At 45.2% G+C, this 144179-nt stretch overlaps 2 protein-coding genes across 7 annotated transcripts; one reads left to right on the top strand and one right to left on the bottom strand.

The window, feature by feature from the left end:
• Positions 1–432: 432 nt before the first annotated feature.
• Positions 433–43810, bottom strand: TAF1D (TATA-box binding protein associated factor, RNA polymerase I subunit D). Of its 3 annotated transcripts, none has more exons than XM_077296450.1 (6): positions 43680–43810; positions 41520–41702; positions 40380–40758; positions 29069–29244; positions 18482–18527; positions 433–1403 (listed from the first exon to the last, which is right to left on the bottom strand). In XM_077296450.1, exons 2-6 carry the CDS (start codon positions 41693–41695, stop codon positions 1332–1334), a joined length of 849 nt encoding a protein of 282 aa, XP_077152565.1. In that variant the 5' UTR covers positions 41696–41702; positions 43680–43810; the 3' UTR covers positions 433–1331. The 3 variants fall into 3 exon arrangements, with proteins under 3 accessions (XP_077152565.1, XP_077152563.1, XP_077152564.1); XM_077296448.1 differs by having other exon boundaries at positions 43505–43764; XM_077296449.1 differs by lacking the exon at positions 43680–43810 and adding an exon at positions 43505–43673 and having other exon boundaries at positions 40380–40755.
• Positions 43749–98715, top strand: BKGD (beta-keto-L-gulonate decarboxylase). Of its 4 annotated transcripts, none has more exons than XM_077296444.1 (9): positions 43749–43875; positions 49319–49418; positions 52492–52590; positions 58402–58475; positions 58846–58947; positions 60791–60967; positions 62220–62369; positions 87138–87254; positions 97501–98715. In XM_077296444.1, exons 2-9 carry the CDS (start codon positions 49361–49363, stop codon positions 97672–97674), a joined length of 951 nt encoding a protein of 316 aa, XP_077152559.1. In that variant the 5' UTR covers positions 43749–43875; positions 49319–49360; the 3' UTR covers positions 97675–98715. The 4 variants fall into 4 exon arrangements, with proteins under 4 accessions (XP_077152559.1, XP_077152561.1, XP_077152560.1 ...); XM_077296445.1 differs by having other exon boundaries at positions 43765–43875; positions 49352–49418; XM_077296446.1 differs by lacking the exon at positions 87138–87254 and having other exon boundaries at positions 43762–43875.
• The last annotated feature ends 45464 nt before the right edge of the window (positions 98716–144179 follow it).

Raw genomic sequence — 144179 nt, forward strand, 5'->3', positions numbered from 1 at the left:
TACCGACGCTAGCGTTGTAAGCGCCGCACAACGGGTGCAGAGGAGGCTGTTTTTTCAACGCATCCGCTGCCCCATTGTGAGGTGCGGGGAGGCAGGGGCGGAGTTACGACCCGCATGCGCGGTCGGAAATGGCGGACATGTCGCACAAAAAAAGTTACATGTAGCGTTTTTTTGTGCCGACGGTCCGCCAAAGCACGACGCATCCGTCGCACGACGGATGCGACGTGTGGCAATCCGTCGCAATGTGTCGCTAATGCAAGTCAATGGAGAAAAAAACGCATCCTGCAAGCACTTTTGCAGGATGCGTTTTTTCTCCAACGACGCATTGCGACGGAAGCCAAAAAACGCTAGTGTGAAAGTAGCCTAACCCTAACCCTAAATTTAGCCCCAACCCTAGCCCTAACCCTAGCCCTAACCCTAACCCTAGCCCTAACCCTAATTTTAGCCCCAACTCGTCTCTCCTGCCGGCCGGCAGATGGCAGCAGATGGCGGGCGCACTGCGCATGTGCTCGCCATTTTCTTTGCAGAGGAAGAAGCCGGCCGGCAAGAGGAGACGCAGGAGGACCCGGGGACACCGGGTGAGTATGATAGGGTCCCCGAATCCCCCTATTTCTCTGTCCTCTGATGTGCGATCACATCAGAGGACAGAGAATTACAGATCGCTTTTTTTTTTTTTTTTTCCCGGTCGCCGGTAAACAGTTAATTACCGGCGATCGCAAAACAGGGGTGGTAAAAACCGACCCCGATCATGTTCTTTGGGGTCTCGGCCACCCCCGGCAGCCGAGACCCCAAAGATCTTCCGGGTGCTGGGCGGCGGGCGCACTGCGCATGCGCCCGCCATTTTTTCCCAGAAAAAAGATGGCGGCGCCCATCGGGAGCCACGAGGAGCACCGGGGGAGATAGGTGAGTATTGGGGGGGCTATTGGGGGCCATCAGGGACACTATTTCTCTGTCCTCCGATGTGCGATCACATCGGAGGACAGAGAAATTAAATGGCAAATCGCGTGTTTTTTTTTGTGTGTTGCGTCCGCCGGTAAACGGTTAATTACCGGCGATCGCAACTCGGGGGTCGGTAAAACCCCCCCGAATCATGTTCTCTGGGGTCTCGGCTACCCTCGGCAACCGAAACCCCAGAGAAAATCCGACTCTGGGGGGCGCTATTCACTTTTTCCACAGCGCCGTTAATTAACGGCGCTGTGGTTTAAGTACCCTTAGCGGCCGCCGTTAAAAGGCGTATCGGCGGTCGTTAAGGGGTTAAGGCACCCAGGTACGCTGTACAATTTATTTTGTACAGTCCTTAAAAAGTTTTATTTGTTGCAGATGATCTTTGTTCAACTTTCCAATTTTATTTGCCACATTTTCTTGCTGGGTACTTGGCAGTCCAAAATGAATTCACTGTTTTCCTGAAATATAGAAAAAAACAAAAACATCTGTAAGCAAAAGTTGGTTAAAAGAAAACAAACATCTGTAGCACTACTGCTTATGTGTTTGTTAAATGTTACTGACCATGTATCTGACTATCACAAGGAAAAGTAAAAACATTTAGTCAAGGAATTAAAATATTAAAGCTACAGTAGGGTCAGGTTATTGACATATGTCAGGAAAGTAAATGAAATGAGAAAGAATTTCTTGGAAGAAAAAAAAAAAAAAAAAAAAAAAATCTTGCCCAGAAGCCTTTACATCTTATAGTCTGCAGCCAGGAACCCTAAGGTTATATTTGCATGTATTTTTTTTTTGCAGCTTTTTAATTTCTTTGTTTTTCCTGACTGAAGGATGTTTATTCTTTTCAGTGATCTTTCACCATAGAAAGCTATAAAGGAAGTGAAAAAAACACTGCAAAAAAAAAAAAAAAAGCAGCTTTTTTTTTTTGGTATACAAAACCAACTTTATTAAATACTAGATGCATTGGGTATTCTAGAATATTTATGTAGTTTATTTATGAAGGTTTCAGAATAATGCAATGAATACACAGGATTCGGCCGGCCGGCCGGGACCAATTAGCGAAGCGTGGTTCAAATCCCGTGCCAATTCGCGGCCGGCCTGTGCCTGTAACTGATTGGTCGCAGCCGGCCGCGACGAATCAGTGAAGCCAGGGCAAGCTGCAGGTTTTTGAGAGCCCCGGGCAAAAGAGTCTCACAGCCCACGCAGTATATAGCACAGCCCATGCAGTATATAGCACAGCCCACGTAGTGTAGAGCAAGGCGACGCAGTATATAACACAGCCCACGTACTATATAGCAATGTGGGCACCATAACCCTTTTAAAAAAAGAATTAAAATAAAAAATAGTTATATACTCACCTTCCGGCGGCCCCCGACTCCAGCCCAGGCCTTTAGCGATGCTCCGTTCCCAGTAATGCCTTACGGCAATAACCCGTGATGATTTAGCGGTCTCGCGAGACCGCTACGTCATCACGGGTCGTTGCCTCAATGCATTCTTGGGACCGGAGCGTTGCGAGGAGCGGGAAAGGCTGGCGCGGACGCGGGAAGGTGAGAATATAATGATTTTTTTTTTCAATTATTATTTTTAACATTATATGTTTCTACTATTGATGCTGCATAGGCAGCATCAATAGTAATAAGTTGGTCACACTTACAGGGTTAATGGCAGCGTTAACGGACTGTGTTACACCGCGTTATGCTGCGGTGTAACGCAGTCCGTTTAACAGACTGCTAAAACGCTATGTGGGCGCTGACTGGAGGGGGAGTATGAAGGGGGCACTGACTGGAGGGGGGTAGGGAGGGGCAAATTCGCAGCCGGACTGTGCCTGTCGCTGATTGGTTGCGCCCAGCCGGCTGCGACCAATCAGCGATGCGGGATTTCCGTGACAGACAAACAGACGGAAGTGGACCTTGGACGATTATATAGATAGATGTACAGTGGGGGAAATAAGTATTTGATCCCTTGCTGATTTTGTAAGTTTGCCCACTGACGAAGACATGAACAGTCTATAATTTTAAAAGGGAACCTGTCACCCCCAAAATCGAACATGAGCTAAGCCCACCAGCATCAGGGGCTTATCTACAGCATTCTGGAATGCTGTAGGTAAGCCCCCCGATGTGTCCTGAAAGATGAGAAAAAGAGGTTAGATTATACTCACCTGGGCGGGCGGGTCCGATCCGATGGGTGTCGCGGTCCCGTCCAGTGCCTCCCATCTTCATAGGATGACATCCTCTTGTCTTCACGCTGCGGCTCCGATGCAGGCGTACTTTGTCTGCCCTGTTGAGGGCAGAGCAAAGTACTGCAGTGCACAGGCGCCGGGAAAGGTCAAAGAGGCCCGGCGCCTGCGCACAACAGGGCAGTCAACAGGGCAGACAAAGTACACCTGTGCCGGAGCATGAAGAGGACATCATCGTAAGAATGGACCGGAACGCGACGCCCATCGGACCGGACCACAGCGGGACCGCCCCTGGGTGAGTATAAATCTAGCCTCTTTTTCTCATCTTTCAGGATACATCGGGGGCTTATCTACAGCATTCCAGAATGCTGTAGATAAGCCCCTGATGCCGGTGGGTTTAGCTCATCTTCGATTTTGGGGGTGACAGGTTTCCTCTATGGGTAAGTGAATTTTAACATTAGGAGACAGAATATCAAAAATAAAATCCAGAAAATCACATTGTATAAAATTTATTAGAATTTTGCACTGAGAAATAAGTATTTGATCCCCTCCCAACCATTAAGAGTTCTGGCTTCTACAGACCAGTTAGACGCTGCTAATCAACTCGTTTTCGCACAGAATTTTCCCCACCATTAGCACAGCATTTTGTTTCCCCTATTGATTTACATTGTACTGTAAATCACTTGCGGATCTGCAGCGTTTCTGCAAGGCAAAAAACGCTGCGGATCCGCATGAAATCCGCAACATGTGCACACACCCTAAGGGATCAAATACTTATTCCCCCCTCACTGTAGTTTAGACAAATGACATATCTAATCTGCACCAAAACCTGCTTGTCGCAAGCAGCTTTTTTTTTTTCCTTTTACTGCCAAGACAGCAGGTTTCGGCTGCAGCATAAAAAAAAAATAGTACTCTAAGGGTATGTTCACACGTCATCTTTTATCGCTTTTTAGAAATGACCTCTTCCAGGCTCTGGGGTGAATGGAGCCTGGAGTTAACTCTGCCTCCAGAGCTTATTATACAACATGAAGAAGGCATTTTCCAGTGTGAGACAAGTAACCAACACAGAACAGGAGAAATTAAATTTGCAAGAAGACAAACACATTTTTCCTTCTCTCTGAGTTTTGCTATATTGCAACAATATTGTAACCCTGTGTGCCTGTGAGATGGAACTGAAGTGGAGAGGAACCTGCAGATGTGTCAGGAATCAGGAGAGCAGAGAGCGGCCATTACACATCACACTGGTAATCATGTCACATAACTGGTAACTCCCCTTCATGTTTAATTAGCCCTGGAGGCAGAGTTATCTCCAGGCACCATCTGCCCCGTAGCTTGAAAGAGGTCACTTATATAAAGTGATATAAGATGATTTCTGAGCAACAACATATCTGATATAAGACACACAGGTAGGACTGTTGTCAGCATTCTGCAACCTGTATGCCCATACTAATAGTTTAGTATAGAGAGGTCACATGTAGTGACAGATTCAATTTAAATTAGGCCTTTTTCACACTTGAGTCTTTTGGCGTCAGTTTGAATCCACAGTTTTCTTTAAATAGCGGATCCGCCATTTTTTTTTTGCGGATCCGCTATTTTCCCATAGACTTGCATTAGCGACGGATTGTGGCGGATGGTCGTCCGTTCCATCCGCCATGTGACTGATCCGTTGAGATTTGGTGGACGTCGTCTTGACATTGACGGACATTGTAACGGTTTTTGTCTGCGCCAAAATGGCGGTTCGCAGCGGCTCAGTCGCGTCTGCCATTTCCTAGAATGGCCGCCTATGGGCGACGGATCCGGCGCGATCCATCATTTGGCGGATCCGTCGCCCCAATCCGCTTTTTCAATTGAGCATGCTCCAAAAAGTAGATACTTTGCCCAGACAACCCCAAAACTATATAAACAGGACAGGTGGGCTTCATTCCTCAATGTGCCATCAAGCAGAGAGGGAACACAGTGCCAGCCAGCAAGACAGACCCTGCCAGCAGCCTGCAAGACAGACCCTGCCAGCAGCCTGCAAGACGGACCCTGCCAGCAGCCAGGAAGACGGACCCTGCCAGCAGCCAGCAAGACGGACCCTGCCAGCAAGACGGACCCTGCCAGCAGCCAGCAAGACGGACCCTGCCAGCAGCCAGCAAGACGGACCCTGCCAGCAGCCAGCAAGACGGACCCTGCCAGCAGCCAGCAAGACGGACCCTGCCAGCAGCCAGCAAGACAGACCCTGCCAGCAGCCAGCAAGACAGACCCTGCCAGCAGCCAGCAAGACAGACCCTGCCAGCAGCCAGCAAGACAGACCCTGCCAGCAGCCAGCAAGACAGACCCTGCCTGAGACTGCCATGTGACTACTGCCATCGCGTGCGTGCGTGTGTGTGCCCGCCTTGCATATTTTTCATACTGTGCTGGTATTTTGAACGGCTGTGCTGTGACGTGTGTGTATAAATGCCGTGTGATGTGTGTCCTGCATTTTTGTTATTTTTCATACTGTACTGGTATTTAAAATAAAGAGCAGTGTAGCTCCTACATTCCCCCCCCCCAAAAAAAAAATAAAAAAAAATAATATATATATATATATATATATATATATATATATATATATATATATACACACACACACACACACACACACACACACACACACACACACACACACACAAATGCGGAATGCAAACCTTTGGTATAGAAAATGTTAGTAATATAGAAAATCTAGTTTTAGAAAATAGTAACTGAAGGGTAATCATAATCAACATTTTTGGGTATTGGTATTTTAACTTTGAATGAGGGAATTTTTTATAAGGTTGATACTTTGTTTGGGGGGGGTAGGTTTACCAGCATGCGCATGGCGCATATCAAGTTTGAAGTAGTGTTGGTGTTGCTTTCAAGGAAATTTGGGTTTTTGCGTGTGGGGGAAACAGGAGGTGGAGGGTTTGGCAGCTTGAGCATCAAGCATATCAAGTTTGAAAGATAACTGTTGACACTCATTTTTTTTTTTAATTTGGTGTTGTAATAATTTTTTTTGTTGGGGGGGGGGAATCAAAATGTATGTTGGCATACCAATACATAATCATTCTAATTAAAACTGTGTTTAAATTGGAATATTTTAGAGGGACCAAGCAAGCAAGGAACCCTAGACAGACGCAGGCAGGCCCCCCAAGTTTGGAAAACAGATGTAAGTATAAAGTCCCGAAAGCTGCATCTATCCTTTTGCATAGTAGCTTAGAACTCTCTTTATACTTGCAGATTCTAGGGAGCAAGAGGGACCCAAGACAGACGCAGGCAGGCTCCCCAAGTTTAAAACAGGGACCTTAATGTCTACTTCTGGGAGCCCCCCATCACATCGTCAGCCACCTGAGGTGTTTATTTTTTTTTCTTCATAAATTTTTTTTGGTACAACTATGGTAACATGTTTTTGAACCCTATATGTATTTATTCTGTTTTCACAGGAAGCTGAAGCAGAGGGACTTCCAGAAGGAGACGGGCAGGGTGGAGAAATGCAAGGAGCGGGAGCGCATAGTGTAAGTTTTGCAGAGACAGATCCGCACATACAACACACTACACCCAACACAAACATTCAGCACAGCACACACACAATACATATGCCTCCATCCAAGCACATAATTTATTTATTTTTTTATTAGTCTTCACAATCCGGGGCTCGCCCTAGAGTTCATCGAAGCACCTCCCGTCGGAATGCTAATCGCGGCGGTCACCAAAGAGTAAGTTCCTTTTTGGTTTGGTGTTTAGTAAATTTTAAAATTCATGTGGTATAATCTTTCCGTTTATAATTTTTTTTTGTTAAAAGCTTCACAGCGTGCTCCTGAACAGGCTGAGGAAGAGGAGGGGATTGATGTAGACACACTCATCCAAGAGGTCCAAAATCGGGAGCCGCTGTGGAACATGGCAGACCGCCGCCATGCTGACCAGTTAATCACCCGGCGGCTATGGGAGGAAGTGTGCGGTGCTGTTCTGGAGAACTGGGAGGAACTCGATGCTGGGGCCCAGGATCTAGCGTGTAAGTATTCACACGTCATTAACTTATGTTAGCATGATTTAATGTGTTGTATAGTAACCAATTTTTGCTTTACCTTTCCAGGTAGCAGGGTTATCGTGCGGTGGCGGTCACTCAGGGATCGCTTCAAGAGGGAGTTTAACAAGGAGATGCAGGCCCCGAGTGGATCTAGAGGACGCAGGAGCAGGTATAAATATGCCAGAGCCCTGTCGTTCCTCCGGTCGACGCTGCTGAGCAGAAGGTAAATATTCAACACCACATGTTTTCAGTCAAACTGTTAAAATGTGTAACCTTCAATTTTTTGGGGCAGCAAGGGCAATTGTAATATCAAGATACTAATTTTATTTTTTTTTCCTTCTTTAACAGCACTGTCTGCAGCACTTGGGAGCCTGCATCAGAGTTGCACCCCTCTGGAGCGATCTCACAGGAGTCCGCCACCGGGGACCATGTCGAAAGACCCGACCCCTCTGTATCTTCCCTTTTGTTTGATCCCTCGGCCCCATCCACCAGCGCTGGAGCAGCAGGGTGGACTTTGTCACATGAAGCTGCAGGTGATTTAGAGTTCCCTTTACCCCACCCCTCTGATACTGCCGCAACATCTAGACCACCTTTGGGGTCAGGACGGCAGCGCCAGAGAGGTCAGGAAAGGAGCTATGCGCCTGAGTTTTTGCATCTGAATGCAGCCTTCCAGAATGCCATCAGGCTTTTGGGTGAGCAAACATCTGCTGGGTGCAATATGGTTAACAAAAGCATACTTGAACTCAGCAGTCGTGTGGATAGGATGCATTCAGATGCAAACCTGTCACCAAGACACTGTTTTTTTCAGTCGGTCCTCAGGCACATGGAAAATCTAACTCCTGACCTGCAGATGCATGTGATGCAAGGCTGCCACACTGCTCTAGCGCAGGCGATGTCCCAAGCCCCTCCACCTACCCTTCATGTTTCAACACCTTTCCCCCCTCAAGCTGCCGTCTATCCTCCTCCCGTCCATCCTCCTACTCCTTCGCCATTCCTTCCTTCCCCCCTCAGTATTTCCCAGTACCTACCTTCCCCTTTCCATTCTTCCCCTTAAACTTCACCGTTCCCAATCCCACCAACACCTTCACCATACCTCCCGCAGTCCACATCTGTACCTCAACTCCCTGCCCAACCTCATGTTTTCACCACCCATTCCACTTCTGATCCTCCCCGTGATGTCCTGTCCCCCACTATCGACGTGGTCCGCCCCTCCGCTACTATCTCCACCCAAATTTATGAGAACCTGTAATAAACCTGTAAATAAATAAAACTTTTTTGGTTTAAAAACAATTTTATTGTCTTTCCTTTTTTTTTTTTTTTTTAAACTGTATAAAAACCACCAAGCTTATGGTAAAAGTAATAGCAGAAAATGTGTACAAAACATACAATACTGCGAGATAAAAGTCCAAATGTTTTGTTACAAAACAAAAAACATGGTATATTTACAAGTGTGAAAAAAAACAAAAAAACATTTTACACCATTTCGTACTGCCAGTCAACTGATCCTTGAGGAGACATAAAGTAGTCTGCAAAATTGTCCCGCATTCTGGAGACTGCAACTGGACTGCGAAAACTTGTGTTGTGGTAATCCCGCAAGGTGGTTTCTGACACATTTTCCTCCATGGAAACATGTTCTTTGGATAATAAAAAATTGTGAAGTACCACACAAGCCTTCACCACATCATCAACAGTCTCAGGCTGCAGTTTAATTGCAGTTAGTAGGATTCTCCATTTAGCAGTTAATATCCCAAAGGCACATTCCACAACTCTTCGTGCTCTGGTTAACCGATAATTAAAAATATTCTTCCTCTGGGTCAGTCCACTACTTCCATAGGGTTTTATCAAGTGTGGTGAAAGCTGGAGGGCGTAATCTCTAATGCACACAAATGGCAATGGTGGACCGGTGGTTCCAGGGAGTGGTCTAGGCGGTGGAAAGTGAAATGTCTCACCATACAAACGACGCCCCATTGGTGAAGTTGTAAAAATCTGGGAGTCAATTGCGCGTCCATACGCACCGATATCCACAGCGATGAACTTGCAGTGTGCGTCGACTATGACCAGCAATATAATTGAGAAGTACTTTTTGTAATTGTAAAATTTAGATCCAGAGCCATAAGGTTTGACAATCCTTATATGCTTGCCATCGACTGCTCCCACACATTTGGGAACTGGCATATTTCTTCAAAATTGTGGGCAATCTCCAGCCACCTCTCCTGTGATGGCTCTGGAATGTATTCCGCCTGTAAGCAATCCCACAATGCCCGGCAGGTCTCTCTGATGATCCTTGAGATTGTGGATATCCCAAGCCTGTACTGGAAATGTAGGGATGAAAACGGCTCTCCAGTTGCAAGGAATCTGTTAACAAAAGAAAAAGACAATAATTAATAAAAACTTCAAAAAACAACATTGCAGTTATAAGTCTGATGAATGAGAATCATTAAAAAAAAAAGAATAACTTACCGAATAGTCATCATCAGACGCTCCGCTGGTTATATGGAGAAGCGCATCTGGGTGTCTCGTCTCCGTATTGATTCTCCAACACGGCCCAACAAAATTTCAAAATTTTCCGCTTTCATGCGCACACAGCTGAAGAATTTTTCAGGATTTTCCCTCAATTCAATATACAGTGTGGAATAAACGCCACGGGTCATGTGTTGGGCTGTAATAGGATGGATCCACAGCCTTCTCTTCCGCCGCTGCCGCAGGATGCGCAGTCTTTCTTCCTCCTTGTCCCGAACGATGACTGCCAACCAATTAGCCTCAAAAGTGAAATCTGCACATATCTTCACAATATCTTTGCCACTTTCTCTACATCCTTTCAAAGATGTGGTGTAAATACACTGTATATATAGTTTCCCAGTAGTTTCCAGTAGCCAGTCACATTTCCAAATACTTTGTATTAGCCAATCACATTAAGATCCCGTTTTTAAAAACAGATCCGTCAAAACGGTTCCAACGGATGTAAAAAACGGTCGGTACGGATCCGTTTTTTTACGCATCCGTGTAACGGATGTGTCAAAAAAACGGATCCGTTAGAACCGTTTTCTCAACAATTTTGACGGATCCGTTGCGATGTCGGAGCAGACTGACGCCAAACAACTGAAGTGTGAAAGAAGCCTTAACGACTGACTGATTTCTGTTTAGTTAGCTGATTGGTTCTTGCATGTATTCTGGCTTAGTAAAGATTGTGGACTTTGGCTCAGAACTGTATTGAACTGTGTACAACATTGCCTCTGCAAAACACACCTGATGATCATAAACATATTAAAAGATTGTGATTTTAAAAAACTCCTGAGGAGGCAAATCTGTCCATTGCTAGCCATTATAGGTGCCTAGCTGATGAAGCTGTTTGATAGATTGCTAAAGGGGGTGTAAATCTGTCAAAGTAAGATGGAGGTACTTTGAAGCAAATCAGTATGCATTAAACCTTAGGTTCCTCAGAGGAGTTTCTTTACTCGTTTCCCCATTTGTTCCTTCCAAGTTTTGGAATATACGCCGAGTACCATTGCATAAACAGGATTGTCCAAACTTAGCTGTTACTGTAAAGTCACTGCTGCCTGACTCTACATGATAAACCTACAGTAGTCTTCAATGTATCGCAAATTGACAACAAATTCCACCGATGCACCAGTAATGGTCTTCTCTGCAGTTGTCCCAAATAGAAAACAATGGGGGCACCACGGTCGGCGGGACTCAAACCAAGGTCTGAACAATTGCCAAATATAAAAGAGAAAAAGAGGACCTTATAGATGGGCGTCACCACCAAAATAGTATCAAAACAGCAGCTTTATTGAACACATATCAATAAGAGACAGAACATGTTAAACATTAACCCCTTAGTGACAGAGCCAATTTGGTACTTAATGACCGAGCCAATTTTTACAATTCTGACCACTGTCACTTTATGAGGTCATAACTCGGGAACGCTTCAACAGATCCTGCTGATTCTGAGACTGTTTTCTCGTGACATATTGTACTTCATGTTAGTGGTAACATTTCTTCGATATTACTTGCGTTTATTTATTAAAAAAATGGAAATATGGCGAAAATTTAGAAAATTTTGCAATTTTCAAAATTTGAATTTTTATTCCCTTACATCAGAGAGATATGTCACACAAAATGGTCAATAAATAACATTTCCCATATGTCTACTTTACATCAGCACAATTTTGGAAAAAAAAAAATATATATTAGGGAGTTATAAGGTTTAAAATTTGACCAGCAATTTCTTATTTTTACAGCAAAATTTACTAAACCATTTTTTTTAGGGACCACCTCACATTTGAAGTCAGTTTGAGGGGTCTATATGGCTGAAAATACCCAAAAGTGACACCATTCTAAAAACTGCACCCCTCAAGGTGCGCAAAACCACATTCAAGAAGTTTATTAACCCTTCAGGTGCTTCATGAGAGCTAAAGCAATGTGGAAGGAAAAAATGAACATTTTACTTTTTTTCACAAACATTTTACTTCAGAACCAATTTTTTTTATTTTCATAAGTGTAAAAAAAGAAAATGAACCACATATTTTGTTGTGCAATTTGTCCGGAGAATGTCGATACGTCATATGTGGGGGAGGACCACTTTTTGGGTGCACAGCAGAGCTCCGAAGGGAAAGAGCGCCATTTGACTTTTTCAACACAGAATTCCCTGGAATTGAGATTGAACACCATGTCGCGTTTGGAGAGCCGCTGATGCGCCTAAACAGTGGAAACCCCCCAAAAGTGACCCCATTTTGGAAACTAGACCCCCTAAGGAACTTATCTAGGTGTGTGGTCAACACTTTGAACCCCCAAGTGCTTCACACAAGTTTATAACGTAGAGCCGAAAAAATTAAAAATCATTTTTTTTTTCACAAGAATGATCTTTTCACCCCCAATTTTTTATTTTCCCAAGGGTAGCAAGAGAAATTGGTTCCCAAAAGTTGTTGTGCAATTTGTTCTGAGTATGTCGATACCCCGTATGTGGGGGTAAACCTCTGTTTGGGTGCACTGCGGAGCTTGGAAGGGAAGGAGCGCCGTTTGACTTTTTAATCTCTTAATTGTGAGAGCGGACGCCATTTTGGGTTTGTAGATGTGCCTAACAGCAGAAACCCCCCACAACTGACCCTGTTTTGGAAACTACACCCCTCAAAGAATTTAATCAGGGGTATATTGAGCAATTTGAACCCACATGTACGACACAGAGTTTGATAACATTAGGTCGGCATACTGAAAAAATTCTTTTTTTTCCACGAGAATCTTGTTTTAGACCTGAATGTCTCACTTTTTCAGAAATAACATCAAAAAGTGGACCCCACAATTCGTTACCCACTTTATTATGAGTGCAGCGATATCCCATATGTAGTCAAAAAGTTCTGTTTGGACAAATGGCAGGGCTTGGACATAAAGGGGCACAATGTGACAAATTTGGCTTTATTTGAAATTGAAGATCCAGGACCCATTCAAAGCTTCTAGAGACATTGTGAGTAATAATTCCTGCAAGGATTTTCTTTTTTGCTCAGAGGGAGGCATGCTCCTAAAACACATTGGCTGAGTATAAAATTGGTCTTGCTAACAAAACAGTTGTCCTGCATTTGCGTATATTGTAGCAGGAAGAATAAACTGTACTGGAATGAAGGGCAAAATGTGTAGGAAAATGCAGCCAACTATGTGGCAAATCGGAGTTTGTTCCAAAGATGAAAGAACACCATCAGGGCTAGAATGGCAGACACTTTCAGAGACTGGTCGTACAACGTCCTTTTAGCTCCATCAATCCCTATATGGGGACAAATGTGCCAATAGACGTGGTACACCATAGCAAGCCCCCACCCGCCAAGGTCAGAACCGCTATAGGCACAAAACAACCAGTTCTCTATAGAAAGTATTGTCTGGTACCAGAGGTTCGGCAAGAACCATAAAGTAAAGCCCATAGTGTATAAGTACGGAACTTCCTAATTTTTTTTAGAAATCCTACAATAAAATGATCATGCCCGTATCATCAACATAAATATAAGTAATATAAATGGAAGCCAAAGTTTTGTGTAGCAAGACAGTCATAAAAAATGGTCAAAAATAGATAAATGGTCAAAAATGTTTGTGAGTAATCAAGTCCTAGAATTCATTTTCAGATGATCTCACTTTTCAAGATCATTTCTGGGGTCCACATTCTAACGCTTATTGACATGGGTACGTGGACGAGAATTTGTTGGAATAGTAGTTTGGCATGGGATTGATCAAGTTCTAGAATTGTCAGATGACCTGACTTTGCAAGAACATTTGTGGGGTCCACACTCTAGAGCGTACAGACGTGGGTACGTGGATGAGAATTTGTTGGGATAGTAGTTTGGTATGGGATTGATCAAGTTCTGGAATTAATTATGAAATGGGGTAAAATGGGATCTACTAATTAAAATAATATTTATCAATTGTTCCAAATTGTACTACTTGGGCCACTAAGCAGAAAATAAAAATTATTGAAAAAACAAACAAACTAATAATTGTAGGTGGTGTGGTAGGTCTCAAAACAGGGGGAGATACAAAGGCCTGGTTGGGATGGGCATGTGGGGCAATAGAATCGGGAATCACTCCGTCTGCCATGCTTTCTGCAAACTCTGCACCTTTTTTGAGGATACCTTTGGGTGGGAGTGACAGGGACAGGGTGAGGAAAATGGCGTTCTGAAAGTCTCCGGGAATCCTCAGAGTCGAAGGCTTCCCCCGGTGCCATGGACTCAAATATGAGGCTCTCTACAACTTTTTCCTGAAAGTGCAGGAACGTAAGTGGTCCTTGTGATTTTTTATATAGGACAAAACTGTTATATGTGGCAGTTTGGATTAGATAGATTGCCACCTTTTTATACCATGCCCTGGTCTTCCTCTTGACCAGGTATGGTTGCAGAACCTGGTCTGACAAGTCTACGCCACCCATGTGTTTGTTGTAGTCTGTGACGCAGACAGGTTTTTCTTTGTCCCTGGTGGCACCCCTCTCTCTGACCGTCACAGTGGTGTCCGTATGCAGTGTGGAAAGCATGTAGACGTCCTTCCTGTCTTTCCACTTCACTGCAAGAAGTTGGTAGCTTGCAAGTGAGAATGACGCCCCCCTCTCCAAGCGTCTGGACACCAACTGTGACGGAAGCCCCACTCTATTTTTCCTCACTGTCCCACAGGCCCCTGTATTTGCAGCATGGAGGGATTTGTATAGGGGGATGCTCGTGTAATAGTTGTCCGTATACACGTGGTACCCTTGATTGAGAAAGGGCGTCATTAGCTCCCAGACAATTTTGCCTGGGATACCAATTGTCTGGGGGCAGTTTGGGGCGTTTATTTGGCGGTCCCTACCTTCATAAATTAAAAAGGTGGACGTGTACCCTGATGAGCTCTCGCATGCTTTGTATAATTTTACGCCGTATTTGGCTCTCTTGGAGGGAATAAATTGGCGGAATGACAGACGGCCCTTGTAGCTCATCAAGGACTCGTCGACTGCCACATTTTGCTCTGGGGTATAGGAATTTAGAAAGGAAGTTTTTAGGAGGGAAATTAGGGGTCTTAATTTATTTAGCCGATCGTAGTTGGGGTCAGTTCTTGGGAGGGCTTGGGAATTGTCACTAAAGTGGAGGAATCTCATCAGGGCTTCGTAACGGACTCGGGTCATGACTGCTGCAAATACAGGGGTGCTGTGGACAGCTTTTGTTGCCCAGTAAGAGCGGAGAGTGGTTTTTTTTACTATACCCATATTCAGGGTGAGGCCTAAGAATTTTTTTATTTCGGGGACATTTGTGGGGATCCAGGAATGGGAATGAAAGGCATTGGGTTTTTGGGAAATATACTGGCGTGCATATAGGTTGGTTTGGTGGACGATTAATTGCAGGACTTCGGGGCTAATGAAAATTTCAAAAAAATCAATGGGGGTAAAATTGGCGACATTTACTTTTATTCCAGGGACTGCAGAAAAAGGGGGAATTTGAGGGGAAAATGAGGTGTCATTATACCACAGCGGTGGGGGGACTGCGGTACTTGGTCCTGCCTGTGAAGCTTCAGCAGTGACGACCGACTCCGCTACCATCGGGCCGGGGGATCCCGTGGACGAAGAGTCGTCATCACTGTCTGAAAACTGCTCAGCTTCAGAGGCAGATTCTGTTTCACTGCCGGAGCTGCCGGAGCAAAGCAGGCTGTAAGCTTGCTCCGCGCTGAAACTTCTGCGGGCCATTTTATTTATTTCCAACCCCAACCCCAACCCTAACAAAAAAATTTTAAAAAAAGTTATAATATTTATTTTTTTTTTTTTTTTTAATAATCCCCTGCTTATGATGCAGGGATTACGGGGAACGGGGGTGGGTAAATTCGATGCTGGCGGATATAGAAATGGCTTTTTTTATTACTGACAGGGCAGCGCTTGATATGTAGTCTCTCTCTCTTCTCTCCCAGAACAACTACAAGGAGAGAAGAGAGAGGTACAGCCCAAGTGCTGCCATATTTATCAAACATTAGGGGTTTTGATCACTGTGATAGGACATATCACAGTAATCAAAACCCAGCAGCCTATGAGAAAATTCTCACAGGTTGCTGGGTCTCTGCTGGCAGATCATGGCAGGCGCACTGCGCATGCGCCCGCCATTTTCTTCCAGCAGAGAAGATGAAGGGGGGCCGGGAGCTGTGGGCTGGGGACCTTGGACCGTGGACAGGGGGACACACCGGAGGTATGGTGGGGGGCTCTGGGGACTCTATTTCTCTCCCTTCTGATGTACGATCACATCAGAGGGGAGAGAAATGAAAAGCAAACTTTTTTTTTTTTTTACAAACTATATGCAGCGATCGCAACCCCGGGGGTCTGTAAAGACCCCCGGGATTGCGATCGCTCCAGGGGTCGGTAAAAACCGACCCCAATACACTGCGGGGAGGCTGGGTTCTGGCGGCCGGAGTTATGTTTTGGCGGGCGCATCTGCTCATGCGCCCGCCATTTTGGAGCACTAGGAAGAAGGAGGAGGGTCGGGGACCGGAGGGGGAACTTTTTCGGTAGGGCTCGGGGGACCCTATTTCTCTCCCCTCTAATGTGCGATCACATTAGAGGGGAGAGAAAGAAAACGCAAGTCCGGATTTTTTTTTTTTTTTTTTGCGGTTGCCGGTAAACGGTTAATTACCGGCGATCGCAAAAGCGGGGTCGGTAAAAACCGACCCGAATCATGTTCTCTACCCCCGGCAGCCGAGACCCTGGAGAAAATCGGACTGTGGGGGGCGCTATACACTTTTTCCACAGCGCAGTTAATTAACGGCGCTGTGGTTTAAGTACCCTTAGCGGCCGCCGTTAAAAGGCGTATCGGCGGTCGTTAAGGGGTTAAAAACAGCAAAGGGGTAAACAATACCCACATAATGTCCAAATGCCCAAAATGAGGCAAAAGCACCGCACTAGCCCTGACAGAGTGTAATACACATGCCCACAGATGAAATATAGTATCAATAACAGCGTAATAGCATGACATGTAGATCAAAGCCCCACTAGCCCCGTGCCCACACAAATGAGTGAGAACCTGAGGATACCGTAAGGGCAAACATGGCCTAAGAAAGCATCATCCAATAGTATGCCGTTATGGCCACAAAAAAATATATACAACCTGGCAAAGCCGGTGATAAAGGCAACGTGGTGACCTGAGATGTATAGGAGTGGACTAATACCCACCACAAAAAAAACTGGCCTGAAAGAATGAATGAGCCAGAAGATAGCCACAGATCCACGCACCCTCTCCTGTCACAGGGTGTACATGCCCTATAGATCTTGCCCCACTCCGCAGGCTAATCATATTGTGGATCTGTGGCTATCTTCTGGCTCATTCATTCTTTCAGGCCGGTTGTTTTTGTGGTGGGTATTAGTCCACTCATCTACATCTCAGGTCACCACGTTGCCTTTATCACCGGCTTTGCCAGGTTGTATATATTTTTTTGTGGCCATAACGGCATACTATTGGATGATGCTTTCTTAGGCCATGTTTGCCCTTAGGGTATCCTCAGGTTCTCACTCATTTGTGTGGGCACGGGGCTAGTGGGGCTTTGATCTACATGTCATGCTATTACGCTGTTATTGATACTATATTTCATCTGTGGGCATGTGTATTACACTCTGTCAGGGCTAGTGCGGTGCTTTTGCCTCATTTTGGGCATTTGGACATTATGTGGGTATTGTTTACCCCTTTGCTGTTTTTAATGTTTTTAACATGTTCTGTCTCTTTTTGATATGTGTTCAATAAAGCTGCTGTTTTGATACTATTTTGGTGGTGACTCCCATCTATAAGGTCCTCTTTTTCTCTTTTATATTTTTCTTCTCTGCAGTTGTTATGCAGAACATATTGTGGGCTTTTCCAAGAGGAAATAAAACAAGAGCGTGCGTGAGATTTGACCACAATAAAAGCAGTGACAAACGACAAAGAGGGATGGAGAAAAATAGGATGGGTGGGATAGGCCTACATATTCACTTCTCAGTAGAATATGCAGGAGTAGGAGGCAAGCGGCTGGCAATCAGCAAACTAGTTAGTAGACCTGCAGTGCACTAGGTTCAGAAGATTACAAGGAGGAAACCTAAGTGAGAGCAATACTAAAAGTTACATGTTCAGATAAAACTACTCAATCACTAGCTCGGGAAAACCGTTTCAAAACTAAATAATCACCTGACATTCTTTTTAAAATGACTTTTGATTGAATTTGCTGATACTTGTATTTTCTGCAGATTTAAAATTAAGGCACCTGCGTTATATACTCCAGCTACAACCCACTCACCAGTGGATAAAATCTGTTTCGCAAGTACACAGCAATTTTAAGCAGACTGTCCACTAAGGGTCAATTTTGGTAGGTTTCAGCACTGTACGTTTATGTGCATCTATAGCTTTACATAGATTTACACTGGAAGAGGTCCTTTAAATCAAGCACAACAGTGGAGTTCTCCGTACTTTATGAGCTGTGAGTTAACCCTGTCCTCCAGATGCAGACTGATAGATTCTTCATAAGCAATCAGCGGCAGGGGGGCAGAGTCGCACTCAGTTTATGAATACAATCTTGAGACTAACAAAAAATTATTATTTTATTTTATTTTTATTTTTTTTATAGGACTGACATACATAACAGAATGCTAAAATCACCAAGCTTGTTATGACCTTAAAGAGGATCTGGAAACACATCAAAAGTGCCCAGTTTTAGTTCTTATTTTATTCTAGAGTATTCCGTTTTTTTTTTAAATCTGCCATAAGGTTTTAGAGATATGGGTTTTCTTACTTTAATGGAAATTTTGGGGCAGTCGGTCACAGAGTCGTCTAAAGAGAAGCCTACAAAGGATCCTATGACCCACGCCTTTTTCCTTAAAACTCAAAAAGAAAACTCACCACAACTTTTACTTCTTCCTCTGCTTCATCCCCTTCAAGGTTTTCCCTAGAATTAATGCAAATATGTTAAAAATAGAATTCTCGTTAATTTGATGCCTTATGTACCGTAAAAGGGTCACTTGCTCAGTCATCTGAAAAGTATACACTTTTCCAAAAGCCTGGGCACCATTGATTAGGTGGGTACCCTAATGTTATAAATGACTACAGCATCACTGTTTTATGATATTTTTTGTAAGGCATTTAAAAAGCAACTAACAAAATAAGCTTTGAAGTCAGATTATAGGTTGTCCACCAATTCATGCATTAAAGGTGTATTCCCAACTAGGACATGCATAGCATATGCACAAAGATGTTCAATAAACATTTGCTAGATTCAGAGCCCAGAGGAAAGAAATGTATTCATCTGGACCATAAGGGTACGTGTCCACGGTCAGGATGGCCGGCGGTATCGCCGGAGCGGCGAAGCCGCTCGGCGCTAAGCCCCGCCCCCTTTCTGGGACGCGATGATGCCGGATGTGTTAACTGTACACATCCGGGATCATCGCACCCTCGCATAGCGCCCTGTGATATTACTTGCGGCGACGCAGCGTCGCCGCAGGTAGCACGGACATGCTGCGATCTGAAAAGACGCGCAGCATGTCCGGAGTCGCAGGGAAGTCGGATGCGTGTTTCCACGCATAGTGGACACGGGATTTCATAAAATCCCCTCCACTATGCTGGAACATCTGGACGCTGCGTGTTTGACGCTGCAGCTCTGCACAGCGTCAAACAAGCAGCGTTTACTGACCGTGGACACGTACCCTGACAGTCTTCAGAACGCCAAAAGAAGTTAAATGATACAAATCGTACATGCAACCCCACCTCTATTCCCTATGGTACAAGATAGGGGCCCCATTCTTAAGATCTCCGAGTCTATCAGACATTTATAACATATCTACAAAACAAATTATCTACATATTTATCAATAATTGAAGTCAAATCCTGCTGATCAGAAAAATGCCATGATCTTTATTAAATACTCAAAAAACAAATTAAAAATTCACAGATAAAAACGGTGATGTTGAGCAAGAAAGACACCTAGCCAGTGTACACAGAGACCTGGGACATACTGTATAGGGCAAAGAGAATTAATATACCGTAGTTCTTTCAGTCTATACATACATCATAATGCACTAACCGTTAAGTCCAACATAAAAGATAAGAAACAATCACAGGACCCTAATTATGCAAATGCTATAGATAATACGCATCAAAATAGAAATGTAAGAAAAAAAAAAAACCCAAACAATAACGAAGGTTATTAAAAATATACTTATAAAGTGAAACAGTCAGGCACCAGCTCAATGTGCATTTCGTAAAATAGGTGTTGGCTTGTCAACTAACCCAATTAATGTATAGCTTATTATACAAATCCAATTAATGTATATAGCTCATCATGCAAACATAAAAAGCCGTAAGAACTACCAGTCAAAAGAAGATCAGCAGAGAAATTGTTGGCTCAGTAGCCAAGAACATGCACAATATAATTTCTCATAGATCTCATTAATCGAGACACAAAGTTATTTGGAAACTGTAAGGCTATGTGCACACATTGCAGAATTGTCGCAGAAATTTCCATGGCAATTCTGCAACTCCCTGCCGGGGGAAATACGCAGGCGGAATTGGCATGCATATTCCCGCTAAACACTAGCGTTTTGCAAGCGTAATTAGCTTGCAGAATGCTAGCGTTTTCCAGGCGATCTGTAGCATCGCTTGGAAAACTGATTGACAGGTTGATCACACTTGTCAAACAGTGTTTGACAAGTGTGACCAACTTTTACTATTGATGCTGCCTATGCAGCATCAATAGTAAAAAGATATGTTAAAAATAATTTAAAAAAAAATCGTGATATTCTCACCTTCTGGCAGCCCCCGCAGCCTTCCCGCTCCTCGCAATGCTCCCGTTCCCAGAAATGCCTTGTGACAATGACCCCAGATGACGTAGCATCACGCGAGACCGCTACATCATCACAGGTCATTGTCGCAAGGCATTATTGGGAACGGAAGCATCGCGAGGAGCGGGAAGGCTGGGGGGGCCGCTGGAAGGTAAGAATATCACGATTTTTTATTTTAATTCTATTTTTTTTTTTTTTTTTTTAACAGGCATATAGTTCCCAGGGCCTGGAGGAGTCTCCTCTCCTCCACCCTGGGTACCATCCGCACATGATCCGCTTACTTCCCGCATGGTGGGCATAGCTCAAAGCGGGAAGTAAGCGGATCGATGCATTCCTATGTGTGCGGAATCCCCGCGATTCTGCACAAAGAATGAGCATGCTGCGTATTTTTCCGGAATGCGGGAAAAAAAATGCAGCATGTGCACAAAAAAATATAGTTCTTACCGATAACGGTATTTCTCTGAGCCCATGACGGCACCACGGAGAGAGAGGGGATCCACCCATCAAGGACAGGAAACCTACAGATAAAAAGGCGGTACCTCTCTCCCGCATCAGTTGTTTACTAGAGAATGATGGGAGACTAAGGGTACCATCACACAGTGGCATTTTTATCGCTACGACGGCACGATTCGTGACGTTCTAGCGATATAGTTACGATCTCGCAGTGTCTGACACGCAGCAGCGATCAGGGACCCTGCTGAGAATCGTACGTCGTAGCAGATCGTTTGAACTTTCTTTCGTCGCTGGATCTCCCGCTGTCATCGCTGGATCGGTGTGTGTGACAGCGATCCAGCGATGCGTTCGCTGGTAACCAGGGTAAACATCGGGTTACTAAGCGCAGGGCCGCGCTTAGTAACCCGATGTTTACCGTGGTTACCAGCGTAAAAGTAAAAAAAAAAAAAAAAACCGTACATACTCACCATCTGATGTCCGTCAGGTCCCTCGCCGTCTGCTTCCCGCTCTGACTGACTGCCGGCCAGAAAGTGAGAGCAGATCACAGCGGTGACGTCACCGCTGTGATCTGCTCTCACTGTACGGCGGCACTCAGTCAGAGCGGGCAGCAGACGGCAAGGGACCTGACGGACACCGGAATGTGAGTATGTACTGTTTGTTTTTTTTTACTTTTACGCTGGTAACCACGGTAAACATCGAGTTACTAAGCGCGGCCCTGCGCTTAGTAACCCGATGTTTACCCTGGTTACCAGCGAACCTCGGCATCGTTGGTCGCTGGAGAGCGGTCTGTGTGACAGCTCCCCAGCGACCACACAACGACTTACCAACGATCACGGCCAGGTCATATCGCAGGTCGTGATCGTTGGTAAATCGTATAGTGAGACGGTACCCTAAGGAACAGATTCTTACTTATAACATTACTTAAACTATATTTGAGATACTGCGTGACTATTCAGGTAATTAGCATAAGGCACTATATTAATGTGCACACCCATAAGTGAAGGGAGGGAATGTACGGGTGCCGTCATGGGCTCAGAGAAATACCGTTATCGGTAAGAACTATATTTTTCTCTGACGCCCATGACGGCACCACGGAGAGATTTGCAGAGATTATTTATTCAGGGAGGGACCACCGCTTCCAGAACTCTTTTACCAAAAGTCAGGTCTGAAGAGGAGATAAGGTCCAATCTATAGTGCCTATAGAATGTAGATGGTGAAGACCAGGTAGCAGCTCTACATATCTGGTCAATTGAAGCTCTGGCCTTCTCAGCCCAAGAGGTTGCTACTGCTCTCGTTGAGTGAGCCTTGACATCTCACGGGATGGGCACCCCACTTTATGATAGGCTGATGGCGTCCGTTATCCATCTTGCTAAAGTGGCTTTGGAGGCTTTTTTCCCCTTCCGGGGAGCCTGAAAACACACAAAAAGAGAGGCGTCCTCCCTACTCTCTCTGGTGGCTTCTATGTAATGCCTAAGGCATCTCCTAACGTCTAACGTATGTAAGGACTCTTCCTCTTTGTTTTTAGGGTTGGGACAAAAGGAGGGAAGAGATATCTCCTGTGCTCTGTGGAATCGGGTTGCCACTTTCGGGAGGCATACTGGATCTACCTTGAGAACAACCCTATCTTCCAAGAACTGGGTGTAAGGAGGGTTAGCCGATAGGGCCTGTATGTCGCTAACTCTACGAGCTGAGGTGAAGGCGACCAGCAGGGATGTTTTAAAGGATAGGATTTTCAATGTAATATCCGCTAAGGGCTCAAAGGGAGGCCTAGTCAGGGCTTTAAGGACTAAATTTAAATCCCATTGAGGGGTAACTCTTACAGGAAGAGGTCTCGATCTCCCTGCTACCCTAATAAACCTGGAAACCCACCTATTTCCTGCCAAATCGTAGTTAAACAGGGATCCCAAAGCTGCTACATGGACCTTTAAAGGTACTAGTAGCCAGACCGATTTCCAACCCGTTTTGAAGGAACTCCAATATGAATTTGAGAGGGACTCCCTCACCCATTTTAACACCTGAGGCCGAAAGGAATTTTTTCCATATTGTTTGGTTGTAGCTGGTTTCCTACTTTGTAGTAGGGTAGATACCAGACCTGGAGAAAATCCTCTGCTTTCTAGTAGCTCCCTCTCAAAATCCAGGCTGTCAAGTGTAAGCTGGCTATTTGCGGATGATGAACTGGGCCCTGGGAGAGGAGATTTTGAAGATCTTGAAGTACCCACGGGTCAGAGATTGACACTCATCATCCAAGAGAACCAAGGCCTTTTCGGGGCTATTAAGATCACATGAGCCCTGTCCTCCCGAATCTTCCTCAGCACCGCCGGAATCAGAGAAATTGGGGGAAATGCATAAGCTAGTTGATGGGACCATGGGATCAGGAACGCATCCAATGACACTGGGTTCCCCAATGGGGTTATGGAGCAAAACGTGTTTACTTTTTTGTTCAGGTTGTTTGCAAAAAGGTCTATGCTCGGAACCCCCCCCCCATTTCTCCGTGATTTGGGTGAACACTGATTGATTTAGTTTCCATGCCCCCTGCTTTAGACGGGAACGACTCAGAAAGTCTGCTTTGTGATTGTCCACCCCTTTTATGTGAAGGCCTGACAGGGAAAGAAGGTTGTTTTCGGCTATGTGGAATACTGACCTGGTTACCTCCATCAGTTTCTGAGAGTGAGTACCCCCCTGATGATTCAGGTATGCTATCACTACCCTGTTGCCTGACATGATCCTGACATGGTGGGAGTGAAGGGGCCCTAGGAACTCTAGTAGTGCGAATTTGACTGCCAGCAGTTCTTTCATGTTGGAAGAGGTTTGTTTCAGAATTGGAGGCCAGATACCTTGGGCTAAGAGGTCGTTCAGATGAGCCCCCCACCCTCTGGGGCTTACATCTGTGGTTACTATTTTGGAAATCGGAGTTACCCACGGGACCCCTCGAGAAAGATTGTTTCGCGATGTCCACCAGTTTAGTGACCGAGTTGTGTGCGGAGATAAAGCGAACCGACCTTCTACATTCCCTTCTAGAGAGACCTGATCTGACAAGATTTGCCAATGAAGGTTCCTCGTATGAAGTTGAGCCCATTGGACTGCGGGGATGCATGAAGTCATGGATCCCAAGAGGGACATGTGTCATGGGGAGACTAGGTGAGCGAGAGCTAATAACCCGGGCCCCTGCAATTTCCCTCTGACTAGGGAAATCCTGACTGACCCTCTACCTGGAGTTTACACTGATGGTGTGCATGTCCAGGCCTCGAACCTCACCCTGTCTCCTGTTTCAACCCTAGGCTGAAACCTCCGCCCACCACCCAGTGAAGAGGTAATACACCAATACCCACAGTTAGCACAGACAAGGATAAAGGAAAATATACACCACGCCACAGTCACTCAGGAATACACTATAAATGTGCAGGGCAAAATAAATACAAATATAGGAAGGAGTAAATAAGACAAAGGAAAATACACCACCAGCAACGAATCTCCAACAACCAGCTCTCCACTCCAGACCGAGATAACAACGCACAAGACAGAAGCTATAAATCGGCGACGCCCAATGATCAGGAGAACTATTTAAAGGCAATGGGCATGGCCCAGCTTCCAATCCGAGGATCAGGTAAATTAACCCCGGAACAGCTACCGTGTTTCCCCGTTAGTAAGACAGCGTCCTACATTCTTTTACCACTCAAAAGTCCCACTATGTCTTACTTTCGGGGTATGTCTTATATTGGAAAATTGCGCCGTATATTGCGATTGCGCCGTAAGTAGTGTTGAGTGATACCTTCCGATACTCAAAGGTATCGGTATCGGATGGTATCGGCCGATATCCAAAAAGTATCGGATATCGCTGATACCGATACCCGATACCAATGCAAGTCAATGTGACACAAGTATCGGAAGGTATCCAGGATGGTTCCCAGGGTCTGAAGGAGAGGAGAGACTCTCCTTCAGGCCCTGGGATCCATATTCATGTGTAAAATAAAGAATTAAAATAAAAAATATGGATATACTCACCTCTTTCTGTTGCCTTTCCACAGCACAGGTTATGAGGAAGCTGCAGATTCTAGTGGGGAGCCTGAAGGACCTGTGATGATGTCAAGAAGAGGGAGGGCTCTGAGGTGCCATGTGACGCTCCAGCCCGCCCACTTCTGACATCATCACAGGTCCTGTGTGTGCACAACTCGGCGTCCAAGCATGGCAGGCAGGTATGCAGCGATCTCCTGGCCCCTGCTGCTGCCTCCTCCTCCCACAGACAGGAATCAGCAGCTGAGGAAGCCATGTGTGTCCCTGATTAAGTGCAGTATTCATTTGCTGCTCCCTGCTCACCGCTCAGCTGATCGGTGGGCGGGGAGCAGCTAATAAATATTCACTGCACTTAATCATCGGGACCACGTGGTTTCCCAGCTCTGATTCCGGGCAGCGGGGTAATGCAGCAAAAGGTACCGGTACTATGGCTTATATTTTTCCAACGTACAGTACTATGTCTTACTTTCAGGGGTGTGTCTTACATTAGCCGACCCCGCTAAAACCCCCACTACGTCTTACTATCGGGGGTGTCTTACTATCGGGGAAACACGGTAGATAAAATCTAGCCGACGCCAATGAGCAAATAGTGGTCAAAAGCGGAATTACCGCTGTCTGTCGAACGACCTGGTCTGAACAGCGTCCGACATGACAACATGGCTTGGCGGAGGGTTATGGAGGGGAGAGTTTGCATCCTGGTTACCAGCCCAATTTTTTGTATCTTTTCTGCTGGAAGGCGGCATTCTTGTTTTATGGAGTCTAGAGTGAGACCCAGGTATTCTTGGATTTGGGATGGTAGCAACCTGGATTTTTTTAAGTTTAATCAACCATCCCAGATTTTCTAGAGAGAAAAATAAATTACAGCTGTTTGCTGCAGTGTAGGGGCGAGGTGCCGATTACCAGGAAGTTGTCGAGGTATGGCACTATCAGCGTGTCCTGCTCCCTCAGGTGAGCCATTACCTCTGCGACTAGTTTGGTGAAAACTCTTGGTGCTATGGCTAGCCCGAAAGGGAGAGCTGAAAATTGAAAGTGGTATAACACCCCCCCGATGTGGACAGCTATCCTGAGAAACTTTTGGTGATCTCTGTGGATGGGGACGTGATAGTATGCGTCCTTCAGGTCCAGGACTACCATGAAACACCGGGGAAACATCATTTTTATAGATGTTTTTATTGCTTCCATCTTGAAAGCCTGGATCTCCAGGTATTTGTTTAGTTTCTTCAAATTTATGATAGTCCTGTAAGACCCGTCCGTTTTTTTCCTCAGGAACAGAGGGGAATAATAACCTTGCCCTTTTTCTTGAGGGGGAACCTCCAGAAGAACCCCCTTGTTTACCAGTCCCAAGACCTCGTTTTCCAGAGCTAGCTGCTCTTCCTCTGAAGACCTCAGCGATGTTGCCATGAAGGAGGGACGAAGGAGTTTGAGGAATGGCATTTTTAGTCCTGATTTTATTATGTTTAGAATCCACGGACTGCTGGTAATCTTTTCCCAGGCCGAGAGAAAGAGGGACAGTCTTCCCCCCACCTGGGGCAAGCCTTCATTGGGGAGGTTTTCTATTGTCACCGGGGCTTTTATTGAATAAAAACCCTTTACTCTTGTTTCTTTTATCTTCCCATTTATCTTGGTTTTTCCCCGGCTTCCTTCGGAAAATCCTCTTGCTCCGAAAGGGCCTCCTGTAGGAAGGGAACCCTAGGGAAGGAAAAGATTTCTTTTTGTCCCCTGCTTTTTCCAGGATGTCGTCTAAGGTGGGGCCAAATAAGAATTCGCCCTCACAGGGGATGGTACACAATTTTGATTTTGTTTGTAAGTCCCCTGGCCAACATTTAAGCCAAAGGGCACGTCTAGCCGCGTTAGAAAAAAACTGCCAATCTGGCAGCTAGCCTGATTGAGTCAGCGGAGGCATCTGCCAAGAAAGCGGCTGCGCCCCTCATCACCGGTAAGGTATTTAGAATGGAATCCCAGGAAGATTTCCCTTTTAGTTGGCCCTCTAATTGGTCTAACCAAACCATTAATGACCGAGATGTACACGCGGCAGCAACCGCCGGTTTTATATCTCCCCCAGCTGCCTCCCAGGAACTTTTGAGAAAAGCGTCTGCTTTTTTGTCCATAGGGTCCTTCAAGACCCCCATGTCTTCAAAAGGGAGAGCAAATTTCTTAGATGCCTTAGCTATGGTGACATCCAGTTTAGGGGCTTTTTCCCAGTAGGAGTAGGATTCATCCTCAAAGGGGTATTTTCTTTTTGGTGTTAATAATGCCTTCCTTATGGGTTTTTTCCACTCTTTCTTGATTAATGCAGATATAGTCTCATTAAGAGGAAATGCTCTCCTCTTTTTGCTGAAGACCCCCAAACATGATGTCCTGGACTGATCTTTTTGGGTGGGGGGGGGTCTGTGAGCCCCACCGTACTTCTAACTGCTTTAATGAGGCCGTCTGTGTCTTCCAAAGGGAAACAGTTGTGCCCCCCACCACCCCCCCGGAAGAGGAGGAAGATGAAGAACCTGAAAAGGAGTTAGATGTGTCTGAGACCGCGTCATCACTATCCGGACTATTAGACGCAGGAGATGGGGACCTGTGTCTAGACTTCCTCTGTCCCCCCCCCCCCCCTTAGGGATCTAAAGGTGTCTTCCACCTGATTTTTTATCAGTGGTTTAAGGTCTGCTGCGAACCTGGGAAGCCCCTTGGATACTGTCTGCTGTATACACATGCTACAAAGTCTTTTCTCCCAGGTAACCAGAAGGTCCTCTCTACAAAGGGCGCAAATCCTATGCTTTGATTTTCCTAAGCTCTTCTTCCCCTAAGTAAGAAAAGAGAAATATGCCCTTAATGGATTGACTTTCACGAAGATCACTTACCACCTTACGGACCCATAAATACCGGTTCTGGATGCTCTGCATCTGTCATCCTTGTTGATGCCATACTGGATTCCTTGCTGTGCAGGGACCTTTGGCGTCCTTTACCGGTGACCTCCTGGTGTTGTCGCTTTTGCTGCTGTTGTTGCGGTGACATTGGTGGTGTTGGTGATTTTTGCCGGGGTGATGCCTCCGGGTCACTCATGTTGCGGCTGCTTCTGCTTCTACTGGCCTATAGAAGCGCCTGACCTGGCAATTTTCCCCCTTTATGCGGCGTTCCCGCCGTCTTTTCAAATCCGCGCATGCGCGGTAGCGCTGCTCAGCTCCGCTTCGTAGGCCGGCGCCTGCGCAGTCCGGATTCGCGAGAGAATCGCGAGATCCCGCGCAGACCGGCCCGAATTTCCAGGATGGCGCCCGGATTCCGCTGCCGGCATGCTGACGCTCTGGGGAGGGCACCGCATCACTCCCCCCACATGCACAGAGGGACCCCTCTGGATGCTTCCGCAGCCATGTCCAGAGCGGCTGCTGCTCCCATCTTACCTGGGTAGGTGGCCTTGTCCATGCCACCCTCTCCCCCCGCGCACCCTTAAAGGCCTACTAGCCCAAGCGGTGGCGCTTCAGGCAACCACATCAGCCGAGGCAGAGGGACCCCCGCTGCCTGAGTCGGACCGATTGGACCTGGATTCCCACGACGTCTTCCGTCGGTAAGTCTGTAAGTCTCCCATCAAGGACAGGAAACCAACTGATGCGGGAGAGAGGTACCGCCTTTTTATCTGTAGGTTTCCTGTCCTTGATGGGCGGATCCCCTCTCTTTCTCCGTGGTGCCGTCATGGGCGTCAGAGAAAAATGCAGAATGCATTAAAAATGATGGGATGCTTCTGTAAGCTTTTTTTGTTAGTGTTTTTTCGGCGGAAAACGGCCGAAAAAACGCTAATAATCCTGAAAGTGTGCACATAGCCTAAAGCTTTCAAAAAAGCATGTCCAGGTATTAATAATAATATTATTATTTTATATACTAAACACAAACTATCCATTTCAATTGCAGATGATCCTAATGTGTATTTTCCAGTAATAAGAACAAACTGCAGCCAGGGCAAGTATTCCAAAACCAGAAAAGCCCTTTCACAAGAAGTGGATTCACTGCATGCTTCTGAAAGACAAGGCACCTCTTATTGGATTTGGCGCATCTTATTACTGCACGCCTCTTCATTAAGATTGGGGTACAAAACATCACTCCTAATAAAGCGGAGTCTATATTTCTAGGTTAAACAAGTAATGAAGCTACAGCTATAAGAACGGATCCTCCTTCAGTGTGAAATGACGAGATGAATGATGCTTACCCCGGCTCAGAAATTGGTGATAAAGACCCATCTTCGTCCAAGTAGGAATATTTCCTCATCTGAAAGTCTTCAGATTCCCCATCCTCATCAACACTCATGTCCTTCAGAGAGCTTTTCAGGGTATTTTCATATTTTAGATCTTTTATATGGTTAAGAAATCCACCCAACACATGTTGCTGCGTAAAATACAAAAATTGCATAAGTAAATTGTCCAGGTTTTGCCTGAGCATATTGTGTCATACATATTGTTTGGACAAGGTGTCAAAATGTTCTCATATGAAAGAAAAAAAAAAAAAAAAAATAGATGGATGACACTTCTAGCAAAGTTATGTCCCTAATAGCATTTGCATTAAGGAAAAAAGGTTAATGGATATTCAAAAAATTTGCAGCAGAAATACAAAGTTACCACTGATTTCTGCAGCAGATTTGCTGGTGGATCCACAGTAAGACTAGTCCCACCGCCATTCTATGCAGCTAACCTGTGATTACTCTACGTGGTATGTAGAGCATTGTGCATATTTAGAAAGTTTTTATCTTGATTCATCAGATTGAAGTATGAAATATGCCATTTACTCACATTGGATACATGATGTGTGTGAATGTACATTTAAGTACAAAATTTGTGCGACCTGACAGTTCCATGCAAGGCTGTGGAGTCGCTAAGCCAAACCTCCGATCCTCAGTTTCCCTGACTCCGACTCCCCTGCACTGGTCACTACTGAGCATGTACGGTACATAAAGTGCAGCACAGATTCATCTCCACTAAAAGCCCAGATCCTGAGATCGGGAACAGAACAGACAATTATGACAACATTTCATAACTTTCCCAAATTATTATGCAAACATTTACAGCACATCCTGCATTGTACTACAGGACACAAATGTATTATATATTTTAGGAGTCGGTCCATTTTATACCAACTCCAGGACTCAGACTCCACAGTCCTGGTTCCATGGGATACACTATTCTACTGCGGACCCTGGTTAACTTCAGTCAAGACAAATGTACAGTTAGGTCCATATATATTTGGACAGAGACAACATTTTTCTCATTTTGGTTATAGACATTACCACAATGAATTTTAAACAAAACAATTCAGATGCAGTTGAAGTTCAGACTTTCAGCTTTCATTTGAGGGTATCCACATTAAAATTGAATGAAGGGTTTAGGAGTTTCAGCTCCTTAACATGTGCCACCCTGTTTTTAAAGGGACCAAAAGTAATTGGACAGATTCAATAATATTAAATAAAATGTTCATTTCTAGTACCTGGTTGAAAACCCTTTGTTGGCAATGACTGCCTGAAGTCTTGAACTCATGGACATCACCAGACGCTGTGTTTCCTCCTTTTTGATGCTCTGCCAGGCCTTCACTGCGGTGGTTTTCAGTTGCTGTTTGTTTGTGGGCCTTTCTGTCTGAAGTTTAGTCTTTAACAAGTGAAATGCTGCTCAATTGGGTTGAGATCAGGTGACTGACTTGGCCATTCCAGAATATTCCACTTCTTTGCTTTAATAAACTCCTGGGTTGCTTTGGCTTTATGTTTTGGGTCATTGTCCATCTGTAGTATGAAACGACGACCAATCAGTTTTGCTGCATGTGGCTGGATCTGAGCACACAGTATGGCTCTGAATACCTCAGAATTCATTCGGCTGCTTCTGTCCTGTGTCACATCATCAATAAACACTAGTGGCCCAGTGCCACTGGCAGCCATGCATGCCCAAGCCATCACACTGCCTCCGCCGGGCTTTACAGGTGATGTGGTATGCTTTGGATCATAAGCTGTACCACGCCTTCTCCATACTTTTCTCTTTCCATCATTCTGGTAGAGGTTGATCTTGGTTTCATCTGTCCAAAGAATGTTCTTCCAGAACTGTGCTGGCTTTTTTAGATGTTTTATAGCAAAGTCCAGTCTAGCCTTTTTATTCTTGATGCTTATGAGTGGCTTGCACCGTGCAATGAACCCTCTGTATTTACTTTCATGCAGTCTTCTCTTTATGGTAGATTTGGATATTGATACGCCGACCTCCTGGAGAGTGTTGGTCACTTGGTTGGCTGTTGTGAAGGGGTTTCTCTTCACCATGGAGATTACTCTGCGATCATCCACCACTGTTGTCTTCCGTGGGTGCCCAGGTCTTTTTGCATTGATGAGATCACCAGTGCTTTCTTTCCTTCTCAGGATGTACCAAACTGTAGATTTTGCCACTCCTAATATTGTAGCAATTTCTCGGATGGGTTTTTTCTCTGTTTTCACAGCTTAAGAATGGCTTGTTTCACCTTCATGGAGAGCACTTTTGACCGCATGTTCACTTCATAGGAAAACCTTCCAAATGCAAGCACCACACCTCAAATCAACTCCAGGCCTTTTATCTGCTTAATTGAGAATGACATAATGAAGGGATTGCCCACACCTGTCCATGAAATAGCCTTGGAGTCAATTGTCCAATTACTTTTGGTCCCTTTAAAAAACAGGGTGGCACATGTTAAGGAGCTGAAACTCCTAAACCTTTCATCCGATTTTAATGTGGATACCCTCAAATGAAAGCTAAAAGTCTGAACTTCAACTGCATCTGAATTGTTTTGTTTAAAATTAAATTGTGGTAATGTCTATAACCAAAATGAGAAAAATGTTGTCTCTGTCCAAATATATATGGACCTAACTGTACATGAGCAAAATTACATATTAAATTTCAAGGATTAACGTGTCCTCCTACTGTGATGCCCGTACTGCCGCGGGGTCACCGCTCTGCCCCTGCTCGCGCTTCCGGTCTCTTAAAGGGACCGCACACATTTTTAAAAATATGCTGTTAACCAATGGTGTTGTAGTGTGTGCTTTTTCTGGCCCCTCTGTCATAGGGAGGGCGCCGGAGCAACAAGTGTATCCTGATTAGTGTTCTGACGTTCCTGTGATCTGCTGTGCTTTTCCTGTGTACTGCCAGTTCCCAGCTAAATACCGTTTGTCTTCTAGAATATCTGCGGCTTGATACTCCATACCCGGGACGACACCAGTGCAAGTTCCATCCTGCTCAGCCGTCCGTCACTCCGTTACCTGCGACGATGCCTGTGCCAGCTCCGTCCCATCCAGCTGCATCCCGCTACTCAAGTCTACACTATCTGTTATCCCTGTCTGTGCATCCGTTTCGCAGGGCCAGCTCCCACGTGTGCGGGGTCTAACTGGAGGTAGCACCTGTGTCCTTCGGACATTCCATTCGGACCCCGTTTGAGGGGGGCCTTACTACGGGTGTTTGGAGTTCACATAGTCACGCCCCCTTCGGAGCCCCCCAGACTGTGATCCCGTGGTTCCACAAAAATAGAAATAAACAAATGTGCACTTCACCATCTGTGCCTCCGCTTCCATTCGTTACGTAACGCAATGCTGTAGTGCAGAACCAGGTATGAACATGTATTTAACCCCTACATGATTGATGACATACATACACGTCATGAGTAGTGTCCCCGCCTTTGATGAAGGCTCTGGCGCTGAGCCTTGATTTTTTCCTGCACTTGATGGCCGAATTAGTCAGCCATCAAGTGCCTCTAACAGATGTGGGTGGATCAGAGATCTACCTGAGGCTGTTAACAAGTTAAATGCTATTGTCAATCACTGACAACAGCATTTAACAAGCTCTGACTGGAAACGTGTCACAAACAAGGATGAGCAAACTTGTTTGGAAAACGTTTGCGAATCACAAATTCTCCACGAACATAGCTCATTCCGATTCCTGAACATAATTTCCCAAAAATTGGCAAAAGTCAGACAAAGTTAGGTAAATGACAGAGTTCACTAAGGGCTCTTTCAGACGTCAGTGTTTCCGGTAGCAGCACGGGCTGCAAAACACCCTGCTCACATACACACTGATGGCATCCCTGTGTCATCACCATTTTGCTGTAGTGTCAATTTTTTTTGCTGCAGCAACAAGGGGAGGGCGGAGGCGCTTGTGCAGTAGCATCTATCGGTACGCGATAGATGCTAATGTGCAGCGCAGCCGACGGCACCATTTTGATGGTTTTTTTTTTTTTTTTCTTTTCAGCACAGCAATATAATAGGCACTAACTGACAAGTGATAGTGCGCAGGCACCGCCATTTTGATGAAGCGACATGTCTTTTTTCAAATACACACATTAGTACCGTATATATTCGAGTATAAGCCGACCCGAGTATAAGCCGACCCCCCTAATTTTGCCACAAAAAACTGGGAAAACGTAATGACTCGAGTATAAGCCTAGGGTGGAAAATGCAGCAGCTACCGGTAAATTTCAAGAGTAAAAATAGATACCAATAAAAGTAAAATTAATTGAGATATCAGAAGGTTAAGTGTTTTTGAATATCCATATTGAATCAGGAGCCCCATATAATGCTCCATAAAGTTTGATGGGCCCCATTAGATGTTCCATATTAAAATATGCCCCATATAATCCTGCATAAAGGTTAATAATGGCCCCATAGATGCTCCATACAGGCACTTGCCCTTTATAGTGCTGCACAAACATTATGGCCCCACAGATGTTCCATACAGACACTTGCCCCTTATAGTGCTGCACAGACGTTATGGCCCCATAGATGCTCCATACAGGCACTTGCCCCTTATAGTGCTGCACAAACGTTATGGCCCCATAGATGCTCCATACAGGCACTTGCCCCTTATAGTGCTGCACAAACATTATGGCCCCATAGATGCTCCATACAGACACTTGCCCCATATGCTGTGGCTGCGATAAAAAAAAAATACAAAAAAAATAAAATCACATACTCACCTCTCCGTCGCTCAGGCCCCCGCACTTTTAATATTTACCTGCTCCTCTTTCCTGTGTGGCTCCGTCTTCAGCGTAATCCGCACTGACGTTCAGGCAGACGGCGCACACTGACCACGTCATCGCGCCCTCTGACCTGAGCGTCACAGCCAGAGGACGCCGAAGACCGAGCCACACCGGAACGGAGGAGAGGTGACTATCGCGCAGCGCTCCCCCTCCCCGTATACTTACCGTACCTGCTCCCGGCGCGGTCCCTGCTTCCAGCGCTGCATCTTCTTCCTGTACTGAGCGGTCACATGGTACCGCACATTACAGTAATGAATATGCGGCTCCACCCCTATGGGAGGTGGAGCCTCATATTCATTACCGTAATGAACAGTACCATGTGACCGCTCAGTACAGGAAGAAGATGCAGAGCTGGAAGCAGGGACGTGCAGGGACCGCGCCGAGAGCAGGTAAGTATAATTACACAGCCGCCGCTCCCCCTCCCCTGCCGACCCCTGGGTATGACTCGAGTATAAGCCGAGAGGGGGACTTTCAGCCCCCAAAAATGGGCTGAAAATCTCGGCTTATACTCGAGTATATATTCATTATGCAAACTAGGGGGCAGGTCAGTGAGGGATCAGTGACCGGTCAGCAGTCTGCATTATGAATAGCTAATGCATGAGCCCCGCCTTAGGGCACGAGAATCTCATTAACACAAAACTGAAAATAAAGATTAAACAACAACCACAAGACGGATTTCATCACCCCAGCTATCATTTTATTCAGTATAACGGTGCCGACCTGACACTGTCTGTAGGTTACTGTGCACAATCCTGCTGACAGGTTCCCTTTAAACTTTGAGTAACATTTTAAGGTTACTGAAGTTTCCAGCTGCTGGAACACCTGAAGGCTGTAAACTAAGAGTATGTTTCTACGTTCAGGAAACGCTGCGTTTTTGACGCTGCGTTTTTCAGCAGCGTCAAAAACGCAGCGTCCAGATGTTACAGCATAGTGGATGGGATTTCATGAAATCCCAACTCCACTATGCGTTAAAAAACGCATGCGTTTTTGCCGCGAAAACGCAGCATGTTGCTACAATGAGCAAAACACGCAGGAACACCGCAGGTGACCTGCCAGTGACCTCAGGTGCAGTTTTGGTCAGGATTTTACTTGCATAAAATCCTGACCAAAGCCTGAAGCAAACCTGAACGTGGACACATACCCTAAGGGTATGTTTCCACGGTCAGTAAACGCTGCTTGTTTGACGCTGCAGCGTCAAACAAGCAGCGTCCAGATGTTCCAGCATAGTGGAGGGGATTTTATGAAATCCCGTCTCCACTATGCGTGGAAACCCGCACGCGGCGGCCCTGCGACTCTGGACATGCTGCGCGTCTTTTCAGAACGCAGCATGTCCGTACACCTTGCGGGGACGCAGCGTCCCCGCAAGGCATAACACAGGGCCCTATGGCGAGGGGTGCGATGATCCCGGATGTGTACTGTACACATCCGGCACCATCGCGTCCCATTAAGGGGGCGGGGCTTAGCGCTGAGCGGCTTCGCCGCTGCGGCGATACCGCCGCGTAGCCTTAACGTGGAGACATAGCCTAAGGCTACCTTGGGTGTGTATTTCACTGTACTAGTAAATAAATAAGTGGGGTCCCCCATAATTTTCATAAACAGCTGAGGGAAAGTCGGCGGTTGGGAGCTTGTGTTCATATTCTGAGAAAGAGACAATATTCATAAAAGGTTCCCAGGCTATTAATATCAGCGCTCAGGTGTAAACTTAGCCTTTCCAGGTTATTAAAATGCCCCCTCAAGGAAAAAATAAAAAGAAAAAAAAAAATAAGCAGGGGTCCCCTGTATTTTTTATAACTAGTTAGGCAAAAGTAACAGCTGTGGGCTGCAACTTCAGCAAGGTTGGTAATCAAGAATAGGTGGGTCTATTTATAAAAAAAAAAAAAAAAGGAAGGGTTATGGCTCTTTGAAGGGAAGGCAAAAAAAATGTGCTATTTGTTTTTTAACTGCAAAATGATATCAAGTCAAGTAAAACATTTTGGGGTAAATATAGATTGAACAAGGTACAGGGCAAAGAATCTCCATCTGCGCCACCCCCGGCAGCCATTTTCCCAGCAGCAACCCTGGGACCCCGCTCCACCGCAGCCACCACTCCGGTAAGCAATAATTTTATATATATTTATTTATTTAATTTTTTTTTAAATTGCTGCAAATTTGCCAGTTACAAAGCGTTAATTAGGTGAAAGTGGACGCCAGTTTATTGCGCAAATTCTCCCGAATGTGATGATACCCTAAGTCCTCCGGAACAACTGTTTGGGACTGCAGAGTTCACTAGATTTTAGACAAAACCCTCCAACAGAACCTCTCACTATAATGAGGCAGATGGAGACACTTTTGGGTCAGTTTGGCATCTGTTCCAGTTGTATCCATCTTTTAAGGCGTGCACAGATATGTGGTCGTCCAATCTTGTGCTCTAAAACAATGCCTAAAATGTTGGGACAATGCTGGAACACAGACCAGTCCAAAGTGACTCCATTTGCTTCATAAGTGAGTGGTTCCATGGGAGTTTTCGTCTGAATTGCATTTTTGGGGGGATTCACATGGAAACCCTGATGGAAGCGCTCAGCAGAGGCCGCAGGATAAATGTGAGCAGAGCCTTATTATAATTTTTGGGAGGCAATATGAACAAATCGACAGCAGTACCAGAATTTTTTTTCTTTTTTTGGGGGGGGTGGGGGTTCACTGTGTGGTACAAGTGATAAAACGGATTTATTCTTTGGGTCGGTGCGATTACAGTGATACCACATTTATATGGGGCTTTCTATGTTTTGTTGCCATCACGGTAAAAATGCTTTTTTATTAAAAAAAATAAAAATAGTTTTCTTCATTGTCATATTCTGTAAGCTGTAACTTTATTGTTTAGAGCTGTACGAGGGCGTATCTTTTTTACGACAAGTTGGGAGATTTTTTTTTTAACCATTTTGGGGTGTATAATATTTTTTGATTGATTTTTAATCAGCGTTTTCAGATGCAGAATTAACGAAAAACAGCAATTCAGCCAATCTTTTGCGTGGTAAAAGTGATAAGACCGATTTGTTTGTTGAGTCAGTACGATTATAGCGAAACTAGATTTACATAGTTATGTTTTGCTGCTTTTACAAACTAAATAATATTTTTTATAACAACTGATTTGTTTCTGCATCACCATATTCTGAGATCTGTAACGGTTTTATTTTCCCCCCCCCCAATTAAGCCATATTAGGCCTTGTTTTTTGAGGGACAGTTTACCATTTTCATTTATACCAATTGTTGGCATGTTTATTTTTTTTTTTTCTCCAGTGTTCACCAATGGAATAACGCTCCAGTTTCATAGAACAGTTCATTTATACCATTTGTTGGCTAGTAGCTGTAAATCATTCAGCTGCCGCGATGAAAACTAAATCTCCAAGCAGTTACAAATACTCGGAGGTCACCCGAACGTGCTCGGGAAAACCCGAGCAACGAGTATACTCGCTCATCACTAATCAGCACCCGCGATTACAATCACAAGTCTGGGGTGATCTTGCCAGGGGGGGGGCATTTTAACTCACTTTTAACCACTCAGATACTGCTGTCGCAATCGACAAGGCTATTTAAAGGATTAATCCGTCCCATCAGTAACAAAACTGTCCGGGGCCAATACAGCAGGATGTCAGCGGTCACCTGCGGGAAAATTCCAAGTGCGGTGAAATTGAAAAAAAAAAGTGCAATCCCACAGTTGTTTTTTGTTTGGCTTTTTTGCTAGGTTCACTAAATGCTAAAACGGACCTGCCATTATGATTGTCCAAGTCATTACGGGTTCAAAGACACCTAACATGTTTAGGTTCTTTTTTTATCTAGGTGGTGAAAAAAAATTCCAAACTTTGCTTTAAAAAAAAAAAATAACGCAATTTTCCGATACCTGTAGGTTCTGAGTTTTTCGTGATCTTGGTTGGGTGAGGGCTTATTTTTTGCGCACCGAGCTGACATTTTTAATGATACCATTTTGGTGCAGATACGTTCTTTTGATCTCCCGTTATTGTATTTTAATGCAATGTTGCGGCTACCCAAAAAACGTAGTTCTGGCATTTTGATTTTTTTCTCGCTACGCTGTTTAGTGATCAGGTTTTTTTTTTTTAATTGATAGATCGGGCGATTCTGAACACGGCGATATCAAATATGTGTAGGTTTTTTGTTTGTTTTTTTTTTTATTTTGAATGGGGCGAAAGAGGGGCGATTTGAAAATGTATTTTTTTTTTTTTTTACTTTTGGCATGCTTCAATAGCTAGAAGCGGCCATAACTTGATCGCCTCTATGTAGCAGAATTAGAGCCTTGCTATGAACACCGACCACAGGGTGGCGCTCATAGCAATCCGGCATCAACAAACAGAGGTCTCAAGGAGACCTCTGGCTATCATGCCGACGCGCCGATGACCCTCGATCATGTGACAGGGGTCACCGATGCGCGCATTTCCAGCCAGATGGCCAGAAGCGCTTGTTAAATGCTGCTGTCAGAGTTTGACAGCGGCATTTAACTAGTTAATAGGCGCGGGTGGATCCCAACCGTGCCTATTAGGCCGGCCTCACACTCAGCGTATGTAAATACGGTCCGTTTATTATGGCCGTAATACGCAGAAAAGTCCCCAAAATAGTGGTCCGTATGTCATCCGTAGGCAGGGTGTGTCAGCGTATTTTGCGCATGGCATCCTCCGTATGTGGCGGTGAGGCGCCCTCTGCTGGATGTTCTCATGAACTGCAGCCTTGGAAAAGTTCCCACGCTCGAGTTCATGTGAGTTCATCCTGCAGAGGGCGCCTCACCGCGACTCAATGTAAGTACAGATCACCCAGCTTTCCTTTCAGCACCCGGGGTTTACAGGTACGAGCGAGTGCATTAGCACAGCTCCTGCCTGTAAATTGATTTAACCCCTTCAGATGGATTTACTTCGTGGGACGTGACAGTTCATCAGAAGGTATGTATATTGTTGGTTTATTATTTTGCCAAGCGAGGGTCTTCAGGTGGATTGAGAGAGCAATAAAATATTAAAACAACCTGTGTGTTTATTTAATTAAAATAATTTTTAATAATGTGTGTGTTTTTTAACCCTTTCATACAATTGGATTAATAATGGATAGGTGACATAATTGACGCCTCTCCATTATTAATCTGGCTTAATGTCACCTTACAATAGCAAGGTGACATTAACCCTTCATTACCCCATATCCCACCGCTACACGGGAGTGAGAAGAGAGTGGCCAAGTGCCAGAATAGGCGCATCTTCCAGATGTGCCTTTTCTTGGGTGGCTGGGGGCAGATGTTTGTAGCCAGGGGGGCCAATAACCATGGACCCTCTCTAGGCTGTTAATATCTGCCCTCAGTCACTGGCTTTACCACTCTGGCGGAGAAAATTTGCGCGGGAGCCCACGCCAATTTTTTCCGCCATTTAACCCTTTATTTTAGCAGCTACAGCACCCAAATTTTGCACATACACACTACTAACATTAGTAGTGTGGAATATGCAAAAAAAAAAAAAAAAGGGGATATGAGATGGTTTACTGTATGTAAACCATGTCTCATATCCTGTCGGGTTTGGGAAGGAGAAATGAAAAGCCGGCAATTGAATTACCGGCTTTTCACTAACACCGCTGCGTATTTCTCGCAAGTCACACTGCTGGTCCGTGTGGAATCCGTATTTTTCTCGCCCCCATAGACTTTCATTGGCGATTTTTTTGCGCAATACGGTGACAAACGCAGCATGCTGCGATTTTCTACGGCCGTACAAGACCGTATATTACGGATGCGTAATATACGGCAGATAGGAGCTGGGCCATAGAGAATCATTGGGCCGTGTGTAATGCAAATTTTACGGACGTAGTTTATGCGCTCATACGTCCGTAAAACTCGCTAGTGTGAGGCTGGCCTTAAAACAGCTGTCATGTCCCGGCTTTGATGCGGGCTCACAGCGGGGATACTGCCATCGGAAGTACTATCTCATCCGATGGCAGAAAAAGGTTAAAAGGCGGTTAAAGGAGCTCCGTAATAACAGGTTTGGAAGTCTTCAACAGACTCCTGGTCGTCATAGCAACCCATGGGCACCCGCAATTGGGCCACACTGGCGCCGATTAGTGCATAGAATGACAACCCCATGAAAATGCACTGTAAGTGCCCTGTCAGCAGCGAGCAGAGGCAGATGTTGGCTGAATATCACAGCCACCAACTACCAGCAAAGATGTAACTGTATGTCATATGGCGGTAAGGAATTATAAGTGCTGCTGCACCTGAGGAAACCATTCGGTGCCCAACTCTGAGCCAGAGCAACTCCTTGGCTGACTAGGCAAGACTATGAATTGTAGGATGACCAATAATGTCAACCGTAACATGTAACCCTACAATGCCCTAGCAAGGAAAACAAAAAAAGCAACTGCCCCTAAAGATTGGCGTTTCTCTAACCTCAGCCAATCTGGTCTATCATCACTTGAAGAAATTTCCAATTTTTGCAAAAAGAGGTGACTAAAAATGAAAAAGGCGTGTCGAGTGAGAACCTTACCTCATATTCAAAATACTGCTTGAATGGTAGATACTTTAATGGCGCACAAGGAAATGGAATCCCCTTATCGATCAAGCGCCTTTTTCGCTCTTCCAAGGGAATGGAATAGAATGGTCTGCGGGCGGTAACCCTCGGGGACTTGCTTTGTTTGGCAGGGCGCTTTTTTTTCTTCTTCTTCTTCGATTTTTGTCTTTTCCGCTTGCTATGTCTTCGAAACGGATTTTTCAAATACTCTGCTATTTGCTGGGACAGTGGGAGGTTTCTTGATGACAAATCTGAGTCGGATGAATCATCAGAAGTAGTACTCGAAAGAGGAGTTATATTGTGCCTTCTTGTAGTCCTAGTGGGGGCACAGCTGACCGCATCCTGGAACAAACTACTGCATACAAAAAAGAAAGAAAAATTGGAACAGGATTAAAGATCAATTTGTGAGAAGGCTAGGAGTGTGCAGGAATGTGTCTAAGGCCTCTTTCACACTAGCGTCGTGCACTGCATGTCGCTATGCGTCGTTCTGTAGAAAAAACGCATCCTGCAAAACTGCTTGCAGGATGCATTTTTTCTCCATAGACTTGAATTAGCGACGCAGTGCGACGCATTGCCACACGTTGCAACCGTAACCGGAACTCCGCCCTCGCCTCCCCGCACATCACAGTGGGGCAGCGGATGCGATGTAAAACAGCATCCGCTGCCCCCTTTGTGCGGCGCTTCCACACTATGCGTCGGTGCGCTGCAACGTCGCATAGTGACGTGCAGTGCACGACGCTAGTGTGAAAGTAGCCTTAGGCCAACACTGGGGACATATTTGACAAACACAAGGATGAACCTGGCAGAAGACGCAAAGCGTCTTCTGTGCATGGGGTTGGGAGGGGGTCCTGAATCTTCCATGACAGCAACTGTCTGGAAAAAGAAAGATGGGGCCCTAGCCTTCTGTTCTCAAGGTGCATGACCACTTTTAAAGAGGAAGCATCCTACGGCTGGCTGGAATATGATTACTATTATTGTATGGTGTGATACAAGCTCTGAATTGCAAGGTAGCACGAGAACAGGAATGACCAGCCTGTTATGGTGTCCTGTGCTACTGAACACCTACTAGCACCACTTGTACTCATGGAGAAAGGCGAATTAGTCAGATGGTCTTGCCTGGTGTCATCCTCAGTGGAGCTGGCTGTGACGGAGGGGTTTTCACTTTCTCCTCCTTGTATCGAATCGCTGTTAAGTGCCTGGAAGCGACAATAATTCCCAGCGCTGTCAGCGGAGATCTGACTGGGCTCACATCCCGGAGACTGATCCATGGGCAGGGCCACCGAGGAGTCCATGATGGTCCTGATGAAGAACACAGCTTACATTATACCAGACTCTTTGGATTTGACCTCTGGGTACGGGTGCAGCCAGGGCTTGCAGCATATTGGTAATCATTAGGGATATATCAGAAGGGACAAAACAAAAAACTCATTGCAGCTGGAGAGCAGCCAGACACAAGACATGTCAGGACACGTCTGCTCCCGTGCAAGCGAATGGATCTGGAAGAAGAACACAGTTTTATGATCCCAAAACAGATACAAAAATAAAACTACCGGACTTGTGAACAAAGCCTAAAGGGGCCATCCGCTTCTACCACAGGACGGATGTTCCGGAATATGCTGTGTAAGGGTATGTGTCCACGTTTAGGAAACGCTGCGTTTTTGACGCAGCGCTGAGCCGCAGTGTCAAAAACGCAGCGTCCAGATGTTACAGCATAGTGGAGGGGATTTAATGAAATCCCGTCTCCACTATGCATTAAAAAACGCATGCGGAATTCCCGCAAAAACGCACATGCGTTGCGTTTTTTCAGAACGCAGCATGTTGCTACAATGAGCAAAACACGCAGGAACACCGCAGGTGACCTACCAGTGACCTCAGGTGCATTTTTGGTCAGGATTTTACCTGCATAAAATCCTGACCAGAGCCTGAAGCAAACCTGAACGTGGACACATACCCTGAGGGGCTGTTCACATGGGACGTTTGGAATCACATTTCTGTGTTCTGGATCTCTGGCCCTAAAACGCATTTCATTTGGAAAAGGGTTCAGTTTAAAGCGACCAACAGAACCATTAGGACCCAGGCGACTTATTTCACTTGGAATGAAACCAAGGCTATGTGCACACGATGCAGATTGCTGCGGATCCGCAGATTTTTCCGTACAGAAACGCAGCAGATCTGCACTGTGATGTACAGTACAATGTTCTTCAATGGGGTAAAAAAAAAAGCTGTGCAGATGGTGCGGAAAAATCAGTGCGGAATTGCTGCAGATTTCAAAGATGTGCATGTCACTTCTTTTGTGCAGATCTGCAGCGTTTCTGCACCCGTCCATGTTAAAAATCCGCAGTGGCAAAAAACGCACAAAATCCGCATAAAAACCGCAGCTGCGGATTCTGCCAGGAGATGCGGATTTTGTGCAGAAAATTCTGCACCACATTTCCTACGTGTGCACATAGCCTAAGGGTACGTCTCCACGGTCCGTTTCACCGGCGGGATCGCCGCAGCGGCGAAGCCGCTCGGCGCTAAGCCCCGCCCCTTTAATGGGACACGATGATGCCGGATGTGTACAGTACACATCCGGGATCATCGCACCCCTCGCCATAGGGCCCTGTGATATGCCTTGCGGGGACGCTGCGTCCCCGCAAGGTGTACGGGCATGCTGCGTTCTGAAAAGACGCGCAGCATGTCCGGAGTCGCAGGGCCGCCGCGTGCGGGTTTCCACGCATAGTGGAGACGGGATTTCATAAAATCCCCTCCACTATGCTGGAACATCTGGACGCTGCTTGTTTGACGCTGCAGCATCAAACAAGCAGCGTTTACTGACCGTGGAAACATACCCTCAGGGTATGTGTCCACGTTCAGGATTGCATCAGGATTTGGTCAGGATTTTCCATCAGTATCTGTAAGCCAAAACCAGGAGTGGGTGATAAATGCAGAAGTGGTGCATATGTTTCTATTATACTTTTCCTCTAATTGTTCCACTCCTGGTTTTGGCTTACAAATACTGATGGAAAATCCTGACCAAATCCTGATGCAATCCTGAACGTGGACACATACCCTTAGAACTCCAAACCGCAGGTGAGAATGGAGGCAAAGACGTCACCCACCTCGGGGTAATGGCTGCCTGGGACATGCCGGGTACATGCCGGATTCCAGGAAGAGCCTTATCCTCACGCTGGAGCAGAGGCCGCTAGGGGGCACACTGGAGCCTGGTCCGCGTACAGGACGATCTGACTGACCAAGCAGCAGCATATTCCACTTCCCCCGGCACTCTAATGTTACCTTATGGGTCCCGAGCAGGAGACATTTCCTTGTAGCCACCTGGGTGGCTTGTATCAGAAGGCTTCATAAATATGGCGCCCGGTCACAGACCCGTAGCTTCCTTCCCAGTGCAGGGCCAGCTGATGTCAGGCACGTGACTGGGCGGGGTGTTCCTCCGAGAGGACCGGGGAGCGGGCCCAGGGCTCCGTTATCTGGGGTGAGTGAGTGCTGTAGAGATAGGACTTGTGTTCACACATATTGTCCCGCCTCCACGCTGGCACGCACTGGCCTCATACACAGACATGGGGCACTAGCGGACTGCAGCTGGCTACCAGAGGTAGCGCTATGAATGCTGAGTGTTATCCGGGCATGCTCCTGTGCTAGCCAGGGACTGAGGTGCTCCATTCCCCTGGCTACATGTCAGGTGGCTGTTTAACAGCAGCCACACATTCAAGCATTACCTAACAGCCAGTCCCTGCATGTGTTCTAACAGCACGTAGCAGTCACTGGGTTACCACATGAGCATGCCCAGATAACACCTTATCTAAGCACGGTCACTCATCACTAGTTCCTGTCAGTAATAATAGCAGCAGCACCAGCACACACTCCCTCCTTGAAGAGCTCAAATTCCTCGTGATTAAAAACAAGACTGACTGCCAGCTACTGGACACGCTGGCGGATGATCAGTAAGGCTGTGCACACTTTGCAGATTTGGGTGCAGAATTTTCTGCACAAAATCTGCATCTCCTGGCAGAAAACGCAGGTGCAGATTTGATTTGTTTTTTTATGCGGACTTTTTGCGGTTTTGTTGCAGATTTCATGCGTTTTTACCCCTGCAAAAACTAACAAGAATAATTGTGTGCACTCTGGTCAAGGATATGGAGGTGCTGGTAAATCAGACCGTGTGGTCAAGTCAATAGTAGAGGAAAAAATACCGCACACTCGAAACTGATATGATGCAAAAAGGTATATGCCAGATTTATTCAAATATGAATAATATTTATTCACATTTGAATAAATCTGGCATATACCTTTTTGCATCATATCAGTTTCGAGTGTGCGGTATTTTTTCCTCTACTTTTTTCCCCTGCAGATTTCTATTATGGAATGGGTGCAGAAACGCTGCAGATCCGCACAAAGAAATGACTGCTCCTTGTTTCAATCCGCTGCGTTTTCCATGCGCAGTTTTCCGCACCATTAGCACAGCATTTTTTTTCCCTATTGATTTACATTGTACTGTAAATCACTTTGCGGATCTGCAGCGTTTCTGCGCGGAAAAAAACGCTTCGAATCCGCAGTAAATCCGCAACGTGTGCACATAGCCTAAGGCCACGTTCACACTTTGCTGCGTCCCTCTGCGGGTTCTCCCGCAGCGGAATTGATAAATCTGCAGGGCAAAACCGCTGCGGTTATCCCTGCAGATTTATCGCGGTTCGTTTTGCGATTTCCGCTGCGGGATTACTCCTATACTATTGATGCTGCATATGCAGCAATATGCAGCATCAATAGTAATGGTAAAAATAATAAAAATTGGTTATACTCACCCTCTGATGTCCGGATCTCCTCGGCGCTGCTCGCGGCGCTCCGGTTCCAAAGATGCTGTGCCGAGAAGGACCTTCGTGACGTCACGGTCATGTGACCCGGGCGTCATCACGGTCATGTGACCGCGACGTCACCGCAGGTCCTGTTCGCACAGCAACTCTGACCGGCCGGCCTGGTGCAGCGCTGAGAGGTGAGTATAACATGATTTTTTATTTTTATTGTTTTTTTTAACCCAAATATGGTTCCCAGGGCCTGGAGGAGAGTCTCCTCTCCTCCACCCCGGGTACCACCCGCACATTAACCGCTTACTTCCCGCAACGTGGGCACAGCCCCATGCAAGAAGTAAGCGGTTCAATGCATTCCTATGGGTGCAGAATCGCAGCGATTCTGCACAAAGAAGTGACATGCTGCGGGTTTTAAACCGCTGCGTTTCTGCGCGGTTTTTCCCGCAGCATGTGCACTGCGGTTTCCATAGGGTTTACATGTAAATGGAAACGCTATGGAAACTGCTGCGGATCCGCAGCATCAAAATCGCCGCGGTTCCGCGGTAAAAACCGCAAAGTGCGAACATGGCCTTTGAGGGCCCTTTGCAGTCCAATGGCTCAGCACAATTATCTTGGGCCCCTGTGTGCCAATGATATGCCCACCCCAAGCATATATGCGATTTGCACACTTAGGGTAATTCACACTGGGTGTTTTTGCTGCGTTTTTTATGCTAATTTTCAGCTGCTTTTTACAATACCAGCAAAGCCTATGAGATTTCAGAATTCCCATGCACACACATTGGTTTTTTGTGTTATCAGTATTTTGTGCTTTGCTGCGTTTTTTGGACATAGAGCATGTCACTTTCAGCGTTTTTTCACCCATTGACTTGAATGGGTGTTTGAAAAAAACGCAGGTATCATTATTTGCCACGTTTTTGCTGCTGAAAATCCAAGGACATTAGCATGGACAAAGGCTATAAACATCTGCCCACAGTCTTTGGCTTTCCCTCTGCTGGTTATGAAAATTGCGTGGGCGCCCATGCCATTTTTTTTCAAAAAAACATCTTTTGTTAAATACATGTCCTGTAATTTGCACACACACTGCACTAATTGTATTTCTCACTGACATCTATATATCTACCTATTCTATTTGTATTTACTGTATGTAATCCATCTCTTCTATCTTGTTGGCTCCTGCAGTGATTTTACAGAACCCAACAGATGTATTACCGGATTTATTTCTATCTATCTCTCTATGATATATACAGTACAGACCAAAAGTTTGGACACACCTTCTGATTTAAAGAAATTTCTGTATTTTCATGACTATGAAAATTGTACATTCACACTGAAGGCATTAAAACTATGAATTAACACATGTGGAATTATATACTTAACAAAAAAGTGTGAAACAACTGAAAATGTCTTATATTCTACGTTCTTCAAAGTAGTCACCTTTTGCTTTGATGACTGCTTTGTACACTCTTGGCATTCTCTTGATGAGCTTCTAGAGGTAGTCACCAGGAATGGTCTTCCAACAATCTTGAAGGAGTTCCCAGAGATGCTTAGCACTTGTTGGCCCTTTTGCCTTCACTCTGCGGTCCAGCTCACCCCAAACCATCTCGATTGGGTTCAGGTCTGGTGACTGTGGAGGCCAGGTCATCTGGCGTAGCACCCCATCACTCTCCTTCTTGGTCAAATAGCCCTTACACAGCCTGGAGGTGTGTTTGGGGTCATTGTCCTGTTGAAAAATAAATGATGGTCCAACTAAACGCAAACCGGATGGAATAGCATGCCACTGCAAGATGCTGTGGTAGCCATGCTGGTCCAGTATGCCTTCAATTTTGAATAAATCCCCAGCAGTGTCACCAGCAAAGCTCGCTCTCTCTCTCCCTCCCAAAATTAAGAGACCACTGCAAAACGTTCAGTTTGTCTTCTTTTTCTTTTTATAGGTATATTTTTGAGTAAAATGTAAATTGTTCTTTTATTCTATAAACTACTGACAACATGTCTCCGAAGTTTCAAGCAATAAATTTTGTATTTATTTTCTGAAAATGAAAAATGGTCAAAAGAACAAAAAAATGCAGTGATTGCAGACCTCAAATAATGTTAAAAAAAGTTCATAATCATTTAGAAACAACAGTACTAATGTTTTAACTCAGGAAGAGTTCAGAAATCAATATTTTGTGGAATAACCATGATTTTTAATCACAGCCTTCATGTGTCTTGGCATGCTTTCCACCAGTCTTCACACTACTTTTGGGTGACCTTATGCCACTCCTGGTACAAAAATGTAAGCAGTTCTTCTTTGTTTGATGGCTTGTGACTATCCATCTTCCTCTTGATTACATTCCAGAGGATTTCAATGGGGTTCAGGTCTGGAGATTGGACTGGCCATGACAGGGATTTGATGTGGTTGTCCTTCATCCACACCTTGATTGACCTAGCTGTGTGGCATGGCGCATTGACCTGCTGGAAAAAACAGTCCTCAGAGTTTGGGAGCATCGGCTGAGCAGAAGGAATCACCTGTTTTTCCAGGATAACCTTGTATGTAGCTAGATTCATACATCCTTCGCAAAGAACAACCTGCCCAATTCCATTATGATTTTCCAGGTCAATACAAGTTCATAGACACCAAACATGTCTAGGTTCTTTTTTTATTTAAGTGGTGGAAAAACTTGTAACAAAAATTAAAACAAAAAAAGCGCCATATTCCAAGACCTGTAGCTTCTCCATTTTTTGTGATTTGGGGTTTTTATTGATACCATTTTGGTGTACATACGTTCTTTTGATCGCCCATTATTGCATTTTATTGCAATGTAGTGGCGACCAAAAAAAGTAATTCTAGTGTTTTGATTTTTTTTTCATTACGCTGTTTAGCAATCATGTTAATTCTCTTTTTAGATTGATTGGCCGATTCTGAATGCATCGATACCAAATATATGTGTTTTTTATATATTTTTTTTATTATTTTTTTTTAATAGTTTTAAAACTTTTTTTTTTTTAATCTTTGCAATGTTCAATAGTCTCCATGGGAGACTAGAAGCTGCAGTTGTCCGATTGGCTCTGCTAAATACAGGCGATGATCAGATCACCTATATGTAGCAGAAATGCTCAATTGCTATGCCACCGTGCGGCGCTCATAGTAATCTGGCTATGACAACCATAGAGGTCTGCTGGAGACCTCTGATTGTCACGCCAACCCATTGTCAGCCAGCGATCACGTGACGGGTCACCGATGTGCGGGATTTTCTGTGTGCTTGCTCGAAGCGCGAGTTAAATGTCGCTGTCAGAGATTGACAGCGGCATTTAACTAGTTAACAATCATGGGTGGATCACGATTCCACCCGCGGCTGTTAGAGGCACATGTCAGCTGTTTAAAACAGCTGACGTGCCGGGAAAGATGTGGGCTCAGCGCCAGAGCCCACATCAAAGGGAGGGAGTCCGACGTGGAGGTGTTACTAGGCCCAACGTTGGAAAGGGGTTAAAACTTTTTTTTTTTTCTTTAATAGTCTCCATAGGAGACTAGAAGCTGTGATCATCCGATCGCTTGTGCTACACAGAGCATGGCTTCAGCCTTTCTCTATGTAGCTAAAATAATCACTTGCTATGAGCGCCAACAGCTGGGCAATATCTGGCAATGACAACCACAGAGGCCTCCTGCAGACCCCGGGTTGTCATGCCAACCCATTTGCGACCTGCAGTCATGTGACACGGGCTAGATTCATGACGTGCTTCCAACGCAGTCGTGTTAAATGCCACTGTCAGAGATTGACGGGCATTTAACATGTTAACAGTCGCAAGTCGATCGCAATTCAGCCCTTGGCTGTTAGGGGCACGTGTCAGCTGTTCAAATCAGCTGACATGTGCAGGACAAGTTGCGGGCTCATCACTGGAGCCCACAGCAAACGGGGAGCACACCGTAGATAACTGTACGTCTAAGATGGGAAAGGGGTTAACAGTCGCCTCCCCCTTAGCACTTTATGGGTCAGTTGCTGCATTGATCCCCAAATTATGCTTGGAATTCTTTTTGTATTCGTTTTCAGTTAACTAGAAAAAAACAATTTCTATGTTTCAATTTTGTAATCATTAATTGCATTCTGTCATAGTTGCTTGAACTTTGGTCTTTTGTAGAACCGTTTTGTATTAAATATTCTACTTTACCAGTGTGGAAAGATGGCAGATACGGAAAGCTGTGCTCTCTATTTACCGGCCCTGGAAGATCTTGCTGGTGGTGAGTCATTACATCTTTTCTCATGTTTATACTCTTTTTATACAACACATGGTTGAGCTCTGCTTGTATACAGTTGTGCTCAAACGTGTACATACCCCGGCTGAATTTTTGCTTTCTTGGCCTTTTTTCAGAGAATATGAATGATAACACCAAAACTTTTTCTCCACTCATAGTTAGTGGTTGGGTGAAGCCATTTATTGTCAAACTACTGTGTTTTCTAAAATCATAATGACAACCCAAAACATCAAAATGACCCTGATTAACCCCTTCCCGACATGTGACGGAATAGTACGTCACATGTCGGGACCCCCGCTTTGATGTGCGCTCCGGCGGTGAGCGCACATCAAAGTCGCGACATGTCAGCTGTTTTTTACAGCTGACATGTGCGCGCAATAGCGGCGGGTGAAATCGCGATCACCCGCCGCTATTAACTAGTTAAATGCCGCTGTCAAACGCAGACAGCGGCATTTAACTACCGCATCCGGCCGTGCGGCCGGATATGAGCGCATCGCCGACCCCTGTCACATGATCGGGGGTCGGCGATGCTCCTCCATTGTAACCATAGAGGTCCTTGAGACCTCTATGGTTACTGATTGCCGGTGGCTGTGAGCGCCCCCCTGTGGTCGGCGCTCACAGCACACCTGCAATTCTGCTATATAGCAGCGATCTGATGATCGCTGTTATGTAGCAGAGCCGATCGGGCTGTGCCTGCTTCTAGCCTCCCATGGAGGCTATAGAAGCATGGCAAAAGTAAAAAAAAAAAGTTTTTAAAAATGTGAAAAAAATAAAAAAAACATAAAAGTTTAAATCACCCCCCTTTCGCCCCAATCAAAATAAATCAATAAAAAAAAAAAAAAACCTACACATATTTGGTATCGCCGCGTTCAGAATCGCCCGATCTATCAATTAAAAAAAAGCATTAACCTGATCGCTAAATGGCGTAATGAGAAAAAAATTCGAAACGCCAGATTTACGTTTTTTTGGTCGCCACGACATTGCATTAAAATGCAATAACGGGCGATCAAAAGAACGTATCTACACCAAAATGCTATCATTAAAAACGCCAGCTCGGCACGCAAAAAATAAGCCCTCACCTGACCCCAGATCACGAAAAATGGAGACGCTACGAGTATCGGAAAATGGCGCAATTTTGTTTTGTTTTGTTTTTTGCAAAGTTTGGAATTTTTTTTCACCACTTAGGTGAAAAATAACCTAGTCATGTTAGGTGTCTATGAACTCGTAGTGACCTGGAGAATCATAATGGCAGGTCAGTTTTAGCATTTAGTGAACCTAGCAAAATAGGCAAGCAAAAAACTAGTGTGGGACTGCACTTTTTTTGCAATTTCACTGCACTTGGAATTTTTTTCCCGTTTTCTAGTACACGACATGCTAAAACCAATGATGTCGTTCAAAAGTACAACTCGTCCCGCAAAAAATAAGCCCTCACATGGCCAAATTGACGGAAAAATAAAAAAGTTATGGCTCTGGGAAGGAGGGGAGCGAAAAACGAAAACGGAAAAACGGAAAAAGCTCCGGGGGTGAAGGGGTTAAAAGTTCACATACCCTGGTGATTTTGGCCTGATAACATGCACAGAAGTTGACACAAATGGATTTGAGTGGCTATTAATGGTAACATCCACACCTGTGGCCTGTTGGCTTGTAATCACTGTGTATGCATACAAGCTGAGTGAGTTTATGGGATTCAGACAGACTCTAGCATCTTTGATCCAGCCACTGATGTTTCTGAATTGTGAGTCTTGGGGAAAGCAAAAGCATTGTCAACGGATCTACGGGAAAACCTATTTGAACTGTATAAAACAGGAACGGGATACAAAAAGATATCCAAGGAATTGATAATGTCAGTTAGCAGCATTCAAACTGTGATTAACAAATGGATAACGATGGGCTCTGTAAAAACAAAACCACGGTCAGGTAGGCAAACAAAAATGTCGTCCATAACTACCAGGATAATTGTTCAGAGTGCAAAGAAAAACCCACAAATAACATCAGCTGAAATACAGGACTCTGAAAACTAGCGGTGTGGCTGTTTCAAGATGCACAATAAGGAGACACTTGAAGACAAATGGGCTGCATGGTCGAGTCGCCAGAAGAAAGACATTACTGTGCAGATGCTAAGTATCTTGCCTACAATACGCAAAACAGCACAGAGACAAGCCTCAAAACTTCTGGAACAAGGTAATCTGGAGTGATGAGACCACAATTGAACTTTTTGGTCACAACCATAAACGTTACATTTGGAGAGAGGTCAATAAGGCCTATGATGAAAGGGACACCATTCCTATTGTAAAGCACAGAGGTGGATCGCTGATGTGTGAGCTACATTGTCACAGGAAACTTGGTCAAAGTTGAAGGAAAGATGAATGCAGCGTGTTATCAGCAAATACTGGTGGCAAAATTGCACTCATCAGCCCGGAAGCTGCACATGGGACGTACTTGGACGTTCCAACATGACAACAATCCAAAACACAAGGCCAAGTTGACCTGTCATTGGCTACAGCAGAACAAAGTGAAAGTTCTGAAATGGCCATCTCAGTCTCCTGACCTCATTATCATTGAGCCACTGTGGGGAGATCTCAAGTGCGTAGCTCATGCTAGACAGCCCAGAAATTTACAAGAACTGGAGGCTTTTTTCCAAGAAGAGTGGGCAGCTTTACCATCTGAGAAAATAACCTCATTCACAACTACCACAAAAGTCTTCAAGCTGTCATTGATGTTAGAGGGGGCAATACACAGTATTAAGAAATGGGGTATGTAAACTTTTGATCAGGGTCATTTGGATGTTTTGGGTTGTCATTATGATTTAAAAAAAGAAAAAACACAGTAGTTTGACAATAAATGGCTTCACCCAACCACTAACCATGAGTGGAGAAAAAGTTTTGGTGTTATCATACATATTCTCTGAAAAATGCCAAGAAAGCAAAAATTCTGCCGGGGTATGTAAACTTTTGAGTACAACTGTATGTTGTCTAGTTATTACATTAAAAAAGTGTGGCTAAAATTAACACATTGAATGCCACTATCACCAAAGTTTGTTGTTTTTTTTTGTCTATAGTTTTAGAATGTGGATTGAAAAGGAATTATGCAGAAGTCCTTGTTAAGGTTGTGGATTGCCCTGATCTTACATTGGAACCATTTGGATTCCCTGTGAAAGGTAATTTAAATTATTGTGTCATATAGAAGATATTTACCTTTTTGTTCCAGATTCTTTTACCAGTTATTAAATTACCAAAGTACCAGGATAAAAAAAAATCCAAAAAGCATTTGAGCTGAAGAGCCTTGTATTGCATAGATTGGGACACACTAATCACTTGGAAATAAACCTGCATGGAGTCAGCAGTTTTACTGATCCTAGCAGAAATCACCTACTCTAGTGCCCATGACTGTGTAGACTAAGTAGCACTAGAACATTAATTACTGTGCCAACCACTTAGAATAACCAGCGTGCTACAGCCAGAGTACTGCTGTCGCTTGCTGCACCCAGTAGTGCAGTGTAGCAGCTTCATTTACAGGAAAGAAGGTCGTGTTCAAGGGGGTACACTGAATTGCAGGCTGTGCGGGCTAAGGGAATACCACCACTGTCAATAAGAAGAGAGGGAAGGGGAAATATGCCACACAAAAGAAAACTCCAACTGAGCAGTGCACTGTGTTCCTTGGGCACACAAATGTGTATCAAGCACCCTAATTTGCATAATATGAATAAAGCTGTTATTGTGAATTACTGAGCAAGCTGCAAACAAGTTTAAGGTGTGATGTTTAGAAGAGTAACGTTCAATGAAAGGGTATGTAGTCCGTTAGGAATGCAATTTGGGGCTGACAGACACACTTTAAAGGGACTTTCCAGTTTTCTGTCAATTTAAGCTGGCAGTAGGATTGAGAAACCAATTGACGTCTCATGCCAAATTCCAAAGGGTCTGCTAAAAATGTTATGCCTTTGTGAACAGTACAGTGCCTCCTTTCTACATATTTTTGGTGATGAATAGGATATATGTAGAATGTTAGACACAAAGCTGTAAAAGTATCAATGAACCATATGTATACATATTGGGACAGATTTACTAATCCTGTCTAATTTTTAGACAGTCTATACACTTAGATTAGACAGTATTACAATGCGGCAGTCATTCATTAGCATTATTCATTAACCCTAGAACGAATACCTGGGGCCTCGCAGGCCTGCCAGGTTACTTGTTTTCTATTTTCTGTAAAAGTACTTTAGTTAGAATTTTGAAAATCTAGGTAATCCTCAGGTATATAGTTGTTAGTAATTTCCAGTTATTCATATATTTTTATGTTACAGACATTTCGGTATAACAACCTTTTTTTGGGACTACCCCATATTCACGCACCTGGGGCCTTTTAGGCCTGTGTGCAAATAACACGGAATAACTCCAATAAAAATACTTTTCAAAATTTATTTTACAATTGCAAGGTAAGGATGCATTCCCACTAGCGCTGGGGTCCGCCAGGAGGGGATCCGTAATGGATCTGACCTCCTGGTGACCCCAGCTAAGGCTGGCGGAATCCCGCCATTCCGGCAGCCTTAGCTGGAGTTACCAGGAGTTCAGATCCATTATGGAACCCCTTCTGGCGAACCCCAGCGCTACTGGGAACACAGCCTAAGATGTGTATATTTCAAAACATAATTATGTGCATAAAACAACAAAAAAGTAAGTAAACGGGCACGCCAAATATAGGCATTCTATATGCAATTTTTTTATGAAAACATTTTTTTCATAAATGAAAACTATGTGCATCAATAGATTTGAGGGTATTCGGAGATGCCTTCATTTTGATGAAAAGAGAACTCGCCCTGTGAGGTTGACAACCGATAAATTAGCCCCTATTAGCTATATCTGGAATCTTTTTATCAAGAACTGTACAAAGCTTTACCATTCCAGTGATAATGTGACAGTGGACGAGCAACTTCTTGCCTTTAGGGGACATTGCAAATTCATTCAGTATATGCCCAGTAAGCCAGCTAAGTATGGCATAACAATTTTCTGGATGTGCGATTCAGCAAGCTATTATGGGATGAATGGTCTGATTTACTGTGGCAAAGAAGCTGATGCTCCAGTCCAGAAAGACCTATGTTCCGACATAGTAAAAACACTTGCTCTATCAATTTTCAATTCAGGAAAAAATATTACAATGGATAATTACTTTACCAATTTTGAAATGGCCAACTTTTTGCTTCAAAAGCAACTTACACTTGTTGGTACTATAAGGCCAAACCGCCGCGAAATTCCTCCAATCATGAAGCACAATGCACAGCGAACAATCTACGAGAGTGTATTCGGTTTCTGCAATCAAGCAACAATGGTGTCTTATAAAGCCAAGAAAGAAAAATCCGTGATATTACTGAGTACAATGCATCATGATGGAAGTATTGACACCAATGACAGGAAAAAAAAACCTGAAATCATACTGCATTATAATAAGACAAAAGGAGGTGTCGACAAGATGGACGAAATGATTGGAGAGTATTTGTACAAAAGGCAGACTAAACGTTGGCCTGTTGCCCTTTTTTCCAATATCCTTGATGTGTCAGCCCTCAATAGCTACATTGTTTATTGTCAAACTAATCCAGAATTCCATGCCAACAGGAAAGACAAGAGATGTCTATTTTTGACAGAACTTTGTTATGAACTTTTGATGCCTACTATGATGGAGAGAAGCAGCATGATATGCTTATCAAGGCAAATTACGGAGGCAATGATCCGATGTGGAATACGCTTTCTGGAACATCCAGAGCAAAGAGAAAAAAAAGAAAGCGCTGCTATATTTGTCCAGCAAAGAAGGAAAGAAAATCGGAGCGTTTCTGTTCTACTTGCAGACAAAATGTATGCAAGGAACATTCAGCCGAAAAAATAATATGCAAGAATTGTCGGGGGAATATGTAAAGTTACAAATAAATATTCCTGCACCAAGTTTGCTACAACCAAAAAATGTTTTCATAAAAAAATTGCATATAGTATGCCTATATTTGGCGTGCCCGTTTACTTACTTTTTTGTTGTTTTATGCACATAATTATGTTTTGAAATATACACATCTTAGGCTGTGTTCCCAGTAGCGCTGGGGTTCGCCAGAAGGGGATCCATAATGGATCTGAACTCCTGGTAACTCCAGGATTCCGTCATCCTTAGCTGGGGTCACCAGGAGGTCAGATCCATTACGGATACCCTCCTGGCGGACCCCAGCGCTAGTTGGAATGCATCCTTACCTTGCAATTGTAAAATACATTTTGAAAAGTATTTTTATTTGAGTTATTCCGTGTTATTTGCACACAGGCCTAAAAGGCCCCAGGTGCGTGAATATGGGGCAGTCCCCAAAAAAGGTTCTTATACCGAAATGCCTATAACATAAAAATATATGAACAACTGGAAATTACTAACAACTATATACCTGAGGAATACCTACAGTTTCAAAATTCTAACTAAAGTAATTTTACAGAAAATAGAAAAACAAGTAACCTGGCAGGCCTGCGAGGCCCCAGGTATGCGTCCGCCAGCCTTAGCTGGGGTCACCAGGAGGTCAGGTCCATTACGGAATCCCATCCTGGCGTACCCCTGCGCTAGTGGGAATGCATCCTTACTTTGCAATAAACTTTGAAAAGTATTTTTATTTGAGTTATTCCATGATAATTGTAAACAGGCCTAAAAGGCCCCAGGTGCGTGAATGTGTAGATTTCTATGGGTATGCGTTCTAGGGTTAAATTATGAGTCCTTCATTCTTTGATAAACTTTGTGTATTAGGCTATGTTCACACGATCCTTTTTTTGATCCTTTTTTTTTTTCAGGTCCTTTTTCCATGCAGGGTACAGTCCAATGTTACTCTATGGAAAACAAAAACCACTGTGCCCACTATCCTTTTTTTCTCAGGCAAATCCGCGAGGATTTGCCTGCAGAAAAAAAGAAGTACCATGTCACTTCTTTCTGTGGATTCAGCTCCTGTTTTCAACAGGCACCAATAGGAAAGTGCTGTTGAAAACCCGCAGAGGAATCTGCAGAAGAAACTGCAGGAAAATCAGCAGTGCAGTTTTGCACTGCGGGTTTTCCAAATCAGGACCTGAAAAAAAAAAAGGATCAAAAAAAGGATCGTGTGAACATGGCCTAAGACTGTCTAGTTTATATTTATACCCCTCATTAGTTGGCTTATTAGTGGCACTAAAATAATTGGTTGCACAGAGTAGCATCCCAGCCATAAAAAGCCATGACACTATACCACTTAACCCCTTCATGACCTTGGGATTTTCCGTTTTTCCGTGTTCGTTTTTCACTCCCCTCTTTCCCAAAGCCATAACTTTTTTATTTTTCCGTCAATATGGCCATGTGAGGGCTTATTTTTTGCGAAACAAGTTGTACTTTTGAACGACATCATTGGTTTTAGCATGTCATGTACTAGAAAACGGGGAAAAAAATTCCAAGTGGAGTGAAATTGCAAAAAAAGTGCAGTCTCACACTTGTTTTTTGTTTGGCTTTTTTGCAAGGTTCACTAAATGCTAAAACTGACCTGCCATTATGATTCTCCAGGTCATTACGAGTTCATAGACACCTAACATGACTTGGTTATTTTTTATCTAATTGGTGAAAAAAAATTCCAAACTTTGCTAAAAAAGAAAAAATTGCGCCATTTTCCGATACTCGTAGCGTCTCCATTTTTCATGATCTGGGGTCGGTTGAGGGCTTATTTTTTGCGTGCCGAGCTGGCGTTTTTAATGATACCATTTCGGAGCAGTTACGTTCTTTTGATCGCCCGTTATTGCATTTTAATGCAATGTCGCGGCGACCAAAAAAACGTAATTCTGGCTTCAAATTTTTTTCTCGCTACGCTGTTTAGCGATCAGGTTAATGCTTTTTTTTATTGATAGATCAGGCGATTGTGAACTCGGCGATACCAAATATGTGTAGGTTTGATTTTTTTTTTATTGATTTATTTTGAATGGGGCTAAAGGGGGGTGATTTAAACTTTTTACATTTTTTTTTTTTTTTTTTTTTTCCATAGGAGGCTAGAAGCTGGCACAACTCGATCACCTCTGCTACATAGCAGCGATCATCAGATCGCTGCTATGCAGCAGAAATGCAGGTGTGCTATGAGCGCCGACCACAGGGTGGCGCTCACAGCTACCTGGGATCAGTAACCATAGAGGTCTCAAGAACCTCTATGGTTACTATAGATAAGCATCGCTGACCCCCGATCATGTGACGGGGGTCAGCGATGCGCTCATGCCCGTCCGGAAGCGCCGGTTAAATGCCACTGTCAGTGTTTGACAGCGGCATTTAACTAGTTAATAGCGGCTGGTGAAACGCGATTTCACCCGCCGCTATTGCGGGCACATGTCAGCTGTTCAAAACAGCTGACATGTCCCGGCTTTGATGCGGGCTCACCGCCTGAGCCCGCATCAAAGCGGGGGTTCTGAACTCGGACATACTATCCCGTCCGAGGTCAGAAAGGGGTTTAAAGAGGTTGTCTAGGCATGGGTTCAAGTCACTCTGTGACTGCAAATTTGTGAATCCTCACAGCACCCGCTCATTGTTAGGATTCGCTGCTGCCAGGAGCTGGTGGTCATGTGACCTCAAGTATGCAATTTACATGTGTCCGGCCTCGCTCAATTCACTTATGTTGAGCAAGGCCGCACACTTCTAGTCGGCACATGACTGCATGTATGTAAAGTTCAGTCACACACCCAGCGTTGGCACTGGAGAATCCTGACTGTGCCCAGTGCGCGTTGTGAGGATTCACAAGTTTGCAGTCACATAGTTACTGTAGACTTGAATCCAAACCCTGGGCAACTCTTTTAAACAATAACCTCTTGCAAAGGGAGGTGCAAAAAATGTCCAAAACACCTAATGAATGAGGTGCAAGGTGACAGTTTTGTGCCAATGACGTAGGAGTTCTGGTGCATATAGCTTTGTAATCCTCGCCATAATGTACCAACTCCTAGACTGTTTGTAATATTTACAGGTTTATGTGGAAAGGCAAGAATTGTAGACGTTGGAGGTGTTCCATACTTGGTGCCCACAGCATGCCTTGATAAAGTATGTTCTGTTTTTGTTTATTTTTTATGTCTTACTAATGCATGTAAATTCTTTTAAAATTCTAAAAAAATTGTTCTGCTCTGTACCAATACACACACATACTGGGAGTCATCTGCTTCTCAGAGGTACCAAGAAGTGTGCCTCAGATTAGTTACATAGTACTAATCACCCTCATGCCCCACAATTTAGTCCATACTATTGTAGCCCACAGATTTCTAGATAAAATAGAAGTGCCCTCTTTCTTGAGCCCCATAACAGCTTGCCAAGATATTCTTCAAACCTAAATGTTCTTTACAGTTAAATACTCAAAGTAGTTTAACTTTTCATTATGTCCTGATAATCTGTATTACCTTTTATACTTGTATTGAAGATTTATAACATGAATACTGTAGCAAAGAAGATTGATCTACCCGGAGCCTACCTACTAGGTGCTGGAGCGTCTTCTCATAACAGTGTGGGCATGAACGCTGAGGTTGGTAAATCCTCTGCAAGTTTTTATCTGACTAGTGTTTTATAGACGTTCCGCACTAGCCAAATCCTTAAAATAGAAAAGAATGGTATAATGCATTTGTTCACGTTACTCTAGGATGGATTTTTTTTGCTATTATCAAAAATGTGTTTTACTCTGCAGTTAAAGGGAATCTGTCACCCCAAAAATCATATATGAGATAAGGCCACCAGCATCAGGGGCTTATCTACAGCATTCTGTAATGCTGTAGATAAGCCCCCGATGTATTCTGAAAGGTAAGAAAAAACAGGTTATATTATACTCACCCAGGGGCGGTCCCGCTGCGATCCTGGTCTGGCGCCTCCGATTTTCATACGGCTCCGGCGCAGGTGTACTGATTTGCCCTGTTGAGGTCAGAGCAAAGTACTGCAGTGCGCAGGTGCTGGGCCTCCTTGACCTTTCCTGGTGCCTGCGCACTGCAGTTCTTTGCTCTGCCCTCAACAGGGCAGACAAAGTACGCCTGCACCAGAGCCGCAGCGTGAAGACAAGAAGAGGACTTCATCGTAAGAAGATGGGAGGCCCCGGGCCAGACTGCGACACCCATCCTACTGGGACCACCCCTGGCTGAGTATAATCTAACCTTTTTTTTCCTCATCTTTCAGAATGCTGTAGATAAGCCCCTGATGCCGGTTGCCTTATCTCATATACGATTTTTGGGTTGACAGATTCCCTTTAAGTTTGACCCTGGCAAAAACATTATGTAGGCTGTGCTGGATCAGCATTGTAGTTCACCCAAGGTGGTCCCATGTGGTATGCAGCGAACTACTACACAATAAAGGGCTAGGCTGGCCACACACTTGAAAAAAAGCCATCTTGCAGAGAGCAGTCTAACCAACAGCTATTTCTTTGTGTCCACATACACATGTGCTCTCAACTCGGCCATGTATTCACAATAGGAAAAAAAATGCTGCCAGACCCCCTGGTGATGGTTTATGTACCATAAAAACAAAGGATTCAACATGTTGAAATCTAGCAACCCTATGCTTTCCCAGTACATCTGCTGCCTGGGAGTCAGCCAATTCTAATAGATTGGCGAGTATTGCTCAGGTAAATCTAATGTGTATGGTCACCTTTTAATCAATCACCTTTCATTGTAAAGGTAACACCTGTAATATGTCAGTCCCAAACATAAGCCCCCTGGAGTAAAATGTGCATTTTCCACAAATTAAAGCCTATGTTAGTGATGAGCTCACTTCTATTGCAATGGTATTAGACAAAAATAATAGATGCTACAGATATATAGTGGCAACCAAAAAAGACAAAGTGTATGCAGACAAAATTGGGATCAACACACTGAATCCAAGTTCAAACAAATAACATCTTTATTTAGGAAAACATCACACAAAGACATAAAAACATGCTTAAAAACACCCCCTAAAAAATGTGACCTGGGGTAACGGGTCCATACAAGTAGTAAATGAATGTTATAACATAACACATAGCCTTAAACAACCAATGTATAGATCATAAAAACCATAGTGACCAGCATGTGGACGTTATATGGTGCTATATAATATAACAAACCAAATGTTACACCCTCAATGTTCTGTGCCCCACAGCAAGAAATCCAAAAATAGGGTGGCACATAATGCACCTAAAGGCATGTTGAACACAGCATGGATAACCAAACCCTAAAGTTCAGGTCCCCTGTATGCTCTATCAACCCACCCTGCCTAGCACCCAGGTGGTAAAAGGGCTCCTAGCAGCGCTGGTTATGTAGATTTATGAAAGGCTATGTCATAGTTGTGACCAAATATATATAGTGTGTGCAATATATATTTTATTATAGCAAAGACTTTCTTTGCAGATGATATTTTCTATAAAAGCAGAAAGTGCAACTTCACCTGCAGTGAATTGTAATTATATGGCCAGCGTCAATCCTACAGATAATGGCTGTCTTTTGGAGAAATACAAGGAAAAGTACAGCGACTATGACTTTGGGCTTCTATCAAACCTGTATGCCTCTGAGGGCAAGCCAGGAAAGGTAAATTTTAACATGGGACATGTCAGTGTTAGCAATTTATTAACATACCTCACCCTCCAACAGACATCTGGTATAAAAGTCCATTATGTACCCATGGAAAGATAAATCTGTTTGATATCTTCATTAAAGGGAACCTATCACCCCGTTTTTTCAGTATGAGATAAAAATACCATTAAATAGGGCCTGAGCTGTGCATTACAACAGTGTATTTTGTGTACCCCGATTCCCCACCTATGCTGCCGAAATACGTTACCAAAGTCGCCGTTTTCGCCTGTCAATCAAGGTGGTCAGGTCAAATGGGCGTGGTGAAATCGCTTCTTCTCCCCCAGATCTTGCTCATCTTTCCGTTGGTGGCGTAGTGGTTTATGCATGCCCAACAGGGGAATCCACTGCACAGGTGAAGAAAAAGAGCGTGATCTGCGCTATTCACCACTTTTTCGCTGGCGGCGGCCATCTTCCTGAGGCCGCGCGTGCGCAGATGGAGCGCTCTGCTGCCCGGGGCTTCAGGAAAATGGCCGCGGGATGCCGCGCATGCGCAGATGGGGATTGCGGTGGCCATTTTCCTGAAGCCGAGATGCGAACTTGGCCTAGGACTGAGCCCTGCGGAACTCTGATAGTAAGGGGACGAGGAGAGGAAGAGGAGCCGGTAAAAGATACAGTGAAGGAGTGGTCAGAGAGGTAGGAGGAGAACCAGGAGAGGGCTGTGTCCTTGAGGCCTATGGAGCGGAGCATAGTGAGAAGGAGCTGGTGATCCACAGTGTCGAATGCTGCGGAGAGATCCAGGAGAATCAGCAGAGCGCAATGACCCTTTGGATTTAGCTGTTATTAGATCATTAGAGACTTCAGTGAGGGCAGTTACAGTGGAGTGTAAATAGCGGAAACCAGATTGTAAGTGGTCGAGAAGAGAGTTATCCGAGAGATAGCGGATTAGACGGGAGTGGACCAAGCGTTCCAGGAGTTTAGAGATGAAGGAAAGGTTAGAGACAGGTCTGTAGTTAGCAGTGCAGTTCTGGTCCAAGGGTGTTTTCTCATAGCACTCGGCCGTGTTGTGTGGTAGAGTGACTCCGGCCTTACTCTGCAATGTCTGATATTATTTGTACTTGTAATCTCTGATTTGTAAAGTGCTATGGAATATGTTGGTGCTATATAAATAAAATTATTAACAACATTACTGATGCCGAATGAAAGAAAATTTAGTTTTAATATGAAGGTGAATTTTATATTCCTTTAACTAAACTAAATGTATTTAAAGGTAATTGAAGTCAAAGTAAAGAGACGTACTGGTAAAGATAACTTTGTGAGCTGTATGAGAAAATCCTTAAAGGCACAATATGGAGACAAATCTGTTGGCATGGGAGGTTCATTCATTATACAGGAAGGGAAAGCAAAGCTCCATATAATGGTGAGACGTGTCTTTGTTTTATTTTCCTCTTTATTAATAATTTTTTTCCCCCCTTTTCGGATGTTTTGTAAAAATTTGTTCTTGTCGTGATAAAAATAAGATGGGCTTCCATGGCCTGACCTCCCAGGGGTCAGTACTATGTCTCCACTGCTGCTCTAGTGACTGTGTACAGGCTGCAGCAGTGACCTCATGTTGACAGCGCTGCAGCCGATCACTGAGTTCAGTAGCTCATTAAATTTACAGCAGCAGAGCCACTGAGCTCAGTAATGGACTATATTGTTGTAAACATGATGTCAATGCGGCAGACTGTACATAATTAAAGTAACAGCGATATGTCTAGGCAATTATGAATTTGTACAAAAAGTTCAAAGGGGAAAACCCCTTTAATCATTTGGCACACTTCTCTGTTGTGGTTTCATCCATACTTTAAAGGGTTGTCTGGTCTTAAGCTACAGGCACATAAGATGCCAGTATTCACAAGTCTGTAGTCAGAGTAACTGCATACTTGTGAATACTTGCATCTCATGTGCTATGAGGATTTGCTAAGAGCTGTGACCGCAACTATGGGCATAAACTCTCTTAATTCAGGTGTAGTGAGCAATGCTGTATACAGTCTGGTTGGAATGTGGCTGGAAGTATGCAAATTGCATGGTTGCGGTCACATGACCACCTACACCCTCCACCGGACAATCCTCGCAGTGCACATGATGTAGGGAATTCACAAGTCTGCAGTTACAGTGTGATTGCAGAATTATAGCTTAAGACCAGACAACCCCTTTACGTGGCAGAATGTTTTATTTTATTGTAGACTGTTGTATAAGGGTTTTTGTTTTTTTTTTCTTTTATTGTGTTTTGACCAGATCGATTTTGTTCTTAAAAATGCCAAACATTATTTGGAGTGTAATGGAAAAATGTACAAAACATTAATTCTGGCATTGATTTTTGAGTTTTGCATTCACATATCTCACCCCACTTTGCAGTAAACCTAACCTGTGTAATTACAAAGATACTTGATATTTAAAGGGAAGATGTGGGACTTGAGAAAAAAAGGCATGTAGTTGCTAACTAAAGCAACTACCTGTCTGTTGTATTCCAGGCTATTCCAGTTGATCGGGCAGGACTACTGGTGTCATGCTGATTGACAACTAGCTGTACGCTGCATAAATGGGGGAAGCCGGCTGTTGATCAGCATGACACTAGTTAGGCTAGTTTCACATTTGCGGTAGAATCCGCAGCGTTTAATCCGCCACCTGAAACGCACGATAAACCGCATGCAAACGCAGCGGTTTTTTTGGACGTGTAAAGTAACGCATGCGGTTAAAAAAAGCGGCATTTTCACACTTTTTCATGCGTTTGCGTTTTCTGTGCGCATGGTGGAAAATTTAACAGGAGAAAAATCTAGATAACCAGACACCACCAATGGGACTACAGTGGGCATGTATTATGGGATATCTATATATAGACCCTTGAACTGCTGAAATCTACAGATTTTCCTACTGTATCCTGTGTCATGATGGATCTTCGCATTGAGAGCTTTTATTTCATCCTGGATTTAAGCATCAAGCTGTTTCTTGCCTGTGCGTTTGCTTCGGAGCAACAAAGAAATAGAGAACGACAGAGAAGGACACGGCATCAGTGTTTTTGGAGACACCCCATTATTGAACTCCGGGAGAGCCGTGGAGCCTATCACACGCTATATGGCGAGCTTAATGCCAACCCGGACAAATTCCTGGAATATACCAGGATGTCTCAAGAGTCTTTTTGGGATTTGCTTGGTCGTGTCCAAGAAGCCATCCGGAGACAGGACACCCAGCTCCGTAGAGCGATTCCTGCAGAGGAACGTCTCCTGGTCACATTAAGGTACGTAATAATTCTAAACAAATGCCAGTCATAATTATTGTTGGTCTGCCATGTATTTGTATTTTCCTTTATGTGTTTAGCTAAACACCACCATAAATAGAATTGTTAGTAATTTTTTTTATTTTATTTCAGATTCCTGGCTACTGGAGAGAGCTTATCATCGCTCCACTTTCAGTACAGGCTTGGAATTTCCACCTTGTCTGGAATAGTTGCGGACACCTGCCGGGCTTTGTGGAACGTTCTCCGGGATGAATTTATCGCCCTACCCACCGCGGACATGTGGATTGAAATTGCCAATAGTGTGTGTGATTTCCTCAACTGTTTGGGAGCAGTGGATGGAAAGCACATACGCATTATCAAACCCGCCAGAACTGGATCGGACTACTTCAAAAAATATTTTTCTGTGGCGCTCATGGCAATAGCAGATGCGGACTGTCGCTTTATCGCCGTGGACATTGGCGAGCTTTCGGCCGTGGCAATGACTTCCAGACTTTCAAGAACTCGGATATGGGCCGACGTGTGTATGGCAAAAATTTTAATTTTTCCCTGCCATGACCTCTCCCCAACACTCAAGGCCCACCGATGCCATTTGTTATGGTTGGGGATGAGGCCTTTCAGATGTGTGAACCTACTGAAGCCAAATTCCAGTCGGGACTTGAACCACACTAAAAGGATTTATAACTACAGACTGACCAGGGCCCAAAGAACAGTGGAATGTACCTTTGGGCTTCTCGTCTCAAAATGGCGCATTCTTGGGACAGCCATTAATCTGAAAATGGAGACGACAGATGAGGTGGTCAAAGCCTGTGTGGTTCTCCACAATTACATAATGGCTAAGGAGCGACCCAACATTGAACTGGATGAACCAGTTGCAAACCCATTGCCAGATTACCAGCATCACCCACTGCGGTCAACTGTTGAACTTGGCCACATGCGGGACCAATTTGCTGCCTATTTTGTTTCTGACATCGGACGTGTGGCATGGCAAGATAGTATTGTGTAAAATGTGCTGTTGGGTTTGGGTCTGTACCAGTTATGTTTTAAATGTTACTAATATTTGTTGTTAATAAACAACGTGTTTTGATACCTGTACCGAGTCTCCTATGTCTTTCCTCTAAAAACCACTTAGGTTGCTAGTGGTAAGGTAGTTGATGTCATTACATCCTGATTCTGTTCTGCAGTATCTATTGGACGCAGACTGAAGAGACGATGGAGGTATAATACAAAGCAGATCTATACTCACCAAGTCATGTGTGAGAAATAATGACTTCATGAGCACAAAACCCAGCCTCATGAATTCACTATTTCTGACACCTGTCCAGGTGAGTATAGATATGCCTTGTATGACCTCCATCGTCTCTTCAGTTTGTATGAAATAGATTAAGTAGACTGAAGAGAAAATGAAGGTTATACAAGGCAGTTCTCTACTCACCAGGTCAGGTGTCATAAATAATAAGTTTTTTGACACATGACCTGTTGAGTATAGTTCTGCTTTGTATTACCGCCATTGTCTCTTCAGTCTGCGACACAGATTAAGTGAGCCCCCGTGGGCTCATTTGTTGTGGCCTGGTCATGGTGGCCGTCCTGTCAGGGTCCGTGTGCCACTGCATGGTTGTGCTGGGGGGAAGGCCATGCCAGGCTCCGGCTGCTGCTGCATGGTGGTGGTGGGGAAGGCCATGCCAGGGTCAGGCTGCTGCTGCATGGTGTTGCTGAAAAGCATGCCAGGATCCGGGTGCTGCTGCTCCATCTGGGACCTGGTGATGGTGGCCGACCTGTCCTGATCTAGGTGCTGCTGCATGGTGGTGGCAGTGGAGGATGTCCAAACAGGAGCAGCAGTTGGCATGGTGGTGGCGGTGGGCTGTCCAACAGCACTTGGCATGGTGGTGGCACTGTAGTGGTGTCTTGCAGAGCTTGGAATGATGGTGGCCGTGCAGTGGTATGCAGCAGAGCTCAGCATTGAGGTCAAGCGTGACGGTGTTGGCACAGGTGGAAATGCCACGACTGGCTGCTGAAAATACCGACTCTGCTGCATAGCCTGCACGTAAGCAGCATTGCAGGCCTGCATGACACTAAGCTGGAGATCAGGAGTAAGGTGTTCTGACATGCCCTTCTCTATTTGATTGAAAAAATGATGTGCTGGCCTCTGGAGGTCGGCTTTCACTTGGTCAAGGCTTCTGGTGACATCCTGGATAAGTGTATTCATATGGCTTATGGCACTATCCAGTATGTCTCCCATCGCCTTGAGTCCATCATGAAAGACCGAGCTCAAGTGCAAATACTCGGGCATGAGTGACCTTTCCGAGGCCCTCTGATGCTGCCGGGAAGAGCCCCCCCCAAAAAAGAGGCAGAGGACTGGGACAGGGGAACACCTGATGGACCAGCTTCCTGGTCTCCAGTCTGTGTTGCAGGCCCACTTGCTGCAACTCTGCTGGATGGCTGGGACGGGTCCGTGGCTGTTTGATGAAGGACCGCTCCAGAACCAGGGTCAAGAGTGCTGCTCCATGTGCTGTGAAAAAAAGAAAAAAAATTAGTACCAAACATTTACAATAGTAAAAGCGCCAACTCCTGTGGAATAGAAAAATACAGATTAGGCAATACAACACAACTCAATACACCACAAAAAATACTTACGTTCTCTGGACAAGGACCGGTCTTAAAAATGCCAGGATGCGGTGATATTTATATTTTCGGATCCTTGCTCCAAAACCACTAGGAACCCGGCTCTCTTGATAAAGGTCCTTGTTGAAGCGATCCTTCATCGAACGCCAACGTGTTCTGACTTTGAGCACTATTGAAAAAAAAAATTATGATTAGACAATGCACTTTTGGCTGGGATCACACAACTGTGTGTGATGAGAGAAACTCTCTGGAGTTTCTGTCATCACACACAGTTGTGTGATCCCAGCCAAGGTCACTGCTGCATCACACCGCATTGCAATACTTACCAAATGCCTTGCGGACCCGAGTCCCAGCCATCCCACATCGCTTGGGCCACCTAATTCCATAGCCGCCGGATCGTCACGTTGTCCAAGTGCTGCGGAACCCGGGTGTCCACCAACGGGACTCGCTCATGGACCAGGGAGATGAGGATATCGTTGTTAATGAGATCCTCATCCCATTCTGGAACCAAGAAAATAAATAAATACATTAATGTTTGAGACATTAACATAAGGAAAAAGAAAACAAAAGAGACAGAAAACAGGCAAGAATATTCAAAGTCAAGAAAGAAGAAAAAGGTAAAGAAAGAGCAAAGTAAAGAAATGAACAGTGAAGAATAGTAAAGTCAGGATACAATAAGCAGAGTACAATCAGTCAGGTATACTTACATGCTGCCTTGCGACACGACCGTGTCCACGCTGCTCCTGCTCGGCCTCTGCCGCAGTTGAAGAACTGTTCTGAAAAATAAAAAAAAATTAAAATTGTCACGTGTAGATGTGACAGAGAATTCTGAAAAAATCTGAAGAGGTGAGTACTCACTTCACTTTCATTTCCACCTTGTGCAGGCCCAAGACTTTGCTCCTCCTCCTCAGAAGAAGAAGACATTCTCATGCATGCAGCAAGAAAAAAAATACAGAAATTATTAGGACATATATAGAGACAGAAAAAAGAAAATATTGACATTGGCTTTGATACTCAGATTGTTCAGAGTGTAGATTCCTCCCACTCCCTCCTTTTCAGTTTGTAGGTGGGGGGTGGCTAATCAGTGTCTAGACAGGTTTTCCTGTGGTAAAACGCATGTGTTCACAAATGCAAACAAACGCATGTGCTTGCGAACTCATGGGTTCACATAGACTGTAATGTGTTTTTTCGACTCATTCCTTTTGCTGACAACCGCATATACGTTTGACGCCTCTGAAATTACAACATGTAGCGTTTACCGCGCCACGCCGCAGACAACGAAACGATGCATGCATCGTCAAACGCGGCAAAACGCAACCTATCGCAAGCACCTGCGTCCCTAATGTTAACCCCTTAAGCCCCGAGGGTGGTTTGCACGTTAATGACCGGGCCAATTTTTACAATTCTGACCACTGTCCCTTTATGAGGTTATAACTCTGGAACGCTTCAACGGATCTTGGCGATTCTGACATTGTTTTCTTGTGACATATTGTACTTCATGTTAGTGGTAAAATTTCTTCGATATAACTTGCGTTTATTTGTGAAAAAAACGAATATTTGACGAAAATTTTGAAAATTTCGCAATTTTCCAACTTTGAATTTTTATGCCCTTAAATCACAGACATATGTCACACAAAATGCTTAATAAATAACATTTCCCACATGTCTACTTTACATCAGCACAATTTTGGAACCAAAATTTTTTTTTGTGACGGAGTTATAAGGGTTAAAAGTTGACCAGCAATTTCTCATTTTTACAACACCATTTTTTTTTAGGGACCACATCTCATTTGAAGTCATTTTGACGGGTCTATATGATAGAAAATACCCAAGTGTGACACCATTCTAAAAACTGCACCCCTCAAGGTACTCAAAACCACTTTCAAGAAGTTTATTAACCCTTCAGGTGTTTCACAGGAATTTTTGGAATGTTTAAATAAAAATGAACATTTAACTTTTTTTCACACAAAATTTATTTCAGCTCCAATTTGTTTTATTTTACCAAGGGTAACAGGAGAAAATAGACCCCAAAAGTTGTTGTACAATTTGTCCTGAGTACGCTGATACCCCATATGTGGGGGTAAACCACAGTTTGGGCGCATGGCAGAGCTTGGAAGCAAAGGAGCGCCATTTGACTTTTCAATGCAAAATTGACTGGAATTGAGATGGGACGCCATGTTGCATTTGGAGAGCCCCTGATGTGCCTAAACATTGAAACCCCTAACAAGTGACACCATTTTGGAAAGTAGACCCCCTAAGGAACTTATCTAGATGTGTGGTGAGCACTTTGACCCAACAAGTGCTTTACAGAAGTTTATAATGCAGAGCCGTAAAAATAAAAAATCATATTTTTTCACAAAAATTATCTTTTCACCCCCAATTTTTTATTTTCCCAAGGGTGAGAGAAGAAATTGGACCCCAAAAATTGTTGTGCAATTTGTCCTGAGTACGCTGATACCCCATATGTGGGTGTAAACCATTGTTTGGGCGCAGGGCAGAGCTCGGAAGGGAAGGAGCGCCATTTGACTTTTCAATGCAAAATTGACTGGAATTGAGATGGGATGCCATGTTGCATTTAGAGAGCCCTTGATGTGCCTAAACATTGAAACCCCTAACAAGTGACACCATTTTGGAAAGTAGACCCCCTAAGGAACTTATCTAGATGTGTGGTGAGCACTTTGACCCAACAAGTGCTTTACAGAAGTTTATAATGCAGAGCCGTAAAAATAAAAAATCATATTTTTTCACAAAAATGATCTTTTCACCCCCAATTTTTTATTTTCCCAAGGGTAAGAGAAGAAATTGGACCCCAAAAATTGTTGTGCAGTTTGTCCTGAGTACACTGATACCCCATATGTGGGTGTAAACCATTGTTTGGGCGCAGGGCAGAGCTCAGAAGGGAAGGAGCGCCATTTGACTTTTCAATGCAAAATTGACTGGAATTGAGATGGGACGCCATGTTGCGTTTGGAGAGCCCCTAATGTGCCTAAACATTGAAACCCCCCACGAGTGACACCATTTTGGAAAGTAGACCCCTTAAGGAACTTATCTAGATGTGTGTTGAGCACTTTGACCCAACAAGTGCCTCACAGAAGTTTATAATACAGAGCCGTAAAAATAAAAAATCATATTTTTTCACAAAAATGATCTTTTCACCCCCATTTTTTTTATTTCCCCAAGGGTAAGAGAAGAAATTAGACCACAAAAGTTGTTGTGCAATTTGTCCTGAGTACGACGATACCCCATATGTGGGGGTAAACCACTGTTTGGGTGCATAGCAGAGCTCGGAAGGGAAGGAGCGCTATTTGACTTTTCAATGCAAAATTGACTGGAATTAAGATGGGATGCCATGTTACATTTGGAGAGCCCCTGATGTGCCTAAACATTAAACCCCCCCACAAGTGACACCATTTTGGAAAGTAGACCCCCAAGGAACTTATCTAGATGTGTTTTGAGAGCTTTGAACCCCCAAGTGTTTCACTACAGTTTATAACGCAGAGCCGTGAAAATAAAAATTATTTTTTTTTTTCACAAAAATGATTTTTTTAGCCCCCAGTTTTGTATTTTCACAAGGGTATCAGGATAAATTGGACCCCAAAAGTTGTTGTCCAATTTGTCTGGAGTATGCTGATACCCCATTTGTGGGGAGGAACCACTGTTTGGGCGCATGACAGAGCTCGGAAGGGAAGGAGCGCCATTTGGAATGCAGACTTAAATGGATTGGTCTGCAGGCGTCACGTTGCATTTGCAGAGCCCCTGATGTACCCAAACAGTACAAACCCCCCACAAGTGACCCCATATTGGAAACTAGACCCCCCAAGGAATTTATCTAGATGTGTTGTGAGAACTTTGAACCCCCAAGTGTTTCACTACAGTTTATAACGCAGAGCCGTGAAAACAAAACATATTTTTTTTCCCACAAAAATGATTTTTAGCCCCCCAAATTTTTATTTTCCCAAGGATAACAAGAGAACTTGGACCCCAGAAGTTGTTGTTCAATTTGTCCCTAGTACGCTGATACCCCATATGTTGGGGTAAACCCCTTTTTGGACGCACGGGAGAGCTCGGAAGGGAAGGAGCACTGTTTTACTTTTTCAACGCAGAATTGGCTGGAATTGAGATTGGACGCCATGTCGCATTTGGAGAGCCCCTGATGTGCCTGAACAGTGGAAACTCCCCAATTCTACCTGAAACCCTACCCCTAACCTCACCCCTAACCGTTTACTGAACATTTTCTGACAGTCATAAGTGCCACGTATATAAGTGCCACGTATATAAGTGCCACGTATATAAGTGCCACGATATTTCAGTGCCACGTATTTCAGTGCCACGTATTTCAGTGCCACGTATTTCAGGCACTGAAAAATACGTGGCACGTAAATATTTCAGTGCCACGATATTTCAGTGCCACGATATTTCAGTGCCACGTATTTCAGTGCCACGTATTTCAGGCACTGGTAAATACGTGGCACGTAAATACGTGGCACGTAAATACGTGGCACTTAAATACGTGGCACTTAAATACGTGGCACTTAAATACGTGGCACTTAAATACGTGGCCACTGAAATATCGTGGCACTTATATACATATATAAACGTATATTTCAGTGCCACGTATTTCAGTGCCACGTATTTCAGTGCCACGTATTTCAGGCACTGAAAAATACGTGGCACGTAAATACTTCAGTGCCACGATATTTCAGTGCCACGATATTTCAGTGCCACGTATTTCAGTGCCACGTATTTCAGGCACTGGTAAATACGTGGCACGTAAATACGTGGCACTTAAATACGTGGCACTTAAATACGTGGCACTTAAATACGTGGCCACTGAAATATCGTGGCACTTATATACGTATATAAACGTATATTTCAGTGCCACGTATTTCAGTGCCACGTATTTCAGGTTAGGGGTAGGGTTAGGGTTTTTTGTTTTTTTTCTTGTTTTCTTGCGTTTTTCTATAAAAACGCATGCGTTTTACCGCGTTTACATGCATTTTTTCACACATGCGGTTTTTTTAAAAAACGCATGCAGATAAAAACGCAAGTGTGAAACCAGACTAAAAGACGCTTTTTATAGCAAAAAAGTTTTTGCGTCTCCACATTTTGAGACCTATAATTTTTCCACATTTTGGTCCACAGTCATGTGAGGTCTTGTTTTTTGCGGGACGAGTTGACGTTTTTATTGGTAACATTTTCGGACACGTGACCATTTTTTATCACTTTTTATTCCGATTTTTGTGAGGCAGAATAACCAAAAACCAGCTATTCATGAATTTCTTTTGGGAGAGGCGTTTATACCGTTCTGCGCTTGGTAAAATTGATAAAGCAGTTTTATTCGTCGGGTCAGTACGATTACAGCGATACCTCATTTATATCATTTTTTTATGTTTTGACGCTTTTATACGATAAAAACTATTTTATAGAAAAAATAATTATTTTGGCATCGCTTTATTCTGAGGACTATAACTTTTTTATTTTTTTGCTGATGATGCTGTATGGCGGCTCGTTTTTTGCGGGACAAGATGACGTTTTCAGCGGTAACATGGTTATTTATATCCGTCTTTTTGATCGCGTGTTATTCCACTTTTTGTCCGGCAGTATGGTAATAAAGCGTTGTTTTTTGCCTCGTTTTTTTTTTTTTTTTCTTACGGTGTTTACTGAAGGGGTTAACTAGTGGGCCAGTTTTATAGGTTGGGTCGTTACGGACGCGGCGATACTAAATATGTGTACTTTTATTGTTTTTGTTTGTTTTTTTTAGATAAAGAAATGTATTTATGGGAATAATATTTTTTTTTTTATTATTATTTATTTAGGAATTTTTTTTTTTTTTTTTTACACATATGGAAATTTTTTTTTTAACTTTTTTACTTTGTCCCAGGGGGGGACATCACAGATCGCAGATCTGATAGTGTGCACAGCACTCTATCAGATCCGTGATCATACTTTCATCGGAGCAGGCTGCAGCTTTCATCTGCAGCCTGCTCCGACCCGGAAGTGCTCCCTGCAGGACCCGGATACAGCCCCTCGGCCATTTTGGATCCGGGGCCTGCAGGGAGAAGACGTTCGGTACGAGGTGAGTACATCACCTTGTACCGATCGTCTCAGGGAAGCACGCAGGGAGCCCCCTCCCTGCGCGATGCTTCCCTGTACCGCCGGTACACCGCGATCATGTTTGATCGCGGTGTGCCGGGGGTTAATGTGCCGGGGGCGGTCCGTGACCGCTCCTGGCACATAGTGCCGGATGTCAGCTGCGATATGCAGCCGACACCCGGCCGCGATCGGCCGCGCTCCCCCCGTGAGCGCGGCCGATCGCGTATGACGTACTATCCCGTCACCGGGAATTAAGTCCCAGGTCACCTTGACGGGATAGTACGTCATACGGGATTAAGGGGTTAAAGATAGGAATACACGACGCATGTGGATGTATGTGTCCAAAACGCTGCGGACACAACCGCAAATGTGAAACCAGCCTAAGATGATGAACTGCTGCTCTAACAGGGAGTAGCTGAATCTCTGGCAGAAGCCGTCATTGACCGGTGCCGGGTATTGTTTCTTTGTGTGTCTGTGTGTTTGTCATATCCCCTTTTTAAGTCTTTTTTTATTTAAAAAATAAATTAAATAAAATACAAAGGGAGTCTGTTAGCTAAACTTACAGTATGATTACAAAAACATAGCTTTCTCCTTCGCCTCATTGGGGGACACAGACCGTGGGTGTATGCTGCTGCCAGTAGGGGGCTGACACTAAGTGATACAAAAAAAGTTCGCTCCTCCCCTGCAGTATACACCCTCCTGCTGGCTCTCCGCTAACCAGCTCTTGCTTAGTGTCCGTAGGAGGCACACGGACGGGTCTGCTATTCAGACCCAAAACTCTTTATTACTTTATTTTTACATTTTTATTTTTTTTTACCTTTCGCATTTTTGATTTGACTTTTTTTCCACGGACGAATTAGGCGACGGATCCTTTCAAGGCTCCGATGTCCCCGAACCATCAACAGGCGAGCACGGAGTGTCGCCTCTCCGTATCCTCTTCTGCGACTTGGGAAGCCACTGCCTGAGCTGATTCTAGGGGCGACTGGCCCCTTCAAGGGCACCGATCTCCCCGCATCTCTTAACAGACGAGCACATGGAGTGTCACCTCCACGTATCCTCTTCTGCAGCCAGGCCTTATTGCCGGATATTTTGCCCTGCCCACCAGGTTTTACCCTCAGCTGTTTAGAGGCACTCTCCAGCGTGGCGTCCGAGCAGCCCCCACTGCACCACCACTATTAAATGCGGATGGTACAAGGAGGCGGACGGTTCCTCTCCACCTCCCTTCTAAACGGATGATGGATTGAGGGCTTTTCTTTATCCCTGCACCATCCAAACAGCAGAGGATCTTTTGTACTTTTCTGACCTGCTGAACAAAGCTGCATACTCTGCCTTCGGCAGCCAACCAGGGTAAGTGCCGGGACTCGAGCGGTTGGAGGGCTCTGCGCAACCGGCGTTTTTTTCCCCTCGTTTTTCCCCACCTTTTCTCGTTCGGCGCCGGCTGGCTCCAAAAATTTAGCCCCCGGCTTCAGGTTTGTGTGGGCCGCAACCCGGAACTCAGCCCATGCTAGGCCGCTCTTCATGGCTCCGCCCCCCTATTCAGGCACTTCTCATTCAGGACAAGAACTCTCGCAGCATATTCTCGGCGGCCATCTTCATCCTCCTGCCATTTCCAGACACGAGCTGTAAACATCCGGACGCGGCTGCTGCATCGCATCGGCAGTATTCAGCGCTGAAGACGGCGCGATTCCAACCCTGACGGGGGACTCAGGATCCGGTTAAGGAGACACCGCTCTATCCCTCCCCCCCGCACTCCTCCCCTGCCCGTACCCCGGCAGCATATAGGCTATGACCAGTATTCCCTGGTCTTTAAAGGCACATGAACAGCGTTCCCTGTTTATAAGGCTTACGACCAGCAACCTCTGGTCTTAAAGGCACATGACCAGCAAGCTCTGGTCCTAAAGGCACATGACTAGCAATCCCTGGTCTATAAGGTACATGTCCAGCATTCCCTGTTCTTAAAGGTGCATGTCCAGTAGTCACTGGGCTTATAGGTACATGTCCAGCATTCCCTGGCCTCTAAGTTCCCTAGTTTAAAAGGGCACATGACCAGCATTCTCTGGTCTTAAAGGCATGACCAGCCTGAAACTGGTCACCTTTCCCAGAGTACCTAGTTCAAATGAGCTCAGGAGCCCTCCGCCGCCGCCGATCCCAGCTCTTCCCAGAGTACCTAGTTCCCCTTAAAGGGCTTCTCCACTGGCGTAATCCATGGCTTCTCTGACCACGGGTTTGAAGTGCTCGCAAGACCAATATATATATGGATCCTCCCCTACATGGGAGCCACAGGGGCTAGCAGGGGCCACATGTATTCTAGAAACGGAACAAGACTCCGCATATGAATCAGACCTTGCCTTGGATCTGGACTCGCCAGAGCCTCAGAACAAGATGGATTCGCCTATTTAGGCCATCAACCAATAAATTGACAAGGACTACGGTTCTCCTCTAGATCACACAGGGTCGCTCAAAACGGAAACCCTTAGTAGCGCATTTGCAATTTTCCTGGACAGCGAGCGTCCGGATAAGCGATTCACTGGCGAGCACCATGGTAGCTCAGTGGTAAACACCAATGAACAATCACAAATGGACTTGCTCTAGAAACAGACTCCTCTTCAAGCGACACCAGGTGCCATGCCTGGTTTAACTGTTTTCTTTTAAGGGCGACGGGTCCTTCAAAGGACACCGATCTCTTCACACCAGCATCAAATGAGCACATGGAGTGTCGCCTCCATGTATACTCTGGGCAACGGGTCCTTCAAAGGACACCGATCTCCTCACACCATCATCAAATGAGCACATAGAGTGTCGCCTCCACGTATACTCTGGTCCTCCAGGGGACTTAATCTCCGTAGATGTACAGATGCCCTCCTTTTGAAGTCTGATCAGTTCCCCTCTGCATCGCCACTATGTAACGGATGATGCGAGGAGGTAGACGATTCCTCTCCATCTCCCTGTTAAGAGGATGGTTGATTTGAGAGTTCATCCTTTTATCTCTGCATGTTCAATGACGGCAGCAACTCAAGAGATGTTTTTTTTTCCTCACCTGGCGGATGCAACCGCGCACTTTGCTACCTGGCACCTAACAGTATCCCTGCCCGATGGATCATCTTTTAAAAATACCATGGACTGTCAGACAATGACTCGTTCCATCTTGCGGCATCGAGTTCAGCGCTTTACCCTTCCTTAGCCCGCAGAGGTTACCAGATCAATGGTCTACTGACCGGAGACCTTAGCTACTTTGGTTCACAATAACAGAAAAAATTGGAGTAGTATCCGCAACACTTAGGAGTGTCCTATGTAAATATGCTATACACCTCACCACATGGTGTTTGGTCTATGTAGCTTTTGTTACTGATTGTTCCAGTGTTGGTCTATATTTGTTTGTTTCAGATCAATTATCTCTCTTTCCTGAGACAGTACAGCTGGCCAATCAAATCTCTTGAGCCGGAGGCTTTGTGGTGCACGCCTCTTTGAATGCGGCTAGTTGCGCGGTGCTGTCTGCAGCGAATGCCATTTCATTCAGAAGGGCTTTATGGATCAGAGAACGGAAGCATACTCTGCGTTCAAAAAAAAAAAAACCTCTGACATCACTCCCTTACAGAGTGATTGCTTATTCGGTGAGTAGTCGGGAGTGTTCCCTACGTAGGAACAAAGGATCACAAGTGTCCTATAGATCCAACCAACAGCAGAAGGGTTATCCAGGACAGTCTAGATCTAAGGGATCTTGGTTCCAAAAAGAGGACTGAAAAGTAAGACCGATCCTGGAACTCTAACTTCTAACAAACTTCAAAAAGGTCCTCCTCCTTTGGATGGAGTTCCTCCATCGGCCATCACTTCAGTAGGGAAAGGTGGCGTTTTCTGGCATCCATCGACATTCGGGATGCTTACCTTCACAAGTCACGACCTTGCCCTTCGGCTTTGCTACCGCTCCCAGAGTGTTCGCCATTATCATGGCGGCTGTCATGTCCCTCTGGCACTCTGGGTGCTTGGCCGTCCTCCCCTATCTGGTCGACTTCCAGCCGTCCTTCCAGGATTACGCTGAGCCCGTCCATATATACCTTACGATACCCTTCCTCACCTGGGCTGACGGATAGACTTAGACAGGTCTTCCTCATTTCCAGCCCAGCAGATATCCTTTTAAGGATGATCCTGGACACCTCCAGAGGGTTGGAATCCTCCCTTGAAACAAGGCCGTGGTCCTTCAACAGGGAGCCCCCGCACTTGGTCACTCATCCCGGGCCGGAATGGCCATCCGGCAATTCTGGCAAATGGCAGAGCGGCCTGTCCGGTCGTGGGCTATCTCTTCTGCTACGTCATTAAATGAAGCGGGTTCTCAAGACAGGGCTGAATTTCAGCCCCGGTCCATACTTGCCCTCTTTCCACTTGATTTGCTATGAGTATCCTTGGGTAGAATAATAGCAATGGAGGCAGTTCCCTTCGCTCCTCTTGTTTTTTTCTACAGGTCAAACAGGTTTCCAGAGGGTAATCTCTGAGCGTCTTTCTCATCCGGGGGAGATCCTTTCTCCCGGTTCAATGGTTGCTAGTGACTACGGTGCATCACCACACTGCTCAAGGCCTCTGGTTATCTCTGGAATCCAGTCTCCCAATCAGTTTTTTTCTGGGGATCCCAACGGTACCTCTGCTCCTACAACAGGCCCAATGCCCTCTGGCAGGTCTCCCCATCCAAATTCAGTTGGATATTATCACGGCTGTGCAATACGTCTATCATCTAGCAGGTACCCACGGTCAGGCACCTTGATCTACGTACCTCACACTCTCTGATGGACCGAGATCTATCATTCAGTGATCTCGGCAGTACTCATCCCGGGGATTACAACTCTGGGCGGCAGTTTTTTCCTTAGCCGCCAGGGTCTCGCCTCAAGTGAGTGGGAGCTTCATCCGGAAGTCTTCTAACATATCTGCCTTCACTGGAACACTCCAGATGTAGATCGGATGGTGTCCAGCCTGAATGCCAATGTACTTGAGTTCATGGTTGGACCTCGAGATCCAAAAGCCATCGCAGTGCATGCTCTGGTTCTTCTGTGATACCAGCTCCATCACACCTCTTCCACTAGTTCCGAGAGTCTTTGGGAAGCAGGAAGGGCCCAGTGATCCTGGGACATCCGCATTGTCCAAGTCAATTCAGATGAGTCTTCGGAGCTGGCTGTTCTGTTCCATCAGACCTTTTTTCCTTATTACCATCAAGGCAAGGTTGTCCTCAGCCCATCCCCGTCCCTTGTTACCAAGGTGGTATCGTACTTCCGCTGTTACGAGGGCATCGTTCTTCCCTCTTCTCTTTCGGCTCCAGTCCACAAAATGGAATGGGTGCTCAATTCCCTGGACAATGTGAGTGCCCTGAGTAGGTACGTGTCGAGGACGGCGTCCTTCGAGAGGATGGACACCTCATTTGGGCTTCCTGGCTTTTTTTCAGGAAGGGCTTAGCCGTGTCTTCGGGAATGTTAGCCTGGTGGATTCTTTACACATCCAGCAATCCTTCCGTGTTAGACGTCAGCCTATTTTCACTCCACTCGATCAATCGAGGTTTCTTGGGTTCTAGACCCCAGACGTCAGCAAAGCACGTCTGTCAGCTTTGTGGGTTCATCCAGTCCGCATGCATCCTTGAAGCACTATAACTCCCAGACTTCCGCAGACGTGAGTCTGGGCAGGCCGACTCTGCAGGCCGCGGTGGCGCACTTGTAAGTAGCGTTACACAGGGTCTGATCTGATGTTGTCCCCACCCAGGGACTGCTTTGGGACGTCCCACGGTCTGTGTCCCCCAATGAGGCGAAGGAGAAATAGGGATTTTTGTGTACTCACCATAAAATCCTTTTCTCCGAGCCATTCATTGGGGAACACAGCTCCCATTCTGTTATTAGCTTGTGCTTTTTTTTTATAATTAACATGCTATACTCTCATATATAATTTCACATGCTAAACTCTTATATATAATTTGACATGCTATACTCTCATAATTTGATATACTATACTCTCATATATAATTTGACATACTATACTCTCATATGTTGTTATTGATCTCCTACTGCTTTTGCACCGAACTGGTTAGCTGAGAGCCAGCAGGAGGGTGTATACTGCAGGGGAGGAGCTAACTTTTTTTGTATCACTTAGTGTCAGCCTCCTAGTGGCATCAGAATACACCCACGGTCTGTCCCCCCCAATGAATGTCTCGGAGAAAAGGATTTTACGGTGAGTACACAAAAATTCCTATTTTTATATAACCATGATAAAAATCTCACATTTGGTCAGAAGGACGTAAAACTCGGAATGCAGGGATTGGTGTAATAGAGTGCAGGGTTGCGTATGTCACCACGGAACAGACAGACCAACTGCTGAGGGGAATTTATTAACAGGGGTAAAATTCTCCTCGCAGGGAGTAAACAGGGGGTTAATGGAGTCAAACAGTAAACAATTAAGCGGAATCAAAAGGGTTAACGAGTGTTCTGGTAACTTAGCAGCCCAGGGAGGTCCTGACTGGAGGGTCCTTTTTTCCCAATGTGGATACAGTCACCAGCGGGGCTTGAGATCCTGAAGTCTCTTCTGTGTCTCCTGGCAAGTCCGGGGTTAAGCCTCTGCAGCCTGTTCTTCTCAAAGTGAAACTGGAACCAGGAAATGGCACAGCCTCCGTCGCTGCTGCAGGAGCCTCTGTGTACCAGGCTGACAGTCTCTCTGTAATAACGCTGTCACACACACACTGGGCAGTTACTTATCACACTCAGGGATCTTTGCTTGTTACTGCGGTCATCAGGGCTGCACAGTCACTGTCTCTGATTCAGGAGGCTTCCAAATCTACGCCCCCACATCCAGCCTTCACTCTGGTGGGTATCTCAGCCTCAGTGCCCTCACGGGGAGCACTACTTTTAGGGGAGCACGGCGCTGCAGCCTGCCCTCTCTTTGGCGCGCTGCCTTCTCTCTGCTCTCCCGCTCTTTTCTGACCACTCCCCTCTCTCTTCCCAGCAGTCCCCTGGTCCCCTCTGTCCAGGGCAGAACGTCTTCCCCCCCAACAACCCAGCTGTCTGACTATGTGGTTCCAGGCAAGGAGCAGGGAAAGCAACCTCCTTACATTCCCCCTCTCTTAAAGCTCGCCATTCCACGGGCGAGGTCTCTTCGTGCTTCTCTTTGTTCTTCTGAGGGGAGTCAGATACTGGCAATCCTTGCATCTCCTTCTGCCTTTCTTCTTGCACATACTCCCAAACTAAATGGTTTAGGAGCTGTTCATCAGTCAGGTTGAGATATGCTTTCTCTGCTTCATCAACAACTGCTGTCCTCTTCTTCTTTTTCTTCTTCTTCTTAGCCTTGCCGGTGGCAGGTGTTTGCGTAGGGGCTTCTTGCTCAGGTTCCTCAGTCTGGGGGCTTAGTACAAGCAATCCTTCTCCATAGCTCCCCCTCTCTTTGACAGGAGCATTCTCGTCGAAGCTTGAGTCAGATGAATTAAGACCATGCAGGCCGGACTCTTTGTCATCTGTGCCGGGCTCTGCGGACATCACTTCCCAGGGCTTCTCAACCACACGCCCTGTCTCACACAGCTGTTCCATTTCCCCTGTCCGATCAGGAGCTGGTGAGCTGACAGCCAGCACATTCTTCACCTCAGGGGATGACATCAGTGGTTTCTCCTCATTGGCTCGGGCCTTGAAAACGAGTGTCGCAGGAACACTTGGCACTTTCTCTCCCTCTTCGGGAACTCGTGCTGGGCAAGGTAGTAAAGCACTTCGGTGGTCTTCTTGAGTGAACGTCACTTTCTTTCCTCCGGACTGAGTCTCACCAACAAAACCTTCAGACCCAGGCTGTAGATCCACCAGGTTCGCCTTTACGCATTGGGACAGCGCAGTCATTTCACCAGAGATGCTTGACACCTTCTCCACCTCTCCTTGGCGTCTGACATTGTGATACTGTCTTGTCCTAGGTGGAACTCTTCTCTTCCTGCCGTACCATTCCCTCCAGGGGCGACGTTCCCTCCAGTTAGCAGGACCCTCAGAGGGGTGAGCGGATCTCTGCCACCGCTCTTCTCGGGTAGGGCAATTTCTGGACATGTGTCCCACCTTTCTGCACGACCAGCACTCGCGTCTGCATCGGTCTGGAGGGCGCTTCAGTCTGGATCGTCGACCTCGGCGGGGGACATCTCTCATCTGCGGTTGCTCTTCCCCCCCCAGGATATGGAGTTACACTCTGGGGCCACCACCGAAGCCTTCTTCATGCTGCGCACCTCTCCTCTATCTCTTTCTGGCGGTTTCCGCATGTTACCTCGGGGTATGCCGCTGGTCCCCAAAACGGCAGTAAGGGCTTTCCCCAGAATCTCAATCTCCTCCCAGATTCTTCTTATCTTCAGCTGGAAATCTCGGGTCCACATCGCCTCCTCTTAATTGTGACTGGGTGCTCCGCAGTTGTAGCATCTAGGCAGTCGTCTTCGCCGAGCGGCACTAGTCTCACTTTGGGGGGCGGTCTCTCTTTCTCGCACTGGAGGGCTGTACTCTGCAGCACGGATCTTCTTATATTCAGCCACCTCCTCACGGACTCGCTTAACCTCCTTCTTCAAGTCTTCTACCCATTGAGGGGCTGTTACCTCCCTGCTCCATACCTTTCCCACTGGCCCTACCACCCCTTGCTCTTGCTCGCGCGTGCGTGCCTCACTCCCGACCTCAGAGAAAGTCATATCTAGCTTTACGCGCATGCGCTCTCGCAGGGCCTGTTTCATCAACACGTCTCGCAAGCCTGTCACCAGTTGGTCTCGCAGCACAACGTCAACTGTCCCCACACCTACGCCGTCCTTCCGTATAATGGCAGTATGAAGCTCTTGCAGTGCGTTCATATATTGAGTCACTGTCTCCCCCTCTCTTTGTACCCGGCGGAACAGTCGCATGCGCAGCTCCCCTACGTCAGTGGGGTCCCCATGCGTCTCCTCAAGTATACGTAATACTTTGTCCAGGGTATCTCTCGCCTGGGGGGGTCTGAGCATAACAGAGTCCCATGCATCCCCCTCTAGGGCCATCACAGCTATTTCCGCCTGCAGAGCCGGTGTCATAGGATGCATCCGCATCATCCCTCGGATGCGCTCCGTCCAACCCCACAACATGACATTACTCCCTGAAAATTTTGGCAGGTTAGCTAACATGGCTCCCAGGGAGATGCTAGACCTGGGACCTCCCTCAACTGCTTGGTCTGCCCCTTCCGCGCTACCGTATGACATCCTGCCGACTACGCCAAGTGTAATAGAGTGCAGGGTTGCGTATGTCACCACGGAACAGACAGACCAACTGCTGAGGGGAATTTATTAACAGGGGTAAAATTCTCCTCGCAGGGAGTAAACAGGGGGTTAATGGAGTCAAACAGTAAACAATTAAGCGGAATCAAAAGGGTTAACGAGTGTTCTGGTAACTTATCAGCCCAGGGAGGTCCTGACTGGAGGGTCCTTTTTTCCCAATGTGGATACAGTCACCAGCAGGGCTTGAGATCCTGAAGTCTCTTCTGTGTCTCCTGGCAAGTCCGGGGTTAAGCCTCTGCAGCCTGTTCTTCTCAAAGTGAAACTGGAACCAGGAAATAGCACAGCCTCCGTCGCTGCTGCAGGAGCCTCTGTGTACCAGGCTGACAGTCTCTCTGTAATAACGCTGTCACACACACACTGGACAGTTACTTATCACACTCAGGGATCTTTGCTTGTCACTGCGGTCATCAGGGCTGCACAGTCACTGTCTCTGATTCAGGAGGCTTCCAAATCTACTCCCCCACATCCAGCCTTCACTCTGGTGGGTATCTCAGCCTCAGTGCCCTCACGGGGAGCACTACTTTTAGGGGAGCACGGCGCTGCAGCCTGCCCTCTCTTTGGCGCGCTGCCTTCTCTCTGCTCTCCCGCTCTTTTCTGACCACTCCCCTCTCTCTTCCCAGCAGTCCCCTGGTCCCCTCTGTCCATGGCAGAACGTCTTCCCCCCCCAACAACCCAGCTGTCTGACTATGTGGTTCCAGGCAAGGAGCAGGGAAAGCAACCTCCTTACATTGGCTCTCCTAACCAAAGTGTGACGGGTGCAAGGAAATGTATGCTTTTTCACTCTGGTCATGAGAGCCACCAGCCTTGTCTAAGTATTCCATTGCAATCCCCTTCCAAGTTATAAGGCAATCTGATTGTTCCCTTCGTGTTCTAATTGCTTTCTCCTTTCTGCAGAAAGTTATACAATAGCCTTGTGAAGTATATGTGCTTAATTTATAGTGAAGAAAAATAATTTTAGATTATCACTTTCCTGGGAAGGGGTGTCCTCACATTGTGGTATATTGCAGGCATGTCAAACACGCGTCCCGAGGGCCGCATGCGGCCCTTCACAGGCATATCTGCGGCCCTCACAAAGTCTCAAACTTTGTCTCTAAACACAAAGTTTGAGACTTTTGTGCGGGCCGCAGATGCTCAAAACTTCACGATCAGCACTTCCGGCTCTTCATTCATTGGCCCATATCCCTGCATATGACCTGCTTACGTGATCAGCAGCCGACCAACTAGCTCCGTGTCAATTCATGACGCGTGTACTTTGGTCGGCTGCTGATCACGTAAGCAGGTCATATGCAGGGATATGGGCCAATGAATGACGACCCGGAATTGCTGATCGTGAGTTTTGTACATCTGCGGCTCGCGTGGCTGCTGATCACCTAAGTCAGTTTTGTTGTGAGCGGAGGAAGAGTTGTGGCTGAGAGTGACTGGGATACTGTGACCGTGCTGAGGAAGAAGGGACCCACTGCCGCACAGGCAAAGTCCAAGCAAGTGAGTGGCCCTCCTGTATGTAACCATTAAAAACTAAAGAGAGGGGTGAGCACTCAGATTATAAATAATTGTGATGCAAATGGAGAGCTGTTACTCTATGAACTGGTGGAACACCATCTGTATGTAACCTGCCATTGATGCTGTTAGCGTAGCTACTAGGGGGCCAGAGGGGGCCATCGTCCCGGGCCCTGTCACATGAAGGGGCCCACTGGGAGCCAGGGCCACTTCTGTGACGAGGCAGAACACCGCATAGGAGCAGAGCAGTATAATGTCTGCTCCCGTCTGACGGAGACTCTGCACGCTGCTAGCACAGTGGCCGGCTGCAGAGTCTTCCCCCTGCAGTGAATGGTTTCGCCCCTCTGACCTGATCATGAAGCTTTTCCCATGGCTGCAGTTTTCTTCACTCTGTGCACGCTGGGATTGGCTCAGGCACGCTGGGTCCAAGTGCCCACAACTTGCATTTCACTCACACTTCCTGGTCCTGCCTGCAGTGCAAAGTTATCAGTAAGTGCTGGGGATGGAACATTTTAGGTTTATTAAATTCAGGTATGTCACTGAGACCGTTGGGGTATTGTGGGGGCTGAAAGTGAGTGAGGGGGGACAGGGTACTGAGGGGTGAATGTGAGACCATTTGTTGGTTGTGAGGGCAGAAGGTGGGTGAGGTGGGACAGGGCACTGAGTGGGTGGATGTGAGTTGATGGGGGTATTGGGACTGAAGCGGGGGAGGGGGGACAGGTCACTGGGGGCTGAATATTATAATGTTTAGTTCTGATATTATATGTACTCCATCACATAATATTTGCTATCTGGGGAGGCTGGAGATGGGGGGTCGGGGGCTTTTGATACGTACCACCTGGGCCTTTTATGAGTATTAGTATAAGGAGCCCCCATACAGTAACCACGAGCTGCATCACATTTACAGCACCACGCCAGCATTATTTTTTATTTCATTGCAGGAGCGGTGCTGATAATCCGCATCCCCTGCCCCCTGTCTGATACTCACCTTCTGGCGTTTTCATCTGTTTTAGTCTCCGCTCGGCTCCGGCTCCTGCAGTTTGTGGCCTGTCCAAGGCTCCAGTGTTTCATGGAGCAGCGCAGAGGTCACTAATCAATGTGAGTCTATGGGAGCCTCGTTCTGGCCTCTCTCTCACTGTTAGGCTGTGTGCACACGGTGCGGATTGGCCGCTGCGGATTCGCAGCAGTTTTCCGTCTGGTTTACTACAAGACCTGGCTTTTGCTGTGGATATAACTGCACATTTAACTGATCTTAATCTGAAATTACAAGGTAAAAACAAACTCATCACTAATCTGTATGATGATATCAAGTGCTTCCTTGCAAAACTAAGCTTATGGAAGTCGCAGTTGTCAAATGAAAATTTAGTTCATTTTCCTACGTGCAAAGAGTTAAAAAACACAGCTAATACTGAGTCTGTACTCATCTTTGCTAAGTATGACAGTCATCTGAAGCTATTGTCAAAGGAATTCCAGGAAAGATTTTGTGATTTCTCATCTTTTGAGCATCAGTTTGCATTATTCTCAGCACCATTCACCTTTGATGTTGCAAAGGCAGAAGAAAGCCTGCAGATGGAACTTTTAGAAATACAATCTGATTCTACACTCAGGGTATGTGCACACGTCTGGATTTCTTGCAGAAATTTCCTGAAGAAAACCGGAAATTTTCTGCAAGAAATCCGCATTATTTTTTTTTTTCCGTGTTTTTTCGCGGTTTTTTTTAGCATTCTGCAAGCGTAATTAGCTTGCAGAATGCTAAAGTTTTCCAAGTGATCTGTAGCGATCAAACATAGTGTTTGACAAGTGTGACCAACTTTTTACTATAGATGCTGCGTATGCAGCATCTATAGTAAAAGATAGAATGTTTAAAAATAATAAAAAAAATTAAAAAAAATGCTTATACTCACCTGCAGACAGCTGGTCTCCTCAGCGGCGTCCGTTCCTATAGCTGGTGTGTGTGCGCAGGACCTTCCATGACGTCGCGGTCACGTGAGCGGTCACATGACCGGTCTCGTGACCAATCACAGGACCGCGACGTCATCGCAGGTCCTTCACCGCACACCAGCTATAGGAACCGAAGCGGCAGCATGCACCTGAGAGGCAGGAAGACATCGAAGGTGAGTATATCACTATTTTTTATTTTAATTCTTTTTTTTTGACCAATTATATGGTGCCGAGGCCGTGGAGGAGAGTCTCCTCTCCTCCACCCTGGGTACCAACCGCACATAATCTGCTTACTTCCCGCATGGTGTGCACAGCCCCGTGCGGGAAGTAAGCAGATCAATGCACTCCTAGGTGTGCGGAATCCCAGCAATTCCGCATTTTTAATGAACATGTTGCTTTTTTTTCCGCGATGCGATTTTTTCGCGGAAAAAAATGCAACATTTGCACAAGAAATGCGGAATACACTGTAAATAATAGGAGGCATATGTTAGCGTTTTTTTCGCGTTTTGTATCACGTTTTTATAGCGAAAAAACGTGAAAAATACTGAACGTGTGCACATGGCCTCAGAGCAAAGTATCTTGAAGTGGGAATACCTGGTTTCTTTTCATACCTTCCGGAAAAGTTTAACAACTTTAAAAAGTTTGCCACAAAGATTATGGCAATGTTTGGTTCAACCTATGTTTGCGAACAGTTATTTTCTTTTATGAAACTAACAAAATCTTCTCAGAGAACAAGGCTGACTGATCACCACGTATCACCTTTGATCAAAGTAGGCACTGTGTTGTCATTTCAGCCTGATATACCAACAATTGTTAGCACAAAGAGGTGTCAAGCCTCAGGACAAAACACTAATGATTGAAAAAAATGATAGCAAATAAATGTTTAGTTTTTAATTGCTGTATTTTTGTTAAATATATTAGTTGCTGTTGCGCACTGCAAATATATGTTGCTGTTACATATTACTACTTCATATCTTGTTTTCATGACTGCTGTTAAAATACGTGTGTGACATTAGCTGCTGTGTGCGGCCCTCGCAACAACCTCTTGTTACTATAAACAAAAAAGAAACAAGCGACCCGCACTACTGGTCCGTCACACTGTGAGCATGTGAATCAATACACTTCGCTGGTCGGCTGAATTCTGGGTGCTAAAGCCGAAGAAACACATCCTAGTGTATATGAGAAATGAAGATGACGGCAGCACTCACCATTCTTCTGTTTAGGTCACTTTATTATTCCATACTCTTCACGGCACAAGGGTGTATTTACAGTTCAGCTGCCACACTAACCTGTAAATACACCCTTGTGCTGTGAAGAGTATGGAATAATAAAGTGACCTAAACAGAAGAATGGTGAGTGCTGCCGTCATCTTCATTTCTCATAACCTCTTGTTACTCATGTGGCCCTCGGGGTACTCTGAGTTTGACATGCCTGGTATATTGTATATTTTAATAGTTCAGACAGCCTCTATAAATTGCATTTTTCCACAGCCTCGTGAGTTTTCTGCCTGTCCCTTAAACACAGATGAAGATGTAGATCGCTGGTTGAACTTTTATGACATGAAGGCTCCTCTAATTTGTCAGTCTGTGTTTGTATCTCATGATCCTGTAAGTCTTTTTTTATTTTCTTCTCTACTGTCTTACAATGGTCATGACCACACTAGTACACTCTGGGCATTAATTGTCACCAAAGGAGCCTTGGGGACCAGTCTTGTGTTGATAGGAAAAGTGTGCCTGACCCCATGCGAGACGCATGGTTACTTTGGCATCTGTAGTGCTCAGAATGCACCAGTGATTCCTACCCGATATAACATTGTGACTCTTTACAATATACCTATGGTTAAAATTTTTAATGAATAACGGCGATCACGTAAAAAAGTGTGCCCGCTATTAAAATAATTTCTCTTTCTGTTCTGACATGATATACATGTCAGAGGTGAGAGAAATGATGTCCCCAAGCCCCCCTCCCTGTACCTCCCACCATTCTTTCTTTTTGAAAGAAAATGGCGGGCGTGTGCCCAGTTAGACCGCCGAGATCTGCCGGCTGGCACCTGGCAACAGCAGGTTTTTTTTTCTATTGGTTCCTTAGGGTCTAACAGTGGTCTAAAGCTAATAATCTTAGATTATTTTTTATTTGATAATTTTTATTTTTTTATTGTTTGGGATTGGGCTTAAAGTTTTAGCAAAAGTAAAAAAAAAAAATAAAAAATAATGACGATATGACAATTAGTTGTGTGCAAGTGCTTGCTACTTAAGTTTACTTTGGGGTGCTCTGTTATGCACTGAGTATTGAGGGTGCTTGAGTGACATGCTCAAGTCTCCGCCCCACATGTTTTGCGGCTGTTAGACTGTCAAAATAACCATATGGGGATTGCCTGCCATACACCGGAAATCCCTGCATATTCTTGGGGCTGCCTAACAGCCATGAAACATGCGGAGCGGAGACCTGAGCATGTCACTCAAGCACCCGCGATACTCTGTGCATATCTGAGCACTTGCTCTCAACACTAATGATGACATTTTCGATGTGATGACCTAATGTTATCAAATTCTGTGTAATATCTTTTGAGTTGAAAAGCCTCACTAAACCCCCTGGATAAAATCCTTGAGGGGTGTAGTTTCCAAAATAGGGCCAGTTGTGAGGAATTTCTGCTGTTTAGGCATCGTAGGGGCCCTATGAATGCGACATGGTGCCCACCATCTTTCAGCCAAATTTGTGTTCCAAAATTCAATTTGTAATTGCTTCTTCCGCTCCGGGCCCTGCCGTTTGTACAAACAGGACTTTTTGATTACTTGTGGGATATCACCGCACTCGTAAGAAAGTATGTAACAAACTGTGGGGTCCACTGTTTGGTTTTAAATGTGAGAAATTTGGGGCTAAAGCAAGATTTTAGAGGTAAAAGTTTGTTTTTTTCATTCCACTTTACATTCATTCCTGTTTAGCAACTGAATAGTTAAAAAAAACTTCCCAATAACAGTTTCAAAGTATTTAAGGGGTGTGGTTTTTAAAATGGTTTCCAATATATAGGCCCTCAAAGTCCACTCTCCCAGTGGGTCATGGCATGTGCAAACCATAACCGTAAAATCTGCACTATAATATAGCGCTCATTCCCTTCTGAGTTTTGCGCTGTGTCTCAAAAGTAGCTCCCGATTACATGTAGGGTGTTTGCTCACTCAGGAGAAATTAACAAACTGAGAGGTCCATTTTGTTTATTAGCCCTTATAAAAATTAAAAATTTGGGGTTAAAGCAACATTTTAGTGGTAAAAATTGAATTACTCTTTCTTCACTGCCGAATGGCATAAGTTTCTGTGAGGCACATGTGGTGTCAACATGCTCACTGCACCCCTAGATTAATTGAGAGGTGTAGTTTGTAAACAGAACAGTGAAAAGCAGTACCACGTGAAAGGGGCGCAGATGGACGGGTCTTATGATGCGCTTCTGGGGTGCTCGAGTTGCAGAGATTTTCAGGGGCATTTAACATGCTAACAGCCACGGTTGGATCTCGATTCCTCCTGCAGTTGTTGTTGGAGACACATGACTGCTGATTTGATCAGCTGTCATGTGTCGGGAAAGATGTGTGCTCAGCGCCGCAGCCCGTGTTAAAGGGAGGGAGACTACCTTGGACGTAACCTATAAGTCCAAGGTCATAAAGGGGTTAATAAAGTCAGTAGAAGAGGGCAACTACCATATCTATGTGGCCACCTTAGTGTCAGTTGAACACTGTGCGAGCAAAGCCATTATATTACTGATGATTAAGATATATACAGTGGTGGAAAAAAAGTATTTAGTCAGCCACCAATTGTACAAGTTCTCCCACTTAAAAAGATGAGAGGCCTGTAATTGACATCATAGGTAGACCATAACTGAGAGTCAAAATTGAGAAAGCAAATCCAGGAAATCACCTTGTCTGATTTGGCAAGATTTATTTTGCAAATTATGGTGGAAAATAAGTATTTGGTCACCTAAAAACATGCAAGATTTCTGGCTCTCACAAACCTTTAACTTCTTCTTTAAGAGGCTCCTCTGTCTTCCACTCATTATCTGTAGTAATGGCACCAGTTTGAACTTATCAGTATAAAAGACACCTGTCCACAACCTCAAACAGTCACTCTCCAAACTCCACTATGGTGAAGACCAAAGAACTGCCGAAGGACACGAGCAACAAAATTGTAGCCCTGCAGCAGGCTGGGAAGACTGAATCTACAATAGGCAAGCAGGTTGGTGTGATGAAATCAACTGTGGAAGCAATAATAAGAAAATGGAAGAAATACAAAACCACTGATAATCTCCCTCGATCTGAGGCTCCACGCAAGATCTCACCCCGTGAGTTCAAAGTGATCACAAGAACGGTGAGCAAAAATCCCAGAACCATACGATGGGACCTAGTGAATGACCTGCATAGAGCTGGGACCACCATAACAAAGGCTACAATCAGTAACACACTACAACGCCAGTGACTCAGATCCTGCAGTGCCAGACGTGTCCCCCTGCGTAAGCCAGTACATGTCCGGGCCCGTCTGAAGTTTGCTAGAGAGCATTTGGATTATCCAGAAGAGTATTGGAAGAATGTCTTATGGTCTGATGAAATCAAAGTAGAACTGTTTGGTAGAAATAAAACTTGTCGTGTTTGGAAGAGACAGAATGCTGAGTTGCATCCAAAGAACACCATACCTACTGTGAAGCATGGGGGTGGCAACATCATGCTTTGGGGCTGTTTCTCTGCAAAGGGACCAGGACGACTGATCCGTGTACATGAAAGAATGAATGGGGCCATGTATCGTGAGATTTTGAGTGCAAACCTTTTGCCATCAGCAAGGGCATTGAAGATGAAACATGGATGAGTCTTTCAGCATGATAATGATCCCAAGCACACCGCCAGGGCAAGAAGTAGTGGCTTCGTAAAAAGCATATGAAGATCCTGGAGTGGCCTAGCCAGTCTCCAGATCTCAACCCCATAGAAACCCTTGGGGGGGAGTTGAAAGTCTGTGTTGCCCAGCGACAGGCCCAAAACATCACTGCTCTAGAGGAGATCTGCATGGAGGAATGGGCCAACATACCACCAACTGTGTGTGCCAACCTTGTGAAGACTTACAGAAAACTTTTGACCTCTGTCATTGCCAACAAAGGATATATGACAAAATATTGAGATGAACTTTTGTTAATGACCAAATACTTATTTTCCACCATAATTTGCAAAATATATCTTGCCAAATCAGAAAAGGTGATTTTCTGGATTTGTTTTCTCAATTTTTACTCTCACAGTTGTGGTCTACCTATGATGCCAATTACAGGCCTCTCTCATCTTTTTAAGCAGGGGAACTTGCACAATTGGTTGCTGACTAAATACTTTTTTCCCCACTGTATGTATAATGGGGTTTCTAAAAACACTAGAATTACTTATTTAAATTTTTTTTCATTCAAGATATCATCTTGAAAACCTTAATCCGCTTCAAAATACTGTCCATTAGGTCATGTACTTCTCCCAAAAGTTTTTCCACTGTTTGAAATATTTTTATATTCTTCTGAACTAATGCTGTCAAATGCCTCCAGCTATTTTTTTCTTAACTGCTTCTATATCCTTAAAGCGCTTTCCCTTTTAGGCTTTTCTTCATTCTTGGGAATAAGAAGTCATTGCAGGGGGCTAGGTCAGGCGAGTAAAGAAGGGGGGGGGGGGGAACTTTGATTAGTAATAGGCCGCTCTAAACAGATGTGTTTTTAGGGAGTGTCTGAAACTGCATAAGTTGTGGTTAGTCCTCATTTCTTGTGGTAGAGCATTCCAGAGATTTGGTGCAACTTGGGAGAAGTTTTGGAGCTGGGAGTAGGAGGTACGGATCTTTATTAATTATATAGTGGAATGCATTGTGAACAGTAAAACCTAAAAATTATCAATGTAAATCAAACTTAATATCTCATGGAGGTCTGGATTTGGAATGATACTCAAAATCAAAGTGAAAAATCAAATTACTGGCTGATTCTACTTCATTGGAAATGCCTTAAGACAAGGAAATGATGCTCAGTAGTGTGTGTGGCCTCCACATGCTTGTATGACCTCCCTACAATGCGTGGGCATGGTCCTGATGAGGCATCAGATGCTCTCCTCCCAGACCTGGATTAAAGCTTGAGTCAACTCCTGGACAGTCTATGGTGCAACATGGCATTGGTGGATGGAACGAGACATGATGTCCCAGATGTGGTTGATTGGATTCAGGTCTGGGGATCGGGCAAGCCAGTCGATAGCATCAATACCTTCATCATGCAGGAACTGCTGACACTTCAGCCATATGAAGCCTTGCAATGTCATGCATCAGAAGGAACCCAGTGCACCTGCATATGGTTTCACAATGGCAGTCAGGGTACCTCTGGCTAGCACATGGGACGGCTGTGCGGCCCTCCAAAGTAATGCCTCCCCACACAATTACAGACTCACTACTAGACATGAGTGAATATTGTCGGATCCCTCCTTATTCAGTTCGCTAATAGAGCTTACCGAATAGCTGCAGCGGGAAACCCGATACCAGGAGCGCTCCCGATATTCAAGTGTCCGGCGCCGCAGCTGCATGTGTTATCGGGAGTGCTCCAGGTATCTGGGGTCACACTGCAGCTTCTTTGGTAGGCGCAATAGCTTGCCGAATAAGGAGGGAGCCGACGATGTTCACTCATCTCTACTCACTACCAATCCGGTCATGCTGGCGGATTTTGCAGGCAACAGCACTTTCTCCACGGCATCTCTAGACTCTGTCACATGTGCTCAGTGTGAACCTGCTCTCATCCGTGAAGAGCACAGGGCGCCCATATTGAATCTGCCAATCTTTGTATTCTCTGGAAAATGCCAGTCGCCCTGCATGGTGTTGGGCTATAGGCACAACACCCACTTGTGGACGTCGGGTCCTAATACTACCCTCATGAAATCTGTTTCTGACAGTTTGAGCAGACACATGCATGTTGGTGGCCTGGTGGAGTTATTTTGCAGAGCTCTGGCACTTACTCCTTGCACAAAGGAGGAGGTAGCTGCCCTGCTGCTGGGTTGCTTGCCTCCTACTGCCCCCTCCACACCTCCTGGTGTACTCGCCTGTCTCCTGGTATCTGCTCCATGCTCTGTACACTATGCTGACAGACACAGCTACACTGCTTGCCACAGCTTGCATTGATGTGCCATACTGGTTGAGCTGCACTACATGAGCAACTTCTGTGGGTTATAGACACCACCTCATGCTACTGTACCTATAGGGGTGAAAGCAATGACCAAATGCAAAAGTGACCAAAACAGACAAAAAGGATGAGCACAAAGAAACGGTCTGTTGTCACCACCTGCAGAACCTTTATAGTGGTTGTCTTCCTAATTTCCTATCATTTCTACCTGTTGTCTGTTCCATTTGCACAACAGCAGGAGAAATTGATTCACAATCGGTGTTGCTTCATAACTGGACAGGTTGATTTCACAGACGTGTGATTGACTGGACTTACATTGTGTTGTTTAACCCCTTAAAGATCGCCGAAACACCTTTTAACGGCAGTGGTTAAGGGGCCGTGACAGCTGACACCCTGCAGTATCGGACCCTGCCGGAGTTTCCTACCGATCGGGAAGAATAACCCTTTAAATACCGCTGTCAATAGTGACCGCAGTATTTAAGTTATTGCAAGGAGGTCACAAGACCCCCTTAGTAACCATCGGACTGCCGCGATGAGAATTGTGGGTCCTGAAGGGTACTATGGTACCCTGAGGTCATGTGATGACCCAGGGCATGGTGGCATGTGAGATCCAGCTATAAGCTGTGTATCACAGGCTGTGTCTGTGAGATACTGACGCACTGCAGTACACAAGTACTGCAGTGTATGAGACCAGAGATCAAAATATAAAATTATACATTTTCCACAGTAAAAATTGTTTTACTGCATCACTGAGTGCCACCTATTTTTTTCCTCTTTGGCCTGTTATTTATTTAGTATAGTAAATGCCGTAAAAACAAAACAAACATATTTCTCACTAAAAAGTAATCAGTCATATGTAAAAAAAAAAAAAAGAAAAAAGGATAACTGAAAATTCCAAATCATCCCACAAAAAACAAGCCCCAATATTCTTCAGTCGGCAAAAAAATAGTTACAGCTCTCATAATAAGACTATGCAAAAAATCAAATTCACTTTTGTAAAATATTGTTTTTAGTCTGAAAAATGGCAAAGCATAAAAAAGCAATACAAATCTGGTATCACTGTAATCGTACCGACCCAACAAACAAATGGTCTTTATAATTTTTACCGCATGGTGAATGGCACAAATAAAACCAATAACTGAATTGATAGTTGTTATTCATTCTATGTTTGAAAAATCTGAATAAAAATTTATCACAAATCATGATGTGCCCTAAAATGGTACAAAAAAAAAAATATCGCTGTAATCGTACTGACCCAATGAACAAATCGGTCTTATTATTTGTACCGTATGGTGAACAGCGCAAAAAAAATGAAAACAATAGCTGAATTGCTGTTTTCTGTTCATTCTGTGTCTGAAAAATTTGAATAATGTTCCAGCTCTCAGAATATGTCAAAGAAAAAAAAACTTTTTATAAAATAAAAATAAGAACTATTATTGTACTGCTGTCCATTTGTCCATTCTACCTCCCAAAAGTCAGAATAAGGCTCAGCTCACATTTATACTGCACTCTCCGCTGAGCGCTTACGTCAAGGTTTCCATGTAAATTCCCCAATTCCCCAAAACTGCGATTCCGAAAAAAAACCCCGATGGAACCACTCACTTATAAGGCAGATGGAGCCACTGGTCTGTGTTCCGGCGGTGTCCCATGATTTTCGGCACACAAGTGTGGGAGACCAGATCTGTGAACGCCTAAAAAAGATGGCTACCACCATAGCAGATGCCAAACTGAGTACGAAGTGTCTTCATCTGCCTCATTATGGTGGGTGCTTCTGCTGGGGGTTTCACCTGAATCGCATTTTTGTGGGATTTACACGGAAACCCCGACGTAAGTGCTCAGCATAGAACACAAGAATGTGATCGTCTTATTCTGGACGCAATAGAAAAATATTATGTACTCCAAAATATTACCAATAAAAACCCCAATTTATCCAGCACAAAACCAGATCCCACTCAGGTCCGTTATCTGTCACTGGAACTATAGTGGGTTCCCACATTACTGGTAGAACAAAGACTCTGGAAAAGTGACAAGGCTCCCACCCCCTCAAATAAAATCCAGTGAATTCTGCGCATCCAAATGCCCCCTTCCTTTTGAGCCCCACTGTGCCTAAACCACAGTAGACGGTCACATGTTTGGCATTATTGTATGGTAATTTAGACAAGGCACTTAAAGTGAACCTGTCACCAGGTTTGGCCGATATGAGATACGGCCACCACCTTTCAGGGCTTATCTACAGCATTCTATAATGCTGTAGCTAAGCCCCCAATCTGACCTGAAAGATAAGAAAAATACGTTTTATTATACTCACCTGCGGGGCGGTCCGGTCCAATGGGTGTCGCAGGTCCTGGTTCGGCGCCTCCCACCTTATGATCGCCGCCCTCCTGCTTGCTTCATGGCTCCCCAGCATCGCGATCCTGCGCAGGCGTACTTATCTGCCCTGTTGAGGGAAAAGGTCCGAGGCCCAGTACCTGCGAACTGCGGTACTTTGCTCTGGGCAGATAAGTACACCTGCACAGGAGCGCGATACCCGGGAGCTATGAAACAAACAGGAGGGCGGCGATCATAAGAAGATAGGAGGCGCCGGACCCGGACCTGTGACACCCGTCGGACCAGACCGCTCCACAGGTGAGTAGAATAAAACTTATTTTTCTTATCTTTCAGGTCCGATCGGGGTCTTATCTACAGCATTATAGAATGCTGTAGATAAGCCCTGATAGGCGGTGGCCGTATCTTATATCAGCCAAACCTGGTGACAGGTTCGCTTTACCAATTTACGGGTGCGTATCGCTAGAAGCACAAGCTGGGCATAATGTATGAGGGCGCTATAATATATGGGGGCTCTACACTGTATGAAGGGCATAATGTAATGCAATTCTCCAGAAAGAAAACCCTGGCTTGGATGTTACAAAATTCTCACTGCAGCCGTAGATTATTTCATTGAGAGGTGCAATTTCTACAATGGGGTCACTTTTGGGGTTTTTCCTTTGATTTGACATCTTTGCAGGCAACATTTGCGGAGCCCCAAACTATTCTAGCAAAATATGTGCTCAAAAATCCAAATAGCACTCCTTCCTTCTCAGCACTGATGTGCGGCCTAACAAAAATTTCTGACAACATATTATTACTATTTATTTTTATAGCTCCATTTATTCCATGGCGCTTTTACATGTGAAAAGGGGTATACATAATAAAAACGAGTACGGTAATCTTAAGCAATAGAAGTCACGAATGGTATAGGAGGAGAGCGGACCCTGCCCACGAGGGCTCACAACATATAGGGCAGCACCGTGTTTGGGAGAAATTGTGCAATAAATTGTGGGGTGTAGTTTCACCTATTAACCCTTGTGTACCTGACAAATTTGCAGCAAATACAAAAATTTATATTTTTACCACTAAAATGTCATATTTCCACATTTCAGTGTTATAAAATGCTTTTAGGTTTAAGAAATACTCACTACACCCCTAGTGGAATTCATTGAGTGCTCAAGTTTTCAAAATGAGGTTACTTGTGGGGGGTTTCTGCTGTTTTCACATATTAGGGGCCCGTGAAATGCGATGTAGCATTCACAATCTATCCCAGGCAGATAGCGCCCTTTCCTTTCTTAGTCCTGCCACGTGCCCAAGCACAAGTTTTTGACCACATATGGGGTATCGTCAGATTTGAGACAAATTGCACAACTAATTATGGAGTCCGGTTTCTCCTACTGTCCATTGTGAAAATTACAAGCTTGGGGCTAAAACAATAATTTTCATGAAAAAAATGGAAATTTGCAATATGATGACCTAATGTTGTCAAAGTCTGTGTAGTGTCTGTGTAGTATCTGTGGGTCCAAAATTCTCACTATACCCCTGTATAAAATCCTTGAGGGGTGTAGTTTCTAAAATGGGCTAACTTTTGGGGGTTTTCACTGTTTAGTCACATCAGAGGCTATCCAAATGCAGCATGACGCCTGCAGACCATTTCATCTTGTTTTCGACCATATATAGGGTATCTGTGTACTCAGGAGAAATTGCACAACAAATTTTGGTGTCTGTTTTCTCCTGTTACCATTGTGAATGTTAAATGCTCGTTTTTTTACCTACCACATTGCTTTAGTTCCTGTGAAGCTCCTAAAGGGTTAATAAGCTTCTCGAATGTGGTTTTGAGTACTTTGAGGGGTGTCATATAGACATTTAAAATGTGATGTGGTCCCTTAAAAAATGGTTTTGGACATTTTGCTGGAAAAGTTAGAAATGTCTGATCAACGTTTAACCCTTCTAACTTACTAACTAAAACCAAATGTTTATTATGCAGCTGTAAAGTTGACATGTGGGAAATGTTGTTTATTAACTATTTTGTGTAACATAACGTTCTGATTTAATAATAATTAAACATTTGAAAGTTGCATCATTTTTTAACTTTTCCCAAATAGACCCAAGTCATATTGAACAAATTTGTACTATCATAAAGTACAATGTGAAAAAATACTCAGAATCCAGTGGATCCGTTGAAGCGTTCCAGAGTTATTACCTCGTAAAGTGACACTGGTCAGAATTGAGTAATTTGGCCCGGTCATTAAGGTCAAAATTGGCTTGGCCACGAAGGGGTTAAGTGTTTCCATTTTTTTTTTTTTTTTTGAGCAGTGTAGATATTGGTCAATATAAAGTAGCCAAAAAAATCTAAATATTTTTTCTATTACTAACAATTATATGTTACGTTTTAGGGCTTTGACCTGCGTGTGGAACATACCCACTGCTTCAGTCATCATGGTGAAGGTGGACACTACCATAACGACACAACACCTGATTCCGTGCAGTACCTTGGCTATTTCCATCCAGCAGAGCACCTCTACCGTATTGACAGACCAGCTGTTACACACATGGTTGGAAGGGATTAGAGTGATGTTAAGTCTTGCAAACGTGACAACTGGAAAGCTATGTAAACATACTTTTCTGTACAGTATTGGCAGCAACGTGACCAAGAAATCCCACCTAAGCCACTGGCTTTTCTGGATTTAAGGGTTATTTTCATCATTTAAATTATTGGTTTGGATGCAGCACCTTTATTACACATTAGAAATATAACAAAATCTAATCTCATGGGCTATATTCTCCCATCCTATTATCACTGCCTCATGACCTCATCATCCATCTCGCTAATTCACATGTATGCCTGTTTTCACCCGCACCTCTTATTTCACCATTCCTCAAAGCTCATTATTTCGATCACTATTCACTCTCACCATCCATTCCCTACCTATCCTACTATGTCGGTTTCCATCCCTTTCCCTTTGTACATCTTTTCATGTGTTTCTCTCTCTCTACTTTTCACACCTGGTAATTTTCATTAGCAATTAAAGTAATATTTCTCAGTTTTTGGTCTGTTCTATCTCAGGCCTTTTTGATATGACTCCTTTTTAAATGTAGCTGTCTTTAGTTCAAATTAGAAATGGAGCTCTGTCTGACTCTCATCTGGAGTGATGTCATGTGTATGTTTTTGTTCTTCTTTCATGTGTCTGAGTTGTGGGAAGTGTACTGTGATTTTCTGATCTCTGTACAACATGTTGCATGACAATTTACTTAAGATGGGTGGGGTGGGGGGGCACAAAAGTAATTCCTGCATAGGGGCCCTCTGCTTTAAAGGGAACCTGTCACCCCGTTTTTTGAAGATGAGCTAAAAATAGCGTTAAATAGGGGCAGAGCTGGGCATTACATTAGTGTCTTTGTGTGCCTTTATTACCCACCTATGCTGCCGAAATACCTTTGTAAAGTCGCCGTTTTCTGCTGTCACTCACGCTGGTCTGGTCCTATGGGCGTGGTGACAGCGCTGTTTCTCCCCCAGAATCCTGCTCATCATTACGTTGGTGGCGTAGTGGTGTGCACATGTCCAAAAGGCTAATCCACTGCCCAGGTGATGAAAAACAGCGCGATCTGCGCTATTCAGCCGTTTACCGGTGGGCGCGGTCATCTTTCCTGTGGCCGCGCGTGCGCAGATGGAGCGCTCTGCTGCCCGGGGCTTCAGGAAAATGACCGCCGCGATCTCCATCTGCGCACGCGCGGAATCCCTCGGCCATTTTCCGGAAGCCCCAGGCAGCAGAGCGCTCCATCTGCACACGCGCGGCCACAGGAAAGATGGCCGCGCCCACCGGTAAACGTCTGAATAGCGCAGATCGCGCTGTTTTTCCATCACCTGGGCAGTGGATTAGCCTTTTGGACATGCGCACACCACTACGCCACCAACGTAATGATGAGTAGGATTCTGGGGGAGAAACAGCGCTGTCACCACGCCCATAGGACCAGACCAGCGTGAGTGACAGCAGAAAACGGCGACTTTACAAAGGTATTTCGGCAGCATAGGTGGGTAATAAAGGCACACAAAGACACTAATGTAACGCCCAGCTCTGCCCCTATTTAACGCTATTTTTAGCTCATCTTCAAAAAACGGGGTGACCGGTTCCCTTTAAAGGGAACCAGTCATGTGAAAAACAAAATACTATCAATACCCCCTCTATCAAGCAAGTAGTTTTCAAATACAAGTCTTTCCTCCCGTCTGCTAAACCGGACTACTTTACCACTCATATTGTGTCTATTCCATAACAGTAATTGGTAATTTCATACTTTGAATTCCCTACTTTCTCCTGATGCTCTCTCCCACTTTTCATTTTAGCAGAGGACTGTGGCTTCTACTACTAAGTCAAGATTAACTTCATTATACAATTTTTTAACCAACAATCCCACAGCATCACTGGTCAATGCCCTTTCTTCATAACCTTCATTGTCACCTTCACTATATAAAAGCTTTCCAACCATATCTCCAAATCGCATATTTCCACTAGTGTGCTTGACCTTATGCAATCCCAACTTTACCACTGCTTTCTCCAGGGCTGTGGAGTCGGTAAGCCAAGCCTCCGACTCCTCAATTTCCATGACACCCACTCCACCAAAATGGGCTCCAACTCCGACTCCACAGCCCTGGCTTTCTCCAGCCCATATCCATACCTTCCTTTCCTCTTTTAAACATTAGGTCATCACACTATTCCTCAAGAAAGCATCCCTTGAGCTCTTGCTATGTTCAGCTCTCTCATATCACTTTTCTCATTTGCCTCAAAACTCCTTAAACAACATATCCACCTTGAACTCTTCTTCTACCTTTGATCTAACCAAAGTTTCTCATTTCCCGTCTCACAAGTTTGCTGCACGTAACTTTTGACTCTGCTCTGTCCCTAAAACCTAATCCTTAAACACTTATGCTTCGTCTAAATCAAAAACCTTTCCTGTATCTCCCATTTCTTTAACCTTGAGTTAACAAAAATTATTACCGGTATATTCTTTTATCTCTGCCTCAATTTCTGCAACATCCTTTTTTATATATCCTCCCATCCAACACTTTCACACCTCTCCAGTCCATTCTTAACCCCTTAGAGACCCTGACCATTTTCGTTTTTAATTTCTGTTTTTCGCTCCCCTTCTTTCCAGAGCCATAGCTTTTTATTTTTCCATGAATATGGCCATGTGAGGCTTGTATTTTGTGAGACAAGTTGTGCTTTTGAACGACACCATTGGTTTTACCATGTTGTGTACTAGAAAACGTGAAAAAAATTCCAAGTGCGGTGAAATTGCAAAAAAAAGTGCAATCCCAAACTTGTTATTTGTTTGGCTTTTTTGCTAGGTTCCCTAAATGCTAAAACTGACCTGCCATTATGATTCTCCAGGTCATTGCATTTTAAAGCGATGTTGCGGCGACCAAAAAAACATAATTCTGGCCTTTTTACTTTTTTTTTCTTGCTACGCCGTTTAGCGATCAGGTTAATCCTTTTTTTTTTATCAATAGATTGGGCGATTCTGAACACAGCAATTCCCAATATGTGTGTTTGATTTGGTTTTTTTTGTTTTTTTTTTAATGGAGCAAAAGGGGGTGTTTTAACCCCTTAATGACCGGAGTTTTTTTCGGTTTTGTTTCATGCCAACCCATCGGTAACCCACGATCACGTGACACGGGTCACCGGTAGGTGTATTTCCTGCCCGATGACTGGAAGCTCGCGTTAAATGCCTCTGTCAGTTTGACAGTGGTATTTAACTGGTTAATAGCCGCGGGTGGATCACAATTCCACCCGCGGCTGATCCGGGCACATGTCAGCTGTTCAAAACAGCTGATATGCGTCGGGAGAGATGTGGGCTCACCGCCACATCCCACATCAAAGGGAGGGAAGCCACCTCTGCAGTACAAGTACGACGGAGATTGCAAAGTTAACTGTGCTGCCTGATTTAAATGACAGTCCCTGCACTACCCCTCTACTTTTTCCCTCTGCCAATTCCTTCACTGGCTTCCAGTTAACCAGAGAATCAATTTTAAAGGCTGACTATAACTTGTCTCCTACATCCATTTGACCTCATCTTCCGATATGCCACACGTAACCGCTCATCCTCTTTTTTTCCCCATACTTGTATGTTCCTCACACAACTATCTCCAAGATTTATCCCATATATACCACTTACCCTGTACCCTGGAATTCACTACTTTGGCATACCGGTTTTCTTACACAATTAGTCTTCGGAAAACCCATCTCTTCAAGAAAGCCTACAATCTGAAATTAGCCTGCTGCCACTTCCTTACCACCAGTGTAAAAAAAAAAGAAGCTCCTTAACCTGCTGTCCCCTTTCTCATTACCTAATGGATTGTAAGCTCATAAGAGCAGGTTCCTCTCCCTCATACCGTCTTTTGTTTATTGTACTTCCTTGCATTAAATATGTATGTAGACCCTCTTCACATGCACCCTGGAATTGGGAATTTTAAATATACCAATAATATGGGACTACTGGAAAAAGTGGGGCACTGGACTAGCTATATTTGGAAGCAAAATACAGAATGAATGGAGTGGATGAGCACATGTGCAGCCACAACTCAGGCCGATACATTCAGAGTCCAGTTTATAGACCACTCCTTCACCCAGATCCAGAGTGATGGCCGTAGCATCTAACCAGGAAAGCACGGCGGAAATAGAGTGGCGGTATTCTTACTACAGAGTGGTGGGGACTTTTGTGGTAGTTAGTAGTGGCTTCACTGAGAAAGTGGTGTTTAATCGAATGCCTATAGTAGATGAACATCTGTATGCTTCTACAGATTCTAGCATTGCCGGCATTCTTGCAGTCTTGAGAATGCAGTGGCACCAGCCTACAATCAGACGAATTAAGTATAATGTGCTAGTTAAAAATGGTCTTCATCAAAAATATGATCAGATCTTTTATTCTATCAGAAATATGTATTTTACTAATGTTCTTTTCTATGAGACACTTGGTTATTAATAGCACTATAACGTACTGCTAGCTTCACTTACAGAAATCTTGATTTAGACTAAATGCACATGTCTATATGGACCAGAACACCTGGACCTCGCATCAGGAGGCAATGTGGTCTGTACACGAACTGTAAAACAAAAACGTGAATACAGCATTAGACCACTTTTGCAGGGCAGTATTTTTTTTAGTGTTACACATTAGCTAAAATCAGAAGTGTAACCTTAACAGAATACAAGTATAATGCAAATATTTGCACCTCTTCCTTATTTTGGAGCCCATCCTGGGTTTGGCTTCTATATACGGATGCAAAACTCTGCTGTGTGAAAATGGCCTAAAGCCTACAGAATCCAAGGGGGCTCGTCTCTTGCCAGAAGTTCATGGACTTCTAGTGTGAACATTTTGTGATTATATTTGAATAATGAAGAATTTGAAAGTGTTTGTAATTTTATATTTTGATTTGTATTTTGATAATCAGGACAATTTAGCATTTTGGAAAAAAAGATTGCACTTTTATGCTCTATATAATAACATTAAATAATGATAAATAACTGACTTGGTGTTTTGCTATTAACAACATGTGCAAGAAGACATATTTTGTGGGATTAGAGGAGAATTTACACTGGTAGATAGTTTGTTAAAGTGAACATTTTTAAAGAGCACCTGTCCAAAAGTGAACCGTTTTTACTCTTATTCCTGCTACCCCTGAGTATTTGCGCACAAAAACGTCCTTCAGCTTGATCTCGAGTCAAGGTGTTTTGATGGATGAATGCTCTGTAGTAAGAACGATCTTGTGCAAGCCTAGATAGGTCAATCAGGGTCTTCGCCGCCGTTATCTTGATTGTATCAAGCCATTGTGTCTTCTGCTTCGCCTTGTTACTTATATTCTTACGACAATATATGTACCGTATTTTTCGGACTAGAAGACGCACCGAACCATAAGACGCTCCCCAAATTGTCAGAAGGAAAATAGGGAAAAAAATAGTCATCAAATGGGGCTCCATCTTACAGTCAGAATTCAGCTTACCGGAGGGTGATCGGAAGCGATGGTGGAGCAGGGTCACAGGAGGTGTTCGGTGGGCTGGTGACTCTCATCCCAGGCAGATTAGGTGGTGCTAGGGCACTGCCGACATTTTGGGAAGCCGCAGGTGGCGCATGCACAGAATGAGATCTCGTCTCCCGACAACTTGGGCCGAGATCTCAATCTGCACATGTGCCGCCTCCGGCAGCCATTTCCCGGGGGCTTCGAGCTTTCAAAAAAATGTCGGCAGAGTCCCCCACCCGCCTGGGATGGGAGTCAGATCATCGTCCTGCAGCGTCAGACCACCTAATACCCCCTCTTTCCAGCCCAGGGCCAGAAGAATCACCCGACTCTTGCTGCCTCCACACTCCTGTTAAGTAAATCTGGACTATGACACACCTCCATTTTCCCTCAAATTTTTTGGGTGGTAAAAACTTTGTCTTATAGTTCGAAAAAGATGGTATTTTTAGTTTTTCTTTCTTCTCTGATCTGCTGATTCTGCTCTTGTAAGTCCAGTGGCTGGTCCTAGTCTCAAACAGCTATGTAATACATGAAAGACTGTCAATCACTGATTAAAGGGGTTCTCCACTACTGGAATAAACCCTTCTTGATCTGAATGTTTGCCCCAATGAAAATAAAAACACTTTATACTCTCCTCCCGTGTCAACACTCACATTCCCGGGGCTCCCATGCGATTATAACATGTGAGCCCTGCGCCCAAATAAAGAAACAAAGGACTGGCACAGCAAATGAATAGAGGTTCTGTGCCACACACCCAGGGAAGGAATACTAGACTAGAAGGATGGGTGTACAGAGGTACCAGTAACCCCAAATAAAGAGATCTAAGTCAATCTGCGTGCAAAAAAGAGGGATTAGTTACTGTAAAATCTCTTTCTTGGAGCCTTCATTGGGGGACACAGGACAACCATGGGTGTATGCTGCTGCTGCTGCTAGGAGGCTGACACTGTGCAAAAAAAGGAAAAGGCGTAGCTCCTCCCTGGCAGTATACACCCACCGACAGGCACCAAGCACCTCAGTTAGTGCAAAAAGCAGTAGGAGAAGCGACGGAACTCAATAGTAAAAGTACCAACTCAACTAGGGCCTCCAGGCCCCAAACACGGTACCAGAACAAACAAGTAGGGAGGGTGCTGTGTCCCCCAATGAAGGCTCCAAGAAAGAGATTTTAGGATAAGTACCAAAAATCTCTCTTTCTTTATCGCTTCATTGGGGGACACAGGACAACCATGGGACGTCCAAAAGCAGTCCCGGAAAAGGGTGGGTAGAAAGGAAATGAGAAAAGGTCTCAGGTCGGCTGGTGTGCGACCGCCGCCTGCAGTACCTTCCTACCAAGACCTGCATCGGACGAGGCTTGGGTATGAACCCGATAGAACCTCATAAACGTGTGCAAAGACGACCAGGTTGCGGCCTTGCAAACTTGCAAGGCGGAGGCCTAGTGGCGAACAGCCCAAGAAGCTCCGACAGCTCTGGTGGAGTGAGCTTGCACCCCCGGAGGAGGACGTGCCTCATGAACACGGTACGATTCTGAAATTGCCGAGCGAGTCCAGCGCGAGATAGTGGATTTAGACGCTTGAAGGCCCTTCAGACGACCCTCGGAAATGACAAGGAGAGAATCGGATTGACGGAAAGGAGCGGTTCTAGAAAGATAGACCCGAATGGCCCTGACCACGTCAAGCTTGTGAAGGGACTTCTCCAAAGGATGAGCCGGAGAAAGGCAAAATGATGGAAGGACAATGTCCTCGTTGATGTGGAAAGCCGAGACCACCTTGGGAAGGAATTCGGGAACCGGTCTAAGAACGACCTTATCCTGATGAAGAATCAGGAAGGGGGAACGGCATGACAGGGCTGCCAACTCGGAGACCCTCCTGGTAGATGTAATGGCAATGAGGAAGGCGACCTTCCAAGAGAGAAGGGAAAAGGGCACCTCATGAAGAGGCTCAAAGGGAGCAGCCTGGAGAGCACCAAGGACCAGATTAAGGTCCCGAGGTTCCAAGGGAGAACGGAAAGGAGGGGCAATATGCGCAACTCCCTGTAGAAAAGTCCGAACCTGGTGAATGGAGGAAAGGTCACTCTGGAAGAGGATCGACAGAGCAGACACTTGTCCCTTGAGTATGCTGAGGGATAAGCCCGAATCGAGACCAGACTGGAGGAAACCGAGAAGCTCCGGAAGAGAAAAAGACATTGGAAAAACTTCATTAGTTTCACACCACCGGAAGAATGCTTTCCAGTACCTATGGTAGATATGGGAAAACGCCGGTTTTCTGGCTCTGATCATGGTCTGTATGACTTGGGAAGAGAGACCAGAGTTCTTCAAGACTGCGGCCTCAACAGCGATGCCATTAAACTCAGCGACTGAGAACTCTGGTGGTAGAGAGGTCCCTGCGAGAGGAGGTCTGGGCGATCCGGGATTCTCCAAGGAGTGTCCGCGAGCATGTTTACGAGCTCGGCGTACCACGGCCGCCTTAGCCAGTCCGGCGCTATCAGTATGACTGGAATCCCTTCCAACTTGATCTTCTTTTACCACCCTTTGAATCAAGGGGAGGGGTGGGAACAGGTAGGGAAACTGAAACTGGGACCATGGAATTACCAGAGCGTCGTGGCCGACGGCAAGAGGGTCCCGGGATCTGGCGACAAACTGAGGGATCTTGTGGTTCATCCGGGACGCCATAAGGTCGACATCTGGCGTGCCCCAGCGGAGGCAAATTTGATCGAAGACTGCGGGGTGGAGAGACCACTCGCCTGCTGCTAGGCCCTGGCGACTGAGAAAGTCGGCTGCCCAGTTTTCAACCCCGGGCTTTTGAACGGCTGATATGGCCGGAACGTGGCGTTCCGCCCACCGAAGAATCTTTGCCGCTTCTGCCATTACTTGGCCGCTGCGAGTCCCGCCCTGGTGGTTTAAGTACGCCACGGCCGTGGCGTTGTCCGACTGGATGCTGACGGGAAGGTTCGTCAGAAGAGACAGCCAGTGGATCAGCGCAAGGAAGATTGCCCTGATCTCCAGCAGGTTGATGGGAAGGAGAGCTTCCTGGGTGGTCCAACGGCCCTGAGCCGTCTGCTGTCAGAAGACTGCTCCCCACCCGAGAAGGCTGGCATCGGTAGTGATGACCTGCCACTGAAGAGGAAGAAATGATCTTCCTCTCAGGAGAGAGGAGGACAGCGTCCAACAGGTTAGGGACTGACGGACCTGGAGAGGAAGGTGGACGAGACGGTACAGGGAGTCCAAGGACCTGTTCCAGGTGGATAGGAGGAATAGCTGGAGGGGGCGGGTGTGGAACTGGGCGAAAGGAATGGAGGCCACCATCTTTCCCAGGACTCCCATGTAGAACCGAAGTGACTGGGGAGCTGGGTGTTTGAGAAGGCGGACCGCCTTGAGGAGTACTGAGAACTTGTCCTCTGGGAGGAAGACCCGAGCTAAGTTCGTGTCGAACACCATGCCCAGGAAGGACAGTCATTGGGACAGAATCAGAGAGGACTTGGTCCGGTTGATCCAGCCAAGATGGGTCAGGGTGTCCAGGGAGACCTGGAGACTGTGGGCACAGTCTAGACGAGAGGACCCCTTGATCAACAGATCGTCCAGGTAGGGGATAACGAGGATCCCCCTGGAACGAAGGAGGGCCATGACCGCCGCCATGATTTTGGTGAAGACCCTGGGGGCAGACGCTAAACCGAAAGGGAGAGCCGTGAATTGGTAGTGTTTGTCCTCGATTGCAAACCGCAGGAATCTCTGATGCCGTACGCAGATGGGAACATGAAGATACGCATCTTGAATGTTGACCGAGCAGAGGAACTCCCCGGGTTCCATGGCGGCGATCACTGACCGCTGGGATTCCATTCTGAAGTGGCGAGGTCGGACGTGGCGGTTCAGAAGCTTCAAATCCAGGATAGGGCGAAGAGACCCGTCCTTCTTTGGGACTACAAAAAGGTTCGAGTAGAACACGGAAAAACGTTTTTCGAGAGGAACGGGAACTACGACTCCGGCGGCGACCAGAGATGTTACGGCTTGAAGCAACTGGGTAAATGGGACGGTTGCTTTGGGGGACGAGAGAGAAAGAAGCGATTTTCCGGGAGGGTAGAAAATTCGATCTTGTACCCGGAGGTAATAATCTCTCTGACCCAGGCGTCGCTGATCACTGAGAGCCAGGTGTCTTTGAAGAGAAGAAGCCTGCCTCCCACCCTGGAATGACTCCAGGGTGGGGGCGACCCGTCACTTGGAACGGTATCTGTTGGAAAGAGGTCCGGAAGACCTGGGAGGTGGAGCCCTGGATCTCCACATGGGAGCTGGCTTGTAAGAAGGTTTTCTACGTTCACCCAAGGTAGCGGGTCGCTCTTGTTGCGATGAGGAATCTGAGGCTGCAAACGGACGAAAGGGGCGAAATGTTCGAGGACCCTTTGCGTTAAAGAAACGTTTTGGCTTGGACTGGGGGAGAGAGGTACTCTTGCCCCCAGTCGCGTCTGAGATAATTTGATCCAGACGAGCACCAAAAAGCCTGGAACCTTGAAACGCCAAGTTGGTGAGAGACCTTTTGGAAGTAGCATCTGCATTCCATGCTTTGAGCCAAAGAATGCGGCGAATAGCGACAATGTTGCTGCTTGCCCTGGTCGAACAGGCTGCTGCATGTAGGGAGGCAGTGAGAAGGTATTTCCCTGCATGGTTAATCTGGTCTGCGAGGTCAGCCAGCTCGGTAGGGGAGGCCGAAGCCAAAATGCCCCGACGGAAAATCTTGGCCCAGGCAGAGATGGCCCTAGCCACCCAGGTGGAAGCAAAGCTGGGGCAGAGGGAAGCACCCGTTGCCTCAAAGCTGACTTGGCCAGTGCCTCAATTTGTCTGTCCGATGCGTCCTTAAGCGACACGCCATCCGGTAAGGAGAGAACCGTCTTGGAGGAAAGACGGGAGATTGGCGGATCGACCTTGGGAGATTCAGCCCATTTGGAGAGAAGATCGACGCTAAAGGGATAGAGCACGTCCAGATGTTTTCTACCCAAAAAACTTTTTCAGGATGTTCCCAGTGTTTAGACAGGGTAGACTCAAACTCCTCATGGGTAGGAAAGGAGCGAGAGGGACGCTTCACCCGCTTAAGAGACAGAGGAATCCTGGGGGGAAGCCTCGTCTTGCTTTAGTTTGAGGGTTTGCGAGATAGTCTTTTTTCGGCTATCTACAACTGCCTGCATGCTAGAAGCCTGGTCTGAATCGGAGTCAGAACCGGACTGGGAACCCACATCAGACCCAATGTCCTCCTCCGAAGAGGGGAATTGGGAGGAGGAGAGCAGTTTGAGCGCTGCGGAGGGACCCGGAGAACCAGTCGAAGAGCCAGACAGAGTCCTCTTCCTAGAGCGGCTGGCTGATTTGTCTCCCTGTGGTTCAGGGTCAGGTGCGGCCGACTCGCCATGGGAGACGGTCGGAGCACTGGTGGCTGAAGGAAGCTGTGGAAGACGTTCAAGCGCCTGGACCAGGGACTGAGATTCCTTAGTCAAATCAGAGACCGACTGCGAGATAGCAACGGCCCACTCAGGGGGAGGGGGGGCACCCCCATCCCAAGAGCCAGAAGCTTCCTCCAGGGCAGACATGGCAGGAGGACTGCAGGACTGGCAGAGAGGCAACGATTGGCCTACTGACCACTTTATCTTACAACGAGCACAGGCGTAGTGAGTTATGGTAGGTTTGGTAAGGAAGGCTCCAGAAGAGTTGGACATTAGTCTTTTCTGTAGTATAGTGCTGCAGAATATCCTTAAGGGCCTGCAGTGGTATAGATAATACCGAGGGAGGGCCCAATATAGCGTCGCAATCCTACCGCAGAGCAGAGTTGTCTGCGTCCCCCAACGCACGATGTCTCCTGTGCACGGAGCTGCTGAGGCAGGAAGTGCCAGCGGTGAAGAAGGGGCGGAGCTGTGCTGTGAGGAATAAGCCAAGGCTCCTGATAGGGCCGCACCGAAAGGGAAGGGCGTGCCCAAGATGTAAGAGCCCTCCTGAGTGGAGGAGGAAAAGAGCCCCGAAAAAGCGCGCCCGAGGAGGGGGCGTGGCCTATCGGAGGGGCGTGGCCGGCCGCAGCGGTGAAAGTGAAAGTAAAACGGCCGGGAATCTGTGTGAGAGCGCTGTACATCTAGACAGGGGGAGGAGGAGATACTGCTGCGGGGGAGCGGCTGCTGAAGCGCTGGTACCTGCATGTTCCGGTTCCACAGGTAGAGAGTATCGTCCAGGGGCCCAATGAGAGAGGGGTCGCTGGAAACGGAATCTTTCGTCCAGAAGACAGCCTCGACCCCAAAGACAAGGGGGAGGGTCACCGCTGGTGACCACCGTCTTTCTCTCAGCCCTCTCCGAGGAGAGGGGTGAGGGGGACTGTTTGGCAAGGACCGCCACCATAAAGACCCTGGAGCACCTGGGAGGGTGACAGGGGATAATGTCCTGCCGGCGGTCTGAGAACTGCAATGCGGACGACACCACACTGCTCGCTCAGCCGCCCTCCTGGGGAGGCAGGGTGGAAGATTGCACCCTGAATGCTGTGATCTGAAAAAGAAAGCCAAAACGTTAATAAAAACAACAAAACCTGTAAAGGAATCAAGATTAGCAGCGGATCTGAAGATCCAGGTCCGCCTCCTACAGACACTAAGCACAAACTGAGGTGCTTGGTGCCTGTCGGTGGGTGTATACTGCCAGGGAGGAGCTACGCCTTTTTCCTTTTTTTTGCATAGTGTCAGCCTCCTAGCAGCAGCATACACCCATGGTTGTCCTGTGTCCCCCAATGAAGCGATAAAGAAAGTGAAATGGTTATTATACAAAGCGTGCCAAAGAGCTTTAAAAGCATTTAAAAAGCCAAATGGGGAAAGAAATTTCAGGACATCCCTTCTGATAGGTAGTTTTTCATATACTCTATAGCACTTGTATTAAACTCTGGCCCGCAAGATGAGTCTCGCCCGTATGGCTCACCAGTATTGTACAGCCACATAGGTGTTATTGCCACATTCAACTGAAACTGTGTGACACATTTTGGTGCCATTTTTATTCATTTCCCTTTGTGAAAACGTAAAATCTGGCGCTAAAACAATTTTTTTTCGTGGTAAAAATTATTTTTTATTCACCGCCCAATGGTATAAAATTCTGTGATACACATGTGGTGTCAATATGATTATTGCACCCCTAAATTAATAAATTGTGGTGTCGTTTGTAACATGAGGTCACTTATGGGGGAATTCTGTAGTTCTGGGACCTCATGTGTTCTGCCAATGTGACATAGCACCCTAAAATAACTCCAGAAAAATGTGCACTCCAATATGGAGCTCCTTCACTTCTGAGTTTTGCACTGTTACTCAAAAGTATTTTTCAGCCACTTATAGGATATTGGCGTACTCCGAAGAAATTGTGTAACAAATTGTACTGTTCATTTTCTGCTATTACCCCTTCTAAAAATTAAAAACTTGGGGCCAAACCAAAATTTTGGTGGAAAAAAATAGTAATTTTTAATTTACTTAACCCAATTCTGGAAATCGCCTGAGGGTTAAAAATGCTCACTAATCCCCTAGATAAATTACTCGAGAGGTATAGTTTCCAAAATGGGTAAGGCTATGTGCACACGTTGCAGATTTCCTGCAGAACGGCAGCGTTTTTTTCCGCGCAGAAATGCTGCAGATCTGCAAGTGATTTACAGTACAATGTAAATCAATGGCAAAAAAAATGCTGTGCTAATGGTGCAGAAAAATCTGCATGGAAAAAGCAGCAGATTCAAAAAAGGACCATGTCACTTCTTTTGTGCAGATCTGCAGCGTTTCTGCACCCATTCCATCAGATTCAAAAAAGGACCATGTCACTTCTTTTGTGCAGATCTGCAGCGTTTTTGCACCCATTCCATAATAGATATCCGCAAGTGTAAAAACGCATGACATCCTCACAGAATCCGCAGGAAAACTGCACAAAATCTGCAAGAAAAACGCATCAAATCTGCACCTGCGTTTTCTGCCAAGAGATGCAGAATCCGCACAGAAAATTCCAGAGGCAAATCTGCAAATCTATTCCAGTCAAAATGGTGTTCCTTCCCTTCCGAGCCATGCTGTGTGCCCAAACAATTTTCCACAACATATGGGGTATCTGTGTACTCAGGGGAAATTACTCAACAAATTGCATGGTTTATTTTCTCCTGTTACCCTCATGAAAATAAAGAAAAATTGAGGCTAAAGTAACATTTTTGTGGGAATTTTTTATTTTCATGGCTTAACTTTATAAATTCTGTAAAGCACCTGTGGGATGAAGGTGCTCACCACACATCTACTTATCTACATAAATTCTTTGAGAGGTTTTTTTTTCCAGAATGGACTAAACACAATCTGCCGGTGGGCAACAAATCCCTAACTAAAGACTATATTAAAACATAACTTTTAATGAACTAATATGGACAATTAAAAGCATCAGGTAGCTGTGTCATCACCACTAATTGGGGAAACCACTATTTAAATAGGCAGTTTCGATTTCTTCATTTTCACATATCATTCCCCAATATTAATTTACATATAATTCTGGGATCGGTGCAGCCGCTACCTATATCCCTATTAATTACTATACTCCTAACTTGCTATTAAAACACGATTCTAGGCCTACCCGATATGTTTCGCCAGCTTGACTGTCTTCATCAGGGTTTGAGGCTAGACTGATCAAGCACATGGAAAAACGGATCTTTCAAAACATTTGGTACGATGTCATCAAAGAGAGTCAAACAAAATCGACAAATCAAAGCATGTGACATCTTAGCCAATCATCACTCGTCTTAAAGAATATACATCCGCCATAATTCTGTAAATCCCTTACAATAGTGATCATGTCCCATAAATGGCGTTAATGATACTCACATGAAGATTCAGATGGGCTTTTTGCTTACAGTACCTACGGCACATTACAGTTTTATCTATATGGGAGACGAGAATAAACAAACAGCATCACTTCTGGAATGTTACTATTGGTGCTCACAGTTTACACATACCAATCGTCTCCCAGTGATTTCTGTCGCGTTGATAGGGGAACAATTCCCCGGAAGAAGCAGGAGGCGAAACGCGCGTCGGGGTGAGGGGACGCCATCAGCACGAGGTAATACCATCTCCTCACTAAGTTATAGATTCAGTGGTTAGTTAGTTCACCCCCATGTGTGCATCCATATATTGTTTGTTACCTCTGTACCAGATAATGTAACTATTATGTGCATTACTATTGAGGTTGTTCTTTGATAGATAGATGAGATGATTTTATACTGCTATTTGCATTAGACATATTAAGCCACTGAGCTAATTATTTGGGGGTTGTTCAGCCACTTACACTATCCTAATTTCTATGAGTATGGTTTGTTAATTCTTCCCTTGTCTTTTGGTGTCCCCTATGGTATTATTGCTTTTTATTCTGTTAATTTTAAAGAAATATCAATAAACATGTGGTTTTAATATCTGGGATCTCTTCGTTCTTCCCACTGAAATTGTGTGGGATTAGTTAAGTATATTGGTGCTCACCGTTTACACATACCAATCGTCTCCCAGTGATTTCTGTCGCGTTGGTAGGGTGGAACGATTCCTTCCGGATTACATTCTCATCACGCTAGGCGCGCATGCGCTCTCTCTATATGGATTCACGGCTCCAGAGAGATCCATTACGTACGCCAGATACAACTAAGTTCGCACCTGCGTTGAGAGGACTAAACTCTGCATTGAATTAACCACAAGTAAATGCGAGACAACTCACAATTAAAAAACCATATTGCAATTAGCCCAAATGACTCTTCCCCTTGAATCCTATCATACCTATGTTAAGGATTACAATATAATCTCACAAATAAGTAAATGACTAAATGTATATATACAAATAAACATTATCCATGCACAATATGTCTTGTTCTTCAAGGCAGCAAAATAAATCAGAACAGGCCAATTAATAAGGGGATAAATAGAGAACAAACAGGTCATTACTCAACAATACTCAATATATTTATCAAAAGGAGAGCACACCAGAATATAAATCATCAAGAAAGGCAGAATAAGAGAAGCCTTCATTAAGACCAAGGGGGCTGCGACTCTTCAATCTAGAGATCCATCTACATTCCTCTTATAGTAGCATTTTATCAAGATTGCCCTTCCTTGGGCCAAGGGAAAGATGTCTAATACCCCATATTTTTAACTGTAGAGGATCATCCGCATGTGTATTTCTCATATGTGATGACCGAGGTGTCTCTATCTTCGTATTTATTGAACTAATATGTTTAGAGATCCGTCTCCTTAGTTCCTGAATTGTTATACCCACACATAGACGTGGGCATGGACACATAATTACATACACAACCCCCTTAGTCCTGCAATTTATACTGTCTTTGATGTAACATTCCTTGCTATCAACAAGATTACAAAATTCTCTCGTGTGGAAGATATTTGCAAAAATTGCACGATCCACATGGGTGGGAACCCTCTTTCACATCTTTCTGACCACCTTCATGCACAGTATAGTGACTACGCGTGAGGAAGTTCTTTAAATTCCTCCCTCTACAGTATGTAATAGAAGGATAAGTTCCAACTACATCCTTTAGATCTGGGTCAGCTCTCAAGATAGGCCAATATTTACGTAATATACCAGATGCCTCAGTAGATTTCTCATCATGGGTCCCTATGAATCTTACAACTGAATCTCCTTCAGAGATTTTCCAATAGGAGTTATCCAAAAAGAGTTTTACGCAAGGCCTACAATAGGGCTAAGATGACAGACTGAGATAGGTTATTGGACATGACTTAAAAAAGATAAAAAAAATTGTTTTTGTAAATTGTTAGAAAAATTATAAATTTCTGATAAACATTTAACCCTTCAAAGACAAATTATTTAGCATCATTTTTTAATGTAAAGCGAACATGTGGTGAACGTTAGTTATTAACTATTTTGTGTGATATAACCATGTCCTTTAAGGGCATAAAAAATTAAAAGTTTGAAAATATTTGAGGTTTGAAAAATATTGACCTAAATTGACATGACGTACAATACATCATGAGAAAACAATCTCAAGATCACTGGGACATGTTGAAGCGTTCCAGAGTTATTACATCAGGAAGTGACACTGGCCAGAAATGAAAAAAATTGGCTTAGCACCAAAAGGATAAAGGGAAACTGTTAGCAGGTATGTCCATGCTAAACTAAAGGTATGGGCAGAATGGTGCTGTCATACTGATTAAAACATACCTTTTGGTTTAAAAATCTGTAGCCTAGTTTTCGGTAAATCATCATGATAGATGTCAGTTTTTGCATCTTTTCGTGCTTCAGGGCGGGACTTGTGAGTAGGGTTTTCGGCTCAGAGGGCTCAGCCATGGCCCCTTCGTTACTTCTGATCTATTCATTATCTTCATAATTTAAATTTTGGTTAGCACTGTCCTAGCTGTGCGTGGCACTTGCACTGATTCAGCTGGTGGTGGTCTTCATGAAAATGGCGCTGGCGCATGTGCAGATTGACCTTCGGCAGTCTTCAGGAAAATGGTTTTTGAGCTAAGATTGTATACTGTGCATGTGCCACCTCTGGCATCATTTACCTGAAGAACGCTGGAGGTCGATCTGAGCATATGCTGGAGCAGTCCCACCCCAAAGCACAAAGAGATAAATTTAGGTTTCCTTCATCATGTTGATTTAACGAAAACCCAGCTTCAGATTTTTACACAAAAGTTGTGTATAAAATCAGTATGACAGCGCCATTCTGCCCATACCTTTTAGTTTAAAATGGACATTCCTTCTGACAGGTTCTTTCAAGACTAACCACTTGCCTGAAACGGCTAAAATCAGCATACATTTCAATAAATAAAATACATGTTATAATAAATCTTCTCCCAAACCTAAATATGAATCTTGTCTGCATCTCTTGCTCTCTAACATGATGCCTGAAGATTGGACTAGATTTACAATGTAACATTGATGGGTGTGGACCCAATGTGCTACGAAACATGCTTACTCAGGAGGGGCGTTACTCGGTGTCTACCAGGTATTCACTCGAGCTTCTGATGGGAGAATAGGCTGGACCGCTGGTAGACAACAGGCACTACTTTAGGACAGTCCCCGGGCTGCAGCAGCTGACCCACAGGTCAGAGTAGGTATACGAGGTACAGGAGTGGCAAGTCAGAAACTTAGATGATCAGGGGACAAAAGTTAAACAACTTAACACCTTAGCTAGGAATGAGATCCTAACAGTAAACGAACCTAAGGACAGGCAAGGTGTGTAGGGTGGTGCTGACAATAGCACCTGCTGTGTGGTGATTGGGTGGGAATCCAAGTCCTGCAGGATTAAATTCCTGCAGGATCTGGCTATGCCCCCCTATAGTCATGTGGCAACATCAGGGATATGCAGCAAAGTTGTAAGTGCTGTATGGATTCAACGTGGCTGCGAGGCAGAGCGGTGAACACAGTGAGAAGCACGGCGGCGGGAATGCATGCAAGTTAACGCCATGAAATTCAAGATGACAGCTTCCCTTTAAGTAATAGAAGCAGAACAAACTTGCAGGTAATTGACAAATTAAATTAAAAGGGGTTTATGGCATTTTATAAATCTCACCAAAAACTAACATGTGCTGGCATAGAACATGGTAAATCCCCTGTAGCACAGGAACTCAAGCACCCATGAGTGTGGTGTATAAACACTGAACGTGATTGTCTCCCCATCTATTATGATCATGTGACTTACCCACCTACTTTCTAACATAGCAGCAACCTATTTGGTGCAGGGCATGAAAGCATTCAGTGTCTGAGTAGATATATGCAGCAGAACCTCCTGTATCTGTGCATGTGCATAAAGTGGTTGTCCGGTCCAAATATATTACTGACTTATTAAGAGGATAGGTCATCAATATTAACCTGGTGGGGGTCCAAATCCAAGCACCCCCATCGATCAGCTGCTGCAAGTTCCAGCTAGCCATATAAGTAAATACACTGAATGGAGCTGCGCTGCATATCATCTCCATAAAGCCAAGCGACCAGCGGGTCCCATTCTTGGCCCCCATAAATGTATCCATGGGGCTCAGGTGACCGGTGGGTCCAAATCCTGACTACCCCAAACATATCCATGGTTCAGCGATGGTCAATGGGGCAGATCTGTATTCTTCCAGCCCATGCCGTGGTCCCCTAAGCTGGCATTCTGTAGAATGACAAATCTGTATTCCCCCCGTGATGGAGCCATGATGTCTTGGCTGCTGTCCTGTAGAGAGTCTCTGGTTCTTTGAATGTCTGGAGGTATCTATCCTTTTTATAGTTAACTAATGTCCTTCAAGTCAGCATTCACAGGGGAAGGGGAAGAATGGTGATGAGACCAACTTGCATTGTTGTAATCAGCATATCAACAAACATCACTAGTCATCCAGGATAATGGCACAATATGTTACTTTAAATGTCAACTTACATGTCAATATTACAGGCTTACACAAACAAAAGTCTTTGTTTTCTTGACCATCCTGAAAGAAACACACATTCAAAAGTAAACATTTAGATTACAGACTATTCCTCCTGGTTTGCTGAAAATGGACATCTGGTTAATTAAGATATAATGCTGTGTCATCACATTGCTCCCCCATCTTAATTAGCCAGATGTTATAGGATTCCAATCATCCTTCCCTTATCGGGGACAGTCCACAGCATGTCTTTAAGCACAGTCACAAATGAAAGAGGTCTCACCTTCTTGACAACAAAACTTTGTATCATCCAGTTTCCTCAGAGCATATTCCATGTCTTCCTTGGGAATAAACTTCACACGTGATTGAGGAGAAATGACTCATATCCATTGTGTCCACACATGGCGTTCCATAGATCCTGGATTAAATCCCATTCAGTCCGTTGAAACTGGCACAGCTCCTGTATTTTCCGTTTCATGTTAAGGTTATACATCCACATTGGTATTCTTCCCAAGGCAGAGTTGGTGGGGTTGGACATAGTTGCGTCCAAAACCTTCTGTGCAGGCCTCATCAATGGTCTACTGGGTCTCTCTATATACCGCCCTTGTTGTGGAGCCCTGGAAAGTGTATGTGAACACAAGACCCCTACAGCTCCCCTGGGCTGAGTAATATTCCACCACTGCCACCATAATGTGGCGACACGGGGGGTCAGTGGGTGCCCTGGTCCGCTAGCCAAAACCGCATGGACCAGGAGTCATTCAACCAAATGCCCGCTCTCTTACCATCGGCGTAATACTGCTCGGACAACACAGAGTGAAGGTAAAACAGTGTGGCAATAATTTATTGAACCACAAATCAAGCAGATAACACAGAACAGGCTCAGCAAAATACCCAAGATGGTGCACAATACAGAGTCTCACCCGTCTGCTGACTCGACATGATAAAAGCAGCCGTTACTTCAGGGCCAACTACCCCACCTGTTGTGCACACACACAGAGAGGAAGTAACAGCAATCTTAGGCTGGGGTCACACTTGCGAGAAACTCGCACGAGTCTCTCGTCTCAATACCCGGCACTGCCGCCACTCAGGACCGGAGAGTGCGGCTGCATGTATTTTTATGCAGCTGAATGCTCCGGCTCGAGTGCCGGTGGCAGTGCCGGGTACTGAGGTGCGAGACTTGTGCGAGTTTCTCGCAAGTGTGACCCCGGCCTTAGGAAGATGACAGTTCATTGAGGTGCAAGGCCAATGGACCAAAGGGTCACAACCTGGCTTCTCCAAACACGAAGACACGACACGACACGACCAGTGGGTTCCATTCTTGGTCCCCACAAACATATCCATGAGGCTCACGCGAGTGGTGGGTCCAAAACATATCCAGGGTTCAGTAATAGTCAATGAAGCAGATCTGTATTATTCCAGCCAGGGCCATGGTCCCCTAAGCTGGCATCCTGTAGAATTACAAATCTATGTCACTTGTGATGGAGCCATGATGTCTTGGCTGTAGTGATGAGCGAATATACTCTTTACTCGAGATTTCCCGAGCACGCTCAGGTATCCTCTGAGTATTTTTTACTGCTCGGAGATTTAGTTTTCCTCACCTCAGCTGAATGATTTACATCTCTTAGCCAGCTTGATTACATGTGGGGATTCCCTAGCAACAAGGCAACCCCCACATGTACTTATGCTGGCTAACAGATGTAAATTATTCAGCTGCGGCGATGAAAACTAAATCTCCGAACACTAAAAAATACTCGGAGGACACCCGAGCGTGCTCGAGAATTCTTGAGTAACGAGTATATTCGCTCATCACTACTTGGCTGCTGTCCTGTAGAAATTCTCTGGTTCTTTACATTTTTGGAAGTCTTAAGGCATATACAGTTTTATGAAAAAGTTTGGGCACCCCTAATAATCTTAAGCTTAATGTTTTATAAAAAAAAATTTTTTTGCAACAGCTATTTCAGTTTCATATATCTAATAACTGTTGGACACAATAATGTTTCTGCCTTGAAATGTAGTTTATTGTACTTACAGAAAATGTGCAATCTGCATTCAAACAAAATTTGACAGGTGCATAAGTATGGGCACCTCACCAGAAAAGTTACATTAATATTTAGTAGATCCTCCTTTTGCAAAAATAACAACCTCTAGTCCCTTCCTGTAGCTTTTAATGAGTTCCTGGATCCTGGATGAAGGTATTTTTGACCATTCCTCTTTACAAAACAAATCCAGTTCAGTTAAGTTTGATGGTCGCCGAGCATGGACAGCCCTCTTCAAATGATCCCACAGATGTTCAATGATGATATTCAGGTCTGGGGACTGGGATGGCCATTCCAGAACAGTGTAATTGTTCCTCTGCATGAATGCCTGAGTAGATTTGGAGCGGTGTTTTGGATCATTGTCTTGCTGAAAGATCCATCCCCTGTGTAACTTTAACTTTGTCACTGATTCATGAACATTATTGTCAAGAATCTGCTGATACTGAGAGGAAACCATGCGTCTCTCAACTCTAACAAGATTCCCGGTGCTGGCATTGGCCACACAGCCCCAAAGCATGATGGAACCTCCACCAACTTTTACTGTGGGTAGCAAGTGTTTTTCTTGGAAAGCTGTGTTTTTTGGCTGCCATGCATAACGCCTTTTTGTATGACCAAACAACTCAATCTTGGTTTCATAAGTCCACAGGACCTTCTTCCAAAAAGAAATCGGCTTCTCCAAATGTGCTTTTGCATACCTCAGCCGACTCTGTTTGTGGCGTGCTTGCAGAAGCGGCTTCTTTCACATCACTCTCCCATACAGCTTCTCCTTGTGCAAAGTGCGTTGTATAGTTGACTGTTATGGACCTGGTGGTTAGGAGCACCCGGAATGACCTGATGGTTAAACTATCACACAGGACAAGCTCTGGGAAGTGGGAGCTCTGCTGACCGCAAGCCTAATCCTATCACACACACACTAGAAATAGCCGTGGAGCGTACCTAACTCTGCCTAGACGCCTCTTCACAGCCTAAGAGCTAACTACCCCTAAAGATAGGAAATAAAGCCTACCTTGCCTCAGAGAAATTTCCCCAAAGGAAAAGGCAGCCCCCCACAAATATTGACTGTGAGTTAAGATGAAAGTCACAAACATAAGAATGAAACAGGTTTCAGCAAAGGAGGCCAGACTTCACTAAACAGACTGAGGATAGAAAAGGTATCTTTGCGGTCAGCACAAAACACTACAAAAAGCCACGCAGAGTGTGCAAAAAGACCCCCGCACCGACTCACAGTGCGGAGGTGCCACTCTGCCTCCCAGAGCTTCCAGCTAGCAAGGCAATATCATGATAGCAAGCAGGACAAGAAAACAAAGATCAGCAAATAAACTAGCAGGGACTTAGCTTCTGCTGGAGTAGACAGGTCCTCAGAAAGATCCAAGAGAGATCTGAACCAGTACTAGAATATTGACAGCTGGCATCAAGTAACGATCTGAGTGGAGTTAAATAGAGCAGCCAGCCTAGGAATAAACGAGGTCAGCTGAGGAAGGAACCTCAGAACCAGCAGCTCCACTCACAGCCACCAGAGGGAGTCCATGGACAGAACTCGCCGAAGTACCATTCATGACCACAGGAGGGAGTTTGAGAACAGAATTCACAACAGTACCCCCCCCTTGAGGAGGGGTCACCGAACCCTCACCAGAGCCCCCAGGCCGATCAGGACGAGCCAAATGAAAGGCACGAACTAGATCGGCAGCATGAACATCAGAGGCAACAACCCAGGAATTATCTTCCTGACCATAACCCTTCCACTTGACCAGGTACTGAAGTTTCCGTCTCGAAATACGAGAATCCAAAATCTTCTCCACCACATACTCCAACACCCCCTCAACCAACACCGGGGCAGGAGGGTCAACGGAGGGAACCATAGGCGCCACATATCTTTGCAACAACGACCTATGGAACACATTATGGATGGCAAAAGAAGCTGGAAGGGCCAAACGAAATGACACAGGATTGAGAATTTCAGAAATCTTATAAGGACCAATGAAACGAGGCTTAAACTTAGGTGAAGAAACCTTCATAGGAACATAACGAGATGACAACCAAACCAAATCTCCAACACGAAGTCGGGGACCAACACAGCGACGGCGGTTAGCGAAACGTTGAGCCTTCTCCTGGGACAATGTCAAATTGTCCACTACGTGAGTCCAAATTTGCTGTAACCTGTCCACCACAGAATCTACACCAGGACAGTCCGAAGGCTCAACCTGCCCTGAAGAAAAACGAGGATGGAAACCAGAATTACAGAAAAAAGGCGAAACCAAAGTAGCCGAGCTGGCCCGATTATTAAGGGCGAACTCAGCCAAAGGCAAGAAGGACACCCAATCATCCTGATCAGCAGAAACAAAGCATCACAGATATGTTTCCAAAGTCTGATTGGTTCGTTCGGTTTGGCCATTTGTCTGAGGATGGAAAGCTGAAGAAAAAGACAAATCAATGCCCATCTTAGCACAAAAGGACTGCCAAAACCTTGAAACAAACTGGGAACCTCTGTCCGACACGATGTTCTCCGGAATGCCATGCAAACGAACCACATGCTGGAAAAATAATGGAACCAAATCAGAGGAGGAAGGCAATTTAGGCTAGGGTACAAAATGGACCATCTTAGAGAAGCGATCACAAACCACCCAGATGACCGACATCCTTTGAGAGACAGGGAGATCTGAAATAAAATCCATGGAAATATGCGTCCAGGGCCTTTTCGGGACCGGCAAGGGCAAAAGCAACCCACTGGCATGAGAACAGCAGGGCTTAGCCCGAGCACAAGTCCCACAGGACTGCACAAAAGAACGCACATCCCGTGACAAGGAAGGCCACCAAAAGGATCTAGCCACCAAATCTCTGGTACCAAAGATTCCAGGATGACCAGCCAACACCGAACAATGAACCTCAGAGATAACTCTACTAGTCCATCTATCAGGGACAAACTGTTTCTCCGCTGGACAACGGTCAGGTCTATCAGCCTGAAACTCCTGCAGCACCCCCCGCAAATCAGGAGAGATGGCAGACAAAATTACCTCCTCTTTGAGAATACCAACCGGCTCAGGAACTCCCGGAGAATCAGGCACGAAACTCCTTGAAAGGGCATCAGCCTTCACATTCTTAGAACCCGGAAGGTATGAAACCACAAAATCGAAACGGGAGAAAAACAGCGACCATCGAGCCTGTCTAAGATTCAACCGCTTGGCAGACTCAAGATAAGTCAGATTCTTGTGATCCGTTAAGACCACCACGCGATGCTTGGCTCCTTCAAGCCAATGTCGCCACTCCTCAAATGCCCACTTCATAGCCAACAACTCTCGATTGCCCACATCATAATTGCGCTCAGCAGGCGAAAACTTTCTAGAAAAGAAAGCACATGGTTTCATCACCGAGCCATCAGAACTTCTTTGAGATAATACAGCCCCTGCTCCAATCTCAGAAGCATCAACCTCGACTGTTATGATCCTTAGTGGTTGAGGATCACAAATTACTCCAGCTAAGTAACAAACATAGGACAAGCTCTAGGGAGGTGGCAAACTGGACTGACCGCAATCTGAACCTATCCAAACACACTAGAAGTAGCCGATGAACGTGCCTAAAAATCCTAGACGTCTCGAGCCAGCCTGAGGAACTAACTACCCCTAGAGAGAAAAAAAGACCTCTCTTGCCTCCAGAGAAATAATCCCCAAAGATATAGAAGCCCCCAACAAATAATAACGGTGAGGTAAGAGGAAGGCACATACACAGGGGTGAAAGCAGATTCAGCAAATGAGGCCCACTAATACTAGATAGCAGAAAATAGAAAAGGGAATCTATGCGGTCAGTAAAAAACCCTTACAAAATATCCACTCTGAGATTTCAAGAACCCCCACACCAACTAACGGTGTGGGGGGAGAAACTCAGTCCCCTAGAGCAACCAGCAAGCGAGGAAATCACATTTTAGCGAGCTGGACTAAAAACATAATGAACGCTGATAATCAAAAAATGATCAAACAAAAACTTAGCTTGTCTTGGAGAGACTGTGAGCAAGGTAGACACAAGGAATCTGAAGAGCACTGAATACATTGATAGCATGCAAGGAACTGAGTATCCAGGTGGGCTAAATAGGAAACCAACCAAGGATAACGAACCAGCTGATGCTGCAACCTGCAGAAAGACAACACTACACAGTACCGCTTGTGACCACTAGAGGGAGCCCAAAAATAGAGTTCACAACACTCGACCTGAAACGGGAGCGAAACATCTGGCTGACACAACACAGGGGCAGAAGAAAAACGACGCTTCAACTCCTGAAAAGCCTCAACGGCCGCAGAGGACCAATTGACCACATCAGCACCTTTCTTGGTCAAATCAGTCAATGGTTTAACAACACTAGAAAAATTAGCGATGAAGCGACGATAAAAATTAGCAAAGCCCAGGAATTTCTGAAGGCTCTTCACAGAAGTAGGCTGAGTCCAATCATAAATGGCCTGAACTTTAACAGGGTCCATCTCGATAGTAGAAGGGGAAAAAATGAAGCCCAAAAATGAAACCTTCTGAACTCCAAAGAGACATTTAGACCCCTTCACAAACAAGGAATTAGCATGAAGGACCTGGAACACCATTCTAACCTGCTTCACATGAGACTCCCAATCATCCGAAAAGACCAAAATATCATCCAAATATACAATCATGAATCTATCCAGGTACTTTCGGAAGATGTCATGCATAAAGGACTGAAACACAGATGGAGCATTAGAAAGCCCGAATGGCATCACCAGGTACTCAAAATGGCCCTCGGGCGTATTAAATGCTGTTTTCCATTCATCGCCCTGCTTAATACGCACAAGATTATACGCGCCTCGAAGATCTATCTTGGTGAACCAACTAGCCCCCTTAATCCGAGCAAACAAATCAGACAGTAGCGGCAAAGGGTACTGAAATTTGACGGTGATTTTATTGAGAAGGCGGTAATCTATACAAGGTCTCAGAGAACCATCCTTCTTGGCCACAAAAAAGAACCCTGCTCCCATCGGTTACGACGACGGGCGAATATGCCCTTTCTCCAAGGACTCCTTTATATAACTCCGCATAGCGGCATGCTCTGGCACAGACAAATTGAACAGTCGGCCCTTAGGAAACTTACTACCAGGAATCAAATTAATAGCACAATCACAATCCCTATGAGGAGGGTAGGGCACTGGATTTGGGCTCATCAGATACATCCCGGTAATCCGACAAAAACTCAGGGACTTCAGAAGGAGTGGAAGACGAAATTGACAACAATGGAACATCACCATGTACCCCTTGACAACGCCAACTGGACACAGACATTGATTTCCAATCCAATATTGGATTATGGACCTGTAGCCATGGCAAACCCAAAACGACCACATCATGCAGATTATGCAACACCAAAAAGCGAATATCCTCCTGATGTGCAGGAGCCATGCACATGGTCAATTGAGTCCAGTACTGAGGCTTATTCTTGGCCAAAGGCGTAGCATCAATTCCTCTCAATGGAATAGGATACTGCAAGGGCTCCAAGAAAAAACCACAGCGCCTGGCAAACTCTAAGTCCATCAAATTCAGGGCAGCGCCTGAATCCACAAATGCCATAACAGAATAGGACGACAAAGAGCAAATCAGAGTAACGGACAAAAGAAATTTAGGCTGTACCGTACCAATGGTGACAGACCTAGCGAACCGCTTAGTGCGCTTAGGACAATCAGAGATAGCATGAGTGGAGTCACCACAGTAAAAACACAGCCCATTCTGACGTCTGTGTTCTTGCCGTTCAGCTCTGGTCAAAGTCCTATCACATTACATAGGCTCAGACCTCTGCTCAGAAGATACCGCCAAATGGTGCACAGGTTTGCGCTCACGCAAGCGTCGATCGATCTGAATGGCCAAGGACATAGACTCATTCAGACCAGCAGGCGTGGGAAATCCCACCATAACATCCTTAAGGGCTTCAGAAAGACCCTTTCTGAAAATTGCCGCCAGGGCACACTCATTCCACTGAGTAAGCACAGACCACTTTCTAAACTTCTGACAATATACCTCCGCTTCATTCTGACCCTGACACAAAGCCAGCAAGATTTTCTCTGCCTGATCCACTGAATTCGGTTCATCATAAAGCAATCCAAGCGCCAGAAAGAACGCATCCACATTATGCAATGCAGGATCTCCTGGCGCAAGGGAAAATGCCCAGTCTTGAGGGTCGCCACGTAACAAAGAAATAATGATTTTAACCTGCTGAATGGGGTCACCAGAGGAGCGGGGTTTCAAAGCAAGAAACAGTCTACAATTATTTTTGAAATTCAGGAACTTAGATCTATCCCCAGAAAACAAATCAGGAATTGGAATTCTAGGCTCTAACATCGGATTCTGAACTACATAATCTTGAATGCTTTGTACCCTAGCAGTGAGTTGATCCATACAAGAGGACAGACCTTGAATGTCCATATCTACACCTGTGTCCTGAACCACCCAGAGATTAAAGGGACACTGTCACCTGAATTTGGAGGGAACAATCTTTAGCCATAGGGGCGGGGTTTTTGGGTGTTTGATGCACCCTTTCCTTACCCGCCGGCTGCATGCTGGCTGCAATATTGGATTGAAGTTCATTCTCTGTCCTCCGTAGTACATGCCTGCACAAGGCAATCTTGCCTTGTGCAGGCATGTACTACGGAGGACAGAGAATGAACTTCAATCCAATATTGCAGCCAGCATGCAGCTGGCGGGTTAGGAAAGGGTGCATCAAACACCCGAAAACCCCGCCCCTATGGCTAAAGATTGTTCCCTCCAAATTCAGGTGACAGTGTCCCTTTAAGGGGAAAAGAAAGACAAAACACACTGCAGAAAAAAAAATGGTCTCAAAACTTCTCTTATCCCTCTATTGAGATGCATTAACACTTTACTGGCCAGCTGTACTGTTATGGACCTGGTGGTTAGGAGCACCCGGAATGACCTGATGGTTAAACTATCACACAGGACAAGCTCTGGGAAGTGGGAGCTCTGCTGACCGCAAGCCTAATCCTATCACACACACACTAGAAATAGCCGTGGAGCGTACCTAACTCTGCCTAGACGCCTCTTCACAGCCTAAGAGCTAACTACCCCTAAAGATAGGAAATAAAGCCTACCTTGCCTCAGAGAAATTTCCCCAAAGGAAAAGGCAGCCCCCCACAAATATTGACTGTGAGTTAAGATGAAAGTCACAAACATAAGAATGAAACAGGTTTCAGCAAAGGAGGCCAGACTTCACTAAACAGACTGAGGATAGAAAAGGTATCTTTGCGGTCAGCACAAAACACTACAAAAAGCCACGCAGAGTGTGCAAAAAGACCCCCGCACCGACTCACAGTGCGGAGGTGCCACTCTGCCTCCCAGAGCTTCCAGCTAGCAAGGCAATATCATGATAGCAAGCAGGACAAGAAAACAAAGATCAGCAAATAAACTAGCAGGGACTTAGCTTCTGCTGGAGTAGACAGGTCCTCAGAAAGATCCAAGAGAGATCTGAACCAGTACTAGAATATTGACAGCTGGCATCAAGTAACGATCTGAGTGGAGTTAAATAGAGCAGCCAGCCTAGGAATAAACGAGGTCAGCTGAGGAAGGAACCTCAGAACCAGCAGCTCCACTCACAGCCACCAGAGGGAGTCCATGGACAGAACTCGCCGAAGTACCATTCATGACCACAGGAGGGAGTTTGAGAACAGAATTCACAACAGTACCCCCCCCTTGAAGAGGGGTCACCGAACCCTCACCAGAGCCCCCAGGCCGATCAGGACGAGCCAAATGAAAGGCACGAACTAGATCGGCAGCATGAACATCAGAGGCAACAACCCAGGAATTATCTTCCTGACCATAACCCTTCCACTTGACCAGGTACTGAAGTTTCCGTCTCGAAATACGAGAATCCAAAATCTTCTCCACCACATACTCCAACTCCCCCTCAACCAACACCGGGGCAGGAGGGTCAACGGAGGGAACCATAGGCGCCACATATCTTTGCAACAACGACCTATGGAACACATTATGGATGGCAAAAGAAGCTGGAAGGGCCAAACGAAATGACACAGGATTGAGAATTTCAGAAATCTTATAAGGACCAATGAAACGAGGCTTAAACTTAGGTGAAGAAACCTTCATAGGAACATAACGAGATGACAACCAAACCAAATCTCCAACACGAAGTCGGGGACCAACACAGCGACGGCGGTTAGCGAAACGTTGAGCCTTCTCCTGGGACAATGTCAAATTGTCCACTACGTGAGTCCAAATTTGCTGTAACCTGTCCACCACAGAATCTACACCAGGACAGTCCGAAGGCTCAACCTGCCCTGAAGAAAAACGAGGATGGAAACCAGAATTACAGAAAAAAGGCGAAACCAAAGTAGCCGAGCTGGCCCGATTATTAAGGGCGAACTCAGCCAAAGGCAAGAAGGACACCCAATCATCCTGATCAGCAGAAACAAAGCATCACAGATATGTTTCCAAAGTCTGATTGGTTCGTTCGGTTTGGCCATTTGTCTGAGGATGGAAAGCTGAAGAAAAAGACAAATCAATGCCCATCTTAGCACAAAAGGACTGCCAAAACCTTGAAACAAACTGGGAACCTCTGTCCGACACGATGTTCTCCGGAATGCCATGCAAACGAACCACATGCTGGAAAAATAATGGAACCAAATCAGAGGAGGAAGGCAATTTAGGCTAGGGTACAAAATGGACCATCTTAGAGAAGCGATCACAAACCACCCAGATGACCGACATCCTTTGAGAGACAGGGAGATCTGAAATAAAATCCATGGAAATATGCGTCCAGGGCCTTTTCGGGACCGGCAAGGGCAAAAGCAACCCACTGGCATGAGAACAGCAGGGCTTAGCCCGAGCACAAGTCCCACAGGACTGCACAAAAGAATGCACATCCCGTGACAAGGAAGGCCACCAAAAGGATCTAGCCACCAAATCTCTGGTACCAAAGATTCCAGGATGACCAGCCAACACCGAACAATGAACCTCAGAGATAACTCTACTAGTCCATCTATCAGGGACAAACTGTTTCTCCGCTGGACAACGGTCAGGTCTATCAGCCTGAAACTCCTGCAGCACCCCCCGCAAATCAGGAGAGATGGCAGACAAAATTACCTCCTCTTTGAGAATACCAACCGGCTCAGGAACTCCCGGAGAATCAGGCACGAAACTCCTTGAAAGGGCATCAGCCTTCACATTCTTAGAACCCGGAAGGTATGAAACCACAAAATCGAAACGGGAGAAAAACAGCGACCATCGAGCCTGTCTAAGATTCAACCGCTTGGCAGACTCAAGATAAGTCAGATTCTTGTGATCCGTTAAGACCACCACGCGATGCTTGGCTCCTTCAAGCCAATGTCGCCACTCCTCAAATGCCCACTTCATAGCCAACAACTCTCGATTGCCCACATCATAATTGCGCTCAGCAGGCGAAAACTTTCTAGAAAAGAAAGCACATGGTTTCATCACCGAGCCATCAGAACTTCTTTGAGATAATACAGCCCCTGCTCCAATCTCAGAAGCATCAACCTCGACTGTTATGATCCTTAGTGGTTGAGGATCACAAATTACTCCAGCTAAGTAACAAACATAGGACAAGCTCTAGGGAGGTGGCAAACTGGACTGACCGCAATCTGAACCTATCCAAACACACTAGAAGTAGCCGATGAACGTGCCTAAAAATCCTAGACGTCTCGAGCCAGCCTGAGGAACTAACTACCCCTAGAGAGAAAAAAAGACCTCTCTTGCCTCCAGAGAAATAATCCCCAAAGATATAGAAGCCCCCAACAAATAATAACGGTGAGGTAAGAGGAAGGCACATACACAGGGGTGAAAGCAGATTCAGCAAATGAGGCCCACTAATACTAGATAGCAGAAAATAGAAAAGGGAATCTATGCGGTCAGTAAAAAACCCTTACAAAATATCCACTCTGAGATTTCAAGAACCCCCACACCAACTAACGGTGTGGGGGGAGAAACTCAGTCCCCTAGAGCAACCAGCAAGCGAGGAAATCACATTTTAGCGAGCTGGACTAAAAACATAATGAACGCTGATAATCAAAAAATGATCAAACAAAAACTTAGCTTGTCTTGGAGAGACTGTGAGCAAGGTAGACACAAGGAATCTGAAGAGCACTGAATACATTGATAGCATGCAAGGAACTGAGTATCCAGGTGGGCTAAATAGGAAACCAACCAAGGATAACGAACCAGCTGATGCTGCAACCTGCAGAAAGACAACACTACACAGTACCGCTTGTGACCACTAGAGGGAGCCCAAAAATAGAGTTCACAACACTCGACCTGAAACGGGAGCGAAACATCTGGCTGACACAACACAGGGGCAGAAGAAAAACGACGCTTCAACTCCTGAAAAGCCTCAACGGCCGCAGAGGACCAATTGACCACATCAGCACCTTTCTTGGTCAAATCAGTCAATGGTTTAACAACACTAGAAAAATTAGCGATGAAGCGACGATAAAAATTAGCAAAGCCCAGGAATTTCTGAAGGCTCTTCACAGAAGTAGGCTGAGTCCAATCATAAATGGCCTGAACTTTAACAGGGTCCATCTCGATAGTAGAAGGGGAAAAAATGAAGCCCAAAAATGAAACCTTCTGAACTCCAAAGAGACATTTAGACCCCTTCACAAACAAGGAATTAGCATGAAGGACCTGGAACACCATTCTAACCTGCTTCACATGAGACTCCCAATCATCCGAAAAGACCAAAATATCATCCAAATATACAATCATGAATCTATCCAGGTACTTTCGGAAGATGTCATGCATAAAGGACTGAAACACAGATGGAGCATTAGAAAGCCCGAATGGCATCACCAGGTACTCAAAATGGCCCTCGGGCGTATTAAATGCTGTTTTCCATTCATCGCCCTGCTTAATACGCACAAGATTATACGCGCCTCGAAGATCTATCTTGGTGAACCAACTAGCCCCCTTAATCCGAGCAAACAAATCAGACAGTAGCGGCAAAGGGTACTGAAATTTGACGGTGATTTTATTGAGAAGGCGGTAATCTATACAAGGTCTCAGAGAACCATCCTTCTTGGCCACAAAAAAGAACCCTGCTCCCATCGGTGACGACGACGGGCGAATATGCCCTTTCTCCAAGGACTCCTTTATATAACTCCGCATAGCGGCATGCTCTGGCACAGACAAATTGAACAGTCGGCCCTTAGGAAACTTACTACCAGGAATCAAATTAATAGCACAATCACAATCCCTATGAGGAGGGTAGGGCACTGGATTTGGGCTCATCAGATACATCCCGGTAATCCGACAAAAACTCAGGGACTTCAGAAGGAGTGGAAGACGAAATTGACAACAATGGAACATCACCATGTACCCCTTGACAACGCCAACTGGACACAGACATTGATTTCCAATCCAATATTGGATTATGGACCTGTAGCCATGGCAAACCCAAAACGACCACATCATGCAGATTATGCAACACCAAAAAGCGAATATCCTCCTGATGTGCAGGAGCCATGCACATGGTCAATTGAGTCCAGTACTGAGGCTTATTCTTGGCCAAAGGCGTAGCATCAATTCCTCTCAATGGAATAGGATACTGCAAGGGCTCCAAGAAAAAACCACAGCGCCTGGCAAACTCTAAGTCCATCAAATTCAGGGCAGCGCCTGAATCCACAAATGCCATAACAGAATAGGACGACAAAGAGCAAATCAGAGTAACGGACAAAAGAAATTTAGGCTGTACCGTACCAATGGTGACAGACCTAGCGAACCGCTTAGTGCGCTTAGGACAATCAGAGATAGCATGAGTGGAGTCACCACAGTAAAAACACAGCCCATTCTGACGTCTGTGTTCTTGCCGTTCAGCTCTGGTCAAAGTCCTATCACATTACATAGGCTCAGACCTCTGCTCAGAAGATACCGCCAAATGGTGCACAGGTTTGCGCTCACGCAAGCGTCGATCGATCTGAATGGCCAAGGACATAGACTCATTCAGACCAGCAGGCGTGGGAAATCCCACCATAACATCCTTAAGGGCTTCAGAAAGACCCTTTCTGAAAATTGCCGCCAGGGCACACTCATTCCACTGAGTAAGCACAGACCACTTTCTAAACTTCTGACAATATACCTCCGCTTCATTCTGACCCTGACACAAAGCCAGCAAGATTTTCTCTGCCTGATCCACTGAATTCGGTTCATCATAAAGCAATCCAAGCGCCAGAAAGAACGCATCCACATTATGCAATGCAGGATCTCCTGGCGCAAGGGAAAATGCCCAGTCTTGAGGGTCGCCACGTAACAAAGAAATAATGATTTTAACCTGCTGAATGGGGTCACCAGAGGAGCGGGGTTTCAAAGCAAGAAACAGTCTACAATTATTTTTGAAATTCAGGAACTTAGATCTATCCCCAGAAAACAAATCAGGAATTGGAATTCTAGGCTCTAACATCGGATTCTGAACTACATAATCTTGAATGCTTTGTACCCTAGCAGTGAGTTGATCCATACAAGAGGACAGACCTTGAATGTCCATATCTACACCTGTGTCCTGAACCACCCAGAGATTAAAGGGACACTGTCACCTGAATTTGGAGGGAACAATCTTTAGCCATAGGGGCGGGGTTTTTGGGTGTTTGATGCACCCTTTCCTTACCCGCCGGCTGCATGCTGGCTGCAATATTGGATTGAAGTTCATTCTCTGTCCTCCGTAGTACATGCCTGCACAAGGCAATCTTGCCTTGTGCAGGCATGTACTACGGAGGACAGAGAATGAACTTCAATCCAATATTGCAGCCAGCATGCAGCTGGCGGGTTAGGAAAGGGTGCATCAAACACCCGAAAACCCCGCCCCTATGGCTAAAGATTGTTCCCTCCAAATTCAGGTGACAGTGTCCCTTTAAGGGGAAAAGAAAGACAAAACACACTGCAGAAAAAAAAATGGTCTCAAAACTTCTCTTATCCCTCTATTGAGATGCATTAACACTTTACTGGCCAGCTGTACTGTTATGGACCTGGTGGTTAGGAGCACCCGGAATGACCTGATGGTTAAACTATCACACAGGACAAGCTCTGGGAAGTGGGAGCTCTGCTGACCGCAAGCCTAATCCTATCACACACACACTAGAAATAGCTGTGGAGCGTACCTAACTCTGCCTAGACGCCTCTTCACAGCCTAAGAGCTAACTACCCCTAAAGATAGGAAATAAAGCCTACCTTGCCTCAGAGAAATTTCCCCAAAGGAAAAGGCAGCCCCCCACAAATATTGACTGTGAGTTAAGATGAAAGTCACAAACATAAGAATGAAACAGGTTTCAGCAAAGGAGGCCAGACTTCACTAAACAGACTGAGGATAGAAAAGGTATCTTTGCGGTCAGCACAAAACACTACAAAAAGCCACGCAGAGTGTGCAAAAAGACCCCCGCACCGACTCACAGTGCGGAGGTGCCACTCTGCCTCCCAGAGCTTCCAGCTAGCAAGGCAATATCATGATAGCAAGCAGGACAAGAAAACAAAGATCAGCAAATAAACTAGCAGGGACTTAGCTTCTGCTGGAGTAGACAGGTCCTCAGAAAGATCCAAGAGAGATCTGAACCAGTACTAGAATATTGACAGCTGGCATCAAGTAACGATCTGAGTGGAGTTAAATAGAGCAGCCAGCCTAGGAATAAACGAGGTCAGCTGAGGAAGGAACCTCAGAACCAGCAGCTCCACTCACAGCCACCAGAGGGAGTCCATGGACAGAACTCGCCGAAGTACCATTCATGACCACAGGAGGGAGTTTGAGAACAGAATTCACAACAGTACCCCCCCCTTGAGGAGGGGTCACCGAACCCTCACCAGAGCCCCCAGGCCGATCAGGACGAGCCAAATGAAAGGCACGAACTAGATCGGCAGCATGAACATCAGAGGCAACAACCCAGGAATTATCTTCCTGACCATAACCCTTCCACTTGACCAGGTACTGAAGTTTCCGTCTCGAAATACGAGAATCCAAAATCTTCTCCACCACATACTCCAACTCCCCCTCAACCAACACCGGGGCAGGAGGGTCAACGGAGGGAACCATAGGCGCCACATATCTTTGCAACAACGACCTATGGAACACATTATGGATGGCAAAAGAAGCTGGAAGGGCCAAACGAAATGACACAGGATTGAGAATTTCAGAAATCTTATAAGGACCAATGAAACGAGGCTTAAACTTAGGAGAAGAAACCTTCATAGGAACATAACGAGATGACAACCAAACCAAATCTCCAACACGAAGTCGGGGACCAACACAGCGACGGCGGTTAGCGAAACGTTGAGCCTTCTCCTGGGACAATGTCAAATTGTCCACTACGTGAGTCCAAATTTGCTGTAACCTGTCCACCACAGAATCTACACCAGGACAGTCCGAAGGCTCAACCTGCCCTGAAGAAAAACGAGGATGGAAACCAGAATTACAGAAAAAAGGCGAAACCAAAGTAGCCGAGCTGGCCCGATTATTAAGGGCGAACTCAGCCAAAGGCAAGAAGGACACCCAATCATCCTGATCAGCAGAAACAAAGCATCACAGATATGTTTCCAAAGTCTGATTGGTTCGTTCGGTTTGGCCATTTGTCTGAGGATGGAAAGCTGAAGAAAAAGACAAATCAATGCCCATCTTAGCACAAAAGGACTGCCAAAACCTTGAAACAAACTGGGAACCTCTGTCCGACACGATGTTCTCCGGAATGCCATGCAAACGAACCACATGCTGGAAAAATAATGGAACCAAATCAGAGGAGGAAGGCAATTTAGGCTAGGGTACAAAATGGACCATCTTAGAGAAGCGATCACAAACCACCCAGATGACCGACATCCTTTGAGAGACAGGGAGATCTGAAATAAAATCCATGGAAATATGCGTCCAGGGCCTTTTCGGGACCGGCAAGGGCAAAAGCAACCCACTGGCATGAGAACAGCAGGGCTTAGCCCGAGCACAAGTCCCACAGGACTGCACAAAAGAACGCACATCCCGTGACAAGGAAGGCCACCAAAAGGATCTAGCCACCAAATCTCTGGTACCAAAGATTCCAGGATGACCAGCCAACACCGAACAATGAACCTCAGAGATAACTCTACTAGTCCATCTATCAGGGACAAACTGTTTCTCCGCTGGACAACGGTCAGGTCTATCAGCCTGAAACTCCTGCAGCACCCCCCGCAAATCAGGAGAGATGGCAGACAAAATTACCTCCTCTTTGAGAATACCAACCGGCTCAGGAACTCCCGGAGAATCAGGCACGAAACTCCTTGAAAGGGCATCAGCCTTCACATTCTTAGAACCCGGAAGGTATGAAACCACAAAATCGAAACGGGAGAAAAACAGCGACCATCGAGCCTGTCTAAGATTCAACCGCTTGGCAGACTCAAGATAAGTCAGATTCTTGTGATCCGTTAAGACCACCACGCGATGCTTGGCTCCTTCAAGCCAATGTCGCCACTCCTCAAATGCCCACTTCATAGCCAACAACTCTCGATTGCCCACATCATAATTGCGCTCAGCAGGCGAAAACTTTCTAGAAAAGAAAGCACATGGTTTCATCACCGAGCCATCAGAACTTCTTTGAGATAATACAGCCCCTGCTCCAATCTCAGAAGCATCAACCTCGACTGTTATGATCCTTAGTGGTTGAGGATCACAAATTACTCCAGCTAAGTAACAAACATAGGACAAGCTCTAGGGAGGTGGCAAACTGGACTGACCGCAATCTGAACCTATCCAAACACACTAGAAGTAGCCGATGAACGTGCCTAAAAATCCTAGACGTCTCGAGCCAGCCTGAGGAACTAACTACCCCTAGAGAGAAAAAAAGACCTCTCTTGCCTCCAGAGAAATAATCCCCAAAGATATAGAAGCCCCCAACAAATAATAACGGTGAGGTAAGAGGAAGGCACATACACAGGGGTGAAAGCAGATTCAGCAAATGAGGCCCACTAATACTAGATAGCAGAAAATAGAAAAGGGAATCTATGCGGTCAGTAAAAAACCCTTACAAAATATCCACTCTGAGATTTCAAGAACCCCCACACCAACTAACGGTGTGGGGGGAGAAACTCAGTCCCCTAGAGCAACCAGCAAGCGAGGAAATCACATTTTAGCGAGCTGGACTAAAAACATAATGAACGCTGATAATCAAAAAATGATCAAACAAAAACTTAGCTTGTCTTGGAGAGACTGTGAGCAAGGTAGACACAAGGAATCTGAAGAGCACTGAATACATTGATAGCATGCAAGGAACTGAGTATCCAGGTGGGCTAAATAGGAAACCAACCAAGGATAACAAACCAGCTGATGCTGCAACCTGCAGAAAGACAACACTACACAGTACCGCTTGTGACCACTAGAGGGAGCCCAAAAATAGAGTTCACAACACTCGACCTGAAACGGGAGCGAAACATCTGGCTGACACAACACAGGGGCAGAAGAAAAACGACGCTTCAACTCCTGAAAAGCCTCAACGGCTGCAGAGGACCAATTGACCACATCAGCACCTTTCTTGGTCAAATCAGTCAATGGTTTAACAACACTAGAAAAATTAGCGATGAAGCGACGATAAAAATTAGCAAAGCCCAGGAATTTCTGAAGGCTCTTCACAGAAGTAGGCTGAGTCCAATCATAAATGGCCTGAACTTTAACAGGGTCCATCTCGATAGTAGAAGGGGAAAAAATGAAGCCCAAAAATGAAACCTTCTGAACTCCAAAGAGACATTTAGACCCCTTCACAAACAAGGAATTAGCATGAAGGACCTGGAACACCATTCTAACCTGCTTCACATGAGACTCCCAATCATCCGAAAAGACCAAAATATCATCCAAATATACAATCATGAATCTATCCAGGTACTTTCGGAAGATGTCATGCATAAAGGACTGAAACACAGATGGAGCATTAGAAAGCCCGAATGGCATCACCAGGTACTCAAAATGGCCCTCGGGCGTATTAAATGCTGTTTTCCATTCATCGCCCTGCTTAATACGCACAAGATTATACGCGCCTCGAAGATCTATCTTGGTGAACCAACTAGCCCCCTTAATCCGAGCAAACAAATCAGACAGTAGCGGCAAAGGGTACTGAAATTTGACGGTGATTTTATTGAGAAGGCGGTAATCTATACAAGGTCTCAGAGAACCATCCTTCATGGCCACAAAAAAGAACCCTGCTCCCATCGGTGACGACGACGGGCGAATATGCCCTTTCTCCAAGGACTCCTTTATATAACTCCGCATAGCGGCATGCTCTGGCACAGACAAATTGAACAGTCGGCCCTTAGGAAACTTACTACCAGGAATCAAATTAATAGCACAATCGCAATCCCTATGAGGAGGGTAGGGCACTGGATTTGGGCTCATCAGATACATCCCGGTAATCCGACAAAAACTCAGGGACTTCAGAAGGAGTGGAAGACGAAATTGACAACAATGGAACATCACCATGTACCCCTTGACAACGCCAACTGGACACAGACATTGATTTCCAATCCAATATTGGATTATGGACCTGTAGCCATGGCAAACCCAAAACGACCACATCATGCAGATTATGCAACACCAAAAAGCGAATATCCTCCTGATGTGCAGGAGCCATGCACATGGTCAATTGAGTCCAGTACTGAGGCTTATTCTTGGCCAAAGGCGTAGCATCAATTCCTCTCAATGGAATAGGATACTGCAAGGGCTCCAAGAAAAAACCACAGCGCCTGGCAAACTCTAAGTCCATCAAATTCAGGGCAGCGCCTGAATCCACAAATGCCATAACAGAATAGGACGACAAAGAGCAAATCAGAGTAACGGACAAAAGAAATTTAGGCTGTACCGTACCAATGGTGACAGACCTAGCGAACCGCTTAGTGCGCTTAGGACAATCAGAGATAGCATGAGTGGAGTCACCACAGTAAAAACACAGCCCATTCTGACGTCTGTGTTCTTGCCGTTCAGCTCTGGTCAAAGTCCTATCACATTACATAGGCTCAGACCTCTGCTCAGAAGATACCGCCAAATGGTGCACAGGTTTGCGCTCACGCAAGCGTCGATCGATCTGAATGGCCAAGGACATAGACTCATTCAGACCAGCAGGCGTGGGAAATCCCACCATAACATCCTTAAGGGCTTCAGAAAGACCCTTTCTGAAAATTGCCGCCAGGGCACACTCATTCCACTGAGTAAGCACAGACCACTTTCTAAACTTCTGACAATATACCTCCGCTTCATTCTGACCCTGACACAAAGCCAGCAAGATTTTCTCTGCCTGATCCACTGAATTCGGTTCATCATAAAGCAATCCAAGCGCCAGAAAGAACGCATCCACATTATGCAATGCAGGATCTCCTGGCGCAAGGGAAAATGCCCAGTCTTGAGGGTCGCCACGTAACAAAGAAATAATGATTTTAACCTGCTGAATGGGGTCACCAGAGGAGCGGGGTTTCAAAGCAAGAAACAGTCTACAATTATTTTTGAAATTCAGGAACTTAGATCTATCCCCAGAAAACAAATCAGGAATTGGAATTCTAGGCTCTAACATCGGATTCTGAACTACATAATCTTGAATGCTTTGTACCCTAGCAGTGAGTTGATCCATACAAGAGGACAGACCTTGAATGTCCATATCTACACCTGTGTCCTGAACCACCCAGAGATTAAAGGGACACTGTCACCTGAATTTGGAGGGAACAATCTTTAGCCATAGGGGCGGGGTTTTTGGGTGTTTGATGCACCCTTTCCTTACCCGCCGGCTGCATGCTGGCTGCAATATTGGATTGAAGTTCATTCTCTGTCCTCCGTAGTACATGCCTGCACAAGGCAATCTTGCCTTGTGCAGGCATGTACTACGGAGGACAGAGAATGAACTTCAATCCAATATTGCAGCCAGCATGCAGCTGGCGGGTTAGGAAAGGGTGCATCAAACACCCGAAAACCCCGCCCCTATGGCTAAAGATTGTTCCCTCCAAATTCAGGTGACAGTGTCCCTTTAAGGGGAAAAGAAAGACAAAACACACTGCAGAAAAAAAAATGGTCTCAAAACTTCTCTTATCCCTCTATTGAGATGCATTAACACTTTACTGGCCAGCTGTACTGTTATGGACCTGGTGGTTAGGAGCACCCGGAATGACCTGATGGTTAAACTATCACACAGGACAAGCTCTGGGAAGTGGGAGTTCTGCTGACCGCAAGCCTAATCCTATCACACACACACTAGAAATAGCCGTGGAGCGTACCTAACTCTGCCTAGACGCCTCTTCACAGCCTAAGAGCTAACTACCCCTAAAGATAGGAAATAAAGCCTACCTTGCCTCAGAGAAATTTCCCCAAAGGAAAAGGCAGCCCCCCACAAATATTGACTGTGAGTTAAGATGAAAGTCACAAACATAAGAATGAAACAGGTTTCAGCAAAGGAGGCCAGACTTCACTAAACAGACTGAGGATAGAAAAGGTATCTTTGCGGTCAGCACAAAACACTACAAAAAGCCACGCAGAGTGTGCAAAAAGACCCCCGCACCAACTCACGGTGCGGAGGTGCCACTCTGCCTCCCAGAGCTTCCAGCTAGCAAGGCAATATCATGATAGCAAGCTGGACAAGAAAACAAAGATCAGCAAATAAACTAGCAGGGACTTAGCTTCTGCTGGAGTAGACAGGTCCTCAGAAAGATCCAAGAGAGATCTGAACCAGTACTAGAACATTGACAGCTGGCATCAAGTAACGATCTGAGTGGAGTTAAATAGAGCAGCCAGCCTCGGAATAAACGAGGTCAGCTGAGGAAGGAACCTCAGAACCAGCAGCTCCACTCACAGCCACCAGAGGGAGTCCATGGACAGAACTCGCCGAAGTACCATTCATGACCACAGGAGGGAGTTTGAGAACAGAATTCACAACAGTTGACCGATGCACAGTGACACCATCTGCAGCAAGTTGATACTGCAGCTCTCTGGAGGTGGTCTGAGGATTGTCCTTGACTGATCTCACCATTCTTCTTCTCTGCCTTTCTGATGTTTTTCTTGGCCTGCCACTTCTGGCCTTAACAAGAACTGTACCTGTATTGTTCCATTTCCTTACTATGTTCCTCACAGTGGAAATTGACAGGTTAAATCGCTGAGACAGCTTTTTGTATCCTTCCCCTGAACAACTATGTTGAATAATATTTGTTTTCAGATCATTTGACAGTTGTTTTGAGGAGCCCATGATGCCACTCTTCAGAGGAGATTCAAACAGGAGAACAACTTGCAAGTGGCCACTTTAAGTAGCTTTTCTCATGGTTGCATACACCTGGCTATGAAGTTCAAAGCTCAACGAGGTTACAAAACCAAAAAAAGTGCTTTAGTAAGTCAGTAAAAAGTAGGTAGGAGTATTTAAAACAAGAAAATGATAAGGGTGCCCATACTTATGCACCTGTCAAATTTTGTTTGAATGCAGATTGCACATTTTCTGTTAGTACAATAAACCTCATTTCAAGGCAGAAATATTACTGTGTCCAACAGTCATTAGATATATGAAACTGAAATAGCTGTTGCAAAAAAACTATTTTTATAAAACATTAAGCTTAAGATTAATAGGGGTGCCCAAACTTTTTCATATAACTGTATCTGGAGATGGAGGTTTCTATTCTTTTTATAGTTAACAAATGTCCCTAAAGTCAGCATTCACTGGTAAAGGGGAAGAATGGTGATGAGACCAACTCACATTGTTTGATTATGTAATCAATTAATCAATTTTTATAGTTTTTCCTCCTGTTTTGCAAGCCAACAAACTAGCTGGCCTGGACAATGTGTAATCGTCATATCTTCAAACATCACTAGTCATCCAGGATAACTGCACAATATGTTACACGAAATGTCAACTTACATGTCAATATTACAGGCTTACATAAACAAAAGTCTGTGTTTTCTTGACCAACCAGAAAGAAACACACATTCAAAAGTCAACATATAAATGAAACTATATTCCTCCTGGCTTGCTAAATATTGACATCTGGTTAATTAAGATAAAATGCTGTGTCGTCACAATTGTATTCATATTTTTGGTGGTGATGGGAGGCTTTTCTTAGCCATTTTTATAGAAACAAGAATTTTTTTTTTTGGTCGAGGCCCATCCAGACTTTTGCTATGGGGCCCCATGATTTCTATGTACGCCCCTGATCCCATGGATTCCTATGTCTCCAGATGAAGCATCCGACAAAACTGGATTTTTGTACTTACCATAAGATCTTTTTTCATAACCTTAATTGTGTAACACAGCACCCACTCTTATAATTATGTTGCCCCATTGGATGCGTGTGTGTATGAATAAAGAATTGTCTTTTCTGCTTCTCCTACTACTTTTCTTACTAGCTGAAAAGCATGGTTGCTGTTGTATCCTGCTGGGGCGAAGCCAACTTTTTTCTTAGTTATAATCTTAATGTCAGCCTCCTGGTGACAGCTGGGTACATTTGTGTCCCCCAATGAAAGATCCAAGAGAGAGATTTAAAATCCTTTTTCATTTTTGATAGGTAAACTTATGATCGGAACCTGTCAGCTACCTAAGCCTCGCTAAACTGTCACCATTTATGTAAAACAAACTTCCCTTGGATCCTAACAATCTCCCCTTTATCTGGCTGAGCAAATAATTAGTAAATATAAAATCAACATTGAATTTGTGCTCAAGCTATGCAAATTAATGGTTAACTAGTCTGGGTGAGAAGGTGTTAATTTCTAAAGACTAAGGGTACCGTCTCACAGTGGCACTTTTGTCGCTACGACGGTACGATCCGTGACGTTCCAGCGATATCCATACGATATCGCAGTGTCTGACACGCTACTGCGATCAGGGACCCCGCTGAGAATCGTACGTCGTAGCAGATCGTTTGAAACTTTATTTCGTCGCTGGATCTCCCGCTGTCATCGCTGGATCGTTGTGTGTGACAGCGATCCAGCGATGCGTTCGCTTGTAACCAGGGTAAACATCGGGTTACTAAGCGCAGGGCCGCGCTTAGTAACCCGATGTTTACCGTGGTTACCAGCGTAAAAGTAAAAAAAAAAAAAAACTTACATACTCACATTCCGGTGTCCTTCAGGTCCCTTGTCGTCTGCTTCCCGCTCTGACTGACTGCCGGCCGGAAAGTAAGAGCAGATCACAGCGGTGACGTCACGGCTGTGATCTGCTTTCACTTTACGGCGGCACTCAGTCAGAGCGGGAAGCAGACGGCAAGGGACCTGAAGGACACCGGAATGTGAGTATGTACGGTTTTTTTTTTTTTACTTTTACGCTGGTAACCACGGTAAACATCGGGTTACTAAGCGCGGCCCTGCGCTTAGTAACCCGATGTTTACCCTGGTTACCCGGGACCTCGGCATCGTTGGTCGCTGGAGAGCGGTCTGTGTGACAGCTCTCCAGCGACCACACAACGACTTTCCAACGATCACGGCCAGGTCGTATCGCTGGTCGTGATCGTTGGAAAGTTGCAGTGTGACAGTACCCTAATCCGCCCTTTAATCATGTAAGCACACCCCTGTTGAGATTTTCAAGTATAACATCCAGTAGTGTAGCCACTGGAGGGGCAGAGGGGGCGGTCGCCCCGGGTCCCGCACTCTAAGGGGGCCCACCCGGAGCTATGCTACTGTAAAGGTACCGTCACATTAAGCGACGCTGCAGCGATATAGACAACGATGCCGATCGCTGCAGCGTCGCTGTGTGGTCGCTGGAGAGCTGTCACACAGACAGCTCTCCAGCGACCAACGATGCCAAAAAATTGATGCCAGCATGATCCATGACCTAGTGAGAGCGAATACCCAGACTCAGGCCCATAATAAGGCCCATGGATCATGCTGGCATCAATTTTTCTAGGTGTTATGTCTCCTTTAGTTTCGCTGGTGGTTTCAGCCGGGTGGTATTCCCTGGATACCATGATTAGGACAGCGTGTTTTTTCCTGGCATACATACTTTTTGCCAATAAGGGTTGGTGTGCATCATAGAAGTTTGGGTTTATTCATGATTTCTTTAGTCCCATGAGCCAGAGGGTTGGTTTATGTTCATAAATAGGTGTATGCAGGCTCAATTGATTTGTATTTATATATATTATATATGATATGTACATATGGACCAAGTTTCTTATGTGCTACTGTATTTTAATTATGTTTTATGTCTTTTTTTGAAGTTGTGGTCTGTTAATAAAATTATTTTCTTTATATTTTGATGATTATTATCGCATTTCTTCGTGGTGTGCATTTACATAAGAGGCTGCCTTTTTTCTTGTCTAGTGTCATTGTTTTGGCCACTTTTTTGCACCCCGAGTTTGATTCATTGTCTATTGATTGGTAGTGCGCTCTTTTTGCTTTATTGCCAACATCGGGTTACTAAGCGCAGGGCCGCGCTTAGTAACCCGATGTTTACCCTGGTTACCATTGTAAATGTAAAAAAAAAAAACACATACATTCCGGTGCCTGTCACGTCCCCGGGCGTCCGCTTCCCTGCACTCCTCCTGCATCCTGTGTAAGCGCGGCCGTAAAGCAGAGCGGTGACGTCACCGCTGTGCTCTGATGTACGGCCGGCCGGCGCTGACACAGGATGCAGGAGGAGTGCAGGGAAGCGGACACCCGGGGACGTGACAGGCACCGGAATGTGAGTATGTAGTGTTTTTTGTTTTTTTTTACATTTACAATGGTAACCAGGGTAAACATCGGGTTACTAAGCGCGGCCCTGCGCTTAGTAACCCGATATTTACCCTGGTTACCATTGTAAAACATTGCTGGCATCGTTGCTTTTGCTGTCAAACACAACGATATACGCCGATCTGACGACCAAATAAAGTTCTGGCCTTCTAGCTCCGACCAGCGATATCACAGCAGGATCCTGATCGCTGCTGCGTGTCAAACACAACGATATCTCTATCCAGGACGCTGCAACGTCACGGATCGCTATCGTTATCGTTCTAAAGTCGCTCAGTGTGAAGGTACCTTTACTGTATTGGTGTGTGCAGCACGTTGATACAGTTACATTCTGTAGCAGAGCAAAGAAAATCTATCTCCCTGCACTACCAACCAGCCACTATGGGCCCCTGAGCAGGTGGGGCGTCCAGTGCCAGCAGTGGGCCCCCCGCCCGTGATCACAAGATCAACTGTATCGGCTGGATGCCGATACAGCTGACAGCATTGATGAGAGAGTGTTACGCTCCCTGCCCCATCATCCCCCTATCAGCATCTGACGACGCTGACACTGAGAGGGGGTCTATGATGACGTCACTACTCGGTGCTGGAGATGCGTGGGCGCTCAGAGCAGTGGATGAATCAGGAGGAAGAGAGGTGAGTATTGTATTTATTTTTTTATGGGGCTGTATACTATACGGCTGCCTATGGGGGTGCATTATATTAGGGGCTACATTATTCTATAGAGGCTGCCTATGGGGATGTATTATACTCTAGAGTCTGCCTATCGGGGTGCATTATTCTATAAAGGCTGTCTATGGTGGTGCATTATATTTGGAGCTGCATTATACTATAAAGGCTGCCTATGGGGGTGCATTATATTAGGGGCTGCATTATAATACAGAGGCTGCCTTTGGGGGTGCATTATATTAGGGGCTGCTTTATACTATAGAGGCTGCCTATGGGAGTGCATAATATTAGGGGCTGCATTATGCTATAGAATCTGCCTAAGGGGGTGCATTATATTAAGGGCTGTATTATACTGTAGAGTCTGCCTATGGGGGTGCATTATATTAGGGGCTGCATTATACGATAGTCTACCTATGGGGGTGCATTATATTAGGAACTGCATTATTCTATAGAGGCTGCCTATGGGGGTGCATTATATTGGCTGCTACATTATACCATGGGCTGCCAATGGGGTACATTATATTAGGGGCACATTATTCTATAGAGGATGCCTATGGGGGTGCATTATATTAGAGGCTGCCTATGGGGTGTATTATATTACGGACTGCATTATACTATAGAGTGCTTATAGGGATGCTTAATTTTAGGGGCTGCATTATACTATAGTGTCTGCCTATGGGGGAGCATTATATTAGGGGCTTTATATATATATATAAATATTTTTCATTTCATGATTAGCTTTTGTGAATTTTTTTTCTCCCTGGAGTGTTCATTGCAGCTTTTTGATTGGACATTGCCTAGTTTGTAGAGGTTTCCTTCAGGATCAGTTTCAAAGAAGAAATGTGCACTTTTTTTTACCAAGCAAGTTTTTTTTTAAAAACTGTATACATCATACTTAAAAATTTCCAAGGGTGTATTTTGGGTAACTGGAAACAAAGTTTTTATAGGTGAGGCACATATAAGGCCAGAGTCACGCATCCATGATTCTTGAGCCGAATGCAACATCCTCATAGGCCGTGTTCACATGTACCATAAATGCTTCCTTTTTTTCTGTTACTTATCTGCAAGTGTACGAACCAAATCTTTTCTGGTTAGTGCATATTTGTTGTATCTTTTTGATGCACTTTTCCCATTATTTGACGCATTTTTGTTGTAGATTTGAAGCAGCGTCTTTATTGCATTGTTTCATAGTACAAAAAAAGCTTTGATTTTGCACCTACAAATGCAAGTATAGAGAAAAAAACGCACCAAAAACTGCATCCAGCAGCGTCTCCAGACGCCGTGGGACTGGAATGACTTTTCATGAAATCACAGGCACTTTACTTAAAGGGAACCTGTCACCACGTTTTTGGA

This window comes from Ranitomeya variabilis, chromosome 3 (genome assembly GCF_051348905.1).
Source record: "Ranitomeya variabilis isolate aRanVar5 chromosome 3, aRanVar5.hap1, whole genome shotgun sequence".
NCBI lineage: Eukaryota > Metazoa > Chordata > Amphibia > Anura > Dendrobatidae > Ranitomeya > Ranitomeya variabilis.

What these genes read in the sequence shown, in the direction of transcription:
- BKGD (XM_077296444.1), top strand. Translation starts at nt 49,361, where the DNA reads ATGGCAGATACGGAAAGCTGTGCTCTCTATTTACCGGCCCTGGAAGAT. An exon ending in ATTTGGATTCCCTGTGAAAG is followed by an intron (nt 52,591 to 58,401) that starts GTAATTTAAATT and finishes TAATATTTACAG; the next exon opens with GTTTATGTGGAAAGGCAAGA. An exon ending in CCACAGCATGCCTTGATAAA is followed by an intron (nt 58,476 to 58,845) that starts GTATGTTCTGTT and finishes CTTGTATTGAAG; the next exon opens with ATTTATAACATGAATACTGT.
- TAF1D (XM_077296448.1), bottom strand. Translation starts at nt 43,530, where the DNA reads ATGTCCCAGGCAGCCATTACCCCGAG. An exon ending in CAGGCAGCCATTACCCCGAG is followed by an intron (nt 41,703 to 43,504) that starts GTGGGTGACGTC and finishes GTTCTTCATCAG; the next exon opens with GACCATCATGGACTCCTCGG. An exon ending in TCACCAATTTCTGAGCCGGG is followed by an intron (nt 18,528 to 29,068) that starts GTAAGCATCATT and finishes CATTAATTCTAG; the next exon opens with GGAAAACCTTGAAGGGGATG.